This window comes from Myotis daubentonii, chromosome 3 (assembly GCF_963259705.1).
Source record: "Myotis daubentonii chromosome 3, mMyoDau2.1, whole genome shotgun sequence".
Lineage (NCBI taxonomy): Eukaryota > Metazoa > Chordata > Mammalia > Chiroptera > Vespertilionidae > Myotis > Myotis daubentonii.
The window spans coordinates 199,554,742-199,667,802 of NC_081842.1; the positions used below are offsets into that span (position 1 = coordinate 199,554,742).

Here is a 113,061-nt window from a genome sequence, read left to right on the forward strand (position 1 = left end):
TCACCAGGGCCATCTCGACCTCACCAGGGCCGTCTCAATCTCACCAGGGCCGTCTCGACCTCACCGGGGCCGTCTCAATCTCACCAGGGCCGTCTCGACCTCACCGGGGCCGTTTCAGCCTCACTGGGGCCGATTCAACCTCACCAGGGCCGTCTCAACCTCACCAGGGCCGTCTCGACCTCACCAGGGCCGTCTCGACCTCACCAGGACTGTTTCAGCCTCACCAGGGCCGTTTCAACCTCACCAGGGCCGTCTCGACCTCACCAGGACTGTTTCAGCCTCACCAGGGCCGTTTCAACCTCACCAGGGCTGTCTCGACCTCACCGGGGCCGTCTCAACCTCACCAGGGCTGTCTCGACCTCACCGGGGCCGTCTCGACCTCACCGGGGCCGTCTCGACCTCACCGGGGCCGTCTCGACCTCACCGGGGCCGTCTCGACCTCACCTGGGCCATCCCAGCCTCACCAAGGCTGTCTCAGCCTCACCGGGGCAAAACAGAATTTTTTTGTAACATGAAATTGACCTAAATGAATTAATTTGTTCTTGAACTATTACAATATTAAGTTGCTATGATAAAGCTCATGTTAAGCAATTGTGCTGCTTTCTTAAAGTTTATTAAGTCTTTTTAATTTTCTTTTAGGGGGAAGGGAGGGACAATAATCCAGTGTTCTAAAGAAAAAACAATCTAAAGGAAATTAAAATTGGAGTCTTTTCCCCTTGGTAAATTTCACTATTACAAAGAGAAACTTACAAAGTCTTTTGTTCACCTTAGAGCCCAATATCTATAATTCCTTGTATATAATAACTACTACAAATCATAATTATTAACATTTTCTAAGGACTTAGCATATGCCAGGTTGTATAAGCCTTTAAGACTAGGAGAAAAGACTATAGTTATGCCCTCTTTACAAAGAGGAAGAAACCAAGGCTCAGCTAGTTTAAATAATTTTCCCAGATCACATAAGTGGTTAGTTAAGATTTGGAGCTCTGTGTTGCCTGATTTCAAAGTCCAAGCTCTTAGACTACAAATAATTGTAGAGATTTGTTCTAAGACATACTTATTTAAATGAATGAGGATGATTATTATAATGAGGGTGTTTCTCCTACAATTTTAAACAAGTCAGACTCTTCTCCTCATTCCAAAATGCTCTTCAGTTTAATCTAAGTTATCAGATCAAAATATGAACTGGGAAACATTAGGGACTAGTATTTTTTTTTTCCAGACTTCAACACAGGGCCCACTTGACACTTTGTTGATGGTTACAGAGCTTTCACACTTGTAAGTGCCACAGAATTACCAGGTTATCATTAGCAATGGTTCTTAGTAGGAGATCTAAAACATTTCTGTGAAAATGGCTGATACAGGACACATTTTCCACTAGATGGGGTAAGCCAATGAGAGCTGAGATATGAGTGATAATTAGGCATCAAATAGCATGGCAAAAGCCAAGTATCTTAGGTGGGGTCTGCCTGTTGAACCTAAGAAGGTCGCTATAGAACAAGAGTGGTTCCTGTTTTCTTGGTTGTGTTTGTTTTGGTGATGAAAATGCAAGATGTTCTCAAATAACCAAAATATCCCTTTCATAGAGAGATGGTAAAGCCATCAGGAAAAACTTCCTTAAGATGTCACACCTTAAGACAAATTCTGGATGCATAGAAATAGCTTAGTAAGCGATCAGGCTATCAATCCCCAGAAGCAAAGTAGGGGAGGGCGGGGGTGAGGGGAAGAGATCAACTGAAGGACTTGTATCCAAACCAATGGACATGGACAACAGGGGGTTGGGAGCATGAGTGTGTGGGGAGGGGGGGGGAGGTTGGGGGTTAATGGGGGGGATGAGGACACATTTGTAATACCTTAACTAATAATAATAAAAAAAGAAATAGCTTAGTAAATCACAGCCATGTGGTCCCTGGGAATGCCATCTAGGAGACAACAATCTGCAAAGTTGGGGTGATGTCAAAGGATGTGTATATGCCTTAAAAAAACTAATATATGGTGCCATCTTCTCCATGGCCAGAATACAAGGGTCCAGGGAGGAAGTGGGAGTGATCCCTCTCATATTTATATTTAATAATTCACTAAATTTTGTTTGTTTGTTTTTCTCCTGCAATTTTGGTTTAAGTGAGTGGAGGTCTTATTTCCCAAGGAACACTTCCTTCAGAGAATACAAACATTAAATTATACCCTTTAAATTGGAGGCTCTGACTTCCCTCTGGTCATTCTGGGATTCTCAGGCAATTGAGTCAATAGCAGAAAAAAGGTTTTCAATATTGGCTAGGGTGATTATCAAGTGGAAATTAGGTTGCTGCTACCACATGGGACAAGGAGAACTATGTCTGTTTCCAGTGGATTCACCAGGGTGTCTCTTAGTACTCCCATACCCAGTAACCATAAATGTAAAACTATAGCAAAGCAATAAAAAGACAGGACCACCTAGCAGTGAATCCTGTGGAAATGAAGGTTCGGGTCATCCCAGCAAGCCAAGACTCCCCTCCAGCCAATGTGCTGGCAGAAGGTAAGGAGAATATAGAATAGATGGTGGAAGAAGGCAGCTATGAGTACCAGCTTAGCCTCATGATCGCCTACTGAGGCAGGATCTGTAGCTACTGTGGATATCTTACATTCATTGATTATTTCTTCTTCTCCACTTCTCTAGTTCCCCCCATGCCCGACTATCTGGCATGAAAAACATTGGTGGTGGCTAACTTCACAATTTAGGTTCCAGGTGGAAGAATACCTGACATTACTCAGCTGCATTGTGGTTGGTAACTGTGTTTGCCCTGTGCCCCAGGAGGCTAAGCTCCATGGACTTAACACCTGGGCTCATTGCTCACTTGGGTTCCACCAATGGAAGGAACTAGCAAGAGATGGGCATGCAGAAGGAGAGTGAGTTTGCGGTTTTCCCTGCTCTGGGCTGCATTTTCTTATTTTCTGCCAGTGGCTGCTTCCTTCTGAGCAGCTTCTGTCAGCAGCACCTTTTCCACGGCTGGGGGTCTCACTGGGATCAGGGAACTCCATTTCCTTCCCCTTGCCTTTCACACAAGCATGGTCCCAACTCCCTGGTGTTGCCAGTGGCTGGCCCTCCATTTTTGGTTCCCTTAGCTGTGCTTACACATCTTGAATAGTGCCTTCATTAAAGTTGGAGTCATCTGGGTTTAGTTCAATTTCCTGCTGAGGCTCTAACTGATAGATCAATCATTTAAAGGTGAGATGCAAAATTCTCAAAGGAAATCTACTTATTATTAAAAACTAGAGGCCTGGTGCACAAAATTTATGCAGGGTGTGTGTGCGTGTGTCCCTCAGCCCAGCCTGCACCCTCTCCAATCTGGGACCCCTCAAGGGATGTCTAACTGCCCGTTTTGGACATCCCTCTCACAATCCAGGACTGCTGGCTCCCAACTGCTCGCCTGCCTGCCTGCCTGATTGCCCCTAACTGCTTCTGCCTGCCAGCCTGATCACCCCCTAACCACTCCCCTGCCAGCCTGATTGACGCCTAACTGCTCCCCTGCTGGCCCGTTTGCCCCATAACTGCCCTCCCCTGCCGGCCTGGTCACCGCTAATTGTCCTCCCCTACAGGCCTGGTTGCCCCCAACTGCCCTCCCCTGCTGGTCATCTTGTGTCCACATGGGGGTGGCCATCTTTGTGTGTTGGAGTGATGGTCAATTTGCATATCACTCTTTTATTAGATAGGATAAATCAAGCCGTAAAACATATTAAGAAGGATGGGAGATGAAAGTTAAGTCATTCTTTGCAAAAACATTTACTGAGTGCTTCCTATGTGCAAATTAGGTGTTGGGAATATGAAAATTAATGTCAGTTGCCGCCCCCATGGACAAGCCAGCCGAGAGGCAGAGGTGTACACAAACTGTGCAGTGAGATAAGTGCTCTGGAATAGAGTTGTTGAGTGCTAGGGGACAGATTTGAAGTTTACTCATTCATTTTACAACTTGGATTTATTATAATCCTCCTCCCCTGGCCCAGGAAATGGCATGTAAAATCTAAGAGAAACACAATTATTTTTAAAAAGATTATTTTCATATTCTATTTTAGTATAGGATATTAATTCCCAATGCGACAGTAAAAGATCTGGAGGGATGTTCACCAAAAGGTTCCCAGTTGTTATCTTTGAGAAGTGCGAATAAGAGAAAAATTTCACCTCACCTTTATGCCTTTCTGTATCATTTTAATTTTTTCAGTTTTTAATTTTAAAAATTGGTAAAAACTCTATGCAATTAACTATATAGTATAAATGAAAGAAAGGAAATGATGCTTATGGCAGATCTCACAGAGGAGGATATTGATTTGGGCCTTAGAGAAAGAGTAGGAGGAAATCATGGAGCAGAGAAAGGGGAGAGGATCAAACAGAATCACAGAGTATCTTATCCTTGTTTCAGATAGTTATAGTACCTCCTTCACACCTGCCCATGTATATTAATTTGTTGATAGCATCTTGTCAGAAAACAAATATGCACTGAGACCCTGCTCTATGTCAGTGTATCAAAAACCAAGGCAGTGTAAGTCAGAGTTCCTGTTGTCAAAGCATTTACAATCCCAATGGGGAGCTAAGACATTCTCAGAAGAGAGACAGCCCATGGTTAAGTGCCAACGGGTTTGGCCCATGAAAGAGCAGGAAAAGCTGAGTATGCTGCCAATGTTTGAGCCTGGGAGCCTTGGAACAGTGGTGCCATTTATAAAAATGGAAAGTTGGAAAGAGAGAACTGTTTTGAAAGCAGATATACCTATAGTAAAATATCACAGTCTATGTAAATTACTCTTTAGCTATGCAAATGAGCAGGGCTGCAGAAGTGATGTTTAGGACAGTAGGGTGCCAGGAACTATAATAATCTCTACCTTTCATTGAATGTAGACTGAGTGCTAGGCACTGTGAAAAGTCCTTTGTATACATTATCATTTAATCTTCACAACAACTCTAAGAGGCCATTATGACACCTATTTTTTAGATGAGAAAAGTGAGACTTGGAGAGTTTAGGTCACTTGCTAAGGCCTTGCAACCAGTGGGAAAGTGACAGATTAGGATTTGAACACAAGTCTGTCCAACTCCAAACCACTATGACACTATGCTTTGTCATCCAGGAGTATTGTTACTGGAACCCCACTGTTTTCTCCTTGAGTCAGCCTGCCGGCAGACACTGGCCCTGAGAAATGCACTAGCAGGAGTTTGCAGCACAAAAAGAAAAAATAGATTAATATTGAATTGGTCAATACAGATGTGGGGAGTTAATGCTCTAAAAATTCAACTCCCACCCTAGCCAGTGTGGCTCAATTGGTTGGGCGTCTTTCCATGAACCAAAAGCCTGCCAGTTCGATTCCCCATCAGGATACATACTCGGGTTGCAGGCTCGATCCATGGTAGGTGTGGAGGATGCACCCAATCAATGTTCAGCTCTCACATTGATGTTTCTCTCTCTCCCTTGCTATTCCTCTCTCTGTAAAAATCAATAAATATATTTTTAAAAAATCTGACTCCCTAATGGAGTATAGGTTACATATTATATAGGGCAAGTTTTCAAGATACCATGGGTTAGGGACACTGATTGGTTGGAGGTGAGGTAAGGGTGATGAATCATTTCTTCAGATCTTGAGGACCATTATGAGGTCTTTTCCTCTGCTGGTCTAATGAGAAAATAGCAAGAGGGTAGTTGTGGTTCCACCTTAGGGCTCAGGAACTGAAACATAACTTAGGTCAAGATAACTTTAGCCTGCCAGAGGCCTGGATCAGGTGACAATTAGTCAGGTCTGGGTTACTGTCTTCTGCTGCATGGGAGATTGCTGATTATCTGGGGGAAAGGGTAGGTTTCTGAGAGGTATGTACATAAAGAGAGATATGATTTCTAGAGCTAGGATTTAAAACTAAATTTAATCTTGGCCCTGGCCTGGTAGCTCAGTTGGTTAGAACATCATCCTGCTATACCAAGGTTTTGGGTTTGATCCCCAGACAGGCCACGTACAAGAATCAACCAATGAATGCATAAATAAGTGGAACAACAAATTGATGTTTATCTCTCTCTCTCCCTCTCCCTCTCCCTCTCGTTCTCCCTTCTTCCTACTCTGTAAAAAAATCAGTAAAACCCCCACAAAAACGAAATTTAATCAAAGTCATAGGGACCCTCAGTTTCAGTATGTAGGGGATACCAACTCTGCCCTCAGGCATAAGTTGAAGGCATAGCATGTGTGCCAGCAGACATTGACCATCCTCTCCGACAGACAGCTCTCTATCACTACCACCACACCAACATATTGAAGAAGCTCAGATAAAGTGATAACTGTGGACTGGAGTGGGCAGGGAAGGCTTCAGGAGGAAGTTGAGTTTTGAGCCAGGTCTTAAAAGATGGATCAGCACTGGCCCGGTGTGACTCTTTTGGTTGGAACATCATCCCATACACCAGGAAGTTTGATTCCTGGTCAGGGCAAGTGCATAGGCAATCAATCAATGTTTCTCACATTGATTATTCTCTCTCCCTCTCCCTTCCTCTTCTTCTCTCTCTAATCAATTGAATGAAAATGGAGGGAGGACACTCCAAGCAGGGAGGCTACAGATGCCAAGAAGAGGAGATGGACATGTACAAAGCATGCATGGAATGGAAAGTCTGCATTGGGGCCGGATAGAAAATCAAATCTACTAGTAGAAAATCAGATATGGAAGGCCTGAAATGTTCTCAGATCTGCTGTAGGAAGCAAAAAGCTTTAATAGAAAATATATATATATATATATATATATATATATATATATATATATATATATATATATATATATTTCAGAGAGGAAGGGAGAGGGAGAGAAAGAAACATCAATGATGAGAGAGAATCATTGATCAGCTGTCCCCTGCACACGCCCCACTGGGGGTCCAAGCCCACAACTCAGGCATAAGCCTGCAAACATGTGCCCTGAACAGGAATCAAACCGTGATTTCCTGGTTCAGAGTTCGACACTCAACCACTGAGCCACACCAGCCGGGCCCTTAATAGGATTTTTAATGGGGATGGGAGGGTGGTGGAAGGAGAATATTTGGCATGCTTAAAATCACCTTTAGGAAGGCTGCAATATTCAGGATGGATTGGAATTCGTCATTTAAACTAGATCAGATCTGGTTGATATTGGACTAGAGTAGCAAGAGGGAAAATGGAATAGAAGGAAGTGGATGTGAGAATGTTTTGAAGAAAAACACACACACTAGAAATGCTTGGCAACTGATTGCATTCAGAAAGAGAGGCAAGGAAAAGAACAAGAATCTGGGATTTGATGTGTGGGTGGCCAGAGGAATAATGATGCCTTTGAGATCAGACTGAACTTGCTTTTGGTGACTGTGTGTGGCCTTTCTGTCAGGGAGAGCAGGTAGAACGTGGAGCAAAGGACAGGAAAATAAGTGAAGAAGGATGAAGAGAAAGAGCCTGGGAAGAATGAGAGAGGGAGGGAGAGAGCGATATCAGGGCATCAGAGTCATGGAAACCAAGGGAAAGAGGGAGGAAGTCTCAAAAAAGTCAGAGGTGACCAAGGGCAGATAGTATAGAGATGGCAAGATGAATCACAACAGGAAAGAGCCCACTCACTTTGAGAAAATCAATATGTTATCCCAGAGTAAATCCGTCTGAGCAGACTTTTTTCTCTCAACAAAAATTTCCAAACAAACAAGGTGAAGGATGCTGGAAAGAGAGTGATGATGCTGAACCAATGCAGCTAATTTTTCCTGAGTACTTTTTATGTGCTCAGGTTCAGGTGATGGCTGGACTCTATCCTGTTGACCAGGCAGGGATTATCAATGTCTTCTTAGAGAGGGAGACTGAAGCTCAAAGAAGTTAATTAACTTTCCCAAGGCCACATAATGGAAGTAATGGAATTAGGGTTTCAGACCAGGTCTGCATGGTCCTAAAGCCCCGCCTCTTTCCACCTTACCTCAGTGCTTGTGCCGGAGTGTACACTGATGGCTCCGTAATAATATCAACAGCTACCATTTCATGAGCTCTTCCTGGGCACTAAGGACTGTACTAAATAGTTTACGTACATTAATTTTATTTTATGATACCCTTTGAAGTAGGTATTATTAATCGTATTCTACAGATGGGGAAATTGAAGCTCAGAGAGGCACAGCGGTTCTCAACCTGTGGGTCGCGACCCCTTTGGCGGTCAAACGACCCTTTCACAGGGGTCGCCTAAGGCCATCCAGCATATCAGATATTTACATGACGATTCATCACAGTAGCAACATTACAGTTATGAAGTAGCAACGAAAATAATTTTATGGTTGGGTCACAACATGAGGAACTGTATTTAAAGGGCCAGAAGGTTGAGAACCCCTGGGTTAAGAGATGCCTAAAGTCACACAGCTGGATAGTGGCTGAAGTAAGGTTTGTATGAAGCTGTGTGCTCCTATTGCCTCTCAAGAATTTCTCTTTTATTTTTAATCCTCATGTGAGGACATATTTTTCATGGATGAGAGAGAGAGAGGAGAGAGAAAAATCAATGTGAGAGAAACATGGTTGCCTCCGTATGCACCCCGACCAAAGAATGAACCTGCAACGTAGGAATGTACCCTGACCGGGAATCAAACCTGCAATCTTTTGGTGCATGGGATGATGCTCCAACCAACTGAGCCATACCAGCCAGGGCTCAGTAATTTCTTAAAGGAAATTTCTACTTGGGACCCACTAGCTGGTGTGCCGAAGCTTTATACGTCAGTAATTGTGTAAAGCCAGTATCACATGCTTCCTGGGTGATTCTCAGTGGCTCACATGTGGAGCTTCTGGTGGCAGACTCCCTGCACAGCATCAGTGTCACTCAGGCTGCTCTGTTGAGTAGCAGGCTTCCTATCACATTCCTTATTCCACCCTAGGGATTGAGAACAGTGGTTTTTGAACTTGCTTCTCATCAGGGCTGGAGAAAGCATGAGGGTTCATCCGTTGCCTTAATTGTCAGAAGTGTTTGAGCAGAATCAGGCACTGGTGGCTGGCCGGTGCCTCTGCCTGGCAGTCCGGGGGGCTGGCATCACTTTTCCTGACGGAACTCGGCAGAAAGAGGGGCTGGCTGGGCCGCTAGAGGCATCTGCCTGGCAGCGAGACTGAGCTCCCACTCTCTCCCAGCAACCTTAACTGTGGCCTGGGCAAGACCCAGGGAAGGCACTCCTGTGACAGCAGCTCCCGTGGAGAGGAGGCAGGTGTGGAAATTTCCCTGCGGGGTTCTGGGCAGAAATAAGCAGGAGCTCTGTTGACACTGTGATTGGTAGGCCAGGGCCAGGTGGGGGCCCTTAGCACAAGCGCTCCTCTTCTGCTTGGTCGTTAGTCAAAGGGCCTGAGGGAAAATGTCAGCTCTCCTGATCTGATAGAATTTCCAGCCCCCTGCTGTATAACTGAGTGATTCTCTCCACGCCCGGCCAGTGGCAGATTTTTCTCAAGGTGAAAGCAATTAGGCCTCCACCTCCTCCTCCCCTACTGCTGGAAAGCAAAGGAAGATGGAAGGGGAGCTGTCCCTGCTTCTTCCAAGGTCAGCCAGGGTGCCCCGGCCTCTTCCAGTAATTGGCTCCCCGACCTGCTCTTACCTCTCACAGGTTGTTGTGGTCTCAGCGAAGAGAGCAGTAGGTGCTGCTTTATACTTCTCTCCAGAACAACAGAGAGGACATCGCACCCTGCCCTGGGCAGGGCATTAACTGGAACGCTGTGAGGGCCGCCTGGGCAGCACACACATGGAGCCGAGCCGCTCCCTCCTCTCTCTGAAATGTTCAAAACCAGGCAGGAGGAAGCTCTTTGGAAGGTGGGAGAATTCATTTGTTTGGTTAACAGCTAGGCCAAGCACTCTGCTGGGAGTTCCTGCTCCCTGTCTTCTTGGAGCAGAGGAGAGCACGGTGGGTGCAGGAGGTGGAGGGGTGGGAGAGGTAATGAGCAGACAATTACTAAGGTGCTGAATGTCACAACAAAAAAGGGGAGGATACCACGGGCACCTGATCTACAATAGAAGCCAGGAAGGCTGCTTGGAGGAAGGGACTTTTGAAAAGGTAAAACCTCATGGTAAAATGTTTAAAGGTAAAAAGGGCAAAAGTGGGAATAGAAGCTTCTGCTTATCCCCTACCACCCTCCCTAGTGGTAACAGCTGTTAATACAGTGTTCTGTACTTTCCCAGGAATTTTCCATAGATAGCCAAGAGTAAATAAATCGCTAAATATGGCACTCCTTTTAAAATAATAGGATTGTATTGTGCACTCATTTTGCTGGTTACTTTTTTTCACTTCACAATATATCCAGTGCATTGTTTTATGTCACTCAAGAGAACTTTGCCTCATTCTCTTTTAAGGCTGCATGTGGGTATGAGGAGATGATTTTTAAGAGGTAAAACATGAAGAATGAGTGAGATTAGGAGGGCAAAGAGGTGGTTCTTTAAGGACGGGTCTAGGAAAAGAAAAACAACAAAGATCTTCCTAACTATACCTCCTAATGTCTCCCTTCCTACTGTTTTCAGACCCCCCCCCTCATACCCCACCTCCCTGCTGCCACATTTGTCCCATTCTAATTTGCAAAGCTAGTCAGTTCCCTTCGTCTTGCCCTATCCCTGGAAAGCTTCATTCTTCTCGCCAAAGCAACTTATTAAGTGTTTTCCTAAGTAGAGAGCCATCTACCCAGAGAAAAATTATGCCACTTCCCTAACAGACCGAGGTAGCTGCAGGCAGTTGTGATTTTAAATAACAGTTAAGAAAAAAGAGTTACATAAAGCACCTGGCAGTTCACAAATGGTGGTTGCTTGGTTGTTAATATTATTATTTACATGGTCTGATGGATGAGTTGGCTGCTGCAAGAACCCATCCTTCATCCTGGAGCACCCACCTCTTGGTTGGCAGTTTTTAAATGCAGAAATGGTGTTTTGTTTTTCATTTGTTTCTTTAAAAAATAGTTTTATTGATTTTTAGAGAGAGAGAAGGAAGAGAGGAAGAGAAACATCAATGTGTGAGCAGAACTTCAATTGGCTGCCTCCTGCACACCCCCTACCCGGGATCTAGCCCCAAACCTGGCCATGTGCCCTGACCTGGAATCAAACTGAAACCTATCGGTACACGGAAAGATGCCCAACCAACTGAACCACATTGGCCAGGCAGGTTTTGAGCTTTTTATTGTTAAACTTAAAAATCTTTAATTTCCACAATAAAAAATTTTAAAGTAAGGTTTTACTGAGCCAAACATGCTAGCCAAAAGACCAGATTGGGGCATGGAGTCTAACCTGTCAGTAGCATGGCCAGGCATGTCCATCGCCCCAGAGTTTTACAGCGTTTTTATACATCAAGCAGGGCCTGAAAGAGTTTGCACGAGCTATAGGCGAAGGGGTGGCAGGAGGTGAAGCGGGCCAGCTCTGAGCTAGCAGAGTCCCCATAAAGAAATGTTTGCTCCTGTGGCGTAGATGTGGGCAGCCTCCTCGAAACAAGCGGAGGCCCCTGGAGGGGGCTAAATAATGGTGCCTGGCTAAAATAATCTGCAGAAACAGCCACCTGGAAATTAATCTGAAATCCCAACACGCAAAACAGGAATGTGAGAAGTCCTTTGTTAGCTGGCTGGCACCCACTAACAGACAGATAGTTCAATCTCTGGCCACTGTAATTTAATGTAGAACATCTCAGAATATTGTTATCAATATAAATGGAATCACACAGTAAGTATTCTTTTAGGTCTGGCTTCTTTCATTCAACATTATAGCTGTAAGATTCATCCATGGCAGTACTTAGTTCTGTGTGTGTGTGTGTGTGTGCGTGTAGTATAGTGTCTATTGAATGAACATGTAACAATAGACATTTGGTTTCTTTCCAGCTTTTTTTCTCTTCTGAATACTGTTACGAATGTCCTTTCACACATTTATATAGCCAAGAGAAATAAGTGCTTATTTCTCTTGGCTACATAGTAGTATATATGTGAGTAGAATTTCTAAGTCATAGAGGATACATATATTTCATTTAGTAAATACTATCAATTTTCCAAAGTGGTTGCGCCAATTTACACTCATATCAGTGTTATGTGGGAGTTCCAGTTTTTCTACCTCCTTGCTAATAGGTGATAACAGTCCTTTTTGTTGTTGTTGTTAATCCTCACTTGTGGAAATTTTTGCCAGTTTCTCAGAAACAGTGGGAGGAAGGAAGGGAGGGAGGGAGGGAGGGAGGGAGAGAGAGAGAGAGAGAGAGAGAGAGATGAGAGATGAGAGAGAGATGAGAGAGACACATGGGCTGGTTGCTTCCCAATCGGGTGGGGAGCAAACAACAGCCCAGGTACGTGCCCTTGACTAGGAATGAACCTGTGACCCTTCAGTGCTCCAGCTGACACTCTAACCCAGGGGTTCTCAACCTTGGCTGCACATTAGAATCACCTGGGAATCTTTTTAAAATCCTGATTTCTGGGCCTCATCCTCCGGAAATTCTGTTTCTTTGTTACTAATGTTGTGGCCTCACCCCATAACAAAGAAACAAAATTTCCGGAGGACAAGGCCCAGAAATCAGGATTTTAAAAAGATTCCCAGGTGATTCTAATGTGCAGCCAAGGTTGAGAACCACTGCTCTAACCACTGAGCAAGAGCTCATCAATCCTTTTAATTTCAGCCATTCTGGTGGATGTGTAATGCTATCTTATTGCTTTCAGGTGTTTACACTAATAAGTAATGATGTTATTTTCATATGCTTATGTCATATGCTCATTGGCCATTTGGATGTCCTTTTCAAAGAGTCTGTTCACCCTTGATCTCCTCACCCAGAGATGCCTCACCCACACTTAAGTGTCGATCCTCGTGCTGATCACATCCTTGTGCTGCCTCCAGAGATCCTGCTCCTAATCTCCACACCCACATACCCGCTGGCTTTCTATATCTCTAACAGGATGACCCACATGCCCCTCAAGATCACTTGCCAACTGAAATCTTCATCTCCTCTTCCGCCCCAAATCCATTTTCCTTCCTTTCCTCTCAGATCTACTTCATCATCTGGCCCATCATCTTCAGCCTCACTGCCCCTGTCCACAATCTCACACATCTCAAGAAATTTGCATGACCGGTTTTCCTCCCCCCACCCCATGCCCCTCCTTGCTCTCAGGCCTCCTTCTCAAGTCCCATCTTACATGCCACTTCCTCTGAGCTAGGAGTTTCCTGTGCCCTCCTCCAGCACCCGTTCCTCCCCATCATGTCACTTATCACGCTGTGTTGTAATTACCAGCATCATTGCCTGAATCCCCGAATCAGACATCTGTTGTCTTTGCCGACTCAGCATTCATCCCTGCTCCTTAGTTCATACTCTCATTTTCCCTGGGAACCATCACTCCATTCTCAACCTGTGTGGTCTGAGGCAGGGCTGCACAAAAGGGTGTGCATGTCACCCAGGCCTTGGTCCATCAGCATATTCCATTCTTAAGCCCATGACAGGGTCAATGTTAGGCATGGTATTAAAGTAGTTGATCAGAGCCAATCTTAGGATTTTCACGGAAACAACTGGGAAAGAAACATGCTTTTTCTGAGGGGGTTACTGGCAGGCTAAGATGAAAGCCTGGAGCCAATGGCAGCCATTGTGCCACCACAAGGACAAAGGCTGCCTGAGAATGGAGGAACCCAGAGAAGAGCAGGGTCAAGATGTGAAGAGACTAGTCCAGTTGGTTTGACTTAGTGGATAAAGAGTCGGCTTGTAGACTGAAGGGTCCCAGGTTCGATTCTGGTTAAGGGCACATGCCCAGGTTTCAGGCTCGATCCCCAGTGGAGGGTGTACAGTGGGCAGCCGATCATTCTCTCTCATCATTGATGTTTCTCTCTCTCTCTCTCTTCCCCCTTCCTCTCTGAAATCAATAAAAAAAATACATTTAAAAAAATTAAGATTCCTTAAAAAAAATATGTGAAGAGACTGATTCTCACGGACATTTTGAGCCCCTGGATCAACCAGCCTGAAGTCCAGCCTACCAGTCAACTCTCAATTAAGTGAGCCAATGAATTTCCTTTTACTTAAGCCAATTTGAATTGGTTTCAGTCACTTGTAACAAAAAACGTCTGACTAATACACTCCTCCACTAGATTGCAAATTCCATTAAGGCAGCACTGCCTGGCATGTAATAGGAATTCAGCAAATAGGGATTTAAGGAAGGAAAAATGGAAGGATTCCTCCTCTTCACTTGGTTGGATCCTTCCTTCTGACTTCTCCTGCCAGATAGCACTCCAGCCATTTATCCTCAAGTCTACCCTTGCTGCTCTGAGGGTGGCTCATTCATTCTCAGCCATGGATCTCTGCTCCCTGATTCCTTTTAAGTTGACTTGCCTGTTCCAATAAAGATTCTGATGGCTGTTCCTCAGCTGTCTGCTCTCCAGAATCCTTTTTTTTTATTTAATATATTTTATTGATTTTTACAGAGAGAAAGGGAGAGAGATAGAGAGCTAGAAACATCGATGAGAGAGAAACATCGATCAGCTGCCTCCTGCACATTTCCCACTGGGGATGTGCCCGCAACCCAGGTACATGCCCTTGACCGGAATCGAACCTGGGACCTTTCAGTCCACAGGCCGACGCTCTATCCACTGAGCCAAACCGGCTTTGGCGACCCAGAATCCTTTTGCTGGTCAATCCAACCAGCCACACATTCTATGTGGAAGATTTCTCCTCCGAATTCCTGGAGCACATAGATTCTATAAAAAGCACTCCTCTACAGCCTTTTTGAAATTCTAGTGCTTTGATGGATTTTGTAATTATTTTTATTTAGCTTTGTTTTCTAACTACAGAGTAGTAGTTGTTAAAAGCACAAATTCAGGAGACCTACTCCAGGGTTCAAATACCAGCACTATCAGCTATGTGACTTTTAGAAAATTACTTAACCTCTCTGAGCCCCAGTTTCCTCATCTATAAAATGGAGATGATAATAGTACTTACTTTAGAGCGTTGTTGTGAGAATTAAGTGAATTGATAATGTAAAAAGACAAGGTTACACTGAGGGAAAAGTCCCACATGGGACATTTCAGAAAGGAAGTGAAAACAAGGCCAGGTTTCCAAGTGACTAACAATGGCTTAGCTGGTTGTGGTAAATGCAGCAGAGTTATAGCCTGAGTAACTTACCAGTAACTTCTAATGAGTTCCCTCGTTGTCTTTATTTTATCTGTAATGTGTTCTTTTTTTATATCCTTCCCCAAGGATATGTTTATTGATGAGAGAGAGAGAGAGAGAGAGAGAGAGAGAGGGAGAGAGAGAGAGAGAGAGAGAGAGAGAGAGAGGGAGGGAGAGAGAGAGAGAGAGAGAGAGAGAGAGAGAGAGAGAGAGAGAGAGAAACACTGATGTGAAAGAGAAACATTGATCGGTTGCCTCCCGTACATACCCTGACTGAGGGACTGGGGGACTGGGGATAGAGCCCACAACCTACGTATGAACCCTGACTGGAAATCGAACCTGAAACGTTTTGGTGTATGGGCTGACGCTCCAACCAACTGAACCACAATCACATTATTAATGAAATTATTTGCAAGTGTTTGGAATCTCACTGGGGTTCAAGAACCAGAATGGTGGCCAATACCCTAAAAAGATGGTGGTGTTTGCTGCAAAACTTGGGGAATAGCATTCTTTATACTGTATGTATTTCATTTGCAAAATAAGTTAGGATCTGTGATTCCAGCACATGGATATCCATGTTACAGAGAAGATAGAGGACCTCCTCCAGCCATTACCAAACTCTGCAACTGCACATAGCTGGGAGGGACAAGGTAAACATTGCAGTTTTAAGAGCATGGGCTTTGCAGTTGGTCATCTCTGGGTTTACCTAAGTCTCATTACTGCTTTTTGCTTGCGTGTGTGAACTTAAACTATTAATTTAGTCTCATTGAGCCTCTATTTTCTCCTCTGTAGAAGTGAATAAAGTAATTGCTCCGAAGTTTGTCTCCTGGCCCAATAAACACTTTGATAGCACCGACTTTACAAGGTGGTTGTGCAGATTAAATGAGATGGTTTCTGTAAGTCAGTTAGCTCGGCGCTCAGTATATATGAGTTGCTATTCTTAGTTATGTTACATGTAGAAGTACTGATAATCAACATCATAACAGCCGGAGAATGTAGAGTCAGGTGAGTTAGTGAGGAAGGCTTTCTGAGGAGATTCTAGGGTTTAAACTGGATTTGAAAAGAGGGGAGGGACTTATTTTGGCAAAGATTAGGGTGAGTGTTTTGAGAAGAGCGAGCAGGTGTCTCTATGTGACCAAAATGAGGTACTTGGATGCAGCTCAGCCCTGTCCTCAGGGCACTGTTGGGCCCCTGCCAGTAGTGGGGAATCCCAGAAGCTTCTCTGGCTTGGCTGCAGAAGGAAACAGACATCTCCCACTGAGAGAAAGGGAAGTCACGGAGCTGCTGTCGGGGGGTGCCCGAGATCGGGGCCAAACCGGACCGTGAACAGATTTCTGTGTGAGCCGGGGAGCTGGCAGGGTCTGAGAGTCACCAGCCCAGGACTCCTTGGTCATGTGGGCAGCCGGTCAAGGTAGCAGGGCTGGTGCAGTGGCTTCTTCCCAGATGCTGAGAACCCCTGTCTCCTAGGTGTCATCCTTAGGGGCCCTTCTTTAGGGAAGGAAGGAGAGAGCTGCACAGGGAAGACTAAAGGGAACGCAGAGTTTTAAAACTCTGGCCTGGGTTTCCAAAAGGTCATCAAGGGACTGTGGGACAGCCAGCCAGACCAGGCTCTGCTGCTTTCTTGTTGGGCAAGCTATGTCCTATCTGCCCCTCCAGATTTATACTTCACCCTGTTCTGGGTCTGACTTCTTTCAATACATCAGCAGACCCCTTTGCCTTCTGGCTTGAGACCGGAGTCAGACAATGGGGAGTCTGTAGATGAGAGAGACAAGAGGAGAGAAAGGTCAGGATATTTTTTCCCTTGGCTCCCTCCACAGGCTGGCAGTGTGCCTTGATCGACAGCCACTGCTCTTCTTAAGGAGGCCCCTTCTCCAAAACTCCCTCCAGGTTCAGAGAACCAGCTTTCCACTGTCCATTCAGGCCGAGGAGTGGCGACAGCTCCATGTGGTTCTCCTACACTGCCTGTATCACGTCAATGAACCCCTTCAAAGCTGGGACCCTGGCTGATACATTTGTAAAATAAGGATTCTTTTGGTGTCTCAAGGGGGAGAGAGAGAGAGAGAGAGAGAGAGAGAGAGAGAGAGAGAGAGAGGAAATGAATATAAACGAGTGCCTCGTTATTGCCTTATATACCTGAAACTTGAGGAACAGACGTTAGACATGTCTGTTCAAGTGTTTAGGCAAGAGCTCAAAGTTTGCAGGCTTCAGTTTCTTTCTATCCTTTAGCTCTATTTCCTTTGGATTTGCTTTGCACTCAGACACTCTTTCCACCTGGGAAACCATTGTAGCTCCAAGCTTATATCCTCTCAATGTCAGGTCTAAAACAGATTCATCTCTCTCCTAATGGATTCAACAAAGTTCCAGCATATCATTGACTTGGCATGGGACTCAAATGCACTCTTTTTTAAAAAATATACATTTTATTGATTATTTACAGAGAGGAAGGGAGAGGGATAGAGAGCTAGAAACATCGATCAGTTGTCTCCTGCACACCTCCTACTGGGGATGTGCCCGCAACCAAGGTACATGCCCTTGACCGAAATCAAACCTGGGGCCTTTCAGTCTGCAGGCTGACGCTCTAGCCACTGAGCCAAATCGGTTAGGGCTCAAGTCCACTCTTAAGCCAATCCCTGTGATTGGAGGGATGGAATAAGCAATTAGTCAGGCCTGGGTCACATACTCTCCCCTGGAGCTTGAAATAGAGGTGTCAACCCCACTGTATCAAATGGCCTGAAAGCAGGGGAAGGTGTTTAAAAAGAGAGTGGCATGGATGCTGAGTCGGGCAAAACCATGAGCCTGTTCTACTTGGCTCTGTGAATGTGGATGTGACCTCTGAACTTCTTTCTGTGCCCTCTTGATAACCGAGCAGTTACTGTGTGTCAGGTATGCACTAAGGGCTTTAGGTGAATCTTTGGTAGGTACCATTATTTCCCCCCATTTATAGATGAGCAAACCAGGCAGGGTTGTTGTGAGGATTAAAAGACATATAAGAAAAATAATAGCCCTAGCTGGTTTGGCTCAGTGGATAGAGCATCAGCCTGCGATTGAAGGGTCCCAGGTTCGATTCTGGTCAAGGGCACATGCCAGGGTTGCAGACTTGATCCCCAGTAGGGGGTGTGCAGGAGGCAGCTGATCAATGATTCTGTCTCATCATTGATGTTTCCATCTCTCTCTCCCTCTCCCTTCCTCTCTGAAATAAAAAAAAAAGATATTAAAAAAGGAAAAATAATAAAGCCAACATTTATTATGCTCTTACAGTGTGCCAGGCCCTGAGCCAAATATTCTACATGGATTCAGATTTAATCCTTAGAACAACTCTCTCAGCCCTGGAAACACCTAGCACAGTGCCTGGTCCAGTAAGAACTCAATGGCAGCTTCTCTCCCCTGATGCTCCCCGACTTTTCATGCTGGTTCAGGTATCTTCCCAGCGGTGGCCGTCCTAGATTCCTCAAGGTTGCCCAGGGTCTCTGAGCTCTTTTTCCTGCTTCTAGAAGCTGAGAAGAGACTGGAGAAGTCCTGATGGAGGACAGGGCTCAATCAGAGGAGGGCAGGTAGGGAAATAGGCATGGTGAAGTGATTGGTTAGCATCACCCAATCAGTGTTTTTCCTCTGAGCAGATTTGGACATTTTTAAACATCTCTGGGGGATTGGGGTTTACCCTGTTGGGTAAGTGAGAGGTAGAGGGTTGATGCGTTCAAGGCTCCCCAGAAAGCTGATATAAGGACCAGATACACATTCTGGTTTGCACTTCAATCCCCCTGACTGCTTTCACCCTGAGGCTAGTTGTCCATCTTTGTCCTGTCAGGTGCCAGGACCTGATGATTCTCCCAAATGACTGTTGTTACCTAAGAGGTTCTTTGTTGAAATCTTTGACCAACTTTTCTCCTTTGGGATTGAGGGTAGGGACTGTATCTTTCATTTTTTGTGTGTTTCCAGCAACTAAATGCTTAATGTTTAGTCAAACTGAATAATAGTGATAATTTATTCACAGCCTCCTGTGAACCTGTTACTTTACGGATCATTACATTTAATCATCACCACAGCCTTGTGGTGTAGCTATATATTTGTTATCCCTATCTTACAGAAGAGGGAAGTGGCTCTGAGGAGATAGGTGACTTGTCTAAGGTCACAAGGCTAGCAAGTAGCTACATGGTAAGCTAGTAAGTGGCTTGGAACTCTCTCTTGAACTCCAGCTAGGCACCTCTAGCTGCCTATTTGACATATTCCCTGGACTGAGTTCCTGGTGTCCACTCCTCCAACCTGCTCAGTTATTTGCAACTGCATCTGTCAGGTGCTCAGGACAGAAACCTTGAGTTATCCTTAACTTCTTCCTCACACACCTGCCCTAATCCATCATCACACTCCTTAACCTCTACCTTCACAATAACTCCAGAATTGACCACTTCTCCCCCTCTCTACTGCTGCCTTCTGGTCCAAGCCATTGCCATCATTCACCGGACTATTGTGATAGCCTGCCTCCTCACTGGTTTCCCTGCTTCTGCCTTTGCCCTCTTTAATCTATTCATGACAGATTCATATGTCACACCTCTGCTGGAAACCCTTTAATGGGTAAATTGATGACTAAAAGCAGAAGTTCTTATTCTGAGCTGCAAATGGTATTCTGAGCTGGCTTCCTGAGACTTCTCTCACCTCATTTGCAGTCTCTCCCATCCCCATCATTCTGCTATACCCACTTTTCCTCAGACCATGCGTTCTCACTTCAGAGACTTTGCATATGTTGTTTACTCTGCCCGGAAATCTCTCCCCCCACATACCCACGTGACTTGCTTCCAGATCTCTTTTAGGTCTTTACTCCAATGTCGTCTTCTTGGTAAAGCTTTTCTTGGACACCCCATGCAAAATTCCTATTCTCCTTCCCTGTGTTATTTTTTTCCCCTTTGGGGACTTACCACCATCTAAGATAATATATCTATTCTGGTTTATGTCACTCAAAAATGTATGCTCCATTATAGCAGATTTCTGGTCAGTTTTGCTCACTGCTGAATCTCCAGCTCCTTTAACAATGCCTGACACATACTAGGTGCTTAATAAATATTTGTTGAATACATGTTTACTTAGTTCTTTGTTGAGTGAATTTAGAAGGAGAAATGAGGTCTGCTGACTCATTCCATTGATCCATCCTACCTCTCCAAACTCAATGTCTGTGACACACAAGTAGCTGTTTGATGGGACTCATCCCAGGCCCCAGCACCCCTGGGCTTCTGGGGACTTGTCAATAAATAGCACCCTCCTTGCTTGAAAACGTTCTGAATCATTTGAGAAATAAGACAAAGGAATAAGGCATATGGGGACCAAAATACCAGTCTTTTTATTGAAAACACTCACACACACACACACACACACACACACACACACACACACACACACACACACCTGATCTTGAAGATAGTGCCTATGTCTGTGGATTGGTGTGCTTCCTAAAATCGATCTCAGAATTAGACAAATTTTACCACCCATTCATTGGCAGTGCTTCATACTGCAGGACCTAAAGCACAGAGAAACAGGCGTTCCTGTTCTTCCTCCCAAACTCGCAGATTGTTTAAGTCACGTCTCTCTTTTTAGGGGAGGAGTGAGTTGGAGGCAGAAGGAAGCCTGTGGATGCCTTTTCCATGGAGGAAACAATGAGGATGCGTGTTTCTTTTTCTTTTTTTGTCCACACAATGTTTTTGTTTTTATTCAACTGTAAGCAAACAGCAGAATTAACATAACATTTAGCAACTCCAGACTGGCTTTTGTTGCACCAAGGAAGAGTGGTAAATTGAACAGGCACAGACTAACGGATTTCAGACAACCCCTCACCCAGCCCTGCAGCGCCGCAGGAAAGGGACTCTCCAGATTGCTTTTCCAGTCTGCTCTTCAGAGGATACGCCTTTAAATTCTGGGTTGTTATTCTTTTTTTTTTTTTTTTTTAAATATATTTTATTGAGTTTTTACAGAGAGGAAAGGAGAGAGATAGAGAGTTAGAAACATCGATGAGAGAGAAACATCAACCAGCTGCCTCCTGCACACTCCCCACTGAGGATGTGCCCGCAACCAAGGTACATGCCCTTGACCGGAATCGAATCTGGGACCTTTCAGTCCGCAGGCCGACACTCTATCCACTGAGCCAAACCGGTTTCGGCGGGTTGTTATTCTTATATTACCAATCTGATGACCACGTCATAGTACCAAAAAAGCCCCCCCAAATGGAGTTCAAATTTGATCAAAACATAAATCCAGGGTGTGTGACCCTGTACAATGATAAAGGACAGGTAGAAGGACAAGACACCTTACAGGTCTGTCTGCTCAGGTCTCGCCTGTGAGAGTGGGAATGGGGAAGAGGAGAAATCAACATGCATCACTGAACTCGAGAACACTGCCTGGGCCCCCGGGGCGATGTCTGTCTGCTGGCTTTCCCCTACTTCCCAGCCAGCTGCTCATAGAGCTTGGGCACATAGTCATCCCGTTCCTCCTGGCAACACGTGCCGGCCACTGGGGGTCCTACTTTTTGTGGAAAGATGCCACTTTGAATTTGCCACTCTGCTCTCCAGATCGGTTGCTGAGAATGGGCTTGTCACATTTCAGCGGCTTGGCCGGCTCCTAAACCAGCCAGACCTAGCGGTGAAGGCCTGTGCCCTTGGGAGGCCCAGAGTCCACATATCAGAGAGGACGGTGCCACTGCTGATGTCGTTGTCCTTCATGTTGACCACCAGGAAATGGTGCCATTCCCTCAATTTGGGGTCCTTTCTGCTTGGAGCATCCGGGTCTGTCAAGACCAGGGCGTAGAGTTTACTAGTACTTGGATCAAGGCCATCCCATGAAATACCAGCGGGCTGGTTCTTAACCTGGGTGGGCGTTAGCACTTTGCCCAGCTCGTCGACCTCCGCCCTGAAGTATTTGACCTGCAGCGGGTGCTTTGGCCTCTCGTCCACTTCCTGCAGGCTCAAGGGCCCGGACCACTGGCTGCGGCCCACCGGCATCGCGGGGCCCAGCGGGGACTACCGGAGAGATGCAGGGGAACCGGGGGCAGGCCAACAGCACTGACTCGGAGGATGCGTGTTTCTTATTTAACAATCCCCAACTCTTTTATTTTAAAATAACAGCTTTATTGATATATAATTCACATATCATAAAATTCACACTTTTAAAGTATACAAGCCAGTGGTTTTTAGTATAGTCACAGAGTTGTGCACATCACCACACTTTAACTCCAGAGTGTTTTATTGCCCCAATGTCCTTTGAAACACAAAAGTTTTTAATGTTTACAGAGTACAATTTATCTATTTGTTCTATTGTTGCTTGTTCTTTTGGTGTCATATCTAAGAAACTATTGCCTAATCCAATGTCAGGAAGATTTACTCCAATGCTTTCTTCTAAGAGTTTTATGGTTTTAGCTCTTACATTTAGATCTATGGTACATTTTGAATTAAATTGCTTATATCGTGTAAGTAGGGGTCCAACTTCATTCTTTTGCATGTGGATATCCAGTTGTTGTCTCCACACTCTTGTCTAAAATTAATTGATCATAAATATAAGGGTTTATTTCTGGATTATCATTTCTAGTTCATGAATCTGTACGTTTATTATTTTTTAAATCCTCAAGCGAGGAGTGAGGATATTTTTTCCATTGATTCTAGAGAGTGGAAGGGAGGTGGGGGGTGGAGAGAAACATCGATGTGTCAGAGACACATTGACTGGGGCGGGGGATCAGACCTGCAACCCAGGTACGTGCCCTTGACTGGGAATCAAACCCACAATACTCCAGTGCCAGGCTGGCCGGGGCAATATGTTAATTCTTTTTGTTGTTAATCCTCACCTGAGGGTATTTTTCCCCAATTGGTTTTTTTTAGAGAGAATGGAAGGGAGGGGGAGAGACAGAGAAAGAGAAACATTGATGTGAGAGAGACACAACAATTGATTGCCTCCCACATGGGCCTGGACTGGGGTTAGGGATTGAGCCTACAACCGAGGTATGTGCCCTTGACTGAAATTGAACCTGGGACCCTTCAGTCCACAGGCTGATGCTCCAACCATTGAGCCAAATCTGCCAGGGAAAATATGTTTATTCTTATGCTAGTACTACGGTCAGACTTACTGACTGTTAAACACTTGCTTTTTAAAACTTAACTGTGAATCTTGAAGATCATTCTATAGCAGCGCATACAGATCTACCTCATTCTTTTTAACAGTTGCATACTATTCCATTTTGTCCAAATGTTCCCATACTGAGGGATATTTAAACTATTTCCAGTTTTTTACTATTACCATCAATTCTGCAGGAAACATCCTTATATTAATTTATTTGTACATGTCACGCTGCTTTGGGAAAAACTTTGAAAAGTAAAAGAACCATATAAGAACAAGGGTTTTTCTGATTAGGAGGTTTGCTGTTATCTTCCTGCAACTCTACCTTCTCCTTTCTGGCACCCCCAGTCTTGACCATCAGTGCTCTCAGCAGACCGGAAAGCTCTCCATCACTGGCTCTAGCAGTTGGAATAGAGTGTCTCCTGGGACACTGGCGTGGAGTGGACAGCACTGTTCAGCAGTTACTAGATTCAGCCTGGCTGCTCCCAGGTCATGGCCTGTTTTAGTCTGGAGTGCTGAGCTACGGATGCTGGTGTGCAGCACGTTGATGACTGCAGGAGTAGCCAAGAGCCATGCCTCTGGGATGACCTTGGCTGCCAGGGTGCACTGGGTGCTGCTGTTTTGCTGTATCAGGCTCTGATGTCTTCTGACCAGGAGAGGGCAGTAGTAAGCTGCCTAGCACTTGTGCCAGGCTCATGGAAGGCCCTTCTCCCAGCACAAGTTGTTTCTGTCTGGAGCAGCGCCACTAAATCTCTTTATTCTTGAGGAAGGAAGATGTGTTAGAGGAAATTTGGAAGAATATGCGTTGAGGATAATATAGGAGAAAGTAAAATCAAGGTAGCTCCCCCCCACCATGAAAATAGCTTTATTTTTTCTCATAAATATAATGTACACACACTATAAAAACTTCAAACAATACAAAGAAGTACAAAGCAGAAATGAAAAACTGCCTGAATCCCATGGCATGAAATAACCACTGTTCACATTTTCGGGAGTATTTTTGTAACCTGCATTTTTTTTTTTTTTACCTGGAAGATGTGGACATCTATTCTTGTCAATACCTTTAATGTTTGAGGCCTCAGGATCTGTAGGTACATAATGCTTCTTAAATTTTTCCACCTGTGTTACCCCAAAGGCAGAGAAGATGAATGAATGCATTGCTGGGCGGGCGGTGTGTGAGATAGTCTGTGGTGCTGAAATGTAAGACAGCGGGAAAAACTTCTTTGAAATTATTGGGATTTTACCTTTAAAATTCAGATAAATTTTGTATTATACCTCATAACATTAAAACAATTTTTAAAAATCCTTACCCAAGGATATTTTTTCCATTGATTTTTAGAGAGAATGGAAGGGAGGAGGAGGAGGGGGAGGAGGTGGAGGAGGAGGAGGAGGAGAGAGAGAGAGAGACATCTATTGGAGAGAAAGACATCAATTGGTTGCCTCCCACATGTGCCCCAACCAGGGCCAGGGATCAAACCTGCAACCAGGTATGTGCCCTTCACTGGGAATCAAACCCATGAACCTTAAGTGCCAAAACTCTAACCACTGAGCACACCGGTCAGGGTACTTCATAACATTTCGCATTCTATTCCATGTTTATTTTTATTTTAAAATATTGTCTTTTCTTTTTCAAATCTTTTTATAACATTCTATTGTGTGTATGCACCATAATCTACTAAGCAAAATGCAGTGTTCAACATTTAAATCATTTCCAATTTTTCTCTAATATAAATACTATTGCAATGAGCATTCTTATGTATATACTAGAGGCCCGGTGCACAAAAATTTGTGCACTTGGGGGGAGGGGGGGCTCCCTCAGCCCAGCCTGTGCCCTCTCGCAGTCTGGGACCCCTCGGGAGATAACCACCTGCTGGCTTAGGCCTGCTCCCGGGTGGCAGAGGGCAGGCCCAATCCCTAGGTGCAGCCCCTGGTCGGGCTCAGAGCAGGGCTGATTAGGGAGTTGGGGCGCCGCCCCCAGTCATGCACAGAGCAGGGCGGATCCGGAGGTTGCGATGCCACCCTCAGTCATGCTCAGGGTAGGGCCGATTTGTGGGTTGGGGCACCGCCCCCTGTCACACTCAAGGCAGGGTCGATGGGGAGGTTGCGGCGCCACCCCCTGTCACGCACAGAGCAGGGCCAATCAGGGGGTTGGGGCGCCGCACCCTGTCACACTCAGGGCAGGGCCGATGGGGAGGTTATGGCTCTACCCCATCACACACAGAGCAGGGCCCGTGGGGGGGGTTGGGGCACCACCCTCTATCACCCACAGAGCAGGGACGATCAGGGGGTTGAGGCGCCGCCACTGTCACACTCAGGGCAGGGCCGATGGGGAGGTTATGGCTCTATCCCGTCACACACAGAGGAGGGCCCGTGGCGGGGGGTGGGGGGGTTGGGGTGCTGCACCCTGTCACACACAGAGCAGGGCTGATCAGGGGATTGGGGCGCCTTCCCCTGTCACGAACAGAGCAGGGCAGATAGGGAGGTTGTGGCCCCGCCCCCTGTCACAGAGCCGCAGGGCGATCAGGGGGTTTGAGTGCTGCCCCCTGTCACGCTGATCCCGGTGCCGGGAGGCATATTACCCTTTTACTATATAGGGTAGAGGCCTGGTACATGGGTGGGGGCTGGCTCGTTTGCCCTGAAGAGTGTCCTGGATCAGAGTGGGGGTCCCCACTGGGGTGCCTGGCCAGCCTGGGTGAGGGGATGATGGCTGTTTGCAGCTGGTCACACACCCTTCAGGGTGGGGGTCCCTATTGGGGTGCCTGGCTAGTCTGGGTGAGGGGCTGAGGGCTGTTTTCAGGCTGGTGGGTGACTAAAGCTCCCAACTGCTCCTTTTTTTCTTTTTCTTTTTTTATTCTGGGCCAGCTTTAGCTCTGGCTCCAGCTCTGAGGCCTCTGCTGCTGAAAGCAGGTATCTGGTTTGTTTCGGTTCTATAATCGAAACACTGTATCAACTCCAGCTCTGAGATCCCGGGCCGGCTGAAAGCAGGTTTCTGGGGTTTTGTTTAGCTTCTATATTTGTAACAATGTTTCAAACTACAAGCTCAGAGGCCGGCAAGGCAGGTGGGGAATGTTGGAGTCCCCCGTCACTGAAGAAGCAAGCCTCATATTAACTTCAAGCTGCCTGGCTGCTGGCCGCATCTTGGCTGGCAGTTAATTTGCATATCGCCCTGATTAGCCAATGGGAAGGGTATCGGATGTATGGCTAATTACCATGTTTCTCTTTTATTAGATAGGATATTTTCTTTGGTCTGAGTACATGAATTATTAGAATAGAGTTCTAGAATGGGCACTTTTATTGTTTTGTTATTTTAAAACACATTTTTATTGATTTTAGAGAGAAAGGGAGAGAGATAGAAACATCAATGATGAGAGAGAATCATTGATTGGCTTCCTCTGCATGCACCACACTGGGATCAAGCCCACATGTGTCCAGACCAGGCATGTGTCCAGACCAGGAATTGAACCGTGACTTCCTGGTTCACAGGCCAACGCTCAACCACTGAGCCACGCTGGCCAGGCGTAGAATGGACACTTTAAAAAAATGAAAATATCCTCTTCCTCCTCAATGCTTTTGAAAAATTGACACAAATGAAATTGAAAAAAAGGTGCTGATGGGGATAGGGGTTGTCCCTTTAAGCTTCCTTTTCTAGTCCTGGCTGGGACTGAAGGGTGGACTGGCTGTAGGGTTGGACCCAACGCTTCTCCAGTATTTAGCACATGCTGATTACATTATGTGCTAAATACTAGCTTCTTGATACCCTTGCTGTGCTAAGCCTTTCTTCCCACCTTATCTCATTCAGTCTTCGCAACAACCTGGGAGCATAAGCATTCTTATTCCATTTTTCAGAGTGGGAGCCAACACAGTGAATCCAGGTGTTCTGGCCAAGGTTACACAGCTAGTAATTAGGTGTGGGGGTGTCTCAATGCAGGAAGCCAGGGTCTTTGTCAGCTTAGTGAATAGGACATCGTGGCTGCAGACTTGTTCCTAGGACAGTTGTCTAAAAACCTTTTAGTTACAAGACAAAACAAAACAAAACCTCCACAAACATTAAAGCTTTTTTTTAAATGGAAGGGTGATGGTGGGGAGAGAATTCTATGCACACAGAGAAGTCTCATGCAACCCAAGAGGAGAAGTAATTAGTCTTATGAGGGATAAGGAGGTAGCTCACTCTCTTTGTTGGTCTCTTCTCTCTTATTTATTCTCTCTCTCTCTCTCTCTCTCTCTCTCTCTCTCTCTCTCGGAAATCACAGCCTCCAGCCTCTGCTTCCATGTATGTGTCAGCCTCATTCTTCTCCTTCAGCAGATCAGCTTCTCTGCTGCTCCATGACTGTGACTTCCCCCTGCTTCCAATTTTACATTTTATATTTACAAGTTTAAGCATGCAGCTCAGGCCGAACTAGGATCTCTCAGTGCTAAACCTGAAACCCCAGGAGAGAGAATCTGATCTGATTATGCCGCAATGCGTGTCCACTTCTGGTTCAACCAGTTGTGGCCTTGGGACTCGGGGTTCAGAAGTACAAATACGGCTGTTAGTCTAGTCTGTGTGCAGGGGCGGATCTTTGAAAAAGGGGATCATTGTGGGCTGGGAAGATTCCTACAAAAGTGTATGTCTCTGTCTGTCTACTAGAAATCCCTGTCTATAAAATCCCAGCGTTAATCAGCACTCTTTGGGATAGAAGTGACAGAAACTCAAGATGACTTAAACACAAAACGGGAATTTATTGCCTCCAAGAGAATAGTCAAGGGTTTGGCTTCAGGCACCGCTAGAGCCACTTGCTCCAAAAATACTATTAGGAACCTATCTCTTTCCATTTTTTTAGTTACACCTTTTTCTGTTTTTGCTTCATTCCTAGATAGGCTTTCTCCTCACGGTGATAATATGGCCACTAGTAGCTCGAGGCTTATATTCTCATGACTTAGCTTCCTCTGTGGAAAGCAAATTTCTCCTTTCCAATCATTTCAGCTCTGATTGGGTTTGATTGACTTATAAGCCCATTCTGAACCAATCACTGTGACCAGGGGATAGTTTCATCTGATTGGCTAGCCCTGGGTCACACAAGCATTTCTAGAGCTGGCCTGATTCAGCCACATTGAGTGGAATGGGGGAAGGACAGTTCCTTAAAGGAGAAATGGGGTGCTATTACCAGATGTTCCAGAAACTACTATTTTACACAGTGAATTGAGCCCTGGCCGGGTAGCTCAGTTGGTTAGCGCATTGCCCCCATATGCAAGGTTGCTGATTTAATCTCCAATCAGCACATACAAGAAGTAACCAATGAATGCATAGATAAGTGGAACAACAAATCCATTTCTCTCTCTCTGTTCCCATCCTTCTCTTCCTCTTTCTCCCTCTCTCAAATCAGTTGATTAAAAAAACAAACAAACAAACAAACCCAAAACAACAGTGAGTTGAAATGTGCACCAATAACCTCCTAGGATATGGTAAATAATCCTGGAGAAGGGTGAGGAGATGCTTTTCATTCTTTTATTCGATATACATTTATTGAGGTTCCTATATGTGCTCAGTATTGTACTAGGCTCAGGATACAACAGTGAATCAGAGAAGCAAGATCTTTGTTCTCATGGAGCTTAAATTCCAGTAGTGTACCAACAAATAAATGTTTCTTGAGCACCTACTATGTATAAAGCACTGTGCTCCAACTCCAGTTCCTTTCCTTCCCTCTCCATATAAAGAGAGAGAAAATGTTGCCTTTCCCTCTAGGATCTTACAATATACCAAAGCAAATAAAATTATGATAAGTAATAAGAGCAAATGGTAAATGCCCAGAGAATTATATAAACAAGAAGATGCTTTGAGAGAGAGGACTGGGCTGGGGAACAATGCTCCTTCCACTGCTAATGGCAATAATAATAATGGCTAGCACTCATTCAGTGCTTCCTGGGTGCCAGGAACTGTGGGGAGATTCCTGAGCATCTCCTTTAATACCACTAACAACCCTACAAAGAAAGTACCCTATTTGCCCAGCGGGCATGGCTCAGTGATTGAGCATCAACCTATGAACCACGAGGTCACGGTTCGATTCCCGGCTGGGGCACATGACTGGGTTGCAGGCTCAATCCCCAGTGTGGGCATGCAGGAGGCAGCTGATCAATGATTCTCTCTCATCATTGATGTTTCTATCTCTCTTTCCCTCTCCCTTCCTCTCTGAAATTTACGTGTGTGTGTGTGTGTGTGTGTGTGTGTGTGTGTGTGTATACCCTATTTGACAGAGGAAGGAACTGAGGCTCAGAGAGATAAAGTGACTTGCTCAAGAACACACAGCTGGGGAGTTCAGAGTCAGCACTTGAACCTAGGTCTGTCTGATTTCTGAGCCGTAACTTTATTTCATAGTCCTGGGCCTATATAGTAGAAGGGCAGGAGGTGTTGGGTCAGGAAACGTGGGCATGTGGTAAACCTGAGGGACAAGGAGCCTCAGGAATAGGCTTTGTTTTCCCCTCTACACAGAGGGCTATCTCTGCTTCTCCATACAAATGGCAGAAAGTGGCTGTCCCCAGCTCTGGGTCCAGTGCCTAAACCTGACTCTGTAAACTGGCAGCCCTGTAGGCCAAATATGATGCACAAGATATTCTTAGCTTGTGGCATTTAAAAGAATGAATTAATGCCCAATATTCAAAAATGGGGAAATTTCACATAAAAATCTGGGAAGTCAGAATATCTGTCAAGTCTGGACCTATATTCCCATGGCAACCATCTGCTAAGCAGAGTAGCAGCTGCTACTTTTAGACATGGAACAGACTCTCCATTTGCCACAATTGCCCATTCCCCATTGTCTCTCATTGTGCTGTTTCATTCATTTTCATTGCTGATGTGACCCTTGGGAACATGAAATAGAGTCACTATGTCCCAGAGTTCCAGGAGATAGAATTCAGTCCAGCTTGGGTCAAGTGTACACCTCTGGTTCAAAACACCGTGGTGATAGCAGGGCAAGCTTTGGTAAGGTCAACATGGAAGCTAGGGGCACCTCTTCAGCAAGATCTGTGGGCAACAGTGGGTTTTCAGGAAAAGGACTGTAGTTGGCCAGGCACTCCAAGGTAAGTCTAGTGAAAGGGGAAAAAGTTCAGACCTAGAGCCCACTTTTAAGGTGTGTAATAGTCTAGGCTTCAAGTCATGACGAAGGCCTGAGCTGAAGCAGAAACAGGGATGGAGGGGAAAGGGGGAGATTTATACAATGTTAAGAGCATCATGATTTGTAGGCAGGGCAGGGAGAGGGCAAGGTGACCTTTGAGCCTCTGGCTTATGTAACAGGGTAAAAGGTGGTGTCATTCATCAAGATCGAGAGAAAGAGCAGGTTTTGGGGGGAGATAAAGGGTTCAGTTTTGGGTATGTTGTGCTTGGGGTCATGCAAGAAGTGCTGCTTAGTAGGCAGGTGGCGTTTGGGGGGAAGATCTGGGCTGGAGATATGGTCTGGGAACAGCAAAGAGGTGGGTGTTAAAAGACCTGGGCACCGATTAAACCTGGGAGGGGCCATGAAGAATAGGAAGAGAAGGGGAGTAAGAGCAGAACCGCTGAGGAACAGCATTTAAGGGATGGAAAGCAGCCAGTACCAACCAAAAAGTGCAGTCGCAGAGAGAGAAGGAGAGCCAGGGGGCTGTGGCTTCAGAAGTCCAGGAAGGAGAGTTTAAAGAGAAGAGTGTCAACAGGTGTTGAGAGAAGACAAGGAGGAAAGGCCTGGAGACAGTCTTTTGGATTTGGCAATTAAGATCATTGATGAGTATAATGGGAGTGGAGTGGTTGGGCAGAAGTTACAGGGGCTGAGAAAGGAGTGGGTAGGGAGGATGGGAGATAGGGTGTCAACTCTCCCTAGGACTGGGGTATGGAGGGAAGGAGAGGGCTTGTCCAAGGGCAAAGAGTTTGTGTCAAATCAGATTCTATGGGAAGGCCTGGCTGCGGGTAGGAACCCAGGTATAATTAATGTCTTATTTTGTGTATGGGGGTTGGGGGGTCTAGGAAGGGCTCAGCTGCCAGGTGCTGTCTTGTTTATGGAACCAGAATGAAAGCTCATCCTAGGGGCCAGCAAAGGGAACTACCCTAAGAGGAGGCCCAGACTTTGTGGCTGGGTTTCCCCCACTCTGCATCTAGTTTCCTTGATCCACTGATTATCTTGGGCCGGTTTTGCTGAATGACTCAGGAGCTTGAGCAACCTTTGCATACTGGGTTTCAAAGCTCTGGGGGAGGGAAAGTCTGATTCTTTCCTGATAACCAAGAAACAGTCATTAGATATTGCAAGAAGGACAATTAGCCCCAGCTTTAGGGAAAAAAAAGGGGGGGTCTCTAAACATTAGAGAATTCCAGTGCTTGGATCTGGGAGCTGATGCTGGAGTGCTTTTCCTCTCTGCCTCTCCCGGAGTCTTAATAAAAATAACAATATCTAATAGTTAATGAGTTCTTTTATAATTGTCAGGCCCTGTTCTGTGGGGCTTTATCTCTGACATTACGTACTCTTATTATCCCATTTGACATGAGAAAGTTGAGAGTTAGAGCGGTGACATGACTCCCAGTAGCTGAAAGAGCTGAGAGCGGACTGCCACAAGCCCATGTTATTTTTAAAATTTATTATTATTTTTTACTTATTGATCTTAGAGAGAGAAACATCGATTTGTTGTTCCACTTATTTATGCATTTATTGGTTGGTTCTTAGTATGTGCCCTGATCAGGGGATTGAGCTCACGACCTTGGTGGAGAGGGGCAGTGCTCTAACCAACCGTGCTATCTGGCCAGGACGCAAGCCCATGTTCTTTACCTCTGACACGGCACATCTCAGGATGTCTCTAGGTGACCTAGCCAGGCTGTGGAGCTGATGAAGATCCCAGGCAAATGGCTGGAAAACAAGGTTCTTAAAAGAACCTTCTCTCCAGTTAGGATTTCTACTGGAAAGGAAGGGACAGGATCCTCTGAGCTTGTTCTGAGGCTCCTGGTTACCTGAGACCCTTTCCGTGGCTCCCTCCCCTGAGCTTCTAAACTCAGTGATAAAGGACCTATTCATTGGGCCTCCAAGACCTGGGTCTGGAAGCCGGCCCTGGCACCAGTCAGCCAGTGGTTAGTCCCTCCCTCCTTGAGCCTGCTTCCCCTGCCCCTCCTTCTGGACTCAACACCTGGTATCTCTTTCTTCTGTCCCTGAGCCCAGGGCGCGTGAGGCCCAGGTAGGTACAGTATCACTTTCTTCCTAAACTGTCTCCAAAGCAGGGACAATTTGGTGTGCTGCCCGCACCTACTGTCAGCGCATACTTCCAAGGGTTTCTGTGGAACCCAATCTCCCGTAAACACCCAAAGAGGAGGAAGTGGGCCAAGCAATGAGCCTGCGATTGCATCAGGGCTGACGCACTCCCATTGCCTTTATCCCATCTCAGTCTCCAGAGGAGCCCATGGGACCAGGCCCAGGCCCTCTCCCCTTCATTCAGCCTAGGAGACAGGCTAAGGTTAAGGCGAAAAAGTAATATTTACACAGTGCCAACCAGGCGCCATGTAACAATAATTAATATCTGACTCAGGGCACCTTAGGCACTGGATCAGCAGCTCTCATTCTGTAATAAGAAGCAAGTAGCATTTTATTGTACGCTGGTGCTATGTGGTTTACATGAATTATCTCAGCTAATTCTAGCAACACTCTTAAGAGTTAGTATGCAGAGACAGAGAAGCAATGATCAGACCATCAGACCTCAGAGGGAAGGTAGGGGAGAGTGGGGGTAAGGGGGAGAGATCAACCAAAGGACTTCTAGCAAGCATATAGGCCTAACCAATGGACACAGGCACCAGGGGGGTGAGGGCATGGTTGGGGGGGGGGTTAGGGGGTAACATGGGGATAAGGACACATATGTAATAACTTAAGCAATAAAAAAAATTAAAAAAAGAGTTAGTATGATTATGATTACCCTTTGACAGGTGAGGAAACTCAGACTCAGAGGGGTTAAAGTTCAGAATTATTCAAGATCACTCATCTGGGCATTGGAGAGTCGGGGTTTGGACCTGGGTGGATTTGCTCTTTGCATCATTAACTAATGTAATTTTCTCCACAAGGGTAGTTATTATTACCTTTGGTTTGTAGACGGGGAAACTGAGGCTCAGGAAAGTGAACCGATTTGCCTGAGGTCAAAGTGCAAGTCTCAATTCCTGTCACCTTTAATGTGATGCATTCGTGCTGAACTATAGTGGGCTCAAGGGGAAGGAATCCTTTCTGGAGTTTCCTGAGAATGTCCTCAGTGCAGTGTGGGTTTCACGTCATTTCTCCCCTCGCCTATCTCTAGGCAGTGATAGAATCAGCACCTGCCTCTGTGAAGTCACTCTTCATATCGGTTTGTGGTCGGTCATCTGCTGTCCCAGCCTTCCCTCTACACTGCCAGCTCTCTGAGGGCCAACGCTGGCTATTCAGTCTTCTGTCAGTGCTCACTAGTGCCTGACCCAGAGGAGGGCTTAGGTGAATGAGGAAATGGATTCAGTAGGACCTGGGATTTGAACCTAGGTCTTTTGGGCTCTGCCAGAGCTATTTCCCGCCCTCACCTGCTTCAGGGCCCTCTCACCCAGGGAGGCCTAGTTACACAAGCTGAGAAGCAAATGGCCCAGGCAGCAGGCAAACTGATTTAGAGTCCTTCCCTCTCCTCCCCTTTTCTTGTTCAGAAGCCAAGGGAAAACATGAAAACTCAAAGGTGCCCCAACCAGTCTCAACCCCCAAGTCAAGGAATGCAAAAGGTGAGGAGTCGCCATGGTAACAGCAGCACCAGGTGTGTTGGTGAATATTTAGTTCCTGCAGCCGTGGGCAGGGAAAGCCTGCCCAGAGCCTGTTTGAGGGCTTGCATTTTCTGGCTACAGGGAACTGCATTTCATTTGTTCCTCCTTAATGGGACATTACAGGAGACTTTGCTTTTCATTGCTTCCATCTTCTTATAAGTGAAAGGGGAGGGGAAAAACCATTTTCCTTCCCCTCCAACCCACTCAGAGAAAGGCCAAAAAAACACCGGCATTCCCATCAGAGGCTCTGCCGCCGCTGGTCATGAAACCCCATCATCGCTGAAATCACTCCCCTGTTTTAAAGGTCTGTGAAAACTGCACCAAATTGATTTTTCCCATATCACTTCTATCTGTTATTTCTGTGGTTTCTCTCTTTCGCTGCTGCATTTCCCAGGGGACAGGAGAGCAAGTCTATATGGAAACTTGAGGTACTCTTATGTGGTTTGGGAACCAAAAAATAAAAGTATTTGAGAGGGTACTAAATTGTTTTCTTTCTTTTACTTACACACATACATACATACTTATTTGTATTTATTTTATTTTTGGGTTAATCCTCACCAGAGGATATTTTTCCATTGATTTTTTTAGAGAGAGTGAAGGGGAAGGGAAGAGACACGGAGAGAAACATCAATGTGAGAGAGACACATCGATTGGTTGCCTCCCACACGCACCCCGACCAGGGTTGGGATCGAGCCTGCAACCGAGGTACATGCCCTTGAACACAGTATGTGCCCTTGACCGGAATCAAACCCGGGACACTTCAGTCCGAAGGTCGACACTCTATCCATTGAGCCAAACTGGCTAGAGTCATACATATTTATTTTTACCCCAAGGTCTGTTGAAAAGGATTTGGCTCACAGATTCCAAACTCAATTTAGCGTCAGCCTTAATCACTTTTTTTAAAAACAAGTTTTTATTCATTTTTAGAGAGAGAGGAATAAAGAAATAGAAACATGGATGAAAGAGGAACATGCCTCCTACATGCACTCCTACTGGGGATCGAGCCCACAACCCTGGCATGTGCCCTGGCAGGGAATCGAACCGGATACCTCTTGGGTCAATGCTCAACCACTGAGCCACACTGGCCAGGACGTCTTAATCTCTTTTGAGCAAAGTATCTTATGGCCACAGGGATGGAAAGAACTTTAGAAGCCACCTGGCTCAGAGGTCCTCTGATTTTTAGACACCATCAGTAGTCAAAACTTCAAAAAATGAGGAAGGGGCACTGAGATATAGTTGTCAGCTTTTAGTCTGGCCAAACAACATCATGAAAGAAAACAACTATCATTTTACAACCACTGCTTCATAAAAGGAAGGACATTTTAATACCAAAAAAAAGTAAGAAGGGTATACTCTCAGAATGAAAGACTGTCCCGTAAACTGAATAAACTTAGCATATGAAAAGTCACCTCTGCACCCTATTCTCCTTTCCCCAGTCTGAGGGTGAACGTTTGAGAACCACTGATTTGGTTTACTGTTCTTACCGGTATTTCTTTGAGATGATGTCTTGGCTTCTGCTTGGAGACCTCTGATGGCTGGGGTGCTCACTAGTTATCCCTTTGGATAATTCAGACTGTTGCTTCTTCTTCATTGCACCTCTCTTGCCTGCCCCCCTCCTTCAGGCTGGTTAAGGTCCCTTTTCTCTGCTTCCTTATCTCCCTCTGGTGATCACTTTTGTAGTGCTTATCTCACAATGTTGTGATGGCCAGTTAACACATTCATCAACAATTAGACTCTCAACTCCTTGAGGGCAGGGTCTACATCTTTTCACTGTTGGATTCGCAGGCTTCATCACATAACAGAAGCTCATCAATCATTGTTGACTGAAGGAATGGACTTCTACCCACCAGTCTAATAATATTGTGAAATAACTGTCATAATAATCATGAAAATAACTAACATGCTGTATATTTAATGTGTACTATATTCTAGGCACTTTATAGGATTTTGATCAGAATCAGGCTTTATGTCAGGCCGTTTGGAATAGGATGCAAGTGATAATTTATGAAGCATGTTATTTTAAAAGGAACAGTTTATCTGGGGACTTATCCTACAGAATTCCCCTAAAAGAGTTCCATAATGTATATGCAAAAAATGTCCACTGCAGTATTGCTTATAATAGTAAAATATTGGAAACAATCCAAATACCTATCACTAGAGAACCTATTAAATAAATTATAGTTCAGCCATACTATGTAGTCAGCCTTTAAAGGCATAAGGTAGCTCTGGTCGGTGGTTCAGTTGGTTGGAGCATTGTCTCAATGTGCCAGGATTTTGGGTTCGATCCCCAGTCCAGGCACATGCAGGAAGAAACCAATGAGTGCATGAATAAGTTGAGCAACAAATCAATGTTTCTCTCTCTCCCTTCTTTCTTTCTAGATAAATAAATAAATTTAAAAGAAAAAAAAAGAATAAGGTAGATATAAATGTACTGACATAGGAAACTGTCCAAGACATATTAAGAGAAACCCATTTCTTTTCAACACACACATGCACACATATATAAATACACAGAAAACCTATGAATGTACAGAGAAAAGTCTGGAGGAACAATATAATACAAATTGTTAATAGTGGTTCTTTCTCTGGGTGTGATCTTAGGGACTTTTACTCTATTAAGCATTCATCTCTGTAATTAAAAACATTTATAAGAAACTCATCTTATTAGCTCTGGCCAGATTGCTCAGTTGGTTACAGTATCTTTCCAATACGGCAAGATTGCAGATTCGATCCCTGGTCAGGGCATATACAAGAATCAACCAATGGCTCTAGCTGGTTTGGCTCAGGGAATACAGTGTTGGCCTGCAGACTGAAGGATCCCAGGTTCAATTTTGGTCAAGGGCACGTACTTTGGTTGCAGACTCCATCCCTGCAGGAAGTGACCAATCAATGATTCTCTCTCATCATTGATGTTTCTATCTCTCTCTCCCTTCCTCTCTGAAATCAATAAAAATATCTATACCTATATCTATCTATCTATCTATCTATCTATCTATCTATCTATCTATCTATCTATATATAAAAGCCTAAGTGACCAAATGACCAGAATGACTATGACTGGAATGACCGGTCGCTATGACGTGCACTGACCACCAGGGGGCAGACGCTCAATGCAGGAGCTGCCCCCTGGTGGTCAGTGCACTCCCACAGCAGGAGCGCCACTCAGCTGAGACCTGTCCTGGTGGCCCACCAGCCCGGCAGCGGCCACTAACTCCCTCAGTATTCCTGCAAGTCCAATCTCCAGAGAACAGGCTAGGCACCAAGGGATCTTAACAGCCCACAGTCCTCTTGGAGGAGGACTGGAGCATTGTGGCCACTTCCCCTCCATAGACACTCCGCAAGGAAGAAACAATATAAAAGCAGCCACCAGGTGGTTCCCAACAACCTGAGCGAATGTCAGCGGAATGGATCGTAATCCCGGCCAGCAAGGGCTTCCCACCGCCTTCCCTGAGGGCCTATCGAGTCCAGGCCCACCTCCACCCCATCAGGACTGCACCCATGCACGAATTCGTGCACCGGGCCTCTAGGATATATATAAAAAAGAATCAACCAATGAATGCATAAATAGTGGAACCACAAATTGATATTTCTCTCTCTCAAATCAATCAATAAAAAAGAACTCATCTTATTTTTTAATAGCTTTATTAAACTATAATTTACATATCATAAAATGCATACACCATTTTTAAGGCTGGGAGCAGGGGAAATTTTTTAAAACACAACTAGAAGGAAAGCCTTCTGACATTGAAGCTCATCTAATCTTTTGTCCCTCTGCCTGCCTTCTTTTCCCTTCTCACAATGGTTTCCCCTTCTCAATAGTTCTGCTTGGCCTGGAAAACTCTTTTGCTTTACCTGGGCCTATAAAAGGAGGGGTTGCACTAACTGACTTCTCAGGTTCTCTTAGACATTAATTTGGGTAAGTTTATAGTCCTTCTGTTCTTCCTCATTTTTAGGGAGGATCTGATCATCTCATTCTCACTACATAAAAATGACTGGTGAGGCCCAGTTTATTTTTTCTCTCTCATGATGTTTACATTTGAACAAAAGATGAAATATTTTTTGGCTTTAAACCAAGAAAGAAACCTTGAACTGTGCAGTTTTATATGCATACAAAGCTGAGGATGTTGTTTTTTTTGGGGGGGTGGGGGGCGGGGCAGGCAGGGCCATCTTTTCAGTATCCTTGAAAACATAGCAGTAGGCGAGTTAGGATCACTGGTGTGGAGATGGGTACTTGAGGTTCTGTGAGGTAAAATGGAACCCACTGTGGAGGAAAAGTCAAGATTCTGGCCATAGCAACTGACAGAATTAAGACAACTGTGCACCTGCCAGGGAAGGAGTGCTCTCAGTTTCACAATGTGACCTTGATTGCCCCATTTAACCTGGTGCTTTGATGTCTCAGTGTGTAGAAACATTATCACAGGCAGAGAGCATATATTAAACATTTATACACAAACAGATAATCTAAGTCACTCTGAAACAGGTTGCCATAATGAAAAGAGCTTACCCTGTTAAACTAACATCCAGGATGTAGGTAGATTGTAACCACATTCTCATTTGAGAAGTAGAGGGCACAGTGGTGGAGGCTGTGTGTGTTTGTGTGTGTGGGGTGGGGTGGGGGGTGGGGTGGGGGTGGGGGGGTGGTCCTGGATAAATACTCCCTGGGATCAAATCCTGCCTCTATCATGCACTTACTATCTGGGTGACCTTGGTCAAGTTCGCTTAGCTGGCTCTGCTGTTATACAGTTGTTTTCCCATTTGTAAAATGAGGATAATCATTTCCACCTCCTAGGATTATTGTGACAATTCTGTTAGTTAATACATATAAAGTGCTTAGAACAGTGCTTGGCACTAGTAACATGTTAGCTGTGAACATCATTACCTCCTAATCCCTTCGTTGTGTAGGGAGATTTTCCAACAGCTTTTGTTTCCGTTGTTAATAAATTCTCTGATATTTTCCAACGTCCAGATGGGGAAACTAAGTCTGGAGGTATTGCACGATGCTGTGAACTGAACCCAGAAGGCAGCGTAGCCGGACGTGGAGCGCGCTGCGAGTTCCCAGTACCTCCCAGAGCAGATGCCCGCGCTCTCCGAGCCGCGTGGCCTCCTCTTTACAGAGGTAAAACAGGAAGTTGAGCCACGTTTCTCAACTTTTCCCCTTCCCTCGCTCCCAGTTCCTGAGGTCGTTTCCTTTCTGGATTTCTGGCTGGAATCCAGTTGCACCTGAGGCGGTGGAGATGGGATCCCAATAGCTGATCGGCCGCGGGAAGCGTCTCCAAAGAGGCCGCGGCCTTCCCTTCGGAGATCGGAGATCGAGCCGCAGCGTTCCAGCTCCTACCCGCCCCCGGAGGGGGAACTCTCCGCCCGCGGCCGCACCCCGGAGTCTCCCGGAATTCACAGCTCCTCTCCACCCCCCGCTGGGCTCCCCACCAATTTCGTGCAGGGCGGTTGCTAGGAGCTAACTGCCGGGGTGTGTGCACGACTCCCAGGGGTTTCCCGCAGAAGCTGATTGGCAAGGGGGCTTCCTGCCCCCGGCCGTCACCGACGCCCTGCCCCTCCGCCTCCACCCAGAGCCAGAGGGCTGTAAATGCCGGAAGAGAGATTAGAGGCAGGGGATGGGTGGGGCGGTGAATCAGTACATTCCTTCCCCCCCTGCCTCCTCCTTTCCAGCTATCACTTGGGGAGGGTTGGGTCCACTCAGGGCCTTCTCTTGACCACTCCACTGGCCGGGTCCGGGAAAGCGAAGTAGTCCTGGGCTGGATCCTCCGCGGGCCCTTCCAAGCTCAGCTGAACTTTGTAGAGCCTGGATCCCCTATTTTGCAGCTCATGACCCCATTTGGTTTCGGGTTGGGGAATTTTGGTCGTTGCTTCCAACTGGCTCTTTTCCTTGAGAGTGGATCCCACATACTGAGCAAGCCCCTACTGTGAGGCAAGGTCTGCGCTGGGTCAGTCTGTCTTATCTTCCTAAAACGTTGCAATGTAGGCATGCCCTGTCTCAAGTTAGAGGCAAGGGATCTGAAAGATGAGAGATGTTAGGTAACTTGCCCAAGGTCACACAGTAGCAGAGCCAGGAGTGATCGCTGCTCTATTGGTTCCATTAATTTCCCACCACACCCTGTGGCTTCCTTGACTTTAGGACACCGAAAAACAACACTTATCAGGGGTAGGGAAGTAACATGTATGGACCACCTCCCATGGTGCTAGGTACTTTAAATATATTGTCTTTAGTTATTTAATTTTTTTCACAACACCCCCCCTGAGAGAGATGTGATCACCTTGCCCATATTACACAAGAGGAAACTTCAGAAGTCCGGAATTTAAGGGGCAGACCTGGAATTCCTGTACAGTCATAGTACAAACCAAGTTAATGTTTGTAGAGTGCTTGACAGTTTATAAAGCACTTTGAAGATCTTCATTTCAGAGCAATCCTATTTCACAGAGGAGAATAGAGGTTCAATTATGAAGTTAAGCAATCTACCTGTCCAAGGTCACAAAACTAATAGTAAGTAGCAGAGCCTGCAATTGTGAAATAAACTCTACAGAGCCAATTGTAGCAAAACTCATCCCGTTTATTTATTCCACAATGCCAGATACCAGTCTAATAACTGTATTAATAGTTAACATTTATTGAACATTTACTCTGTCCAGTATGGTGCTGAGTTACACACTCAAAACTGCATTATGAGCTAAGTAGTGTTTCCTTTTTCAGTTTACAGATGGGGAAATTAAAACTGGATTAAGTAACTTCCCAAAGTTACCCAGCAAATAAATGGCAACGCCAGGATGCCAGATGGAACAGCCTGGAGCCCCATAGTATGAACCAGGCAGCTGGTTTGTGTCCCCACTTCTGTATCAAACCACTTCTCCCAGGATTTTGGTTTCTTTGTCACACCACCATTACTTCTTTTTCTAACTCCTATGTGTGGCAGGCCCACACAGCTCCTGCTTTAAAGATGCTATAAGGCTCTGCTCTATAAAATCAACCAGGAATACCACCCATTTGCCTCACATGGGCACTGGGAGGATTAATAAGCTAATGGCACTTGGAATGCTTCGGCAAAGGCAGTGGATAAGCTCAGGGCACTTATGTGTAAAACTCACTACTAAGGGTAGTTCACGCTGTAACTAGGCACCTGTAGCCCAACTCCTGATCTGTTCGAGGTGTGCAGTCTTCCTCGGGAACCATTTGGAGGAGGTCATGCATGGTGTGGGGAGTTGGTGATGCCATGATCTCAGGCCTTTTGCTCTCGGAGGAGGCTATTTCTAATATCTCAAAAGGGATTCCAGGTGACTCTGAGGGGCACCAGTTATTGACTGGAGTCAGAGACTAACAGCATGCTTATTTGGGCTTGAGAAAGACACCTGGGCTGAATGAATCCTGCTTCTGTCACTTCATTTCTCTGAGTCTCAATCCCTTTTAAAACGAGGATAATAATACCTTTTTCATAGGGTTATTTTGAAGCATAAACTTGATAATATATTTTTAAAACACCTTGCCCATGGCTTAGCATAGGGCAGATGCTTCGTAAATGGTAGCCATTATCGTAGCCATTATTGTTACCCTCATGTTATTATATTATTTACTGACATGTTAGGGCCAGGCTGACAGCTAATTGGAATAGTCGCCCGTCAGTCCTTTGTTCAGCCGTCTACTAGACTGTGCCAAGTAGGTCAGTTTAAGTAGGGGAGAGAATCACGAAAATAGGCATTTATAAATGCGATGATAGGAGATTGCATAAGGTGTTTTGAAATTTTAGCAGAAGAATGAATAACCAAGAGACTCAGCAAAAGTTTTGCCGAAGAGATAGCTGTCTGTTTCCAGTCTGCGCTTGGGGGAAGTGGGAAAGGACGCCTGCTGGAGGCGGGTAGCGTGCACGTGGCAGCTGAGCCTGTGCTCCTCACCCCAGGGCGGTGAATCTCATCTGCAGTCCCTCTTGCTTCAAGGCCTCTTGACTCCCACACAGCCCTGCCGCCAGCCTTGCCCTGGAATACCCGCTCCTGGGTCACCTGCTGGTGGTGAACACCCTGGGTTCTGTGCTGGGGCTTGATGCGGCTGAGTCATGAGACCTTTCTTTTCACTGCTGAGCTCTAATGGGAGCCTTCCGGTCAGACACAATGCCCGCACCTTGGGTGGAAGGCCTCTCGATGACTACTGACCAGTGTTCCTCCCCGCGGTGCCAAACGAATAGGTGTGCGGTGGTAACTGGGTGACGGGAGGGGCAGCCCCAGGGACAGCAGTCCCTTCTAATAGGTGCTCGTTCTGGGAAGGGAGGGGGGTGGAAAGGGGAGACAGCAGCCCCTTTACGAGTAAGCCCGTCTGTGCCCCACCAGCTTCCAGTGCCTTTCTGGCTGCCACCTGGCAGGAGCCCAGGCCAGCCTCTCAGCTCACCGGGCGACCACATTCTGCATAGTCTGACAAGTAATTAAATAATTTCTGGCCGCCTCTCAAATGCAGGAGAGAATGGTTTAATCTCGAGGATAATCAATCCCTGTCGTTAAAAGGGACATTAGGTTAGAAACCTTGAAACTCAGGGTCTCCTCTTCATCAGGCTTTTTTTTTTTTTTTTTTTTCATGGTTACATCATTGATATGTGGAAAGAGTCCCGCGAGGTAGCTGATAACTATTTCTCTTTAATGTTTGAGGATACTCAGACAGACAGGAAATAACTTGCCCAAGATGCTACATCCCGGAAGTCTGAATTTTGGTCCGGCAGGGAGGGTTCTTAGGTCCGGGTGTGAGTGGCGGCAGGGCTGTGGGGGAGGCGCAGAAACCTCCTTTGCAATTGTAGACGCACCCGCCATTTACTCGGGGCCTCGAGGAAGGGCAGCCAAGAAGTGAGCTGTCCCGGTTCTCGCTTCTGGGCTGGAAATCCCCACGCAAAGGGCTGGGTCGCTGTCTCACCCCTAAAGGACCTGGCCCCAGGCCCGCCGCCCGGGACGCAGGGAAAGCCCTGCGCCCTTTGCAGGTCACCCGGCGGCCTCCGGCCCCCTCCCCAGCCCAGGTGCGGGCGGGCGGGACGGGCGTGAGCGAGCGGCTGCCCGGGCCGCCTCCCGCGCCCTCCCGGGTCACGTGGGTGCGCTTCCGCAGCCAGCGGAGCAGAGCGGAACGCAGGCCGAGAAGAAGCGGGCGAGGCGCCGAGGGCAGTGGGTTAGCGCCCGGCGGGGCAGGGGGCGGGCCCCACCGCCCCGCGCCGGCCGGCCAGCCAGTCAGCGGGCGCGGTGGGCGGGCCGACGGGCGCGCGCCGCGCCCCGCAGCGCCCCCTGAGGGGCGGCGGCGGGAGCTGGTTCCGGCTGCGCGCGCAGCGGTGGTGGCGGAGGCGCGATCGTGGGGCTGTAACCGTCGTCCGTCCGGTAGCGGCTGGAGTGGCAGCGGCGGCCGGGCACCGCACTAGGCGACGCCACAGGGCAGCGGCGGCAGCGGGGGCAGCGGGGGCAGCAGGAGACGCCGCGGCGGCCGCAGCAGCAGCAGCAAGACGGACTCGTGGACACGCGCCGCCGCCGCCGGGCCGGGCCGGGTGTCGCGCGCCGAGGCTGGGGGGGAGTCGTCGCCGCCGCCGCCACCGCTACCGCCGCCGCCGCCGCCGCCGAGGTGACTGAGGAGAGAGGCGCCTCCTCGCTCCCGCCTCCGCCGGACGTCAATGCCCAGGCCCCAGCTCGCCAGCGTGAGTGCGCTGCTCCCGGGCGGCCCCCGCGCCGGCCCCCGGGGCCTCGGGGAAGGGAGGGCGGGAGGCGCCGCAGCCATTAGCGCAGGCCCGAGACACGTCCCCGGAAGGAGGGCCGGCCGGAGCCGGGAGGGGGAGCGCGGCGCGGCCGGGCAGCGTGGAGAAGGAGGGTGGGTGAGGAAGGCGGGGGAACCGTGTGTGTGTAAGAATGTGGTGGGTGTGGGCGGGGGAGAATGTGCGTGCGCGAAGGGGTGAGGAGTGAGCTGGGGAGCGGGCCGCGTGTGCGTGCGGGGCGAGGGAAGGGAGGCCGGGGGTGTGAAGGTGTGGGTGGAGGTAGTTGGGGGCAGCGTGCGGGAGTGCGGGTGCGTGCGCCGGAGAGTGTGCGGGGGGCCGTGTCTGTGGACGGTGTGGGGAGGATACGGTGCAGGAGGAGAGGCCTGTGGGGCCGCGTGTGGGAAGGAGTGAGTGCGGGGCGACGGGGAGTGGCCGGGGAGGGCGGTGGCAGGGTGTCCCCGCGTCTGTCCGGAGTGTGGGCCGGCGTCCTGGAGGCTCTCCTGGGGAGCTGCATGGCGGCAGCGGGTCCCGGCGTCCTGAGCGAGGGGGCTCTTCCCGGGAGCGGCTGGTCCCTGGGTTCCGGGGTCCAAGTGTGAGGAGAAGGGCAGAGGAGTATATTCCAGTGGCGCTGTCATTTCCTAGTTCTGGGGTTTTTAAAAGAATGTGCTTTTCCAAACCCCTTCTATCTGCACCCCCCCCAACCCCCCTTTCAGGCCATCTACATAAATTTCTCAACTTGTCAAGGATGTGGTTGTCACCCCGTTTTAGTCCGGGGATGTGAGAGCTACCTGAAACTTGTCTTATTGCCCAGGATCCTAGGCTTTTGCCTTTAGAGTGTTCAGCTGCATAGACTCTTTTGTAAAGTATCGTTAGCTTTTCAGGGGAGGTGAAAGGTATTTTATTTTTAAAAATTGAAAGTCATATTTTTAGATGGTGGCTTTTTCCTAATCATCTGGAGAAGAGCTCTTAGGAAATAATGCTGCTGCTGCTATGATGTAATGATGATGGCGAAGAACCATAGGCTAGTTTTTTATTTTCTGGAATTTGTGAAGGGACATATAAAGTGTCTAGCAGTTCCAGCGTCACTGTAGGCGTTGAGCAAATGCTGCTTGTCTGTCTGGAGTCGGCAAACGACAACCACTGCTGAACTCGGATATGGTAGTTGTTTGCTGCCATACTCTGTATTACAGTAGTTTCAGATAGGAAGTGGGTGAAGTTATGCTTCGTTACATGTGCAAAAAGAAATTAAGGCTATGAAAGGGTACTTTATTAAGGTTTCAGAATCACTTGTCAGTATACCATTGTGTTGGTGAAGATGGTGAGAAGTTGTTTGCCAGAATTCTGACATTTTAAAAGTTGTTTCTTATTGGATTGTGAATGAACTAATCACTATCATGGACTTTTCTCAGATTTCTATATTGTAGAAGGTAGGGGTTCTTGATAAAGAGTGCGTTATATGGATTTTACACCTTAATGATGAGACTTTTATTAGAAGTTGGGAGTTTTTCAATATGATAACCAGAGTTAGGTAGACATAATAGAATCACAGGCAAAAGCAGTGATGTGTCAAATTATAATTTTCTTAGAGCATTCTTTTTCTTAATCACTGGCATGCCCTCTGTTTTTGAAGATAATAAATAATGTTGTTATTCATTGGGGACCTGGATTAATTAGTATTAAGTGCCTACTATGCACCAGGTGCTTTCTATACTCTCATTTAATTCTCACAGCTATTAAAAGGTGGTAAGTGTCTTCATTTATATTTATTTGGCACATATTGAGTGGCTTCTATTTGCCAGGCACTAGGGATACAGTGATGAGCCCTCATTGACTTAAAGTGATGAAGAGACTCAAAGAAATAACTTGTTCTAGGTCAAAAGATAATAGGAATTAGATTAAAAACTCTGGTCTTTCTGACTCCAAAGTGCTTGATTTTTCCAAAACATAATTACTCTCTTCACATTAGGTTGTCTCACTTTGGGGTATTTTACCACACAGTGACCTGTCAGCTTGTACAGGTGAGAGATGTTGAAGTTACAGCAAAAGAGTAAATGGCTGGAGGCAAGGGGATCATTTCGGAGATGCTGACTTGGAGGCTCTTCAGGACCTAAGCAAGGGTTTTATGTGGGTGGAGATTATGCCTTGAAACTCTCCTGGGGCCCCAGGATGTGTGCTTTGAGACAGAGTTTTTATGAGGCACCTGGAATATGTCTGGGAGAGGAAAGTCTGATTAAAGAAACTCAGCAGCCTTTTATGTTTTTTATTTTGGGGGGCTACAAGTCAGCTAGTAGTAGTCACTTCTTTGTTAAAGTCTTCGTTCAGTCGTGTTGGGTATTTTCCTCCTCGAGATTGTGAACAGCAAGTGAGAAAATATATATGAAAGCACTTTGTTAATTATACATTGAAATACAGATTTAAAGTATTATTACCATTAAGACTTTTTTACTAAGGCAACAGTTTGTTACATTTAGTACCTGGAAAAGGCTAGGAATTTAGAACATCTATACAAATGAGAAATTGTTTAGAACTGCTGGACCTGGTATATTCTGACTCAAAATAGCAAAAGTCAAACCACTCCCTCCATGAGTCAGTCAAGTAATATTTAATTTGAACGAACCAAACTTATAGGCAGAAACCATTTAAATCAGAGAACTTTGATGGCATTAGGGAAGAGTAAATGTTTGAATACTTATGCACATAATTTTCTTAAAAGGTCTTGAAAGCCCCTATTTATACGTATTTTACTTGAAAAGACATTTGTGTGTACAAGGTAAGATTTATGTTTCTTAAAATTAACATTTTACTGTCTTTCAAAGGTAATATTTCTCTCTGCAGTAGTTACAGAACACTATGATTTTGAGGCACAAAATTGGAATTTAGTAGAAATTTATTTTACAGGATTTTTTTTTTTAAATATATTTTATTGATTTTTCACAGAGAGGAAGGGAGAGAGACAGAGAGCCAGAAACATCGATGAGAGAGAAACATCGATCAGCCGCCTCCTGCACACTCCCCACTGGAGATGTGCCCGCAACCAAGGCACATGCCCCTAACCGGAATCGAACCCGGGACCCCTCAGTCCACAGGCTGACGCTCTATCCACTGAGCCAAACCGGTCACGGCTATTTTACAGGATTTGACTGTACTTTATTTTGTTGGAAGTTGTGATTGGTAACCAGTGAAGCCTCAAAAAAAGCATTACAAATAAGATGCAGAGGAGCAGTAGATAAATTTTTAGCTGTTGCTCTTGGAAGAGTGGAACCTAAGTTAGGCAGATTTCTTTCAGTGCTATACCATTAGTTGTACTATTCATAGAAGTTGGGGATCTTTAAAATATTTTAGTAACTTGAAATCAGGATCCATAGTTTAACATGGTAGACTTAGTTATGATGAGAAGAGTAGTGGTAGAATTCTTGAAGTCTTGACTACTTGTGAAGTCCCAACATTATGTTTAGGTTTCAATATTCCTTTCTTGAGATCATTTCCTTTGTGTTAATCACAAATCATCTCATTTACAGTTCATAATAATCCTGTGAGTAAGTGGCATTCTTTCAGTTTTACAGATAAGGAAATTGATTTATAGATCAATTGTTGAATCCCAGGTTTTGGAATCCAACTTTAACAGTATCAGTAAATAAATGATAGAGGATAAAATAAATTTCCCCTTGGGGCTTAAATCTCTGGTAAACTTTTCTTTTAGTTAACTCTAGTCAGTTTATAGGAAGCTATGTAGGAGTTAAGTAGATGTTAAGGAAGTCAGCCTTTTTTTTTTTTTTTGCTTGAATTTTAATTTTTTTAATGTAAAATTAAAAAAATACGTATTTTATTGATTTTTAGAAAGAGGAAGGGAGAGAGATAGATAGAAACATTGATGAGAGAGAAACATTAACATCATCGACTACCTCCTGCATGACCCCTACTGGGGACTGAGCCCTCAACCTAGGCATGTGTCCTGACCTGAATTGAACTGAGACGTTCTGGTTCATAGGTCAACGCTCAAACACCTAGGTGCACCCACGGGGTTAATTTTTTTTTAAGCGTACTTCAGGTACTTGCATACATTTTTTACTCTTTTGGGGATGTTGCTGCGTTGACGTTTTTCTTAAGACACTGGTTGGGTTACATAGAAACTGACAATTCTCTAAGTTTTAAAAGTAAGAGCCCTTGATGTTACAATTCAGATAATTTTGTACTTGGATTTGTTAAATGAACAGTGGATGCCACCAGTTATAATTACTTTGGGAAGTGGTGATTTGAGTCTATTAATCTGGGATATTAGAAGAGCCTTTTTAAAATCTATTTCCAACTTCAGAACTAGTTTATGTGTAGAGGTGTCTGTTAGCTTTTTCTAGTTATCTTTTGTCTTATTGACTAAACCACAGCCTCTAGCTCAGCGGTTCTCAACCTGTGGGTTGCGATCCCTTCGGGGGTCGAACGACCCTTTCACAGGGGTCGTCTAAGACCATCGGAAAACACATATATAATTACATATTGTTTTTGTGATTGATCACTATGCTTTAATTATGTTCAATTTGTAACAATGAAATTGGGGGTCACCACAACATGAAGAACTGTATTAAAAGGTCGCGGCATTAGGAAGGTTGAGAACCACTGCTCTAGCTCCTTTGACTTCCTGGGTACTGTAGGGATTTGAAGCCTTGCTGGATTGCTTGCTGTAGTGGTCAAGTGGCCATTGTATGTAAATCTGTTGTTCCTTAGAGTTGTAGAGGTCTATGCTGTACCAGAAACTGTCACTACTCTAGCACCTCCACTCTACTAAAGAAGCTTTACAGCACTGTAGGCTTTGTCTACTTTCCACAGTTACCCAGGTGAGAAAATGACTCTTCTCCTGCAATGTCTTAGGTGGTTTTCCTTGCGTTATCTGTTCAATTGGTATAGATTTACTGGCACTAAATCTTTTCCAGAAAAATGACCATGAGGGATTGACACATTATACCAGTGATGGCGAACCTATGACATGCGTGTCAGAGGTGACACACGAACTCACTTTTTTGGTTGATTTTTCTTTGTTAAATGGCATTTAAATATATAAAATAAATATCAAAAATATAAATCTTTGTTTTACTATGGTTGCAAATATAAAAAAATTTCTATATGTGACACGGCACCAGAGTTAAGTTAGGGTTTTTCAAAATGCTGACACACCGAGCTCAAAAGGTTCGCCATCACTGCATTATACTAACAGTTCTGTGACTATAATAAATACAAATGGTTTTTGTTTGCCTGAATGGATTTCTGTCCCATAGGTTCTGTAACACAGCATCCATTCTATTTTAAGTGGCCTAGAAACTAAATTTCATCATTTGAATATAAATTTACATTGCATGTCATTGCCGTTTTAAACTGTAGAGAATTTTAAGACTAACCTTTTTTTGCTAGTTGAGTCTGTTTTGAAAAAATATTTTGACCGTTAGAACAGTCTTTACCTTTAGGGAATTGGTGTATTTAATTCCTTTCATAGTATTTTTGGGTTGAAATTTCATTCTTCTCAGAAAATGTTAATTCTTTTGGCATAAAATACACACATGATATATTTACTTTAGCAGACCAGATAAATTACTTTATATTTTTATTTCTGCAGTGGTAAAAAATGTTGGCTCTGTACTAATGTATCATTTGACAAGAATTCAAATTTACAATCAGGTCTGCTTTCTTCTAGTCATCCTTTAGTCTTAGTTGAGATTTAAGCATAGCTTTTTCCTTGCACTCTTTTTTAGGAAATATTCGCTAGGTTGTACCACCACAATGTTTGTAAGTTGTATATATATGCATATGTGGATATTTACTGTTTTTAGTAGCAAAACAAATTGATGTGTTTTCTGCTTTTCCATTATTGGTGAAAAGCATATCATGAGGGAACAGAGTGACTGGTTATTGCAGAAGGATATGAGTCATCAGCAGGATTTGTCAGCAAATTGGGAAGGATATGATGGAGAAACAATAGATTCTAGTGACATTCTTCTTCTTTCCACATGTGTGGTTACAAACAAGTTTCCTTTTGGTGATTGGTTTAACTTAAAATAATTTAGATCTTTTTGGATACAAAGCACTTCAAATTTAAGTCATAAACTATACTTTGAATTGTTTTTCTTTTCATTTTAAAAAAAATATATTTTCATTGATTTCAGAGAGGGAGGGAGAGGGAGAGAGAGATAGAAACATCCATGATGAGAGAGAATCATTGATTGGCTGCTTCCTGCATGACCCCTACTGGGGATTGAGCCTGCAGCCCAGGCATGTGCCCTTGACTGGAATTGAACCTGGGACCCCTTTAGTCTGCAGGCTGACTATCCACTGAGCCAAACCAGCTAGGGCTGAATTGTTTTTCTAGTGAGATGCGATCTTCATTTGGAGGTCATCAACAAGTAGAATCCTATATAATAAAGAGCTAATATGCTAATTAGACCGAACAGCAGAACAAAAAATCTGGATAACCTTCCGGATGAAGCTGGGGCTGCAAGGGCTGAGCCCCTTCTTGCATGAATTTCGTGCATTGGGTCTCTAGTTTAGTTAATAAATTCATCTGTTTACAAGGGAGAAGAATTTATCAGGTAGGATTTAATAAGTTGAGAGATTCTTTGTGAAACTTGTTGGTAATTATGGAGTTGCTCAGTAGATCAGAAATGCCCAACAATATGACAATACAGTTTGACTCTTGAACAACATGGGTTTGAACTGCCCAGATCCACTTACACACGGACTTTTAAAAATAAATGCCTCACTCTGGCCTGGTGGCTCAGTTGGTCGGAGCATTGTCCCTACACCAAAAGGTTGTGGATTTGATTGCCTGTCAGGGCACATACCTAGGTTCTTGGTTTGATCCCTGGTCATGGAACATAATGGGAGGCAGCCAGTTGATGTTTCTCTCACATCAATGTTTCTCTCTCTCAAAAAAAATCAAAAAAGCATATCCTTAGGTGAGGATTAAAATAATAATAATAAATAATAATAATAATAAATAAATGCCTCTACTGTTTTTGATTCATTGTTGGGAGTCTACAGATGCAGAGGGCTGACTATGCGTTGATCTACATTTTATAAGGGGGACTTGAGCATCGAGGATTTTGATATCCGTAGCGGTGGGAGGGCTGGAACCAATCCCCCTCGGATACCGAGGGGCAACTTAAGTTTTGGGGAGCCAAAAGTTATATACAGATTTTCAACTGCATGTATATGTATGTATGTATGTATGTGTGTGTGTGTGTGTGTGTGTGTGTTGGGTGGGGGGGTATGTGCCTCTAGCTCCTTGTTGTTCAAGGGTCAACTGTGTTTGTTTTCTCTCAGGGAGCAAAGAGTTTTTTCCTGACTACTATTATACTTTTAATTTCCTAAGAGCTTTTATTGCATCTGAACTGATCTGAAATTCTCAGCATGGTCAAGTCCTCACCAGAGATATGTAACCAGAGACTTGGGTCCTTTCCTAAGTTATACTATGTCCCCTTCCCTGTTTCTACCAATCTTGTCATAAAAGTTTTACCTTTCCTCAGAAGTTTTAATCCTACTTCATTCTACTCACACTCACTTTGTGTCTTCTAAGTATGTAGTATCAGTATGAAATTTTAATGCCCATCATAAAATATTTTTCATCCACATTGATTGTTTTAGGATCTTGATTCTGGATGTTTGTATGGTATGCGCATAGAACTCCACAAATATTTGTGAGATTGGATGTGCTGCATTTTAGTATCATTCGGAGGTGGTATGTTGCCTCTCATCTCAGTAAGTATTTGTAGGGAGAGGACAAAAAGATTAAATTTTGCAGTAAATTTTTTTTTGCATTCTTTAAGTGGGAAGAGAAGGGGCATTCATGTTGAAAATGAACTAAGATAGTGAGCAAAGGATAATAGCCCCTTGACATGGCATTATAGAGTATTCCACCATTTTTGCTTTACATTAACATATAAGGTAAAACAACTGTATAGTTTTTAAAGATTGTGAATGTTGTGCTTTACGAAAATAAACATCAAGCTATTATTGAGCAAATAATGGGTAGACAGTATATTTTAAAAGGCTACTAGCAGCTCCAAATAGAATGATTTAGGTTCTTGCCTATTTATCTTGTACTATACTCAGTACACAGCGAGATGGCTGTGAAGTATAATGTGATTTATAAGAAGTAAATTTAGGAGAGGAAGTGAAGTGTAATTTACCCGGTTTTAGGGGAAATTTGAACCAAAATACCCTAACAGCAGACAAATTTCTGGGGCTTAAACAAAAGAATTTGTGCTGACAAGATGTTATTTGTAATGTTTTTTATTTCATATCCTGACATAAAGAGCTTCCTTCCCCCCCTTTTGGTGGTAGATACTTGAACAGGACCAATACATTTTACAAAATAGGGAAATGAAAGAATTAAGCTGACCCATAAACTGCTAAGTTCCGAAACATTTTAAATAATGCTAACAATAGCCTGGAAGTTTTTGCTTTGCATGCTGCTCCTGTGCTGTAGGTTATTTTGAAAGGTGATTCAAATAACCTTTAACCAAGTATCTATTTTGCAACCTCAGGGAACTTGCAGCTGTTATAGTCATTCAAACCGTCCTAATATAGGTCAGAAAACATTTCAAAGTGGTGTTGACATGGTGAATTCAGGAGTCCTTTTGAATTTGCTTTATTACAGTTGCATTAAAAAATTTTTTGCATTGAAGTTTAGAATCTCAAATACATTTTTTTATTAAAGAATTGATTCAGTGGTTTTTAGGATAATGTATGTATAGTGATGTTGGAAACTGAGATGATTAAGACCTAAATTGTTCTCTAAGACAGTTACATAGCCTTTTGAGATTGAAGACAGAAAGATGGAAGGAAAGAAGAAAACAGACATTAGGATTTAATTTTATGAGAATGCAGCTGAGTTTGAGATAATTTGTATTGTACAAAGGAGGTTTACCGCAGTTGCTTAGGAAAAGAATGTGCTTAAACTTAATAATAAAGAAGCTTGAGAGTCTTAAAATAACTAAAGTCTATGGAGAGGATACCATGATACCTTTGTCTGGAAATGAATATAATCAATTCAATCTGAAGAACTTAATTTTTAGAAGATTCACTGAAAACAGTAAGATTAATGCCCAATACTAGGATTGTGCTGTTGAGATTTTTAATGTTATTACTGGTATTCAAATATATTTTTAGGAAATGAAAACTGGCTATAGTGCTATTACCTCCATTTAAATTTATTAATGAAATGAAAAAGAACAATTTGGACAAGAGATTTATCTGGAGAATTGTTAATCTTTAAAAGAACAATGGAGTACAAAATTGAAAAGTATTTTCAAGTGTAGCATGAAAATATTTAATGCAATTTTTGTCTTATAGTTATTCGTTGAGGTAGGAGTTACTAGAAAAGGACAACTACTTCTAATCACCAGGGTACATACAAACTTGAAAACCACTCCCTTTTCATTTGAGTGGGAACAGGGCCCGCAAGACCTCAGTAAATAACTGTCACTGTTCTCAGAAGCAGGTGTGGTTGTTGGTTAATTGCTTTCCTTTTCTCTGAGTGGTTCTGAAATGTTAAGATATTTTCTCACCATCAAGGTCATACTTGCTTTTTATAGAACTGATTATTGATTACTGTACTGGAGGTTGATTCTCAAGTTCCCTCCTTAAATGAGGAAGTAGAACAGTGGGAATAACCAAAGGAGTAACTATGAAACTTTTTTTTTTTTTTTTTTTTTAGCAGTGAAGAAGCATCTTGCTTTTTTTTTTTTTTTTAGCTTGTTTACATATATTTTGGACCCTAATTTGTGTAGAATTTAATAAATACCTCTTTCTTTATCAACTTTCATGACTAGTCAGTGGGGCAGGAGAACTAACATTAATTTGAATTGTCTAAGTTCAAGGATCCACATGTATTCAATTTTAGTTTGATAACGCAACAGTAGAGGGATGAAGAAAGATAAGTAGCACAGAGAATAGAGCTCTTGTTTCTACAGGGCTCTGATGAATTGGGAGTAGGATATGAGAGATATGAGTAAAATTTCATCTTGAGCCCAGTTAACTAGACATTGAGTGTTTAATTAGCAAAATTGAATTCTTTTTAGTTTACAAGTCTTAAGATATTTTTTTCTCTCAAATGGTCAAAATGAAATAAGTAGATACAGTAATACTTCACAGAAGAATTTCCTTACTTTTCTTCCATGATGGTTGGTGAAGATTTTATAATCTATTGTAGAATAGTTTCTGAATGTTGAGAGGGATTTATGAGTTCTTACAGTTGCTTAGAGCTGTGACTCTTTTTTTCAGACTCCATATCCAGTCTATAGACAAATCTTGAAATTGATCGCTTTTTATGTTTTGTATTTCTACTACCTTGGTCCAAGCCATCATAAACCATCATTATCTTTTTCCTGGATTATAGCACAGGCTCCTGTCTGATCTCCCTGCTTCCACCCTTATTACTTATATATAATCTGTCTCCACATAGCAGCTAGAGTGAGACTTTTTTAAAAAATATATATTTTATTGATTTTTTACAGAGAGGAAGGGAGAGGGATAGAAAGCTAGAAACATTGATAAGAGAGAAACATTGATCAGCTGCCTCCCGCACACTCCCTACTGGGGACGTGCCCGCAACCAAGGTACATGCCCTTGACTGGAAATGAACACCCCCCCCCCCCCCCCCCCCCCCAGTCGGCAGGTCGACGCTCTATCCACAGAGCCAAACCAGCCACGGCTAGAGTGAGACTTTTAAGCATAAAATGTCACTCTTGCTTGAAAACTTCTCATCTTTTCCAAATAAAAGCCAAACATTGGCCTATAGGTCCTCTTTTACTTCTCTGACCCTATTTACTCCCTTGCCTTCTTTGCTCTGGTAACACTGGCCCCCCTTGCTGTTCTAAGAACACTGCAAGGCCCCATCTCTTAACCTTTGCAACAGCTAATCCCTCTGCCTAGAATGCTCCCTCAAATATCTATTTGGCTCACAACCCCAGGTCTTGGATAAAATGTCATTTTTTTTTTCAGTGAGGACTTGCCTGATAGCCTTATTTAGAATTGGAGGCACTGCAGATTCCCCTGCTTTGCCTTTTTTTCCATAGCAGTGGCATATTTTATTTGTCTTTTTCTGCCTACAAAAATATAAGACCCATCCTGACAGTTTTTGTTTGTTTACTGCTCTTGCTTGAGTATGTGCCATATAGTATAGTGTTCAATAGATATTTGAATTAATAAATTCTTTTTTTTAATGATGTACAAACAACAAACTTCTATTGAGGGCTTTTAAAAAATTATTGATTTGAGAGAGAGAGAGAAAGAGAAACATTGATTTATTTCATTTATTTACACATTTACCAGTTGATTTTTAAAAAAAATTATTTTGTTTTCAACATCTTTTTTTTTTTTTTTTAATTCTCACCTGAGGGCATTTTTAGAGAGAGGGAAGGACAGAAATACCGATGTGAGAGAAACATTGATTGGTTGCCTGGAGCCTGTAACTGAGGTATGTGCCCTTGACTGGAATCGAATCCGGGACCCTTCAGTCCTCAGGCTGATCCTCTATCCACTGAGCCAAACCGGCTAGGGCAATAAATTCTTAACTAGCCAAATTGCAAGGAAAAAATGTCTAACTTCAGAGAATGATTTTCTTTTTCTTTTTCTGTTGACAAATTAGTCATACTTTAAGGGAAGTGCAGGTGTCTTTGTTAAAGTGAAATAAATTTGCTTTAGGAAAAAATTGTTGCAAGGTTTTAGTCTTATATACAGTATTATACTTTCATGTTGCCTGTTTGTAGAAACTAAACTAACTCAAATTTGCATGACTTCCTGTAGAATTTCTGGTTAAGAAAAATAACATAGTAAGTGTATGCTTATTTGTTTGTCAGACCTTTGCTTTTAGATTTTATTTTCTTAATAAATGCTTTATTGTGCATTTATTTTATGTGCTGTTTTAATTTGGTTGTCTACTGGCATAACCCAATAAGTTAGAGCAGTGGTTCTCAACCTTCCTAATGCCGCGACCCTTTAATATAGTTCCTCATGTGGTAACCCCCAATTTCATTGTTATAAATTGAACATAATTAAAGCATAGTGATTAATCACAAAAACAATATGTAATTATATATGTGTTTTCCTATGGTCTTAGACGACCCCTGTGAAAGGGTCGTTCGACCCCCCCGCCCCCACCAAAGGGGTCGCGACCCACAGGTTGAGAACCGCTGAGTTAGAGGGTTTACTGTATCATTTGCTTTAATTTGGAAATAGAGGTGATTTCTCAGTGGATAGCTTGATGTAAGTGGATTGACAGGATTTTTAAAAGGCTGCCCTGTAAGTTAGGGTCACTTAAATGGGGTTGATTTTGTAAAGTTCCTTCATGCCCTTGAATTCTCTATTTTTATATTTTAACTTAGAATTACAATTGCCAAAGCAGGACCTGAATTTTACTCAATAATTTAGTATCTTTAACAAAGAAGAACACTGTCTTTCTAGACTTTTATGGAGGTATAGGCCTGCCGGGAACAGAGGGACTAGCCCTCTCGAGGCTCTTTGTAATCCCATGGCTATAGCACTGTTAACAATGTATTAGATTGTACATCATTGTAAGTCTTTTATCACCCTAGAATAAAAAAAAAAATTAAGGTAACATGTACATGGAAAAAGATTGAAAACAGTTCAAAAGGCATATATTATGATAAAGTAAATCATGCTCCCAGGCAACCATTGTTACCTCTTATCTTTGTAATTTTCCAGGTAGTTCATGGATATGGAAGCATATATGATACTCACAAATATTTCTGTATACACTGTTACAGACCTTGCTCTTTTTACTTATTAGTGTCTCTTAGCCATCTTTCCATAGCAGTGCATATAAATCTATTTTATTCTTTTTGACCTCTGCATAGTTTCCATTTTATGAATGTGCCATGATTAAATGATGGATATTGTATTAAATACTGTAGTAAAACCTTGATATAATGGACTAATTTGGGTGAACAGGTGTCCCTTAAAGCTGAAAATCCGTTATATAATAAAGTAGGTTTTCCGAATGCATTATGTTAGAAAATTTACAAATTAGTTAGTTTACCTGTTTTTACTTATGTAGACATGTTTATGTAATTAAAATTAGGTACGTATGAAAAGTTTAATTTCACAGAAAAGTTTCCTTTGTGTATTACAGTAATTTTAATCTATACTGAATAGATCTAGTAAATGCGTACATTTATCAGTCACCACAAGCATTTTGCACACGGCTGGCTTAGTATATTTGCTGCAAAAAGTCACACCATGCAGCAACAGAACCAATTACCACGAGAGATATGGTGTGATCATGTGCTAGTCACTCACTGAACATTGTTTACGAGCAGTGAGCCTTGGATTTGAATATGTAGACTGTAGTTGTAGATATGTAATATTTATGTCACTGAAATTATTACCACAGTGTTTTTTCCAACACATGACCTATTGTTAAAATTTGTTAAAAATAATAATGAACTAATAAAAAAACAACCTGTTAATCTTCTATAATAATAAAAGCATAATATGCTAATTAGACCAGATAGCCAAACGACCTTCCGGACAAAGCCTGGGCTGCGAGGGCTGAGCCCCTTCCATGAATTTTGTGCATCAGGTCTTTAGTTTAATTATAAGCACATCTTGTTTACAAGCATTTTGAAATTAACAAGGTGTTAATTTTACATATGACGTCCGGGCTGGAAATTTTGTTTGTTGATTCCGAAGTCCATTAAATTGAGGTCAGCAAAATCGAGGGCTTACTGTATTTCATACATTTTAGTTTTTGATTCTCATCTAGGTCAATATTGGCAGTAGAGGATTGATCTTAGACATTTAAACTCTAGCAACCTCAGTTCTTGAACTTAATTTGTTCTAGAAGGTTCAAAAACCAAAGCATTTTTTCCCATTAGAAATCATGTACATTGAATTAATCTGTTCCAGACCACAAATGATGCCCTGTTTTCACCTTATATACAGTACATGTTTAATGTACTACTTAATCTATAAATAAACACTTCAAAGACAAAAAGGACATGAAATAAAAATTTAACAAAAAGGAAATGAAATGTATAGTAAAAAATTAAAATTTAATGACAATAATAAGCAGCAACAAAAGCAAAAAAACACAAAAATATTCACAGAACAATTTCCTGAGATGTTAACAGTGGTAAACTGACTCATGCTCTAGAATTCTTTCCTTGTTTGTCACCTAAGAGTCAGGTGATTAATCATACAGGTATAAAGGGTTTTCGGGTTGAGAAGTGAATTGTTCAAGATGGGAGACGTTTGAGAATTGAGGTTTGACTTGTGTTATTCACTTACTGTTATTGGCAGTGCACTCTCTTAGCTTGGTAGGCCCCTGCTTGCTTGCTGTTCTTCTAAGCCCCCTCCTTCTTCTTCTTTCTTTGTTCTCTTTCTTCCTTCCCTTCTTTAATTTAAAAGAATTGTTTGGCACAGACCATCCTTTCTAATCTTTCAGTGAAGTTCTGTTATTTTTTTTGTTAAAAACGGAAATGTCCCAAATGCAACATTTTATTTTTAAAAATATATTTTATTGATTTTTTACAGAGAGGAAGGGAGAGAGAGAGTTAGAAACATAGATGAGAGAGAAACATTGATCAGCTGCCTCCTGCACACCTCCTACTGGGGATGTGCCCGCAACCAAGGTACATGCCCTTGACCAGAATCGAACCCGGGACCCTTCAGCCCGCAGGCTTATGCTTTATCCACTGAGCCAAACCGGCCAGGGCCCAAATGCAACATTTTAAAAGTTAGGTTCCATAAAAGTAAAGGGTGAAGAGAATATTTAGATGCTTATTTGAATTTGGCCACTATTATTTGTCAAGTAAACCAACCTCTTGCCCTAGCTGGTTTGTTCAGTGGTTAGAGTGCCAGCCAGTGGACTGATGGATCCCAGTTTTGATTTTGGTCAAGGGAACATACCTTGGTTGCATGCTGATTCCCGTGGGAGGCAACCAATGGATATGTCTCTCTCTCACTGATGTTTCTTTCCTCCCTTCCACTCTCTCTAAAAATCATTGGAAAAAATATCCTCCAGTGAGGATTAACAACAACAAAAACAGCCTCTTCCATCACCTGGTAAATTAAAGCAATAATCAATTTTTACTTAAGTAGATAGAGCAGAATTAATGCCAGAGAGAGAATTTTAGAAGGTTTTTCTGTAAGGAGTACAGGTGCTGAGTTTATGCGACAATACTTTCCAGCTGCGGTATGCTTATGATTTTTTACAGACTGTTTACTTTGTATTCTTATGCATGTCAGAGGAGTGAACATTAGTTATCTGAATTGACAGGTGCAAGAACATTTAACTGTTGATGTGTAGTTGAACTCTTGTGGATGGGGGAAGGAGCAGAAGCTTGCTTTTTTCATGTATTTGTTAACTTTGATAGAGCATACTGTTTCATTTGGCAGAAATTATTTTGCTGGGGATCTCAGTATGGTGTTAAGAATTGAAAATCTAATAATTAATTATCATTATCCCTGGAAGTGGTCCTTCCAAAATGAGTTTGGGAGGAATAAGATGGGATAAAGTTTGCTCTGTTTGCTGAGCAGACAAACCCTGGAGACTAGGTAGAAAACCTAATGCTAGAGCTGTAACTTTTAAGCCTGGACATCACTACAATGCAGGTCTTTCAGTGCCTTTATTCAGCTGACACAAATTAGCTGTGATAACATCATTAAACCAAGGGGATTCAAACAGGTTAGAATTTCCTTGTGTTTTGCTCTGCACTGCATACAAACCATTGTTCGTTGAGTAGTTACCTTATTAATCTTTTCTCCCCTTATTATAAGGTCACAGAGTTGCAGATGAACATCCAAACAAATATTTGAAAAGTTACACTTACATGAAAAAGAGTATGACTTAAATATGTGGGTACCTCCATTAGACAAAATTGAAGGAAAAATAAATAGGGAGTTAGTAGACCTGGGCTATTGTCTTTGATCTGCCTGTCATTTTGACTTCTCTTAAGCCCAAACATCATGTTTTTTGTTTGTTTGTTTTGTTTTTTAAGGTCAGAGTAATTGATTCCTTGTTTCTTCCAGCTTTAAAATTCCTTGACTGTACAAGGAGTACTCTATATGAAATGTGTAATCTAAGGTGGCTGTGTTTTGGAGTTACAGCTAGAATTATGAGTTAGGAAGAGTGTTGCCCTGGCTAGTTTTGCTCGGTGGTTACAGCATCAGCCTGAAGACTGAAGGGTTGGATCCCACGCCTCGGGCATGTGCGGGAGGCAACAATTATGTGTTGCTCTCATGTTGATTCTCTCTCTCTCACTCTTTCTCTCTCCCCCCACCTCCAACCCCCTCCCCCTCCTCCTTCCTTCCACTCTGTCTGAAAATCAATGGAAAAATATCCTTGGGTGAGGATTTAAAAAAGAAAAAAGAAGGGAAGAGTGTAGATGTATATTTTCTTAGTTTGAGTGTAGAAGTTTTGTGTATTTACTGTAGTGGGTAACTCATTCTGTTGAGTTATTGATGTTCATAGAATGCCATTTTGAATTATCTGTCATTCATATTTCAGGAATGTTTTAGTTTTGTGCGTGTCCATGGTGATAACATCACAAGTATGTAACTTACAAAATAAAATGCCCTAAGAATATCATAAAAAGAAGACTGAGGATAGATGAATAGGCTTGAATTAATCTATATTTCAGTTTCTTCCTGAAAATGGTTCTGTAGTCATTATCTTTTATGTCTTTTTCTGTTTGATCACAATTATCTTTTTTAGGGACTTCTAAATAAGCATTTATTGGAGGCTTAAGAAAGAGGCAAGTGAAAGGACTTGACTTTGTCCCTATTTCCAGAGGAAGTTATGATTATGTTGACATTTGGACTGAGCCAGCTATAAAGATTACTGTGTTTCATAGCAGTGGCCTAAAATAATATTAAAATTCTGCCACTTCTTTTTCTTGCCTTGTTTTTGGTAGGGATTAATACATATTTGGGCAGGAGAATGCTGTGTGAATTGAACATTAAATGCATTTGTATTTTAGAGGTGTGATATGAGAAATAATAAAAAGGTAAACTGGACTAGAAAATGAGAGGATGGGATTTACACATTGGTTGAGTCAGCTGACATTACGGTACACTGGAAAAAACATGGAACTAACAGAAGACTTGGTTTAGAATTTGGGCTCAACTAATTCATTTACCTTAGACAAGTCACTTCACTTTTCTGATCCTCTTTCCTCATTCCTCATAGGACGTAACAACTACTCAAAGTTGTGAGGAAAAGAAGTTAATTTTTTTCAGGAAGTGCTTTATGGAATAGTATCCTAATTGGGGTCAAATGCATATATTTTAGATAGAAATAATTAAATCCTCAAAGTGGAGCTTTGGTAAATATTCTCTATCCATTTATAGATTTATCTTATTTGAAACAAAGAATGTATGTGGAAGACTTTACCATCAAAACAGAAAAAGGAGATCCTTGTAAACTTTATGAAGAGTCCATGGAGGGAAGATTGCTTTAAGGATCCTTAAATCATTTAAAAATGACTTGTGGTCTTGGCCAGTGTGGCTCCGTTGAGTGTTGTCCCATGCACTAAAAGGTCACGGGTTCGATTCCTGGCCAGGGCACATGCCTGGGTTGTGGCTCAATCCCCAGTAGGTGGCGAGTTAAAAATAATATTTTTTAAGAAAATATTTCAATTGATTTTTATAGAGGAAGGGAGAGGGAAATAGAAACATCAATGTGAGAGCAAAGCATTGATTGGCTGCCTCCTGCGTGCTCCCTATTGGGGATCAGGGAATGAGCCTGCAACCTGGGCATGTGCCCTGACAGAAATCAGACCGGTGACCTTTCAGTGCACAGGATGATGCCCAAGCAACTGAGCTACACTGGCCAGGGCTAAAAGTAATCTTGTTAGCACAGAAACTTTGCTTCTTGGATTGTGTTTTGAAAAAAGAAAGACAAGCTTGACTTGAATCTCTAGCTTTTAAAACTCTTGGTATATACTTTTATCCTATTCTTTATAGATGGCAATAATTTAGAATTGGTGACTTTTCAGATGTCTTCAGGCTCATAAAGAATGTGTTCTTGACTTTGAGCATTGTGTTTATGAATGCTATCAACCTCCAGTTCATTTTACTTATGCTTTTCTCTTCCAGGTTTTTCGTTGGAATATACGTTGCACATTTATGGCGATTCTGAGTGTGAGGGCAGACTTCTGCCAGGCTCAGCACAGCGTTTTTGCTGACAAGTGAGCTTGGGGGGTTCTATGTGCCATAATTAATATTGCCTTGAAGACTCTGGACACCGAGACTGGCCTCAGAAATAGTTGGCTTTTTTTTTTTTTTATTGCAAGCATATTTCTTTTAATGACTCCAGTAAAATTAAGCATCAAGTAAACAAAAGTGGAAAGTAATCTACACTTTTAACTTGTCTCACTAGTGCCTAAATGTAGTAAAGGCTGCTTAAGTTTTGAATGTAGTTGGATGTTTTTGGAGTCCGAAGGTATCCATCTGCAGACATTGAGGCCCAAGTTGAATTTGGATTCAAGTGGATTCTGAATACTTCTGCTTATCTTGAAGAGAGAAGCTACTTAAAGAATAAACACATTGAATAGAGAAAACACTGATAATAGGCATTTTAGTGGTCTTTTTAATGTTTTCTGCTGTGAAACATTTCAAGATATATTGATTTTTTTTTTGTTTTCATTTTCCCCATCACACTCACTCACACACGCACGCTCACACTTTTTATTTGCCATAATGAACCGTCCAGCCCCTGTGGAGATCTCCTATGAGAACATGCGTTTTCTGATTACTCACAACCCTACCAATGCTACCCTCAACAAGTTCACAGAGGTAAGATTATACTATGGTGTACTTTTTGGATTGATATATAGGTAAAATCCCATTAAAATTAACACCATTATAAAGAAATCTCTTATCACAAAGCCATTTATTTCCGTGATTGGCATATGATGGTCATCCTACCAGTCTTTTTTTTTTTTTTAAGTCTGTTAGATTAATTATAACAGATTTTTAAAAGAACATTTATGGAATTTGGGGGGACCTTAGAAAGTATCTAGTACTATGTTTTTTCTTATATCTTTTCTACATTATTAGTTCTCTGATTATACCTTCAATAATAAAAATAATTAACATTTACTGGACACTTTCTACCCAGCATTATAATAAGCAATTTCATACAGTACTATTATTATCTCTCTCTTACAGATGAGGAAACTGAAATTCAGAGCAATTTAGTAATTTGCCTGAAGGCACACAGTACATAGTAGAACTGTCTCTGACACTAAAACCTATGTCTACCTCAAATATTCTAACCACTTTTGTTGAAAAGCTACCCCAGAACTACTTGCAATAGTAGCCATTATATACAAGGGTTCAGAAACTTAGGGGAAGGAAAGGTATTATAGGTAGCATTTTTGTCAGATCCTTCATTTTTTCTATTATTAGTGGAAAGCATGTACTTTACTCAAATATGAGTAAGCTTTTTAATCATTCCCTGGTGGTTCAGTCTCAATGTGATTTCTATTGATGTATTTTATGGAATAGACTTAGAGAGCTGAATGAACTTTTAGGGATTCTAAGTCCATCCCTCTCATTTTTCAAATGGCAAAACTAGGTTCAAAAAAGGTTTTGACTTGCTTAAGGCCACAAATATTTACCATGAAAAATTCTACCATAACCTTCCAATGAATGGCTACTATGAAGTTCATTTCAAAGGGATTTTATTTGTATTTTGAAACTTATTAAAATTACTGACTTAGTTATAATACTTATCAACTTTCCTGAACATACTTTATAAGAAAGCCTTTTTGTGAAAAATAAAATCCTTTAGCAATTAAAATAACTCTTTAGATAACCAAACATGATATCACTGTTCCTGCTTATTTATACTTAATAAGTCCTAAGCTCCTTAACTTTGTGTGCACAGTGTACAAGTTGATTCTAGGCTTGTGTCCTTAGGTTGATCAGTCACCTTTAAGCCTGGCTGAATTATGTGATACTATTTTCAGCCTGTGGATTCCTTGGCCATAGATTCCAAAAGTGGCAGAAGTCACTGACCTCCTGCAACTATAAAAAGATGGTGGTCCCTTGAAGATAGGTAGTCACTGTATTAGGCATTATTGTGGGAAAGTTTTTAAAGGAGCAAGACTTCTGGCTATAATTATTTTGTATGTTAGTTGGCTTTGTAATATAATACCACTTTTTAATCTTAATTTCAAAATAACTTTTGTTTCCTTAAATTAAAAAAAACAGTATTTTCTAAATAAAAATCAGAAGCTACAGATAAGCAAAAGACACTTTAAAAATATTTAACTGTTGCCCTAGCTCAGGGGTGGGCAACCTTTTTGTGAGTGCGTGCCAAAACCAGCAAAATCTCTGACTCAAAATTCTTCTGTGTGCCAACCCTAATTTTTTGAGAATATGTTATGCCTACTTGATATCTCTTAAGGTGTACTTACGTGAAGAACCTTGAAGAAGTAATAAAATTCATTCGAAGGACAAAAACACAGTATATGATGATGAAAAATACATTTATTTTTTAATGTATACATGTACACTGATAGACAGAAAACTTTATGACTCCGTTTGATATTATCAGTGGGACTTTTGCTGCTGCATCACTGATGACAGAGATTTTACATCAGGTTTATATTTCGTGACCTTCAGAGATATGCACGAGCTACTACTTTCATCCATCCGGCTACTCCTATTATGAAACTTAACAAAATTCATCACTGAGAACAAAGATTCACAATTGTAAATGGAAGATTATAAGAGAGGGTTTCGCGTGCCAGCAAAAGTTACTGGTGTGCCATGTTTGGCACGTGTGCCAGGGGTTGCCCACCCCTGCCCTAGCTGGTTTGGCTTAGTGGATAGAGCATCAGCCTGTGGACTGAAGGGTCCCGGGTTCAATTCCGGTCTAGGGCACATGCCCAGGTTGCAGGCTTGATCCCCAGTAGGGGATGTGCAGGAGGCAGCTGATCAATGATTCTCTCGAATCATTGATGTTTCTGTCTCTCCCTCTCACACTCACTCTCCCTTCCTCTCTGAAATCAATTTTTAAAAATCTCTCTATATAAAAGCCTACTATGCAAATTGTCCTGCTGGAGTTCAACCAGGAGTTCAATCGCTCGCTATGACATGTGCTGACCACCAGGGGCCACCGTGGAATGAAGGAAGGCCCCAGCCGGCAGCTGGGGAAGGAAGGCCCTGGCCAGCAGCCAGAAGGCCCCGACCAGCCCTGATCACCAAGCCAGGCCAAGGGACCCTACCCATGCACGAATTTCATGTGTTGGGCCTCCAGTATATCTTACCTAATAATAGACAAACATGTAAATTAACCATCCCTCCGCTACACTCATCAGCCAATCAGGAGAGTATGCAAATTAGCCCAACAAAGATGGCAGTTAATTTGCATAGGTAGGTGCAAAGCGGCGGAGCGAAGACTGAAGGCTCTGGCTGGAGCAGCGAAGGCCTGGGTCCCGGGTGCTGGAAGAAAACCGGTGCTGGCAGCCAGGAGAAGGGAAGACCTATTGCACGAATTTCTTCGTGCAACAGGCCTCTAGTATATATATAATATAAACACTGTTTCTTTTAAAAAAACAACAACTTAACTGTTAATACTTGGCTTCTAGATGCTTCTTTCTGTGACCCTACAAATAGATAGGGTCATATTTAAAATAAAACTTCCCCCAACCTCTTCAGTATTATTTTCATAGCTGTCATAGTATGCTGTATGGCTGACCCATACTTTCTTTAACCATTCCCTTGTTCAGACCATTAATGTTGTTTCCAGGTTTTTACCATTCCAAACTGTGCTGAACATGCTTGGCATCTAAATGTGTATATCTTTAATTATTTCATTAGTAAAAATTCTCAGAAGTAGAATTTCTAGGTCAAAGTATATATGTTCTTTTAAAGTTTTTGTGTTATGCTACTAAATTGCCCTTTATAAAGGTGAGTCTTACTGATACTGATAATTCTACTGAGAGTGCAAGAGTGTCCATTATATATGTTGCCACAATGAGAATGATTTTGGTTTTTATTGAAGAATAATGTCTCATTGTTTCAACTCAAAATAGTAAATTTTTAAAGCTTTGGTCGCAGATTCTAAAAGCAAATTACCTTATATTTATTTTTCTTTAAAGGAACTTAAGAAGTATGGAGTGACAACTTTGGTTCGAGTTTGTGATGCTACATACGATAAAGCTCCAGTTGAAAAAGAAGGAATCCATGTTCTAGTGAGTGTGTAGTGTTTTAATTTTAATTCATTACAAACAAGTTGTACCTTTCAGATATTTTATAAAACTCGGAACTCAGTAGTTTTGCTTTTTGAGCTTATACTAGGAGAATACAGTGTTCATAGCAACCTTTAAATTCTATTTTATTGGCAGTTTTGCTCATTTGTGCTCTTAAAGTCTACACTTGCAGGGTATTTTCAATAAATAAAAAGTAAAATTTAGTGAATACTTATTTTAAGAAAAAGGTAATTTGCATTTTGTTTTTCTAGGAAATTAATGCAATAGTTGGCTTTTGTTTCCAGGCTACCAGTTTGACTCTAACAAAGTCAAAACAAAACAAAATTTCCATCAGACATCCTCTCTCCCCCCCCCCCCCCATCAGACATTCTTAAGTCACATGGAAATATTCTATTACTTTGCAAGTACAAATTAGTTACTTAATATTTTGTAGTTAACTTGTAGGGGACAAAAAGGGTGGGAGAAGAGGATAAGAAGGGAGAAGGAGAGGGCATCTTGCTCCACAGTTATCAGCCTAGTTTCTGATACATTTTTAGGTTTCTAAGCTTTTGTGTGATTAGATTTCTTTCATAGTTGAACAAAAAGTGATTGAAATTAATTTAAATTAAAATATTCCCTAGCCTCAATATATGCTATTTTATTATAAAAAGCAGGAGCCTCATATTAGGCAAAATTTTATACCTTTTCCCCTAAATAGTTATTTAAATTGCAGGAGCATGTAATGAAATGACCTTGTAGTCTTAGGTGTTTTAGAGCTATTTGATTTGATTGTGGGAGGTAGTGAAGTAGGTTGAGAACTGGAGATTTTTTTAGTAGTTGATGAGGCAGAAAATAAAGAAGATATTGGTCTCAGGTTATATTTTTACTTTTTATTGAGAGCTAGTTTTGTAGTCTTTATTGCATTGGTCAGTAGTTGGGAAGGCTGTTGATGCAAAGAAAATAAATGTCCTGTTGGTAAGGCAGTCATCTCCTATCTGATCCATAAAGTGTCCTCACCTTCACTGGGTGAAAATAGAAGAAATAAATAGCCAGACATTATTTTTTTAAAGAATACTATGTATTCAGATGTATTTGAGTAGTATGGCATGGTAGTAATTTGTTTGTATTCTCATTCCTAAATGACTGTAAGTTCTCCTGGCTGGAAATCACTGGGGATAAGTATAAACATGTGTAAAATGTAGCCCTGTCTTTAAGAAAACACACACACACACACACACACACACACACACGAAATAAGTCAGAGAAAGACAAGTATCACATGATCGCACTCATATCTGGAATCTAAGTAACAAACTGATGATCGGAGGGGATCCAGAGACATGGAAGCATGGAACAGAGTGCGGAATCTCAAGAGGGAAGGTGTGGGATGGTGGGTGGGTGGGAGGTAATCAAACAAAGACCTTGTATGCATAACTCTTGGACACAGACAATAAATAGGGTGCTGAAGGCCGTGGGGGCGGGGGGTGGATTGGAGGGGGTCAATTGCGGGGGGGGGGGGGGAAGGGGACATATGTAATACTTTAAACAAAAAAGAATATATATATAAAAAAGAACACACACAAAAAAACACACAAAACTTTAACTTCTGATGTAGCCCTGTGTTTAAACAAAACCAAATTTTACTTCTTGAAGCTAGGCTGATTTTTTTTTTTTTAATATTTTATTGATTTTTTTACAGAGAGGAAGGGAGAGGGATAGAGAGTTAGAAACATCAATGAGAGAGAAACATCGATCAGCTGCCTCCTGCACACCTCCTACTGGGGATGTGCCCGCAACCAAGGTACATGCCCTTGACCGGAATCGAACCTGGGACCCTTGAGTCCGCAGGTTGATGCTCTATCCACTGAGCCACACTGGTTAGGGCTAGGCTGACTTTTTAAGTTTTTTTCCCTGTAAGTATAGTGGACCCCCTTATCTGCGGTCTTGTTTTCCATGGTTTCAGTTACTTTGTGGGGTCAACTGTGGTCTTAAAATATTAAATGGAACGTTCCAGAAATAAACAATTGATACATTTTAAATTGTGTGCTATTCTGAGTAGTATGATGAAGTATTGCTTCATCCCATCCAAAGTGCAAAAATAGTGATACTGGCAATTCAGATATACCAAAGAGAAGCTGGAAAATGCTTCCTTTAACTGAAAAGGTGAAAGTTCTCCACTTAATAAGGAAAGAAAAAAGTAGGCTGAAGTTGCTATGATCACAGTAGGAATGAGTCTTCTATCTTTGTGAAAGTGTGAAGAAGGAAAAAGAAATTTATGCTAGTTTTGCTGTGTACCTCAGACTGCAAAAGTTATAGCTGGTGTATGAGTGCTTAGTTAAGATGGAAACAACATTAAATTTGTGGGTGGAAGACATGAACAGAAAATGTTCCAATTGACAGCAAATGTTGCACCAGAAAGCCTTAAGCCTAGTAACAAGTAACACCAACAAATAAGAGATCATTACACAGATTCAGGAATAGGTTTGGACTGAAAATATAAAAATTATTGGAGAGAGAGAGACACCATATTTGCATAGCCTTTATTACAGTATATTATTCTATTTTATTGTTAATAATTTACTATGCCTAATTTATAATTAAAATTTAACATAGGTTTGTACATTTAGGAAAAAACATAGTATATATAGGGTCTGTACTATCTGCGGTTTCAGGCACCCACTCGGGGTCTACTGTATGTTCTCCATTGGTTAGATGAGAAATTAATTTGTTTTGACAGATGGCAGGTTGAGAAAATGAACTGTGGTTTGACTGTAGTCTGTTTGACTCAGTAATGTTGATAAATATTTTTATGTTATAGAAATGAAGTAAAGAACTTGAACTAATTTGTAGAAAATGCTGGTAGGTCCAGGATTTATTCCAGACCTTTAAATCTAGGCTTTTGTTTTAAATAGCTATGATTAGAAAAAATTACAGGGCTAACAACTTAAGCTTGAAAAAACAAGGACATTTAAAATTAATCTTGGAATTTCTTTACTGCTTGTCTGAGTAAGTGAAGCATGCTTTGTGTTATTGTTTCTTAACTAGGTGCATTTTAGGGAGTATTATTAGAGGAAGTAAACTCTCAACTAAAGTACTTACTGGTTTTATAGCTATTTACAGTTAAACTGTAGTGACATTTATAATGATAACACTGACAGCCCTTTAATTATGGGGTGTAGTTGACAAATCGAACATAATGTACTGTCATGGCTAATGGGCTACATGAAGTGTTTTAGTGGTGCCAATAATGAGTGCAGAATCAATTTAATGCTCTGTCACTTTTCTCTTTTTCCTTCTCTAGTATCTTAAAGTGTTTTTATCCAATTTCATTAGAATAGTCTTAATGTTTAAAAAAAATTTCCAATGTTTTTACATTTCTGTCCTTGAAGCTAGATGGAAAAGAGGATATGTAAAATGTGAGTCCCCTTTCCTCCTTCTTCAGAGCGATTTGTATTGTTTTGTTAGGACCTCTTGCAAGGTAGCAAGGAAGAGAATCACCTGGCTGTTTTTTAATTAAGACCAACCCATGCATATCTATACTAATAAAAGGGTAATATGCTAATTAGACCGGGTCGACCAGACACCTTCCGGACGTCCGACTTCCTCCCGGACATCCAACTTCCTTCTGGACAAAGCCACAGTGGTAGGGGCCGAGGCAGAGGCGGTTAGGGGCAATCAGGCTGGCAGGGGAGCAAGCAGTTAGGGGTGAGATCAGGCCGGCGTGGGGGAGCAAGCAGTTAGGGAGCAATCAGACCAGTAGGGGAGAGCAGTTGGGGGCAATCAGGCCGGCAGGCAGAGGCGGTTAGGGGGCGATCAGGCAGGCAGGCAGGCAGGCAAGTGGTTAGAAGCCAGCAGTCCCAGATTGTGAGAGGGATGTCTTGTTGGTGGTTTAGGTCTGATCCCGCTAAACCAGCATTCGGACATCTCCCGAGGGGTCCCAGATTGGAGAGGGTGCAGGCTGGGCTGAGGGACAACCTGGCCGCCCCCCCCACCCACCCCCGCACAGATTTCGTGCACTGGGTCTCTAGTGATGAATATAAAAAGAAAGGGGTACTTGAAAGAAAGGGGTCTCCGTTTGCTTAGGGACCCTAATATGTGGCACTGCTCGTTCAATGAGATATGTATAATTTAGGCAAAGCTTTAAAAATATTTGCTACATGGCTTTTAAATATGTATAAATAAGCACAAAGATGATAGTATGCTGCTGCTATGGTATGCTAACTATTGGAGATTTTTTATCAAAGAGCCTTTCTCTAAAGAAAAGACTTTATATCTTAGAACTGTTTGGGGGATAATCCTCACAAATATTTGTAGAGACCAGTAAGATACCAGTTCAATGTACTTCTTTGTCAGAGTGGACTTTTAAATCATATCGACAGGTGTATCTTCTCTTACTTTGTTTGGGCTTACAGTTTTCTCTATGTCTGTTTACAGATTGCTTCAGACAGAATATTTGAGGAATATTAATTTCTTATCACTATCATAAGAGATTTCCATAAGATAAAATTAGACACTGATTACACTTCATTGAAGAAGGCTAAATTGTTTGACACACTTGAATTTCTATCTTGGATCATTTTTCAGCAGTGACCAGAATCCCGTTATTAAGAATAGGTATATATGGTATAGTTAGTTCAAGCAGGCCTGCCCTCTGTATTGTGCAATTATTCAGTATTAGGAGTTAATCCTAGAGAAAATACCAATTTAAATAAAAGATTTTTTTCTTTCCAGGATTGGCCATTTGATGATGGTGCACCACCCCCTAATCAGATAGTGGATGATTGGCTAAACCTATTAAAAACCAAATTTCGTGAAGAACCAGGTTGCTGTGTTGCAGTGCATTGTGTTGCGGGATTGGGAAGGTAAGTTCTTACCCTTTTGCCTGTGAATTCATTATCAAATATTTCACTTGGGTAGAAATTTTCATTTATTACACTAAATATTTAATTGCCTGAAAGGAAAGGAAATGATAATAAAAGCTGCTTTTTGTGTTTTCATTGGTTCTCTGATGCCATACTAGATTTACTGGGTGGTGGTTCAGTTGTTCTGAAAATGACTTAATGCAATTGTCTAATCTTTGAGCTAAAAATATACTCTTAATTCAGTTTTTTTTTTTCTTGCTGTACCAAGTAACCAAAGGTTCAGGCTTTTGAAATGTGCAATAACATTAAAAAAATCTGTACATGGTTAATTTTGGATTGAGATGTGTGGGAAGTTAGAAGGTGGAGAGCAGATGGCTGAACTTAAACTCCTGAAAGGAGATGTGGAGTTTAATGGAGAATGAAAAGTAATTTTAATTTTTTTAAAAAACCTTTTCCTTGGGCATTGCATGGAATGGTGTTGCAACACTCATCAACAGAAGGTTAAAGGTCAATTTATTATGTGTACTTTGACTCAAAACATTAGTGCAGCCCTGACCGGTTTGGCTCAGCGGATAGAGCGTCGGCCTGTGGACTCAGGGGTCCCGGGTTCGATTCCGGTCAAGGGCATGTACCTTGGTTGCGGGCACATTCCCAGTGGGGAGTGTGCAGGAGGCAGCTGATCGATGTTCCTCTCTCATCGATGTTTCTAACTCTCTGTCCCTCTCCCTTCCTCTCTGTAAAAAATCAATAAAATATATTTAAAAAACAAACAAACAAAAAAACATTAGTGCAGGTAGTGGTGACTCAGGTTCTTACCTCTGCTTAGCCCTTTTGTTTGTTGTTTTCCTTTTTTTTTTTAATAGTTTAGTAAAGTTTCTAAGTTTCAGTCCTTATCTTGAAGAGCAAAGGTAGTATTATTAATTTGACTTGGGTTAATTTAGGTAGTCCAAAGTCAGTGCCCTATAATTGACTTTTTAAAAAAAATTTCATTTCCTTTGTTACATTTAAAAATACTAGTACATACTTTTATTGAGACTGATTCTAATTATCAATTTTCTGACCCTCTCTCCTAGCTCACGGAAAGGATTTTGTTGAAGTCTAGCATCTTTTTAGTAATTGATAAGGAAATGATATTAAAATTGATTTATAACAAAAATCAGAGTTTTGGTAACATGTAATCTGGATTTTAAAATTTAATTCTAAAGATGTGTGCATATTTACAATTGAGTTTCTCTCTGCAGGGCACCTGTGCTGGTTGCACTTGCTTTGATTGAATGTGGAATGAAGTATGAAGATGCAGTTCAGTTTATAAGACAGTAAGTATGAAGTTTTATACTCAGAAACACATAAAGCAAGGTCATACAAGAGGAAGGAATTATGGAAAGTATCCATTCCTAGTCTGGAATAACTTGCTGCCTTTGGCTTTAATGTTTGTTTGAAGATTGATTATCAAAAAGAGCCAGTGATAAAGAGACTTGTAAAACTACTAGCTCCCAGATTTAAAGGATGTCTAATTTAGGCAGCAAATGTGGACATTGTAGAATATGTCCAGTATATGACTTGACTATCTAGGAATCTTTAAAATGAATAGCTAGGTAGAAGAGTCTCAGTGATCTTGTGTCTCTTTTAATAGATGTCCAGAATATCTTTAAAATGCAATTTCTATGACCAAGAGGCAAACCAGAATCTGTAGAGGAGCAGTTAATCATCTGGGACTCATAAGTGACCTGTTTAGGCATAAAATCAGGATGGTAGTGTCCAGACAGAATCTTGGCCTCAGTCTGGAGTGATAGGCCATGATATTTTGCTGTCCAGAATTTTTTGCCATTTATTTTCTTAGCCTTTCCTCTTTTCTTTAAAAAAGAGGAGAAAGAAAAAAAGAAAGAAAAAGACTATTAATGACGGCATGAAGTGAATGGTAGCAGCTCTAGGAAGGTAACATATTTCAAGAAATGCCATCTGTGCCTGCTGCTTCATATAAATACTCATGCATCCTAAATACTTGCTACTAATTCTAATCTGAAAAATATGTTAAGCTAATTGGTAAAGAGTGTATTAGATGACTTGGGATAAATCATTCTGATGTTTATTAAATGGTTAACAAGAGTAATGAGAGTCAGCAAAGAAAATTTGTCTATTTTTCTCAGAAGGCACAGAAAGTTCTGATTTAAACTTAAGAAGTGATGTTGTATGGGAAATGTTGATTTTCGGCTTTGTGGTGTTAGAATGGCCTTAGGCCTTAAATAATGCATTTCAGTGAATAAGGCAGCTCTTTTTTGTACACGATAAAGTTTGCCATTCTGTATTTTCAGAAAAAGAAGGGGAGCATTCAATTCCAAACAGCTGCTTTACCTGGAGAAATACCGACCTAAGATGCGATTACGCTTCAGAGATACCAATGGGCATTGCTGTGTTCAGTAGAAAGAAATATAAACGAAGGCTGACTTGATTGTGGCATTTAGAGGGAACTCTTGGTACCTGGAAATGTGAATCTGGAATCTTGACTGTGTCATCAAAGTGGTGATGGATTCAGTACTCCTCAACCACTCTCCTAATGATTGGAAAACAAAAAACAAAAGAAATCCCTCTATAACATGAATAAAATGTTTAAGAAAAGAAAAAGAGAAAGAAAAAAGGGATTACTTCAGTGGAGAATGGTTTTGCTCTTAGTGTTGCAGTTTGAATTTCTGCCAGGATTGAATTATTTCAAAATCTCCTGTCTTTTTAAACTTTTTCAAAATAAGTCTCTAAGGAAAACCAGCAGAACATTAGCCTGTGCATAACCTTCTCTTTGGGGAGCACACTCTTCCATTATGCTTGGCACATAGGTCTATCTCCCTGTTGTGGAATTTCTTTTTTTGTTATTTGGGGTTAAGGGGTGGGGGCTACAATTTTCCTCTCTTCTTTCCTTTTCCCCACCCCTCTTTCCCCCCTGATACTAGTTGTAGATGGAATAAGAGAAGCCCTTGTTGCTGTAGATGTGCGTTGCAGTCTGGCAGCCTTAAGCCCACCTGGGCACTTTTAGAAAAAAACAAAAAACATAAAAAAAAAAAAAAAAAAAAAAAAGCAGTGGCATATATATATTATACGATCCAGGTGGTTTTTAGTTTTTACTGATGATGGAGTGTTCATGTTAGTTTCTTTCCTTGAAAACTCTATACAACATTAGGCAAAGTAGCCAAGAGCCTTTTTTTGTTTGGGTTTTTGTTTTGGTAAGTTAGTGGGGGACATGGCATTTTAAGAGGAGTCTCTTTTTTCAAAGAACTTAGCTGAGAGTCGAATTCTTCTCTTTCCCAACTAATGAAGCTAAGTGGGTATTCCAGAAACATTTGATTTCTGAAGGGGAGTACTCCAGTTCATCGCTAAAGATGTGTCCAGAGAGCACACTTTCTACACCTTGTAGAACTGTGGGTTGTATGTAGCATTACTCTGCTTTTCTGTCTAATGATGTCAGAGAATGCTGGTAGTTAAAATTTTTTATTTTAGGACTTACTTGTACTCTGAATTTTCAGGAACAGGTAATGGAATAGCAGCAAAGACACAATATTTTGGACTTGAGAAAATGCCTGTTACGGGTATTTTCCAAACTGCCCCCTGTATGTACAGCTCAGTTTAACCACTGATTGCCTTGTTATTTTCTTACTAGGTTCTTTATGAGATAAAACCAACAATGCCTAGTGAGGATGTGTCCACAGGCCTAACAGGGTAGGGGAGATGTAAAGCAGCCCAACCAGTAGCGAAAGGACTGTGTTGCTAGTGAAATTGCTGTTGTCATTTTTGCTGATTCTTTGTGGGGTTCAATGTGCTGATCTAGAAAACCATTGTTCTGCTCTTTTGTGGAAAGCAGTTGTGACCAGGCTGTATTGACAAAGCAAGTTGAAGGACACCATCAGAGCCTCTTGCACTGTTCATTTAAATATTATACACTTCTTAGTGCTCTGCTTCTAAGAATTTGAATAAAGGTTTAGGGTCATCTTGTCCTGTTGGAATTTGCTATGCAGAACCATAAACTTCCCATTTTGTTAGGATCAGCTAGGCCAGTAGGAATGGACCGGGGATGTTGTCACTGGTGATACCTCAGATGTTGGCTGGCTCTGTGAACTACCTAGCTCCTATGCCGGAGTTGTTTGAGCTCTTTAACTAAATGAAAATCTGTGGATGCTCTCTTCCGCCACCCCAGAAAACAAAACTAAATAATGCTTTTTGGAATTGTTTCTAGGACTTCTAAGTGGAAAATGATGGTACTATCCAAAATTCTTTATTTCAGAACATGACAATAGATTCCTTTAATATAGGCTCAAGATCAAAACAGAATATTCTCTAAGTTCAGATAGACTGTTGACTCCAAGGGTTTTGATCAATATCATACCAAACCTTTTTCCTTTGACATGCTCTGATTTTTGTTGTTTTGGGGGAGGGGGAGACAGGGAGAGGCAGAAAAATAGGTGTGTGTGTGTGTGTGTGTGTGTGTACGTGTACGTATGTGTGTGTGTGTGTGCGCGTGCACACACACGTGAACGCGTGCAGTGTCCACCAGTATCAGTGCCTGCCTGAGTTAGGAAAATTACATTCCTGGTTCTGTATGAGGAGAAGAGTGTGTAAAGCAACATGAAACATTAGCCCTCATTTTGTTTTAAATTGCAGACTAATGTTAATTGTTCTCAGAACTGGATTTTCTTCCTCAAAATTAAGGTTTTTTTTTAATCTTTTGGACTTAATGAAGTATTGCTAGCTGAAGCCAGTTTGACATGGTGAGAGAGATGTCAGACTGATGAAAGGTGTGCAGCCTGATTTAAAACCAAACCCTGAACCCTTTTAAAGAACAATAAACATATTTTACATGCTCTTTGTTTGTGCATTTGTTCTCCACTCCAGGTTGAGTTTCATTTGCTCCCCTAGAAAACTTGGTATTATTAAGGTCTGCTTTAGGTCCTGCTAATTACTGCAAGGAGGTAAAATAATTAGAGGTTGGGAACTTCAAAGATTCATGCCACCCAGGTGTTCAGTAAGGGCAAACTTACTGGGATACATCTGCTACATTTTCTGGTTCAGTTCTTGGGCACAACACTAGGAATTCAGCATCTTGTCTCATTGCAAAGGACTTTGTTTATACCATAGGTTTTGATGAAGCATTGCAACTTTTTACTTGAACTCTTAAAGAACTGAGGGAGGAGAAAATCTATATAATCATAGGATTGGAGGTAGGCAATTTCCCTTATACCATTGGTAAGCATTTCATCCATCCATTTAGATAACGAACTTACATGTTCAAGTACCAAGAATGAAAATAAAAGACATTCCACTTTGGAGTACCTGTCTAGAAGAGGAGTTAGCTATGTAGACATAAACAGAGCGAGTGATTACAGTACTGTGTGACTTATAATTCATTGACCCATTCACCTGTTCTTAATTTTCCAGTTCATGTCCATTATCCAGCTTAGATTCAGTGTCCCATGGTTAGTTAGTCACTTTTGGCTACACAGATTGCCCCATCTCTTGTTTCATTATATGGACTTGCCTGGCTCAACTCACTTTTTGGTTTAATATGCCACCTCTGCACTTATGCTCTTGTGCAACTGAACTTGCTGGCTAAAGTCATGACCTCTGTTGTTTTTTAATTTTTATTTTACTGATTTCAGAGAGGAAGGGAAAGGGGGGGAGAGAGAAACATCAGTGATGAGAATCTGATCGGCTGCCTTCTGCATGCCCACTACTGGGGATCCAGCCCACAACCCAGGCATATGCCCTTGACAGGAATTGAACCTGGGACTCTTCAGTCCACAGGCTGATGCTCTATCCACTTAGCCAAACAGGCCAGGGCATGACCTCTGTGTTTAAAGTAGACCTTTGTACCATCTGTCAGTCCTACTACATTTCTGTCTCATATTTTCATGCTCCTTGAAAGCTTACATTTTCCCAATTTCTCTCAGCTTATGACATTTTTAAAAAAAAGAATAGAAACAAGAAAATGTCCATAGGCTCCTACCATCACATCTACTCACCCATCTATATCTGCTTTTATGCTCTGCCTTTCCTCCAGTTGTAGGGCAGGCTCTTCTACTTGTACTAGATTCCAACCCCCTTTTTACTCAGTGGGCCCAGATTTAGCTGTTCTTCCTTCTGTCCTGTTCATTTCCCTCTACTAGGTCAGTCCCATCAGCCTATAGACATGCTATTTATTCCATGTTTCACCCACATCAGTCCTTTCAGATACCATCCCCTTTCTCTTGTCTTTATAGCAAAACTCAGTTATCCACTCTACTTTTCTCTTTTGAACCCACTTTGAATGAGGATTTTGACTCCACTGAAACTGCCTATGTAAAGGTCACCAGAACCTCCATGATACTTAATTCAACGGTCAGTTCTCAATCCTTATTTTGTTTTTGACATATCAGCATATGGCAATTGATCACTCATTTGTTCATTTACTGTGTAGGCAGAATAAGGCCCCCCACCCCCCAAGGTGTTTACATTTTTAATCTCTGGGGTCTGTAACTATATCTTCCATGGCAAAAGGGACTTTGTGGCTGTCACTATGTTGAGAACCTTGAGATGGGAGATTATCCTGGGTTATCTGAGTGGGCCTGAGATAATCGCATGGGTCCTTAAAAGCAGAGAATCTTGCCTGGCTGAGGTCAGGAGATATGACTAGGGAAGAGTGGTTGGAGTGGTACAGTGTTGCTGACTTTGGAAGATAGAGGAAGGCGCCTCTAGAACCTGGAAAAATGAAGGAAATATTCTTCCCTAGAGCCTCCAAAAAGGAATTCTGCCTGCCAATACCTTCATTTTAGTCCCACGTGGGACTTCTACAGAACTGTGGGATAGTAAGTCTGTTTTACGCACTAACCAAAAATGTTAATTTATTACAGCAGCAATAGAAAACTAGTACAGATTTTTGCATGTTCTGTCACCCTGCTATGCTTTAGTTTCCTTCATAGCACCATCATTTCAGACTTAAAACTTTTTAAATTGAATTCATTAGGGTGACATTGGTTAATAAAGTTATATAGGTTTCAGGTGTACAATTCCATAATACATCATCTGTATATTGTGTTCACCACCCCACGTCAAATCTCCTTCTATCACCATTTATCCCCCCTTTTATACTCTGTTTTACCTCGCCTACCCCTTTTTCCCTGTGGTAATTACCATACTGTTGTCTGTCCGTGAGTTTTTTCCCCTTTGCTTAATTCCTTCACCTTTTTCACCCAGCCCCTGCTCTGACAGCTGTCAGTCTATGAATATTTATCTATGAATCTATATTTTGTTTATTTTGTTCATTAGATTCCACATATGTGAAATAAGGTACTTGTCTTTCTCTGTCACAGACTTTTTATCATCTCTCCCCCATCAGAATAAGTTCCACAAGGGCACAGGTTTTTTTTTTTTTTTTTTTTTTTCACTATATCTTCACCTAGAATAGTGCTTGACATGTAGTCTGTGCTCAGTAAATATTGACTGAGTGGGCACTAATAGAAGCATAAGTGACTGTACTGTGGAGAAGGGAGTTGTTAAACCTACCCTGGAGCACATTAGGAAGTTCCATGGTGATCATATTTGAGCTGGAGTTTGAAGTGTGAGGTAGAAAAGGTTGATGCATGAGAATTACTTCGCATGCATGAGGATGGCTATAATAAAACAGATGGACAGTAAGTCTTGGCAAGGGTGTGGGGAAACTGGAGTCCTTACACATTGCTGATGGCAATGTGGAGTGGTGGAGCTGCTTTTGAAAACAATTGGACAGTTTCTCAAAAAGTTAAACAGTTGTCAGGTTACCCAGCAGTTCCAGTATGTCCAGTATCTAACTTCTTAAAAATATATAATACATAAATTTGTATTGATTTTAGAGAGGAAGGGAGAGGGAGAGATAGAAACATCAATGATAAGAGAATCATTGATGGGCTGCCTCCTGCATGCCCCACACTGGGGACCGAGCCGCAACCCAGCCATGTGCCCTGATCGGAAATTGAACAATGACCTCCTGGTTCATAGATTGAGGCTCACCCACTGAGCCATGTCAGCTGGGGTCCAATTTCTGATGTATACTGGAGAGAATTGAACAGGCTAGTGGTTTCCTGGGGTGGGGGTGGGGAGAATGACTGCTAGTGGATATGTGGTCTCTTTGTGGGGTGTTAAAAATGTCTTGGAATTAGATAGTGGTGGTGGTTACATGACTGTGAGTGTGCTAAATGCCTCTGAATTGTACACTTACAAATAAGCGTGATGTATGGGAAGTAAACTTCAGGCAGAAGAAATAAGATGAGGGAGTGGAAGTTGAATGAGCCCAGCACACTTGGGAGAAATGGCATGTTTGTTCTCTGGAGGGTATGGATTTGTGCCGGGCAGGTTTGGTCCTCATTAGACTCAGAGACAATACTATACACTCCTTCCTTGTGCCTCCCTCTTTACCCCCAAGGCCACAACTAATTGGGTCAGAGATACAGTTGGCCCAAAGCTAACCAGGGGCCAGATTCTCAGTTTCAACTCAGGGAGACTCTTGGATGTGAGGAGCCAGCAGGGTCAGGGCATGTGTTGAGTCATATGTGACATGCCAGAGGGAGGAGGAGGGAGCAGCAGCCTAGGGAAGCAAAATGGAGAGACTATGGCCCGGGAGTAGCTCCAGCCAAATTCTGAGTTCCACTTCCCAGAGGGTCTTTAGGGGTGGGCAAACTTTTTGACTCGAGGGCCACAACGGGTTCTTAAACTGGACCGGAGGGCCGGAACAAAAGCATGGATGGAGTGTTTGTGTGAACTAATATAAATTCAAAGTAAACATCTACACTAATAAAAGAGAAAAGTGGTAATTGGCGTACGACGATACCCTTTTCATTGGCTAATCAGGGCTATATGCAAATTAACTGCCAACTATGATTGGCAGTTAACTGTCAACAAGATGGCGGCTAATTTGCATATGTAGGCACAATGCAGGGAGGCAAAAGGGAAAGCAGGAAGAAGCCCCCTGCCACTGACAGTGATCGGAAACCCAGGGGGGAGCTAAGAGCCGGGGGGCAGGGCAAAGGCGGCCCTGGGGCCGCCTTTGCCCTGCCCCCCAGCCATGATCGGAGAATCAGGCGCCTTTGCCGCCCTGGCCAGTGATAGCAGGAAGTAGGGGTGGAGCCAGCGATGGGAGCTGGACACGGTCGAAGCTGGCAGTCCCGGGAGCTAGGGGTCCCTTGCCTGGGCCTAAAGCGGAGCCCACGATCGCGGGGCCACTGCAGCTGCGGGTCCCAGCTGCCCGAGCCGGACGCCTCAGCCAGAGGCGTCAGGCCTGGGCAGGGGCGGAGCCTGCAACCACGGGGAGCTGGGGGTCCCCTGCCCAGGCCTGACACCTCTGCCGGAGGCCTCAGGCCTGGTCAAGGGGCCGATCCGGTGATTGGTGATTGGAGGGTGATGAGGGGAAATGAGGGTCCCCTGCCCAGGCCTGACACCTCTGTCAGAGGCGTCAGGCCTGGGCAAGGGGCCGATCCTGCGATTGGAGGGTGATGGGGGTCAACGCCTGAGGGCTCCCAGTATGTGAGAGGGGGCAGGCTGGGCTGAGGGACACACCCCCCCCCCAACACCCAGTGCACGAATTTCGTGCACCGGGCCCCTAGTCATTACATAAAAGGGTACGGTCTTCTTTTTTTTTTTTAGTTTTATTCATTTCAAACGGGCCGTAGTTTGCCCACGGCTGGCTAGATGTATGCTTCTAGAGTTCTTTCAGTGGTCTCTGCCCCTTCCCTTGCCCCTTATTTAAAGCAGTTTGATTCACTTTTTTAACCAATAGAACCTTGATTTGAAGGGATTATACAAATAGCATGTTACTCCGTACTGCGACTGAAGTACCTATAGGAAGAGTGATGAGTTATTTGGTGAGTATTTGAGCACCTGCCACATACTGTACACTATTCTAGGCACTAAGGATATAGTGGTAAATAAGACCAAGTCTACCCTTGTAGGGCTTAAATTCTAGTGGAAATATAAATAAAAGTGGAAAAGAATAGCTACAGCAATAGGCAATACACTTTCTAATCAGTGTGCATAACAGTATGAGAAACTTGAAGGATGAGCTTGCTATGTCAGGGAGCAGCAGTGGGTACATAGGGCTGGAGTGTGGTAAGGAGTGAAGGCGAAATTTAGGTAGAGGCCAAATTGATTTGGTGCAGCTGGGAAGGTTGGAGTCATACTGCAGAGGATATTATGTATCTTAGCAAGAAATTTGAAAGTTTATCTCAATCAAGAGGAAACATCAGAGTTAACTGTGATTTATTCAAACTGTCTATGTCCAGGCACACCAAGGCCATTCTGCATCAGGATCTCGAGTTGGCAGTCTCTGCTTTGGGCAATGGGGAAACGCCAGAGCTATATGGTCAGATCTGTGTTCGCAAAGCTGCCCTTCTGGCACTCGCTTTGGCTGTTCAAGAAGCTCCTTAAATTAGATGTCATACCAGTTGTGCCAACTGAGTGCCTGATTTGTGCTAGGCATGCCATAAACATCAGTGGAGTGAATCAGAATGAATTGGAGAGAGCAGAGGCTGAAAGGATGGTGGGCTGATGAAGGCTTGCAGTAAGCAAGCACAGAAGCGTTGGGGCCTCAACTAAGGGAGCAACAGAGGAAGCGGTAGAAGACTTTCCTTTTAGCCACCAGAGCCCAGGTTACATGAAAAGGTGGCCAGTAGATCTGTATTGGCATTTCAAGGGGTTAATTTACCACAATGGGGATATCTGGTCAGTGTGGGGAAAGATCACACAATGCAAATGAAAGCAATGAGAATACCTCACTGCTTGCAACCTTGCAACCACCCTGGGGGAGTTCACTGGCAAGTGTGACAATGTGATGCCTCTGTCTCCTTTGCTGTTCAGGGGTCAGGGCTGTCAGGAAGATGGAGAAACAAGAGGCTAACATTAGCCAAAATGTGCCGAGTAAGGCTGTGCTCAGAATTTTATTATTGCCTTATTATCTTATTTAATCTTCACTGGCTTCTCCTCGCTATCCCCATTTTATAGAGGAGGAAACAGAAATGAAATAAGTAGGTGGCCGGGCTAGTGTTGGAATCTGGGCCCATTTGATTCTAAAATCGGCACTTACCTGCTCAGCTGTATGGCAATAGTATAATGGAAAGATGTTATGTTCAGGATGTGGTTGTGGGTTTTTTGCACACAGTAGGAGTCCCTGTTAATTGAGCTGCATCTCTATGTTGAGTGTGTGTGTGGGGAGTGTATACATGCCTGTGTATAACAGTTCTGTCTAGTCAGCGTGAAAGGGGGCAGCAATAGAATTTGGGGAACCAGCTAGTATTGTAAGAAATATGAATCATGCCCTATTCACCCTGATTGTTTTATTCTGATTAAAGAAGGCACATTCTACCCTGGCTGGAGCTGACATGGAGAAGCAGCCCTTCCTCCCCATTTGGCGCTGCCTGTTATCATGGAAAGATTAACAACTTTGCTGCAGAAACCAGAGTCGCCAGCCCTTTGAAGGTCCCCAGCCCTTTTTGCACACCTGCAGGCCTTTGCAGAACTCCAGCCTGCTCACCTGTTAACTGCCCATTTCCCAAGGTAACCCCAACCCTTGCGTATCACTCAGCCCTTTAAAGACCCCTAGTCCTTTTGCATATCAGTAAATTGCCCTTTTGCCTACTTTTTCTTCGTACTTTTACTATATAAGCAACTGGCTCCTGGTGGGGAGCAGAGCAGATTTCTGTGGCTGACCTGCTGCTCTCCCATGCTGCTGGCAGTACTGGAACAAACACTCATATATGATTCAACCCTGTCTCTGCTTCATTGGCTCGACTAGTGACGGCAGCAGCACGGACCCATTGTTTGTCCGGTTACAAGTGGATTTAACTTGTGCAAACTGTGTGTAATGGGCCCTACCAGTAACAAACCAGGTCATCTGAGCAGAGTGGTTTATGGCTTATAATTGGCTCCCTATTACTGCTGGCTGGTTCTCCTGCACATAGAGTATTACTCCAGGATTGGTATTTGATTTAAGAAATTTTCAAATTGATTTTATCTTTAGTGCATTAACATGTGGCCTAAATTCCTGCAAGGCTTTCGGGAACCTGCCTGCGCATGCTTTAGCCATCATCACTGGATCGGAGCTGCCAGTGCTGCAGCTTTTATTCAGCACAGATAAATCACTTCTCTACCTAAGCCCCGTGACTTACTTTTTTAGGGCAACTCAAGCGTAGGTCCCTTGAAATTGGAGTATATTTTTCATATCATGCTAAAATATACAAATGGGAATTTGTTAACACCAGTCGATTTCATCTCTACTGTCCTGTTGGAACAGAACACAAGGAAAGGCGTGGAACTCAGCCTCATTTTCTAGAATGCCCAACTGTAATGCCTTTTAAAATCAGGAACTAGGAAATACGCCCCCCAAATGAAGATGTTGTCAGTGTAGCTGAGTACATGAAAAACAAGAACATTTTGCAACTTCATAAGGGTTCATGTAGGTAAATGTTTTTAGTGAAAAAATTTTTCAGCTCTAGGAGTGCAGAATAGATCACTGCTGCATGAAAATACCAATTAATCATCTTCTAATGCTTTTATGCAAATGATTACATTTGACTTTCATTTAGAGTTGCCATTAACACCTGGAACCCTAAGATTGATAACAGGTAAAATTTTAATGAATTGCATAAATAAAAGACTTGAATGTTAGGTGTTTAGATGAATGTATCGCACCTTTATTCATCATTACCAGTCCTCTTGAAATGTAGAAGTCAGAGGATGAGATGCAATAGAGAAGAGAAGACAGCCTTTGAACTTATCAATGTTTTCAGTAGTAAAACAGGGTGACTTGGAAATGCTTAATTCTGCATGTGTTTTTTCTGTCTTTTGCAATAATTTGCCTGTGTGAGAGGCCTGTGTTTACCACACAAGACTTTATTTTCTAATGCCTAGAGACAACACTGGTCTTTTTAAATGTTTTTAATGAAGATTTTCTTTCTTATGCATAATCCTTGCTTTAAAAAATACTTTTTTTTTTTTTTCAGAATGAAATAAAAAATAGGATTGTTGTAGATGTTTTGGGAAATACAGAGGAGGTGAAGAAAAATCCCTCATTGGTCTGTCATCCCGGGACAATTGTTATTAATATTATTATGTACTAGAGGCCCAGTGCATGAATTCATGCATGGGTGGGGTCCAGCCGGCCTGGCCCCAACTGGGACAGATTGGAGCCGGGCCTGTCGGGGGCAGGGTGGGGGGGGGTAGGAGGAGACAGTGGGAGGTTGGCCGGCTGGCCCCCCCAATTGGGCCTGATCAGGGCTGGGCTGGCTGGGGAGAGGGGCTGAGGGTGATTGGCTGGCGGGCCCCGCCCCTGATTGGGGTGGGTGGCCAATCAGGGGTGGAGCTGGTTGAGGGGAGGGGCCACAGGCGATTGGCCGTGGGCCATGCCCCCTGATCGGGAGAGTTCGCTGGCCACAGTGGGTGTCATAGCAACCAGTCATTGAGGGTCGTTGGCTTTTTATATATATAGATTCCTTTCCCCTTTGCTCCTCACCCCCAGGTATAATTGTAGTTATAGGATTATGTATCTTGCTTTTTCACTAATGTGTCACAGCAGTATTGACAATTTATTGAATGTTTACAATGTGCTAAGCACTGTGCTTAGTGTCTTAACTATATTATCTTTAGAGTGGTAGGTGGATTAGGACAGGAAAGCTCAGAAATGCGTAAGTAGCTTGCCCAGTATCACACCTCCAGTAAGTGGCAGAGCCAGAATTCTAGCCTAAAATGTCTAACTTAGAAGCTCTGATCACGTCACTGCTCTACACTCCCCTTGCATTCACTATGTGGGAGCTGTCCTTGTGAACTGAAACCAACTTCTCCCCAGAGGACACTGCTTTTTCTGGCCTCAGATATGGAGGCTACTCATTGTCCCATCACCCTGGTACCACAAAAGCCAATGGGAGATGAGGAGTCAGCTCTCCAGGGCCACAGCCAGACCATTGCTCTTCTATCCTTGGGTGATACCAGCTTGAGACAGTTATCGTCAGGCTGTTACAACCACTGTCCTTTATTGCTGCTGCCCTCTGCCATCCTCCCCATCACTCAATGCATGTAGTTCCTTGGGCCTTGAAGGCCCACCCGTAGTCATTCCCTCTTCCTGGGCAAACTCAGTGCCTCTTCTAGCCCCTCAGCTTTGAAGGCCTTTATTACCTTAACCCCAATGACCCATTCCCATGAGAGTGACTGCTCTGCTCTGATGTAGTCAGGAAGTTGAACAATGTCTGGGCGAAAACAATTATGTGTGTATGTCTGTGTGTTTATATACTTACACATACCCATATATTAGTGTACTATAAATTTCACTGATAAAAAGGATGAGTAACATACAATTTAAAAATAATAAAATGTGCATTACTCTATTGTAAATTCCATGTAGCCAATTGATTCTTACAGAATGCTTTTGTTGATTTTTGCCAAACTCTTATATCCTAGCCATCTTACATTTGCAATTGACAAACCCAATATAAATGTTGATTGATATTTTCCTTTATGGTAAAGACTCGAAAGTAAAACAAGGAAGACTTCAGTTAGAACTTGACTCATTTATCCATGAGTGACTTCTTTGCAGAATTGGATAATAGTTTTTGAATACCAGAACACTGTTTCCTCATTTTTTTTGGTGCTGTTTATCATGTAATGGCTACAGGCATGATGCAATTTTAAGTTTAATATGCGTTACTAACATTTTCTCCATTACTTTCTCAAGTGTGGACAGTCAACAAAACAGTAAATCAAGCTCTGGTTTGTAGCATTTGCCAATTTCCATGGTATACATCCTCCTGCCATGGCCAGTTTCAAGCTGTCAATTGACATTACTGAACATAGAGTTGGGAAGAAATGTGCTGTGGCACACAATTACAATATTTCCACCTACAAAGACAATAAATAATAGCACAGATGGCGGTGGGGGGAGGTAGAAGCAGGTAAAGGGGTGTAAATGGTGATGGAAGGAGACTTGACTTGGGATAGTGAACACACAACACAATATACAGATGAGGTACTATAGAATTGTACACCTGAAACCTATATAAATTTATTAACCTATATCACCCCAATAAATTCAATTAAAAATAATAATAGAAAAGGAAAAAAGCACTAGAGAGAAAGATAATAGCACAGATAATAGTAAAATAATTAGGAAGTGATGAGTTATAAGAACTTATGATCTTTGTCTTTAAATATAATTTATTTAATTGTAAGTTTCAAATAATGACTGTATTTAATCCCTCTGAAACTTTTAGGAGAATCTTCCCTTGCCTATTCCTATCTTTGGCTGGTTTGTTGGCAATCTTTGGCATTCCTTGGCTTGCAGCTGCATCACTCCATGTTTTGCCTTCGTCCCCACAGGGCATTCTCCCTGTGTGTCTCTGTCTTCACATGTCTGTCTTATAAGGACACCAGTCATATTGGAGGAGGGGGCCACCCTGCTCCAGTGTGAACTTATCTTAGCTAATGACCCTATTTCCAAATAAGGTCACATTCTGAGGTACTGGGGGTTAAGACTTCAACATACCGGTTTTTTTGAGGGTGGGGAACACAGGCCAAACCATAACAGGCAGGAACTATGATACAGGGATTATGTCTGATCCCTGACCTTCTCTTCTCTCTCCCTGTGCTAGTTCATTCTGTCTTGTTACACCTCCTGACTAGACTGTAGTCTGGCCCCACCACTGCTCACCTTCTATGTGGCTATCAGAGGGCTCTTTCCAAAACGTAAAGTTGGTGATGTCACCTGCTTCTGTAGCCCCTGAGCTTTCAGGTAAAGGTTTAGCCCCAAAGACCCCCCGTGCTCCAGCTTCTTCCCCCTCTCCACACTGAACCTTAACCACAGCCAAAAACTGGTCGTAGTTCCCCGAGGGCGTCATTCTCCTTCACAGCTCTGGGCAAGGCCATTCCTTCTGCCTTGCATACTTATCCTCACGTTTCTTCACCGGCCTGGGAGACTCCCCTGACATCTGTCCGCCCTTCTCTGAGCTCCTTGGCGACCTGTGTGCACCCTGAGCTTGGGGCTTACTGAATCCATTGCTTTTCTTGTGCCTCGCTGACAAGACAGAGTGCCTGTGAGGACAGGGACTGTCTTTGGATCTCATTGTTAGACATAAGTGTCATGTTTTATCTTTTCACTATTATAAATAATATGTGATGAATAGTTTTATGTGTAAATACTTTTTAAAATTTAAAATGATTTCTTTAGGCACAACCCAACAGCAAAAGACAAACAACCCAATTTAAAAAATGGACAAAAGATTGAATGGACATTTCTCCAAAGAAGATAGACAACAAACACATGAAAAGATGCTCATTGTCATTAGGAGAATGCAAATCAAAATCACAGTGACATACCACTTCATACTCACTAGATTGACCAGAAACAACTCGTACACAAATGCTGGGGGGATGTGGAGATAGAAAAATTGGAACATTGCTTTTGGGAATGTAAAATGGTAAACGGTGCAGCCACTGTGGAGAAACAGTTTGGCGGTTTCTCTATGGCTTATACATAGAATTTCATATGATCTAGCACTACCATTGGGTATATACTAAAATAACCCCCCCCAAATTTATACGCAAATATCCATAGCAGCACAACCAAAAGATAACAACCAAAAGATAGAAATAACCCACATGTTCATCAATGGCAGAATGGATAAACAAAATGTGGTACATCCATATGTTGAAATAACATTCAACCATAAAAAGGTATGAAGTACTGATACATACTACAATGTGGTGAACCATGAAAAATCATGTTAAGTGAAAGAGGTTAGACAAAACAGTCACATAATATTTAATTCCATTTATATGAGATATCAGAATACATATGTCCATAGAGACAAGGAAACTGATGGTTGCCAGGGACTAGGGGGAGGGGAGAATGAGAATTAACTGTTTAATGGGCACAGGTTTCATTTTGGGGTGATGGCAAATGTTTTGGAACTAGATAGAATGGTAATTGCACAATATTGTGAAGGTGATAAATGACATTGAATTGTATACTTGAAAATGCTTACTTTTAATGTTATGTGAACTTTACCTCAACAAAATAATTAAAACAAAACAAGGAATGAAGTAGTGATACATGCTACAACATGGATTAACCTTAAAAACCTTATTCTGAGAGAAAGGAGCTGGGCACAGAAGGTCGCATGTTGTAGGATTCCATTTTCAGGAAATATCCAGAAGAGATAAACTCATAGAGACAGAAAGCAGATTAGTGGCTGCCAGAGGCTGGGGCAGAAGGGAGCCGGGGAGTGACTAATGGAAACGATGTTTCCTTTTGGGGTGATGAAATGTTCTGGAACTAGATAGTGGTGCCGGTTGCACAATATTGTGAATGTACTAAATGCTACTGAATTGCACATTTTAAAATGCTAAATTTCATGGAATGTATTGTTTATCACAAAAAAAGAAATATCTCCTTATGGAGGATTTTCTGAAGTGAAGTCAGTCGAAGAATGATGTGTGGTATATTGCTGAATTTTTATTGGGAAGGAGCCCCTCACTGCCCTCCCACCAACAATGTTTGAGAGAGCCTGATTGTGTCTTCACTAGATTTGGGTATTGTGAGATATACATATATTTAATCAGTCCTTACCTGAGGATATTTTTTCCATTGAGTTTTAGACTGGAAGGGAGAGGGAGAGATAGAGAGAAACATCGATGTGAGAGAGACATATCGACTGGTTGCCTCCTGCGTGCTGGGATCGAGCCTGCAACCGAGATACATGCCCTTGACCAGAACTGAACCCGAGATTCTTCAATCCATGGGCTGACGCTCCAACCACAGAGTCCTGTTCCTCTTCTATCCTGAAATAAAATTCACAGAAAACCTACCTAAAGTCGATGTGATGCAGTGCTTTAGACAATATGAATTTTGGAGTAAACTTTCTGGGTTCAAGTTCCTGCTCTGCTGCTCATCAGCTTTGTGAATTGGGGTGCTAGTCTGTGCCTCAGTTTCTTCATCTATAAAATGGGGCCAATGACAGTGTCTTCCTCATGGGATTGTTTTGAGAATTAAATTAGGATTACAATCTCAACTGTAAACAAAGGAAGAAATAAATGGAAAGTAACTTATAATACAATGCATTTTAAATTTGTAAATACCTACACATGGTTATCCAGGAAGTGACTGAGATAGATGTTTACACCTGCACATAGAATCACCCTGGATGCTGCAGCTGTAAACGGAGGCCGACACAGGTGTGTTGCACTTCAAAAACTAGGAGCATTGATTGCTCTGGGCGATATGTTCTTCCAAAACCAATTCTTGGGCAACTTTCTAAACAGATCAAATCCCTTGATTTTTCACTGGAGTTGCATTCCTGGGAAGTATTTTTAGAAATCATGCTTCTATGTAAAATGGAGTGAAATTCCAGGTCAGGTAGTTTTACAGCTTTTTCATTTTTATAAATGGGCTGCGGGGCATTTGAAAGTGGGACATGGGACCATTCTGTATTGTGTGGGACTTCCTACATGTTTCCGGATGTCTGGGATCCCTGGTTCCCTCCTGGAAATGTCGGTGTTCTGCATGGGCGTTCCACCCCCACTGAGAACCACCGAAGCTATTCCAACCCTCGCCTTTCCCTGACCAGGTTCCTGAGGCTCGGAGAGGGAACTGAACATTGACACGTATTATTTCACCGCTTACCCCAGCCCCACCTTCAGTCATGTGATCACGGTGGGAGATGCTTTATTAGTAAACAGGACTGCAGCCCTGCCACAGTTATCCACTTCATTCCTTTCTTTTCCTATACACCCTCCTTCCTCTCTCTCCCTCTCTCTCTTTTCCCCACAACCCTCAACCCATTAGCCAGTCCTGTTGGCTGCACCTTCAAGTGCCTTCTATTGGTTCCCTGTCCCCACTCTTGCCCCAGTATACTCTATTCTTCTCATAGCAGCCCAAGGAGATTTAAAAAAATCACAGCAAGCCATCCCTCCGTTTCAACTGCTTCAGAGGCTTTCCAAGTCACTGGAATAAAACGCAAACTCCTCTCTCTGCCCTCCAAGGCCCTATCTGATCTGGCCTCATCTTTCATTCTCCCCGCTGCCCCAGCCACGCTGCCCTCACACAGCTGCCTCAGGGCCTTTCCCCTGCTGTCCTTGCTACGGGACCTAACTTCTCAGCCAGCTCTTTGGAGAGCTAACCCCCCGTACATGTCACCTCCTTTGAGACCATCCCCGGCCATCGGATCTAAAATAATCCCATTACCCATCACTCGCTAGTGCCTTACTCCTGTTTGTTCTTTAAAGCACTTACCAGGATGTGAGTGGGCGTGTGGATTTGCTTGCTCCGTCCTCCTCTGGGGTGGAAACATCATTAGTCTCATTCTCCCCGAGATCCCAGGGCCTAGCACAATGCCTGCAAGTGCTGCTCACTGTTTTATTTATTCCAGTGGATGAAGGCCTAACACACAACTCCAAATGGATCAATCAGAATCCTCATGGGTTTTGCAACTTGACTCAGAAGTCTCCTCCTCCCCACTTTTTCTTTTTTTTTTCTTTGTAATGCCTGGGCCTTAGAGCTCAGAAAATATTGGCAGCTGAATGTTCTGCCTTTGGGGCCAGAGAACTGGAAGGGAATAAATCAGTGGGAAAGTGAGAGAGAGAGAGAGAGAGAGAGAGAGAGAGAGAGAGAGAGAGAGAGAGAGAGAGAGAGAGAGAGGAATGATGTAGGCAGAGAGAGAGAGAGATGGAGAGAGATCTTTGCAGCAGTGGAAGGTGGGCACCAGGTATTTGAGGTCCAGCTGCTAACCTGTACTCTTTGAGTATATGTGTATGTCCTATTCGTCAAAGATCAATTTCATTGAGGTATATTATGCAACAAAAATCACTGATTTTAAGTATGCACTCGGATGAGGTTTTTTGTTTTTGTTTTTCTCTTTCTCGGATGAGTTTTAACAACTGTATACAATTGTGTAACTAGCAATCAAGATATAGAACATTTCCTTCAACCCCAAAAGCATAACCTCTTTCTTGAGATACCCCATGATTCTTTTGTAAAACACAGCTTTATTGAGGTATACATGCAGTTAACTGCACATATTTAAAGTGTGTACTTTGTTAAGTTTTGACATTTGTGTATACCTGTGAAACCAGCACTACAACGAGATAGCGAACATCTCCATCACCCCTGAAAGTTTCATCCGGCCTTGTAATCCCTCCCTCCCAGCCCATTTTACCCTGATCCTGAGCTGCCACTAATCTGCTTTCTGTCACTACAGCTTAGCCTACATTTTCAAGACATTTACACAAATGGAATCATACAGTATGCACTCTTTTTCATCTGGCTTTTTTCACTTGGGATAATTATTTTTAGATTCATCCATGTTGTTGGCAAGTAGCAATAGTTCATTCATTTTTATTGCTCAGTAGTATTCCACCAGCTGGATCTGCCACAATTTGCTTATCTATTCACCTATTGATGGGCATTTGGGTGGTTTCCAATTTGGGATTATTACAAATAAAGTCGCTGTGAACATTCGTGTACAAGTCTTTGTGTGGAGAAATTTCTTTTTCTCTTGGGCAAATAAATGCCTAGGCATGGAATGATTGGATCACATATTACCCTCACTTTATTCTTAATAATATCTCTCTCTTTTCTGTGGAAGCCAATCAGTTTAGAATTGCTCAAGGTCCCTCCCCCATTTCCTCCCTCTGAGCTGCCCCTCTCTGTTCCTGTGCAAATCGTGCTGCTGCAGAAGGCCAAGGGCGCACCTTGCCTTCCTGAGCACGTCGTGTTTGGGAAGCAGCGTTGGCTCACATAAGCACACCGACCTCTTGCTTCTTGGCTGAGTCTGGAATCATGGAATCTTTTGCAAATGTGCGCTTGCTGCCTCTGGACTAGAATGTTAAGTACCGGCGGCGTTGTCTGGCTTAACAGTCTCATCACAATATGTCTGTGGATGGACACGGTCAGCTATTGACTCTGTGGGAGGAGAGCCGTAGATGAAAAGACCGTCTGAAAAACGGAGCTGCAGGGATGAGCTGAGAACGAGGCACGTGCGTTCAAACAGCTTAAGGACAGCGTTACCCTGGCAGCATGCTTTTACATCCGAGTTTAATTTAATTCTAGAAAGGCTTGCATTCAGATGGTTCAAAATTCAAGAGCTAGGGTGGGTATACAGTACTGTGAAGAGTCTCTTACCCAGGCCTGCAGTCACCGAGTTCCTCTCCCTGTCTGTTCTTCCGGAGATTATTTGCACATACAAGAACATATTGTAGATTGTGTGTGTGTGTGTGTGTGTGTGTGTGTGTGTGTGTGTACACAAGTGCTAGCAGGCTAAACACATGGTTGTACATTTTTATTTTTTTCACTTTACATATCTTAGAGCTGGATCCACAGCACAGTGGGAAGAACTGCTCATCCTGTTTTTTATATTTACACTAGGGGCCCGGTGCACGAAATTCGTGCACTGGGTGCGTGTGGGGGGGGAGTGTCCCTCAGCCCAGCCTGCCCCCTCTCACATACTGGGAGCCCTCAGGCGTTGACCCCCATCACCCTCCAATCGCAGGATCGGCCCCTTGCCCAGGCCTGACGCCTCTGGCTGAGGCGTCCGGCTCGGGCAGCGGGGACCCGCAGCTGCAGCGGCCCCGCGATCGTGGGCTCTGCTTTAGGCCCAGGCAAGGGACCCCTAGCTCCCGGGACTGCCAGCTTCGACCGTGCCCAGCTCCCATCGCTGGCTCCACCCCTACTTCCTGCTATCACTGGCCAGGGCGGAAAAGGCACCTGATTCTCTGATCATGGCTGGGGGGCAGGGCAAAGGCGGCCCTGGGGCCGCCTTTGTCCTGCCCCCCAGCTCTTAGCTCCCCCCTGGGTTTCCGATCACTGTCAGTGGCAGGGGGCTTCTTCCTGCTTTCCCTTTGGCCTCCCTGCATTGTGCCTACATATGCAAATTAACCGCCATCTTGTTGGCAGTTAACTGCCAATCTTAGTTGGCAGTTAATTTGCATATAGCCCTGATTAGCCAATGAAAAGGGTAGCTCGTACGCCAATTACCATTTTTCTCTTTTATTAGTGTTGATAATAGTATTCCATTACATGTATTCAACCCGTTGAGGCAGCATTTGTATTCTTAGGACAATGGGGTGACAGAGTAAATAACCGTAGTTTGTACTGTAGATAAAAACAAAGTTACAGGTGGATTCTCTTGGCCAACAACCTGTAATATAATGTGGGTGAAGGCAGACTGAAAGGGAAGGTAACATTTCTAAGCACTTCATATGCCAGTGGATTCCTAAGGAGATGGTTCTTAAAGTTTGATGTCTTTAAGAAGTACCAGGGGAGCTAATTAAAAGAGAGGCCTAGCAGGCTCCCCCTCCTCCACCGCCCCAGAAATTCTGACTCATTGGAGCTGGCGGTGGGGGAGCAGGGAATTCTTTTTTTAAAAAAATATTTTTTTATTGAGTTCAGAGAGGAAGGGAGAGGGAGAGATAGAAACATCAATGATGAGAGAGAATCATTGATTAGCTGCCTCCTGCACGCCCATACTGAGGATCAAGCCCACAACCCGGGCATGTGCCCTGACTGGGAATCAAACCGTGACCTCCTGGTTCATAGATCGACGCTCAACCACTGAGCCACGCTGGCTTGGCAGGGAGTTCTAATAAAGATGGTCCAAAGACTCAACTGTGAGGAAAGCCATGCTCTGCAGAGGGAAAAGAGCTTTCCATGAAAGGAGTACCTAGACAGTTCTTTAATTCCAATTATTAAAATAACCGCTGCCCCATATTTTTAAACCTGAAAAGAATTCATGATAAGGAAGTGATTTTTTCAAACAGTTCAGAAGGATGTGTAGTCTCCCCACCCCCACTTCCCCGTTCTCTCTCCAGAGAGGAGAGTTTCTTGTTGGTCATTATCTTGGAGAGACAGGGGTCCCTACCACTGCAGTGAGCACCCCTGTGCCTGAGGGAGCGGGCCTTGTCTTGAGTTAGAGGCGGTGAGATGAGCTGGACAGGGCAACACATTTGGATTTGGGAGTCCTGGGTCCAATGCCTTCTTGAATCTCAGTGACTCATTGTGTGCTAGACACCTGAGCTCAGGATTGTACATTGGTTACCTCAGTTAATCTTATAAGAACCCATTTTACAGAGAGCAAAACCAAGGCTGAGAGGTTTAGTAATTTGCCTATGGGAGGCGAATCACTCAACTAAGGGGATGGAGCCAGGATTTTGAATTCAGGTCTAGAGCCATTGCTCTTAAACTCTGTTGGAAGTACTCGCCACTTAGTGACTAGACAATTTGGGGATAAGCTCTTAACCACTCTCAGGTTCTTGGGCCTCCACACACTTTATGGAAACTGCTCATTCATTGTCTTTGTTGTCCACCTTGTGAGCCCTGTGAGGACATGTCTGCATCTTTTTCTTCACTGTAGATGCGACACCTTGCTGTCTGGGTGGACAGTGGGTGCCCAACAAACTCCTGCAATGGGGTTTGGGTAGAAAATCCAGGAAAGATGGGGGGAACAAGAGGAACAACTGTAATAATCTGAACAATAAAGATTTAATAATAATAATAAAAAGAATATCCAGGAAAGGTTAATTCCCATAAGTATTGCAACTCTTCAGCCTGTTAAAATTTTTTCAATGACATTGATTTCTTTTTAATCCTCACCCGAGGACAGGTTCATTGATTTGAGAGAGAGAGAAACATCACTAGGTTGCCTCCCATACATGCCCTGCCTGGGAATTAAACCCACAGACTTTTGGTGTCCAGGAGGGTTCTCCAACCAACTGAGCCATCTGGCCTGGGGGCTAAATTACTTTAATTTTTAATAAATGTTTCTTAATTATAGATTGACATATGCTCAATGCAGGTCAGAAATTCATTTTTTAAAAAAAGATCTATATATATCCATAATCATATCACCAGAAAAAAACTCTTGACCTTTCTTTGATTTTTGCTGCCTATATTTTATATATGTACACATGTACAATACATACATAATATGTACAATATATAGCATGTACAACATACATCATATATAGTATACACAGAAAACATAGGCAGGCAAAATCCTTATGTATATACAGCTTACACATACATATATAAGTATATATACAATATATAAAGAGAGCTTATAGAATATGTGAATATGTATATATGCATATCTGTGTGTGTGTGTGTGTGTGTGTGTGTATCTGTCTGTCTCCCTCCTATTTTCCCTCTGTAAAATGGGCTGAATAGTCTCTACTCACAGGGTTCCAAGGAGGGGCTTCTTGCCAGCACAGGGCCAGGCACACTGGCTTGCTTTTTCTACCCGGCAGGGAAAAGATGGCCGCATTTCAGGGAATTAGAGGCCAGGCCTGTCTGTGTTCTACCAGGACCACCGCTGCTGCTGGGTGTGCAGAGCCGCCGAGTGGCTCCTCCGGAGGCCTCCACCCGGGAGAGACGCTGTGTTCGCACAGGACCCACGTGTGTGTCCCCTGCGGCCTCTCCAATGCTCACTGTAAACAAACATCTTGACCTCCTGTCTGTCTATTGTTTCCTTTGAGTTTGGTTCAAGTGGGTCAGTGTTCTGGGAGTAGAGCTGGGGCTCTCGCAGACTTTGGATTGTACTTTTGCAATGTGGACCCCGACTGAGCACCTGTGGGCTCCGCTGATGGCTCCGCGTCCTCTGTCAGCTCCAGGAACACCCCCTCCCCCCGCCGGGCTGCAGGGATAACATTTCTGTCCACTCCATTGGCTGTCTGCCCTGGGACAGGGTTGTGTTTCTCCGCCCTGTTGAACAGGAGTGTCCATAGGACTTGATTTGGATTCAATGAAATGTGGGTGTAAATGGCCATGTCACTTCCACTTTTTATTTTAAACATATTTTTATGGATTTCAGAGAAGAAGGGAGACATAGAAACATTAATGATGAGAGAGAATCATGGATCGGCTGCCTCCTGCACCCCCCACACTGGGGGGTTGAGCCCGCAACCCCGGCATGTGCCCTGACCGGAAATCAAACCATGACCTCCTGGTTCATAGGTCGACGCTCAACCTCCGAGCCACTGTGGCCGGGCAACCGTGTCACTTCTAAGCAGATGTGTTAAGAGCTGGCTTGTGGTCGCTTATCTTTTTCTTTTTTTTCTCTACCGTGAGGACAGCCATGTCCCGGAGAGGGGCTGTTCTATCAGCCTGGAATGAAGATAATGTGGAGCAGAGACAAGCTGACCTACGATGACATGAACATGAGTGAGAAACAGATATTTTTTCAGAGAAAAACATTGTCGCTGAGATGTTGGAGTCATTTGTAATTACAGCCTCTCTGACACACTGGCCTTGGACGCGTTACTTGACCCGTTGGAGCCTGAGCTTTCTCAGCGGTAAAATGGTGATAATTGTCCTCACTTCACTTACAGGGTGGTTCTGAGGGCTTACATAAAACAAGGTTAAGAGCACTGAGGCTGGCTCCCGGGGCTCCGTAGCTGCTTATTAACTGTTAGTTGAATCTCAACCTAATCAGCAGTTGGAGAGAGGCCACACACAGACGGATGTGCCGTGACCTCCCACCGCAAAGAGGATACAACGCTGATGTCCACAGTAGCTCCGTTCACAATAGGCAAAGAGAGGAGCAACCCGAATGCCCATCCGCAGATACACAGAATGCAGTAGATGCATTTAATGAAACTGTTCAGCCTCAAAGGGAAAAACACCTGGCACATGCTCCAACATGGGTGAGCCTTGCAGACATCATGCTAAGTGAAATAAGCCAGACACAGAAGAACAAATAATGCATGACTTTACTTGTATGAGGCGCCTAGAGAAGTTAGATTCAGAGAGACAGGAAGTAAAATGGTGGTGGCAAGGGCTGCGGGAGGGTGGGGCGGGGAGTTACTATTTAACGGGGACAGCGTTTTGGTCTGGAGATGAATGGTAGTGGTGGTTGCACGCAGTGTGAATGCTCTTAATGTCACTGAACTGTAACTTAAAAATGGTTAACATGGTATGTTTTATGTCATCTATATTTCATCACAATAAAATAAAGCTGGATAAAGCTTTCCTTTCACTCTCTCTCTTTTTTTAACCTCACTTGAAGCTCTTTCTTGATCTGGACCACAAATTTTAATCTTTTTCTTTATTAATATTTTTATCACACACATCACACATAGTGCTTAAAAAATTAAAAAACAGATAAGCACTAAAAAAAATCTATGCATGTACTCACGCTGCAGTGACCGTCACCGTTAATGGTTTGGTGTATCTCATTCCAAACATGTTCTTCAGCATCTAGACCAGTGGTTCTCAACCTTCCTAATGCCGCAACCCTTTAATACAGTTCCTCATGTTGTGGTGACCCCCAATTTCATTGTTACAAATTGAACATAATTAAAGCATAGTGATTAATCACAAAACAATATGTAATTATGTATGTGTTTTCCGATGATCTTTGGCGACCCCTGTGAAAGGGTCGTTCGACCCCCAAAGGGGTCGCGACCCACAGGTTGAGAACCGCTGATCTATGCCTATTACTACACATATATCTATATACACTAATACAAACTTGCATTTGAATGGGTTATAAACTGGCATAAAATCAGGTTATAGCATATATACTGATATAGAATCTGCTTTTTTTCTACTAAATGATAAATACATGAACAGTTTCCTACATTAACACATACAGCCCGGACCGGGGACCAAACCCAAAACCTAGGCATGTACCCTGACTGAGAATCGAACCCACAACCTTTTGAAGTATGGGACGATGCTCCAACCAACTGCGCCACCTGGGCAGGGCCATAGGTGTCTATTTTATAATGAGAATGTATATTAAACATTTTAATGCCAACATATCCCAAGTATCTAACCTCATCAGCTTGCTACCATGAAGCTGGGTTTAATTGTCTGATTACCGCTTCATACTCAACTTATGACTTAACACTCCATTCATGTGATGACAAATGCTCAGTCTCTCCTCAGAGTCCCCTCCCCCAGTTATTTCTGGGAGTCCCCCAAAGAGGGCTCCCGGGAGAGGTGTACAAAAGCCGGCATGTGCAGGCTCCCAAGAGCTGGTTGTTAAATAGTTAAGAATTCTCTGAGCTGGTTGTTATACCGTGATAACTAGAAATTGGCCACAGTGGGAGTATTTACACCATGGAAATCAGCAAATGCTACAAATCAGGGTGTGTTTTTTTAAATCAAAGAAAAAAAATTTGGAGCCAGTTTACTGGTGCAAAGCTCCCCAAACTAATTAGTAAACTACCGTCCCCAGGGGGCAATAAGTTCTCCGCCAACTGAGGCCCCGCTGGGAGGGCTCTGAGAACCCGCCACTGTCGCTGCCCCTCCTGAGAAGGCGGCGTCCCTGCCACGGCTGCTGTATCGTATGTGCCGAGGGAGCCCGGGAGGAATGAAGGGCTACGCAGGCAGTAGATACAGAAATCAGTGGGGCTTTGAAGGCACGGGGTTTCTCCAAAATCTCCTTCCGCTTCTCAAGCAGCAGATTTTCAAAGCGCTTAGACTTTTCTTCTTCTTTATTTATTTTATTATTTTTTTACATCAGGATGAACATGGCCAGGGAACATGGCCTTATTTTAATGCAAAGGAAAAATACAGACAACTGGAAGGGCAATGGAAAGGAAACAATATATTTAAAAACGAAGTTACCCAGCCAGTGTGGCTCAGTGGTTGAGCGAGAGGCCCATGAACCAAGAGGTCCCTGGTTCGATTCCAGGGTTGCCCACTCCATCCCCAGTAGGGGGTTTGCTGGAGGCAGCCGATCGATGTTTCTCTCTCATCCATGTTTCTATCTCACTATCCCTCTCCTTTCTCTATTGAATAAAAAATATATATATATTTTAAAAAGTAAGTGAAACCTCATTAAACTTGAAAATCTTGAAGAATAGAGTAAGATATTTCTGAGAGTTAACATACCAGCACATAGAAAGTCCATTCACTCTCAAGAGAAAGAACAGGCCAGTTTCCGGGGCAGGAGTAGCCTCCTGCAGCAGCTGCACGTAGGTGAGGTTCTCGTGCGTGTTGGGGTCGAAGTTTTCTTCTTCCTCTAAGTCAAAGCTCCTCAGCGGTGCTGCCAAGGTGGCTTCGCGCCCTCGATCCTCCTGGGGAAGACTCTGCTTGTTGCATTTCCCATATGCATCCCCCTCCTTCCTCACTGTGGCTGTGATGCCAGGGCAGCAGCATGGCAGAGCAGGGGAGAGAAGAAGCCACCAGCAGGGCACTGGAGACTAAATAAACCCCTTACTCACTGAGCCACTGTTCGGGGGGCTACCCTGCTGCTTGAAGCAATTCCTACCCAAAACACTTCTCTGTAAAGGCCATCAGCTCCTCCACGGCAGTTCAGTGAAACCACATATTTTCTATGAAGACAACTTCAAAACAAGACCCCAGGCCATCCCCCCCACAACCAGATCGCTGCTTCCAGGCCCCCAGATGGACTCTGGAGCTGCCCTTGTGGGTCCATGCATGTCCCTTCTGGCACATCTGCACTACCCACACCCCCCCCCCCCACAAGTGACCCACCAGGAGGAACCCAGAAGACATTTCTCCTGAACCTGTCCCTCCATAGGGCAAGGCCTTTACGTTGAGAAGATGGCACAGTGTGGGCTTTCGGGCTGTGGTCGTGGCCCTGACACTTAGAAGCATCCTGGGGAAAGCGATTGGTTCAATGATCGGTTTTCTCATCTGTCTAATGGGGCTCATACTCCCAGTGTCACAGAGTTGGTTGCTGTGAGGATTACATGGGAAACCCCCCGGAGTCAGTGCTCAGTGGGTATTAGCTCTTACAGACAGTGCTTCAGAGAACGTCACGCTCCACAGGTCGCACCCAATCATTTCTTTAGGAAAAATTCCTAGAAGAGGAATTTCTGGGTTATAGTTTCTTCCGATTCAGAATTTTGACAGATACTGCTTTCCAAAAGGATCTCACCCAATGTGAGAATATCTCCTTTCTGCAGAACTTCATTGGTATCATCTATTGTCATAAAAAAATGTTTTTATTGATTTCAGAGAGAGGGAGAGGGAGAGAGAGAGAAACATTAGTGATGAGAGAGAATCATTGATCAGCTGCCTCCTGAATCCCCCCACTGGGGACGGAGCCTGAAACCATGTGCCCAGACTGGGAATTGAACTGTGATTTCCTGGTTCAACAACCACTGAGCCACATAAGCTGGATGTCATTTTCTTTATCTTTGCTGCTTTTTTAGGCAAAATAGTCTCTCACTTTTTTCTTGTTAATTTTAAATAAGATGTATAATCCTATAGAATAAAAGGCTACTGTGCAAATTGTCCCCTTGGGAGTTAACCCAGAGTTTGATTGCTCGCTATGATGTGTGCTGACCACTGGGGGACGCAAGGAACATGGTGGGCAACCAGTGGCGGTGGCAGGGCACTGAGGGAGCGAGGAAGGAGGAGGCGGGGGGGGCAGGAGGCAGGGAACCTGATTGGCCCTGATTGCTGGCCAGGTCTACGGACCCTACTTGTGCACGAATTTTGTGCACCGGGTCTCTAGTTACTAATAAGGTTGATGACTTTCTCATGTTGAACATTTGTATTCCTTTTGCAAATTCCTGTTCTTACCCTTTGCCCATTTTTCTACTGGGATGTAGGGGGTGAGGGAGGTGAAGGTGCTGAAGTTGATTTGGGTGATTTGGTGGCAGTGGGACTGATGAGAAGTAGGAGAGAAGTTTAGGAGGCAGACCAGATGGTGTTTCAGATGATGGTTTGGATGTGGATGAAGGAGAGAAGGCAGTTGTGAATGACATCAGATTTCTGGTTTGAGTAGTTGGTTAATGGTAGTAGCATTTTCTGTGATGGGGAAGGTTGGGAGTGAGGATGATGTTTCTCCTTTTGGTCATTTGAATTCGAGGTGCCCCGTGGAACACTGAAGGCTAGTAAATGGTTGGATTTGTAGGGCTGAAGGCAGATATAGGTGGGAGAGTCCTTGATCTGCCCATCGAGGCTGTGAAGGGAGGAGGACCTACCAGAGAAACGGGCTATCTTTGCATTAAAGATTTAATATACATTCTCATTATAAAATAGACAACTATGGCCCTGCAGTTAGTTAGAGTATTGTCCCGTACACCAAAAGATTGCGGGTTCGATTCCCAGTCAGGGCACATACCTAGGTTTCGGGTTTGATTCCCAGTCGACGCTGTATGTGTTAATGTGGAAAACTATTCATGTATTTATCATTTAGTAGAGAAAAGTGCTGAAGAGATGGACAAAGGAAAAAGACTGGGAAGGATGATGGAAAAAATACGTGGAAACCCAGAGGTAGGAAGGACCATGTGAGCTAAGGGAAGAGGGTATTTCAAAAAGGAGGAGAGGTAAACAGTATCAGAGAAACTGAATATAGCCAAGACTAAGAAATGTCTGTTTGAGTTTTGAGATGAGGCAAGAGCAGTTTAATGGCGTGATGATGGCAGAAGTGACCCCAGTGGGCTGAGGAATGAATGAAGGGTGAGGAAGCAGATGCTGAGGGTCAGGTCTCTATAGGGTTGGAACCATTGAGGAAGCGAGGAAGAAGGGTCTGGTTAGAGTGGTCATGCCTATTTCCCCACACCCTCCCCAGTAGTGGCTGTGGTCAATGTTTAATCTTCACCGATCTGTTAGGCAAAAGTGCCTTCTCATTTTTATTTTCATTTATTTGATTATCAGTGCAGTTGCTTGGTAATTTGTTTTTCTTTAAAAGGTCTCCCCTTCCCAGGGTTGCTAGATTTAGCAAATCAAAATACAGGGTGCGCAGTTAAATTTGAATTCCAAATCAACAAGAAATATACTTTTTAAGTATAAGTATGTCCCAAATATTGCATGGGGCATAGTTACCCTGTATTTTAGCTGGCAACCTTCCCTGCTACCCCACGGTTATAAAAAAAAATTCACTAGTACATGTTTCTAGCACATTATCATTTCATTTAGGTTTTTAAGTCATCTCACATTTATTTAGTGAGATATGGCTCTAACTTAATTTTTTCTTAAGTGGTTAGGAAGTTGCCCCAACACTATTTATTGAATAATCTAACAATTTCTCATTGATTTGGAAAATGATCTTTATCATATAACAAATTCTTTTAAGCACTTTGTTTTTATCTTTCTTTTTTTGTTGTTGGTTTGTTAATCCTCACTGGAGGATAATTTTTCCATTGATTTCTAGTGAGAGTGGAATGGGGGGGGGGCGCGGGGAGAGGGGAGAGAGAGAGAGAGAGACAGAGAGAGAGAGACATTGATATGAGAGCCTAGGCTGGGCTGCCCTAGCTCTCTGGGAAGTCAGAGAAAAGGGAGCCTTGGGGACAGGTTCAGGGGTAGCCGGACAAGCTGCCACTGCCCATTGCTCCCCTGGTTGCAAGCTTCGTGGGGTCCCATATAGTTTAGGAGATGCAAGCCTGTGGGGGAAAACATGGGGGAAGGAGACGGGGGGTGGGGGTGGGGGTGGGGGGAAGGAATGGCGGAGGAGGCTGCTCTCCAGAGGGAAAGCATGCTGGGTCCTTTGTCTTGAGTCTTTTATTTCTTTCTTGTAGGCGGGAATCTTAGGAGAGGGTTTCAGCAGAACATCCATCAGTTTTCTAGGAGTGCTCCTCAGGGTGTGGTCTCCACTGATTGGTCAGTGTCAGGGCAAGGGGTCCTTAGTCATTGAAGCTGGTCCTGGTGCAGCCCACCTGGTTTAAATACAACTGAGGCCTGGATGTTATTTCTAGGGAGGTGACCTCTGTATCTGGTGTAAATTGCTCTGTCAGTTTGTTCAGCTATTTGTTTCAGTTTCCCTATCCCACTTGTCCTGACTTGCTGGCTGTCTCAATATTAACTTTAAATAATGATTGTTTAGCCTCTTTTTTTCTAATATTGAAACCTCTTTTTCTCTAGTTCCATAATTAAATCAAAGAGAGCTTTCAGAACTATGTTAACTAAGAGTTGTTCCTTACCTAATGGGTCTATTTCTAGTTTCACTGTGAAGCATAATGCTTAAAGTAAGTTTCAGACACTTAAAAATATAGTCATAAAGAAAAATTTCTATTTTACTAAGATTTAAAAATGTAGTTATGGATATTAAATTCATCAAATGAATCTTTATTACCTTTTAATAATATTTCATGGTTTTCTTTTTGTACTTATTAATAAGATAAAGTATATTAATAGGTTTTCTAGTATTAATCTATTTTTTTTATTCCTGTAAAGAATACCACTTGGTTGTGGTATATTTTTCTTTTAAGCCATTATTGTGGTCTATTTCTAGAACAAATTATAGTAATAGATTAATTAATATTGAACTCTCTTAACATTTAAAAAATAAATACCACTTGATCCTGGTATATTTATTCCCTAATACCCTATTAGGTTCTCTTTGTTACAGCGTATAGATTCAATTGCACAAGAAACGCCACATTTCTCATTCTGTCATAATTTTATTCAGGAGTTTTGCATCAATATGAGTGGGTGAGGTTGGTCTATCTTTTTCCTTTTCTGTACTATCCTTGAGTTTGAGAGACAGAACTATGTTCTTCTTTCTTTGTACCTGCTGTCCCTTAATTAATGTAACTGCCCAATATGTCGGGTCCATTATCTTCATGTTCTACCAGAGGAGACTGAGGTGCAGACCTGCCAACATCAGGCCTGGTATCAAGGTCTCCGGGAAGCAAACTTCATCAAGAAAGGCCATGCAGCACGGTGGTTCAGAGTTTGGGCTCGAGGGTGTGGTTAACTGGCCAGCGACCTTGGGCAGAATCCTCTACCCCCAGAATTCTTATGAGAATTTAACAAGATGATGGCAATAGAGCTGGTAACAATGCCTGGCACATACGAAACACAAAACAGACAGGAGCTGAAAAACAGAACAGAACAAAACAAAATCCTAAGGTTATTGGATGAACCAGGAGCGAGGCCAAGGGAGGACAGTCCCAAGGATATCTTCTTCCAAGCTGAGGAAAAGCCTCAGAGAGCATCTCCGCCCACAGCACACGCCCTCTGAGGACCCACTTCCCATCCGCCTTCGGGATTCAAAACCCCTTGCCAGGATAGAGCTGCAAAGGTCGTTTCAACAGCAAGCTTTCTGCCTGGAGACTCCAGATTCTCCCAAACCAGGGCTCTGCATGGTCCCTCCTGGCCTGGGGTTGTATTAGAACAAACACTGGCCACCAAAGTAAAAGTAATTCACGTTTCACTGGCATGTCCTGAATAACGTAAAAGGGGAGTCAATGAAGAGTATTCATTCCTGAAGTTGACTCCTTCCCCTCTGAATGTGTCTCACGCACAAACTTTCCAGTTGCCTTGAAAACTCAGTTCTTCAATCTCAACTCCTACCCCAGCTGGGTGACCTTCTCTCTCTCCTTCCCATCCTCCCACCCCCGTTCCCTCCTTCTCCACACTGTGCTCCTCTTGGCTCAGCCCTCAACATGACCCTCCCCGGCCAGGTAGTTTGTCCTGGACTCTGATTGCTTCTCCCAAAGGAAGCAGCCATCTCCCCAGAATTTGTTGTTGTTGGTCTTTGATGCCTTTGAAGATGATATTTGTCTGCATGAAAGACTATTAAGAAGGTTTATTTTGGGTTTTAAAAACAGAGTCAATTTATTAAAAATATATAATAAGAACATTGGTTCTTTTTCAGCCTTTTATGTTCAGTTTACAAGTCTTATTTATTATTCTACTTAGAAGCCTAATTCATTTTAAGAATAATTTTTAATTATTCTTTGACTTTGAATAATGTTTGGTCCCATTTACGAACTCAGCTAATTAAACACCATCACCATTGTAAAACTGCACTGATAAATTTAAATGTTTTATTTCTTTTTAAGTATTTCAATTTTCTCGCTTAACAAACAAAACCTCTCTAAGCGCAAAATAATTCTTATCAATCTAGAAAATTAAACTATAAATATGGTGAGCCTAAAACTCAATTAGGTGTTTCAATCTTTACTAAGATTTCAACTTGTAATCATACATCTTAATCAATTACTCAAGTGCACATATACATTGGAGTTACATGGTTGTCATTCTGATAAACCAAATACGAGAGAAGACCAAACATGAGTAGATTTGTTCTTATTGTTAATGCTATGGTTTTGAGTCTCTTAGGCCTTTCAATACTTAATTTTAAATAATAGTAGCTAAAAATTATATATTTTTATGTGCCAGATTCTGCCCTAAGTGTTTTTCATATATTATATATTAGCTCTTGTAATTCTCATAGTTGTTTTTTTTATTAATCCTCACCTGAGGATATTTTTTCCATTGATTTTAGAGAGAGTGGAAGAGAGAGGGAAAGACAGAGAGAAATATCGATGTGAGAGAAACACATCAATTGGTTGCCTTCAGCACATGCGCTGACCAGGGCCCAGGCCAGGAGGAGCCTGCAGCCAAGGTACATGGCCTTGCCCGGAACTGAACCTGGGACCTTTTGGTCCGCAGGCTGATGCTCTACCCACTGAGCCAAACTGGCTAGGGCTAATTCTCATAGTTCTTGACCACAAACTTTGAGTGGGCCTGGAAGGCTGCCTGGCCATCACACTATATGCCAACGAACCCTTCATCCTCACATGCTTTTATTTATTTATTATTATTATGAATTTTAGTCCTCACCTGAGGGCGTGTTTATTGATTTTTAAATTTTAATTATTATTATTTAATATTTTTATTGATTTCAGAGAGGAAGGGAGAGGGAGAGAGAAATAGAACCATGGATGTGAAAGAGAAACTTTGATTGGTTGCCTCCTGTACTCACCCCAAATGAGGACCAAACCTGAAATCCAGGTATGTGCCCTGACCAGGAATTGAACCTGTGACCTTTTGGTATACAGGAAGATGCTCCAACAAACTGAGCCACAGTGGCCAGGGTTCTCCCATGCTTTTAAGTGACTTATTTAATTCATTCTGCTCTCTTTCCAGTCTCCCAATACCTCCTCCCCATTTCATTCTCAGCAGTGACCTGTCTCACAGTGATTCATTGGATTATTTCCATCAGCAAACAGACATTGTGATTTCTCCCATCTTATAAGATAAAACACAATGAACATTTTAAACTGGATTTTCTCTGCCAGCTCTCATCCCATTGTAAAAAAAACTCACCTTTGCAGCCAACTCCTCAAAAGCGTTTTTTGTCCTTGCTCTCCATCTCCCCCCCTCCACCCCCACTCCACTCCCATCTCTTCTAAACCCTCTCCAAGGAGTTCTCTATCACCGCTCACCTGAATTGCCTTCATTCATCTTTACCTGGCCCATCAGCAGCATTTGACACAGCTAATCACTCTTTCTTCCCGGAGACACAGGACGTCGCTTTCTCTGAGGTTTCCTCCTGACTCCTTGCGATCTGGGGGGGCCCTATCAATCACAGGCGCCCCAGCTATAACAGCGGGAACTGTAACCCACCCCACCACTCATTTGACACTGTTTCTGCAAATGCTGACTCGACTAATATGCAGCTGGTAGATAAACAGCGTTTGTATAAGAATCCTAGGAACGAACTTCAGGAGATACAGACTCCGGCCTTCAGTCATCCCAGTTCCTGGAGATTTGCTGACCTTCAAACGCAGAACGAGGATGAGGGAGACCAGGATGACCACACCAGACCACCACGTGACCGGTTTCGAGATCCTTATCGGAGTGGACTGTGCTGGTCTGTACCCAGAGAACTTTCACCCTCTCCCCTTGATTTCTTTGTTCTGCTTTGCCTCTCCCTCCTTATAAAAACCTCTGCCTGGGCTGAGATGTAGAGATGGGCTTTGTGACAAGGGTCCCCCGTCTCCTCAGGTGACCAGCACTTGAATGAAACCTCTTTCCTTTGCCGCCAGCATCTGTTGAGCGAGTTGGGTTTTCGTGGCAGCAGGCGGCAGAACTCGGGGGTTCCTTACACAGTTCTGTGACTGACTGAGCCTGCGACTCAAGCTGGATAACCAGTCAGGAGGTTTTATTGTTGTTGTTGTTACCATTATCATTAACAGGACAGGTGCACTCTTCCTTATCTATACTTACAGTAGGATAATATGCAAATTGGTCAGGACGCTGTCATGTAATGACCGAATGGCAGGAGGTGGGGCAGTGAGCTACCTGTGGCAGAGAGCTATAGGAGGGTGGGGCAGTGGGCGGAGAGCCACAGGAGAGCAGGACAGTGGGCTATGATCAGTGGAGAGCTACGGGCAGTGATGGGTGGGGCGGCCAGCTGAGGCAAGCTGCAGCGAGCTACTCACGCACAGATTCGTGCGCAGAGCCACTAGTGTTTTATAAGAAAACAAGTTGAAGGCTGTCAGTGGGGGTCACCTCTGAGGTCACATAGAGACTGTGTAAGATGAGGGCATGAAGCCAACATATGAATAAAGGAAGAGAGAGGGAGAGGAAGAGAGAAAGCGAGGGGGAGAACTCTGCTGAGTTTTGATGGTAGTTCTTTAATAGTCTTTTAAATCCTTTGATTATTGGTCTATTCAGCTTTCTACTTCTTGAGACAATTTTGGTAATTTTTACTTTGGTGGATTGTTATCGACCTGTGCACTTACGTGTTTGTGGTCATAATTTCATTTTTAAATTCTTTTAAGCCACTCTGCATCCATAGTTATATCTCCTTTTTCTAGTGATTTAAAAAATATTTTCAAATAACTAGTTTTAATTTACACCTTTAACTGCTTTTTATTTCTTTCCTTTCTACTTCATTACTTTATTTTTATTAATTTTCTTCTACTTTATTTTTTTCTCTTTCTAGGTCTTAGGTTGCATGTTTAGTTCATTTGTTTTCAGCATTTTAAACAAATAAAATTACTTGAAGTTATAAATTATCTTCTAAATAAAGATGACTATACCCAATAGGTTTTGCTATAGAGGGTTTCTTTTTTCCTTAATTTGATTATTGTAGTTTCTGTTTTTATTTCTTTATCCAGGTATTTTCCTCTGCCCCCTTTTTCTGGCTAATTCTTACTTGTTCATCAGATTTCAGCTTTGACATTGTTCCTCAGGAAAGCATTCCTGACACCCCCCAAATCAGGTTCGGGCTTCTTGTAGGATTGACACTGCTCCTTAATATACATCAGGAGCCATCACTCTCACTTCCTCACCAGACTGTCACTTCCTGAGTGCAGGGGCTGTGTTCATCTTTTTAACTGCTTCGATATGTGCTTATTAAATTAATGACTGAAAAATGGTTATTAGGGAGAATGCAAAATAGTACAGCTCTTTGGGAGGGGAACTTAAAAAAAATCCATGATTACTTATATATTTACCTTTGGCCCCATTTCCAGGATTCTAACCTAAAGATATGCTGGGGGGGAAAATGTTAAAATGATTTATGCACAAGGTTATTCATCGTGGCATTATTTGAGATAAGGAAAACTTGGAAACAATCCCAATGGCTGTCATGAGGAGACTGGCTGGACAAGCCGTGGTGCGTGGACACCGTGGGACACTATCCAGCTGTGAAGAGACGCGGCAGGTGCAGGGAAAGGGTCTCCGAGAGAGATAGTTAAGTGGAAAACACAAGCGCGCTGTCTTTTGTGTAAGATGGGGCGGGAAACGGTATAAATATATATACAAATTGTTTATAGTTGCAGAAAGAAACACTGGAAGAATAAACAAAAGAACTCCCACAAAACAGACTAATAATAAAAATGATTGTTTATGGGAGAAAGAATAGGGCGGAGGGACAGTGACAGAAGCAAAAAGAAGCCAAATTTTCTAAATCACATGATGTGGTTCTGACTTTAGAATCAAATAACTATTTTACACATTAAAAAATAGCATTAAATAAAAAAGAAAGGAGAAAAAGCATCTCTAAAATTTCAAAACAATCTGAAATGAAGGACCTTAAATGTGTATCACGTTGGCAATATAACCACTCAGTAAAGATAATAATATCAAGTGTCTTTACAATATATGGACCGAACATGCTTTAATAAATATTTTTTGTCTTTTTTTAAAGAAATATTTTCTGGGGAAAAAGAGCTGCAAAGAAATCTTAAAAATGCATTTGGAAGTCATGAACTATTTTATATAAACATCAAGATAATGTAAACAAGTAATTATGTTAATGGTAGAATCCAAGATTTTCAGTGTATGAGAAAAGAGATATGAGGATAAGATAAAAAAAATTAAGTAAAAGTTCTGAAATCTAACATTTGAAATATTAGTCGAAACTCAGTCTTTTGGTTTTTCTCTTCAAAAGTATGTATTTTCCAGCTCTGTTCACTGAAAACTTTAGAAACAATGATAACCTGCCATCAGTGAGCACATCCAATATCAAGGTTGTGTTCATTAACTACCAAGAACAAGGGCTCTTTGGAGGAATGGTTGATTTTCCGGCCTGGAGCCAGAAATAGACAATGTGAGCCTGGGACATCTTGTTGGGTCAGAAAACAAGGACATTGTCAAAGAGTAATGAGATCACGTCCAAAAGGCATTTAGGAGCCAGCAAGAAGGATGCCCACTGGTTAAAAATGGAACAATTTGAGCATCAGAAAGGATAATGACTGATAATGATTGAAACACACTGAATATAGAAATGCTCATTTGTTCATATTGATACTGAGTAAGAGAGAGAAAGAGGGAGGGAGGGAGGGAGAGAGAGAGAGAGAGAGAGAGAGAGAGAGAGAGAGAGAGAGAAAGAGAGAGAGAGAGAGAGAACCTCAAAGTAAACAAATACCATTGGAGGTAACTGGGCACAATTCTTCATCCTGAGAATTAGCAATGAAAAGGAAAGAATTAAAGCTTTCTCCTGTCATTCTTCTATTTCATCAACCTAAAAGTTCTAGTTTATGAGGGAAAGTTCCTTACCAAAAAAATTCCAACTAATAAATGTGAAAGAATTGGTGATTATATATATATTTAACAAACCTTAATATAATATTGGATCCGGGCAATAATCACCAATGGATGAAATGATTATATGAAAGGCTGATGGGAAGTTTTATAACGGAAGGATCAGGCTGTCACCCTGCCTGAGCCCACTGATCAACCTTAGCCCCACGGAGTGTGTCACGCCACTGCTGTGAGGTTGTATGATGTGCACAGCCCTCCAATGAAGGGTCTGCCTTCGTTTGGATTCCCCCCAAAACAGACCCTGAGGAAAGGATTTGGGTGCAAGTAAGTTCATTTGGGAGATGATCCCAAGAAGTATCTTTGAGGGAGAGGGGAGGTGAGGCAGGGAAGTAAGAAAGCCAATAAAAAGGGAATTAATGTGGGGGTCACCACTCAGGTGACTGGGCCATTTCCTCTGGGGACCTTCTGAGACAGGGAAGATCATGTTAGAAACTCTGACAGGCAAGGAAGCTGGGGATTGAGCCACCAACTCCTACCCTGCCCTCATCCAAGGCCGCTCCAGGGGTATTAGTGTCCGGCTCCTCTCAGCACCAGGGGACACTCTCAGGTTGCAAGACTCAGGAGAACATTGGTCAGTACGTCAGCGAGTGCCCTCCAGAACTGGCCAAGAGCGTTAGCTGGGTGCCGCACCACCTGTGATACAATGGTGCCTTGCCAAAAGAACTGAACTTGGGGCTGAGTTCTCTTTACAGAAAATACAGGTGCTAGAGGAACAAGGTAGATGATACCACAAAGAAGCAAGCCGGTGAACCCAGAATGGGGGACATTCTATAGGACAATGATTTTTCGTACATGGGTGTTCTCTGAGCTGGTTAGATGGAACAACCGGGCTCAACTCCGCTGGGGTCCCTTTAAGGAACCATGAGGGGTGGGCCTCAGAATTGTTCCATTTCAGCCCAGAAAGCTGAGGCATTTATCCAGAACCCCAGCCCCCACTGTGGAGGGCTGCCCCAGGGACATCAGCTTCCCGCATTTCCAGCTTGTGCTTCCTGGGGCCAAGTGGGCTTCCCAAGCTAAAGAGAACTCCCACGGGAAGCCGGAGGGCCCTTTTGGAATGGGGTGGGAGCAAGTGCATAAAACTAGCTGCTTTGGGCCAAGGGGATGTTGGGAGGGGCACCACCAGCGTCTGTCTGTAAGTGTCTTAGCGGATCTCACCTGGGCTCCAACTCAAGTCCCTCCTGCCAGGTGCTGCTCCTGCCCTGCTGGGGACCTTCAGCAGACCCCCCACCCCCCTCCACCCCTGTCTCCAGCAGGTACCAGGATTTCTCTGTGCAGGCTGTAACAGGTGTAACTCGTGCCCTCCGTGGGGTGTGAACGCGATTTGTACCCCCTGCCTTGCTCTCAGAAGTACCAGGTGTTTCTCAGAGCGGTTTGTGCTGGGTCCAGCCCATTTCCTCCTCACAGACGTGGGCTCTGTGAACACTCAAGTTCAACCCCGTCACTTCCGTGCTGGAGTGAGAAGCAGCCACAGAGGGTTCCTGAGATGCTGGAATGGGGCTGGAGGGTGGGCTGCTGCTCGGCTGCCTGGTCAGGCACCTGAGGCCCTCCACGGCATAGGCAGTGCCTGGCCTCTTTCCTGGGGCCCTGTCATGGTCACCGTCTCTCCTGCCTCGCTCTTCCCCCCGTCTCTGTCTCTCCCTTTCTCCTGCCCATCCCTGTCTCTCCCATCTCAGCACTGGCTTTCCTACCAGGGCCCTATTTCTGCTTCTGTCTTGGCCCCTCACCTCTACCTCTAACGCCAGTGTTCTTTGTATACTTCCTCCTCCTTCAGAATAGTTTTCTGCCTTCTCATAAGGATCCAGTTAAAAAAATCATATAAAACGATTTTAATCACAAACATATTATAAAGAGACATTGAAAGTTGGATAGAGGAAAGAATAATTCCTTCATTCTAACTTAGCAGCTGTGGTCAATTTTGGTTATTTTCTTTCAGTCTTTTTAAAATGAGTTTTGAAATATCTCATCCTATACTTGGACTTTATATTCTGCTTTTTAATTTTTTTTTTTTAAGGGAGAGTGAAAAAGAGAGAAACATTGATGAGAGAGAAAAATATTGATCAATTGCCTCCTGCATGCTCCCTGACTGGGATTGAACCCACTCCCTTTTGGTGTATGGGACAACGCTCCAACCAACTGAGCCACACTGGACAAGGTCTGCTTTTTAATTTTTTAAAAATTTATTTTTATTATTGATTTCAGAGAGGAAGAGAGAGGGAGAGAGAGATAGAAACATCAATGATGAGAGAGAATCATTGACTGGCTGCTTCCTGCACACCCCCAACTGTGGATCTAGCTGCAACCTGGGCATGTGCCCTGACCAGGAATCAAACCATGACCTCTTGCTTCACAGGTTGATGCTCCACCACTGAGCAACGCTAGCCGGGCTGCTTTTTAATCTTAATAATAAATCCCTCCAGTGATTTCCAACCTCAGTTAGTGCAGAAACCAAAGCACCTTTATGATGGCCTACAAGGCCCTACATCAAGCATGTCAAACTCACAGGCTAACACGGGCCAAATAAACAAGGTGTAAGTTTATGTGGGCCGCAAAAAAACAAAAGCTTCAATTTTCATAGAAACGTAGGTTTATTTCGATAGAGACATGCTGAATACAAAGGGCTGAAATAAATGAGTAATCGTTAACATAAAATAATAGAACATTTTAATAAAAATTAATATTTTTTCTTGAACATTAACTTACCAGACACTGAATAACTGCACAAATTAATAAGCACAATGCAAATAAACCTTTTTTTTTTTTTGTTCTCCAAAAGCGAAATATTTCCTGTTGCGCACACCAAACAACTCAGTACAAGACTAATGACGTGGCAATTGGCTGCTAAAATATTCGCTGCTGGTATTAGTGGAGAGAAATGGTGTGCCTGCGTGTAAGGCGAGTAAGGAAAATGAATGCAACACAATTATAGTAATCAGTCATTAGCGAACGTTGTAGTTCGTTATTAATAATTATGTATAACAGGATACTGTAAAAATTAAGGTTATGGAATTTTTATTAAAACGTTTCTTACATGCCATTATATTGGCTGGGCTGCAAAAATATTCGTTGTGGGCTGCATGCGGCCTATGGGCCATGAGTTTGACATGCTTGCCCTACATGAGCTGCCTGCCCACTCCACCTCCTACCCAGAGCCCTGGTGTGCCCCTTCTGGACCCCTCTTCCCTGTCCCCATGACTCTGCTCCAGCCACAATGGCTTCCTGGCTTTCCTGAACACACTAGGCATGCTCCATCCGTAGGGCCTCCACAGTGGCTGTTCCCCCTGCCTGGAATTTCTTGTCCCAAAAGTTTGCAGGGATTACTTCTCAACACCGGTGAAGGGTGAACTGAAGGGTCTCTCTCTCTCAGTCAAACAAGACACAACCACCCCCTCAAATGGCAGCACCCCCAGCTGCACTCCCAATCTGTTACCCAGTTTTTCACTAAAATAATGTTACAAACGACTCTACCGCACACGTCTTCGCCAGACCCCTTTACTCATGGTTTTCTCGGCCATCCCCTAGTGCAGTGGGTTCTCAACCTGTGGGTCGCGACCCCTTTGGCGGTCGAACGACCCTTTCACAGGGGTCGCCTAAGACCATCCTGCATATCAGATATTTACATGACGATTCATCACAGTAGCAACATGACAGTTATGAAGTAGCAACGAAAATAACTTTATGGT

The 113,061-nt window shown here is 43.1% G+C and overlaps 1 protein-coding gene and 1 pseudogene across 4 annotated transcripts; one reads left to right on the plus strand and one right to left on the minus strand.

Annotated features, from left to right (window-relative positions):
• Positions 1–21,230: 21,230 nt before the first annotated feature.
• On the minus strand, positions 21,231–22,089 carry LOC132231387 (phosphatidylethanolamine-binding protein 1-like; annotated as a pseudogene).
• A 20,911-nt stretch (positions 22,090–43,000) lies between these two features.
• PTP4A2 (protein tyrosine phosphatase 4A2) lies at positions 43,001–75,502 on the plus strand. Of its 4 annotated transcripts, XM_059690392.1 has the most exons (7): positions 43,001–43,532; positions 61,689–62,387; positions 65,705–65,797; positions 70,526–70,656; positions 71,898–71,972; positions 72,521–72,591; positions 72,969–75,502. In XM_059690392.1, exons 2-6 carry the CDS (start codon positions 62,292–62,294, stop codon positions 72,564–72,566), a joined length of 441 nt encoding a protein of 146 aa, XP_059546375.1. In that variant the 5' UTR covers positions 43,001–43,532; positions 61,689–62,291; the 3' UTR covers positions 72,567–72,591; positions 72,969–75,502. The 4 variants fall into 4 exon arrangements, with proteins under 4 accessions (XP_059546375.1, XP_059546371.1, XP_059546374.1 ...); XM_059690388.1 differs by lacking the exon at positions 72,521–72,591 and having other exon boundaries at positions 72,948–75,502; XM_059690391.1 differs by lacking the exon at positions 72,521–72,591 and having other exon boundaries at positions 43,002–43,532.
• The last annotated feature ends 37,559 nt before the right edge of the window (positions 75,503–113,061 follow it).

Bases quoted from the DNA above. Each gene is read 5' to 3' on its own strand.
- PTP4A2 (XM_059690388.1), top strand. From the start codon at position 62,292: ATGAACCGTCCAGCCCCTGTGGAGATCTCCTATGAGAACATGCGTTTT. The intron at 65,798-70,525 runs GTGAGTGTGTAG...TTTTCTTTCCAG, and splicing joins AAGAAGGAATCCATGTTCTA to GATTGGCCATTTGATGATGG. The intron at 70,657-71,897 runs GTAAGTTCTTAC...TTCTCTCTGCAG, and splicing joins TGTGTTGCGGGATTGGGAAG to GGCACCTGTGCTGGTTGCAC.